Here is a 123,123-nt window from a genome sequence, read left to right as displayed (position 1 = left end):
GTAAAAAATTGTTCATTTTGATCTCCCTAGCTGATAATATTCATCATAATGATAACTTTTACGCAGCAATAAACTACAAACGATTGATTCGCAATGTGTATTAATGACATTGATGCACAGTGTTGTGTTCGTTCACAACTGTACAGTTAAGATGACAACTCATACCTGAACTGTCAAGGCAATATATAGACTTGTGAAGAGCATATTGCACAGCAAATACCCTGGCCTATGCAGGTATCAATTCAGATATAGTTCTCCATCACCACTATCCCAGCATGGTAGAAAACTATATGACAGCAAGCCATTTACCATAATCATACCTATACTTTACCCTTGAGCAAGACTGATGGTGTGAATATTCAAATGTTTTCATCTTTGGGTTGATATACTGGAATGCAAATTCCATAAGATTACTCCAGCCGTCAAGCTAGCTTACTTTGCATTTAAACCTCTTTCACATTCAGTACATGCTTTCCAATTACCAGTCATCATCTATACAATATGGCTGTCACTCTTCACTTCTCACTGGAAGAATTGCTGAACATGAATGCTATTTCTTGACGTATCCCTCATGATTCACCATCATAATGTTACCAGAGAAATATCCACAAGGAAAACAAGCCACAGTGCACTCAAAACCCACCTAGCATTAGTGTGGAAGTTTATAAATAGCAAAAGGGAGAAAGTACACATGAATCATGTGTTTTACCATGCACAATCATTTCCTGGTCACCAAACAGATGTAAATTGTATTTATAAGAAACTGACCCGTCATCACTTTATGTGTGAAGTCATGTGATAACTCACAATAAACACACAATAATCAAGTCGCACTGAACTGAACCCATAGTTGTCAATCAAAATGACAGCAAGCATCTCAAGATAAAACTCAAAATGTTAAATAGCAAAGATCATGATATAAATATATAGTAAAATCTTTGTGCTACCTGAACTGCACATAGTTTGAAATGACCTTTGGCAGGCCCAACTTGTCCAACTTGTCCAGTCTCTGCGGCCCGAGAAGACGACGGATCCTCCACCGACAGAGTTCTGACAGCGGCCTAGGATGAGCTGAGTGTAGGAGGGGTGATGAACAGAAACATGACAGAGAGAGAAAAAAAAAACCAAACCAACAAATTAGCATATTCAAATTGACAGCAAAGCTTTATAGGCAGAGCAAAGCATGAAAACAAAAACAAACAAACAAAAACAAATAAGGGGCATGTAGATTTACTCAATCTAAGCATTATGCCATAATTTCAGGACCATATGTACTGTCTAGTAATACGAATCACAATTATTAACCTTTTAGCATTGAGAAAGTATCTTCTCCTCCACCTTTCTGGCATTTTTTCAGCTCAAGCATGAATGTTGTGATAATCACACTATTTGCAATCTTGAAATATTCTTTGAATAACATTTCTTTTCTAGCTGCTAGGCTCTCATAACTTTATAGTCAAGTCTTGAGCTGATTTTGACATCATTTTGGGGTAAAGTCACATTATTCAAGCATCACTATAGTGCAGAATGCAATAAAACATGTTGCTACAGACTTGGTTGCACAACCCTAAATATTCTACCCCCTTCCATTTCACAACCAGATCAATGACAAAAGACATCATGGTTCTTTTAACCAAGGGCAGCCCTATCAGCATGAACACAACTTTTTCCAGAGGGCTCTCCCATTATCCTTGCCCAACCATTACCAGGTTCACATCTATATACACCTGGGTCAAGAGGGGCATTGTGGGCCAAAACATCTTGTCCAAGGATGAATGTACAAGACAAGATTTGAATCCTAGACCTTCTGTTTCCAAACACAGAGCCATATCCACACACAAATTTAGCCACATTGCTGGAGACTAGCAGGGAGGCTACAGTTCTCTAGGCTACAGTTCTCTGTTGCTCTCATAAAATCTTCAAATACAAGCTAGGTATCTTATCGATTTATACTTTTAATAGACAAATACATATTTATGTCATTGATATTTGACATATCTATCTACGCAGTCTGTGTTGGATCTTACACTCACACATGTGATCATCCAGGATTTTCATTGTCTTGCTGTCAATTCCGGCAAGTTGGAATGGTGCCTTCTCACGATTATTGCGGGCGTAAATGTTGGCACCATAGTCCAGGAGCAACTGGACCAGGTCAGATGCGTTCACACTCACTGCCACATGGAGAAGACTGGTATGATTCATGATGGCATTTGCACTCCCTCCTAGTCAGACAAATGAGGTGTGAACATGAGGTAAGAGAGTAGGGTTTTAGAAGTGAACGATGCCTCAATCCTCATCCAGTAAGTGCAGATTGTGGTTATGGAATTGCATCAATGCTTTGAGGGATATACTACACTGAAGTAAACTCTAAAGCTTTGATCTCTTTCAATCCAAGCTAATAGAACTTGTAATCATTCTTCCATTTGCTGACAGCTCTAATATGTTGGCATTTACTTTAACAGAGTGTTTTATTCCCAAGTATTAAAAATGATTGCCCTTTGAATTCTCTATATTACAAGGTTATCTATGTAAAGATGACACATTTTCTTTCGCTCAAATAATTGCATATTGCAAATAATTGCAAATAATTGCACGCTGCGCAGCTGAGGGTTTATGAGGTAACAAAGGTTTCTTTATTGGGAAATTGGGCGATTTTTCAGCATGTATATTTATGGGTGTGGAAATCACTGATCTCTATGGAAGAGCCCAAAGAGCTTTTCCCCAGTGGTGGAGAGGAAAAAAATCTCTTTGGGAAGAGCAAGATCATCGGTGGAAAGTAGCTGCTTAGTGGAGGTCTGCACTCTCAGAGTGCTTTTCTAGTTTTGAATGTAACAAGTTTCTTTTAGCTTCCAAGTAATATGTATGGTTTGACATTGTTGGCCAGCTGTAGTCGTCCAACCCGGCAAGAGATAGGCTTGTACAAAGCCACTAATACTGATCCATAAAATACCAACCTATTAAATCCCGACTCATCATAAACTGACCCATCAAATATTGACTCCATGTTTCGCATCACTATATTCTGTGCCCCTTACCAGCATTTAGGATCACTTCTGCAGTCTCTGTCTTTCCTGTGTAACAGGCCGAATGAAGAGCTGTCCCATAATGCCCGTCAGTGACCTCTAGTTTACTTCCTGCCTTGATTAGTTCCCTGACACAGTCTGTGTGACCTGAAGAGCAAGAATTTGATCAGTTTTGAAACAATCAGTCCTGGCTTTTTTTTTATCCATAGCAAGCAGATTTATGTCTCACTGATTGTAAGTGATCACAGTCTCTGACAAGAAAAATTATTATCATGTTAAAAAAAAAAATAGAAACTGGTTCGCATGATGCAGTACATCTCAATGCTTGTGTTTCTTCATGACCACAGCCAATGGAAAAGAAGAACAAACAAACTTAAAATTTTGAGTCTCAATGATATAAATTATCAAAAACATTATCGTCAACATTAATATAGCTAAAATCCAATCCAGCGTGAAGAGTATGATGGTAAGATTCCAAGTGCATTCATGTGTTGTAAAAAGAACCCCAGTGTGAAATTACACACAGTGGCTTCCTGATCTAGAGAGAAATCTGTCCTACCTCTGAGAGCTGCTTCGTGGAGTGGACTGGTTCTGGCCATCGGAGGATTGGGATCAGCCCCTTTACTCAGCAGGAACTTGACAATCTCCACATTGCCATGGCAACATGCATCGCACAGTGGTGTGGAGCCATCAATGTTGTATGCTGCCACCTATCAAAGATATGAGTTAGATGAATAATTATATCAGGGGATTGTGTCTAACACTATCTTCGTCACCGAGATGCAATACAAAACAACAAGAGAGTGCAAATCAGATTTACTGTTCAGAACTGAACCAAACTAACCATGTCTCTTAACAACATTGAACACATACTGTGCTGTATTTATAAGTCAGTCTAATCTTCTTACTGAAAATTATTAGAAAACAAAGTAAGATGTGGATTCAGGGAAGTATGCAGAAGTGAACTGACTTCATTTGTTTTAGTTGCCTGTGTAGCAAAACACTGAAATAAACAATTTTTATGAAAAATATAATTTATTACCATGCAAAATAAGCCAGTAGAAAGAGGTGACATGAGTGACATCACTGCAAACAATCACCACTGAGGTATGAATTAAAGTGACATACTATAACTGGCATTCAGCATTTATCTATGCCTCAGGAAACATCACATTGGAAGAAAATAGCATCTTTGGGGTTTTGTTACAGTTTCCTGCAAATATCACTGAAATGTGGTGGCTGACGTTCCACTAGAAACCTATAGAACACAGAGACCAGACAGTACTCACATCAGCACCGTGCTTAACGAGCAGCTCGCAGCAGTAGAAGAAGCCACGACTGCATGCCTCATGGAGGGGCGTCACCCCATCAGATGTCTTCTTGTTGACGTCGGCACCCTGCTGGATCAGGCCATAGAGGGTCATTAGCTGACCCTGGAAGGCTGCTGCGTGGAGCTCACTGCGATCCTGACCGAGAAATGCGTCTCCTCAGCACGCAGCCACACAGCAGAGAAGTGCAGGAAACAAAAATGTTTATCAGTCAAATGCTCTACTCAGAAATTCTGTCAGTTCTTATCAAGAGGAGAGATTAAAACCTACAAATATTGTGACAATGTCAGTAAACTCCTCATTCCCCCTAATTTTTATTTAAATCCAGCCACGACAACTCTATTGGCCTTGTTGCCCAACATGTGTGGTTGGCTATCCTCTATGGCATGCCTACTATGAGAAAGCATCCATGACAGTGACGAGCTGCTCTAAGTTCCCTCAACAGGACTAAGTGATGAAGAGAAAGTGTTTACCTAGAGGGATATTTACTGCTGCCAGGGGACTTGAACCAAGGACCTACTGATTATAAGACCATGGTCATATCCACTGAGTCACAGAGGCCTGAATTAAATCAAATCCATAGTTTAAGTGTAATTGACAGACTAAAACAAGTGCAACACAGGCATACCTTTCACAAGCGCTAGTCAGTATGTGTGTTCATTATTTGATGTCTGTTGGCATACTGGATACACAAAATGTCTGCACATGTACATGGTCAAAATTTACATAATCCATGGAATGCATGCATTTAAACTACCTTTGTGAATTTTGGCCAATGGCTCCTCAGTTGTTTCTATCTGGTATGCCAACACTGGCAGACATCTAAGGGACTGACTGAAAGAATTGGCACACTGATTCTCTGCTTGCACATGTCAATTGCACCCAGGTCACAAAATTTGCATATAATTGTAAAATGAGGAATGTTCGCGTGCATTTAAATTTCGCAAATTTCTCAAGAGCCAAGATTCACGAAATTAAAATGCAATTAAAAATTACACTACATGCATTGCATGTTTAGAGGCAACTCGCAAAAATTTCATGCCACATAAAAGGCTGTCGGCTCCAATTCGCGCAAATTTCATGCTGCGAAAATATTATGGTTTACAGTATTTTCATGGGGTCACTACAAATCGATCATGACAGTGAGAGTGGAAAGTCTACTGGGAGAGGGAGGGGCAGGGCAAAGAACGAGCCAATGACAGAGCCAGAAAAGGTGATCATGATTTAGTCTGTTCTAACCACACAATTATTTATTTAAAAGACAACAGCTGGATCATGGGAGAAGGGGGTAGGGAGGAAAGGGATTGAAGAAAAGCATTGGGGAAAAGCATTGCATCTTGATTATTACAGATACAAGAAGAATTATTCGTACAGGACGATGAAGAGTATCAAAATTGCATTGAATTATATAATATCATGTGTAAAATCAGATGAGCATTATTACTGAAACATGAAAAAAACAACAACTGAATTTCAGTTCAGGCTGGTAAACATGGTATCCTGCAAGTCTTGTCAGTACCGTACCACTGTCATAGAAATCTTAACTTGCTGCATGCAGTAAAATATTGAAACATGTCTTTAACTTGCATAATATACTGTATGTCCCCCCCAAAAAAAAATTACAACGGGAGCTCCACAATGATATCTTTAAACATAGGATATCAATCTAAATACAAATTCAGGGTATGAAACTATAACTCATTGCCCACATCTTAAAGAAAACCCCATTCGATTTGCTTCAGTGGTCAAAGAGAAATGAGGAATTTTGTAGAGGATGTCATGAATCTCTTCCCTCCAAGTTTTGTCCCTTGTATTCACACACAAGAGCATCGAAGTGCTTAACTTACAAGAATCAGACTCATGACATGCTTTACAACAATCCACCTTTCTCTGTGACCGCTTAACCAAATTGAATGGGGTTTTCTACAAAATTGAGCTAAGTAGTAAGATGTTATATTTTAAGACCTTGAAGTAGCATTTAGACAGTTTAATCATATTTGGTGTTATCAATGCAAAAATCTGATTGTAATTTTTTTGGGGACACACTGTATAGTACAATAAAGACATTTTGGCCGGAATTCACGAAGGTGGTACAAATGAAACCATGGTTTAAACCATGGACAAAAACCATGGAGCGCCAAGTGTCCCATGGAACATTTCGTTACGAAATAAGTAATTTCGTCGATGAAATGACTATTTTGTAACGAAATGACAATATTTTGTAACTAAATGAACATTTTGTCCACGAAATGATAATTTCGTTTACCAAAACAGTCATTTTGTCGACGAAATGACTGATTTCGTAACGAAATATTCCGTGCGACACTTGGCGCTCCATGGTTTTGTCCATGGTTTAAACCATGGTTTAATTTGTACCACCTTCGTGAATTCGGGCCCTTTAGTTTCCCAAAGAATGTCTGATATTCCTTTTACTTGTAAACACTTTTTTAATGGCTTATAATATTTGAAGTTCGTGACTAAAAGACCTGCATTTAAAGATTGTTGCTTAGGAGCTTAGAAGCATTATCTTTCTTACCAGTATATCGCTGCAGGTATGTATTTGCCATGGCAACAATGTGTTGAAATGACATTGAAGTTGAGATGTTCGCTGGCCGATGAAGACTTCACACTAGATCTCGCATCACTGGGTTAAGCACCTACAGGTACTTGCACTGGCTGGATTCCTGTTGCATATGGATGGTTGTACCTGAAGAAAGAGAAAGAAATGGATTTTTGGCAATTGATTCCATGCCACTTGAAACACTTTCTCAACGTTCACTTGAAACAAGACAATGCTACTCCTGGACTCTGCATTGCAAATTTGTCTGAAGATAATTTTAACTGGACTGCTTCCTCCATCCAAATCTAACTGATATTTCAGTATAGTTTGAACTCAATGAGGTCTACTCAATAGAAAATAATAAATGATTTTTACATATACTTGGGCAACAAATTCAAAATATTATCAAAGTTCAATATTATTGATAATATCTACATCTATCTGCATCTGCATCATTTCGTCAGCAACGTATTGAATCCTGATACATCTCGCTAACTTGAAGGAGAATGAAACCCAAACTATGTGGATTGAGGGAGTGCATCAATATAAGTAGAACGCATGATCGGGGAAGTTTGAGAAAATCAGACAGTCTGTTAAAAAGTTTGGAATTCTTAAAGATTTGGTGCCATCATTGATGGATGAGAATAAGGCTACAACATTTGGTAATGCCACGTATTAACAAGAATATAACAAAAATTCAGCACATTTTCACTTTTCCAGCAGGCAAAGGGGAAACAACATTACCCTTAACAATATCAGTGTTCACAAGTACAGGGAATGTGTAATTTTCACTTCTTTTTTTGTGTGGAATTCTCTTCATATCTTCTTTTGATATACACTTGTAGATCTACATTGTTGTCAATAACTTCATAATCAAGTGGGTTTATGACATCACCTCCAGACCGTGTCACAAACTGAAGTAGACTTCTAATTCAGACAGAGATGGCAACATTGAAACTTTAAAATTGAAAATTTATAACTCACATCTTTGAAAATTCATTACTTTTCAGAGGAATGCCTCCCCCCCCCCCCCCAACATCAACAAGTAAAGTGGCAAGCCAGCCAGTGGAGTAAAAAAAAAGAAAAAAGAAAAGAAAAAGAAAATGGTGTGGCGGGATACCTCTCCACTTCTCACCGACTTCCCAAACTCTTGGTGAGTCATTATTAGAGTTTGGCCATTACAATAAGTGGTCTAATAAGTCAAGCCAAAGGCTTAAAAGGCTTATAAAGCATATGATTTGATCCCAGGCCAGGGCAGCAGCAATATCTTTGTCAGAGGCAAAAACAAACAAACAAACAAACAAAACAAAACAAAACAAAGAAAAACTTTTTTCAAGTTAATTTGACTAGAGATCTAATATTACAGCACTCACATCACTCGGTCCACATCAATGACATGTAGAACTAGAATACAACATCTTAATGTACTGGTGAGGGAGAAAGATTTGCAGTGACACCATGTGTATGTAGTCCTTACTGGATCGTTGTTTGGAAGAAGAGCCTAGAAAGAGGAGAATTGAAGAGGGAAGCGACATATGGGGTTGTAAGGAGGGCAAAAATTGAAGAGTGGGGGACAATTAATGGGCTAGAAGTTGAAGTTGAACTAGTGGAGACAGTAGAGAAAGGAACAGAGAGAGTGGTAAGGAAGAATAGAGTGAGAATCAAGTAAGATGTTCGGACAAAAAATCATGGAGATCTCCATGATTTTCCAACATTCAACTCCTCCCTCTTCCTCTTCCCTTCTGTTTCATCCTTCTCCTTCTAACGATGTCCGAACATCTTACTTGATTCTCACTCTATTCTTCCTTATACCACTCTCTCTGTTCCTTTCTCTACTGTCTCCACTAGTGGAACTTCAACTTCTAGCCCATTACTGTCCCCCACTCTTCACTTTTTGCCCTCCTTACAACCCCCATATGTTGCTTCCCTCTTCAATTCTCCTCTTTCTAGGCTCTTCTGCCAAACAACTGAACAACGATCCAGTTAAGGACTACATACACATGGTGTCACCGCAAATCTTTCTCCCTCATTTACTTCACCATGCAAACCTTCACACAACACACAATGTATGGTTGGACCTACTACTCATCGACCGCCTAATGTTTATTTGGTTGATAAGAATATTTAACACTGAAATTCACGTTAAAAACTTGACCTACGTGATTGAGAAAATCCAGCACTATCAAATGCCGTTGTTCCCTTTTCGATTCAAAGTTTCAGTGCAAAAATATCGCCGTCGAACTTGCGTGGCCTCGTTTCAACTCCCCGCGGTATTTAAAAGCTCCTTATTGAGATCGACCGCTGTTTTTGCATTGACAATGCACGCAAACTGAGTTGTATTGAACACCGTGTTGTACGAAGCTTTAATTTTAGAAACTTCCAGACATTACATTACGATTTGGTGAAAATATTCATTCGAAATTTTGTCCTTGATTAGAACTATTAATGAACAGTGAATTTTCGCGTTTTCCCACACCATCCTCATCAATGGTCAAAGCCAATCCATTTTTATGTGCTCTGCGCGCAGTGAAGGGCGTACGTAACTAAGCGTTCTGTGCGCCAATGTAAAACGCGGTCGGTTTAGGGTGGTCGATATGTAGTAGACTCTAGGGCTACCATACTGGTATTATTAACTTAATCATAACAGACCAGCAACAACTACCTTACTGACATTGTAAGTCCAGAATCCAAAAGTAATCCAAAGCGATTCTGGAGCTTCATCAATAGCAAACGTTGCGAACGTACTGGAGTAGCTCCTTTAAAATCTCCTGAAGGGATAACATACACAGATGGACATACCAAAGCTGAGATCCTGAATGACCAGTTCATTTCAGTGTTCAATAAGAATGAAAACCTACACAACATCAAGGACAAAGGCATCAGCCCTCATACTGCCATGGAAAATATCACTATCTCAGCAGCTGGTGTCCTTAAGCTCCTCTCTGGTCTACAGACTCACAAAGCCACAGGACCGGATGGACTACCAGCTAGACTGCTGAAAGAGCTTGCTTTGGAGCTGACTCCCATCTTCACAATCTTCTTCCAAGCATCACTGAACCAAGGTGAAATCCCAGAGGACTGGAGGAAAGCAAATGTGGCTCCTGTCTTTAAAAAAGGAGAAAGGAACAAGGCTGAGAACTATCGGCCGATCTCTCTGACCTCCATCTCATGCAAAGTGTTGGAACACATTGTCAGCAGTAGCATAATGAATCACCTTGAAGAGAAAAACATCTTATCAAACGCACAACATGGCTTCCGAAAAAAACGCTCCTGTGAGTCACAACTCATCTTGGCTATTCAAGATCTTGCTAAAGGGATTGATGACAAACAGCAACACGATGTATTACTGCTGGATTTCTCCAAGGCGTTTGATGTGGTCCCACACTCAAGACTTCTGTACAAACTGCACTTCTATGGCATTCAGGATAAAACCCATGACTGGATCTCTGCCTTCCTCCGCAATCGCACCCAACAAGTCACCCTGGAAGGAGTTTCATCACCCACAGGCCATGTAACTTCAGGCGTTCCACAAGGTAGTGTCCTCGGACCCTTGCTATTTCTTCTATATGTCAATGACCTGCCAGAATGCATATCTCCAGATACCACTGTACGCTTATTTGCAGATGACTGCATGTTGTACCGTAACATCAAGTCTGAGGCAGACACAGTCAAGTTACAACAGGATCTTGACTCATTACAGCAATGGGAGGAAGACTGGCTCATGCAATTCAACCCCAAGAAATGCCAAACTCTTCATGTAACCAAAAAGAGACGTCCGATAATCAAGTCCTATAACATCCATGGTCAGATCCTCGATCAAGCTGATACTGCAAAGTATCTTGGTGTCCATCTCACTCAAAACTTGAACTGGAACCATCACATCAATGTCATAACAAAGAAAGCAAACTCAACCAGCGCTTTCTTACAACGCAACATCAGGTCATGTCCAAGAAACACAAAGGAGTTGTGCTACAAAGCACTGGTACGCCCCATAATGGAATATGCATGCACCGTTTGGGACCCGTTCACTCAAGACAATATACACAAGCTCGAGATGGTGCAACGTCGCTATGCTCGCTTCATCTGCAATGACTACAGACGAACAAGCAGTGTTGCAGCCATGCTCCACCAGTTACATTGGCCTACACTTCAAGAGCGCAGGGCTCAACTCAAGGTAGTAATGCTGTACCGCATCAAGTACTCACTCATTGACATACCCCCAGATATCATACACCCTTCTTCATCAACATCACTCCGCGGACACTCTCACAAGCTCTTTATTCCATATGCACGAACTGTTAGCTACCAAAGGACATTCTTCCCAGACACAACCAGACTATGGAATGCTCTGCCCCAGGATACCTTCAACTGCACCACTTTAGCTCAGTTTAAGCAAGTGGTGCAAGATATTCAACTCCGCTAGAAGGGAATGGGATGTTTTTAGCTGCACTCTAGAAAATGTAGTCATTTTAACCTGCACTGTACATAAACACCTCCACACCATGCCTGCCAACAGTACGACAATACACCAAAGGTGGACTGTACTGAACAGGAAGAAGAAGAAGAAGAAGTGGCAATTAACTGAATGCTGAAATGGATGCTGTCTCTCTATCTCAGGACCTCTTTAGGGCATGGCCAGGGCAGGCTGCCGGCAGGGGAGCGGACATGGGGGCCGGGTCTGGGGGTGTGGTGGTGTGGTGGTGTGCTGCTGTGGTCTGGAGATGGAGCTGGAGCCGACACCAATTACGCAATCCTTGGCCTATGGTTGAACTTTACAATTCTCATTTCTGCTGCATATATGAACAAGCATCATGGTTCTGGATACTGGTCAGTCTTACCTTGTAAGAAAGCTAGCAGATATCAGTCAAGTAGCCAGGGACACTAGCATTCTTGATATAGTGAAAGAAAGAGCTTTTCTTTCGTCCAGCCCGGGTCGGTGCGGTCGGGTCGCGCCGTCGCGTGCATAGCATACAGAATCTGCGGTACATCGGTTTGTTTTGGTCTTTTTGTGAGTCAACGATCGATAGAGGGAGACATTTTGAATGGTATCCTTTTCTCGAAATAGACACGGTGCAGTTGACATACAACGTATGCGCATCACATTGCCTAAGTGGGATTTGCACACCAGTTACACCAATAACTTTAATGGAATTGCTGATGACTGATGTGCTGACCCGACCCTGGAAGCGAAGCGTTCATCGTTGCCAAAGGAACGTCAAAATTACAGGGGATTTCCCCCTAAATAGTTCTGGAAGGGTTGTCTTTAGCAAGTCTGTCGATTTATAGTAAGTATTATTCCGTATTTTGTCCAATGATCATGTTGCAGTTTTCCTTGGTTTGAGAAAACAGTATCAAGACAAGCGGTTATAATCTTCACCTCTCAAATCGATGTCCCTCCTCCCACAGCTGCACAGCACTTGTACGAGCGTGGGCAGTGCATGGCTTGCTGCTGATGCGACAGCCCTAGCGCCCTGTCAATATGTCACTAGATTTCTAGTCGTAGTGTTGGTATAACGACGTTTGCTGTAGTCAGTAAATTTACGCTACGTACGCTAGCTATTATTAATCACAAGGAGCATCAGGTCAACTGTTAGACAGGCAAGGTTCTAACATCAACGTTTAAGGTTGCCGACTGACATGTATGGGCATGGAATAATGGAGTGGAACAGCTCCATTGATTGGATGAATTGAGAATGTTGTAGTCTCGAGACAAAACCAAAGTTGGGAGCTTCCTTGTTGAGCACAGCCACAAGTAGCCCGACCAGACGCTGTTAATACGCTACGCGAATACAGCGTCTGACCAACGAGCGGGCACCTACAAAGTGGGGAACCACAACACAACTACAAAACTTATGAAAATTTATACGTTCTTTATAAACAATGTACACGTTACCAAACGTTACTCACCTTAAGTGCATGCTTGTATTACAGAAGGTTCGTAAGTCCATTGAGAGCCCTCGTGATAAGTCCGTGGAACCAAAAAATGATACTTTCTGGCGGATTCCCTAACACCGTCAGGGTTCATCGTTGCAGAATTCAAAATGGCGCCTTGATCTCTGCGGAAATCTTTTGCGTGCGTGCGATGCGCTGCTTGAGTGTTGGTGTAGCAGCACGGTCGACAGCGCGACCTTTTGAAAGGGCATTCAGATCATGTGACCTCCCGGATATTGGAAATGGCCTGGCGTGAAAGACGATGTACCGTTCGTGAATCGTTCACACATGCTGCATATAACCATCATTTTAGGTAAGTTATCAAATCTAAATTTCAATATTCATAGCATAGATATGAAGTCTCATTATCATTTTGTTCGTCAGATGAGTTTGAAGTGACAAAAAAATGATCTAAAGTATCAAAATTCAATCCGATCGCATGCTATCGTTGGACCCTCTTCGTGTTTGGAGCTTCGTTGGTACAGCCCTGTCGCGCTACGTATGTACAGCGGCGACTGGGCTGTGTATAGTTAAGCCACAAGATGATTAGTCCGGGCCGGGAGATCCGCTCATGACGGAAGGGGGGGGGGGGGGAGGGAGGCTCCTGCTCATAAGGTACTCTCTCTCTCTCTCTCTCGTGAACACCCCTGGAGTGCTCAGCTCATGAGGCTTTTTTGGCCGGGAGGATGAGGCCTCCTTTTTACTTCTTATCCATCTCGTATCATTGCATACGCGTGGTATAGACTGACATTGCAACTCTAATGCAAGTCTGCATGGTGATTTTTTGTTCATAAATTTAATTGTTACACACATTTCCAAACTCCATGATATAAAGAAGAAAAAATTCTGTCTGTTCATTTTGAAAAAAAAAAAATTAAGCAACCCACCAAAATATAGGCGCCAGCGGGTTCGCTCAATGCAGGTACCGTCCATCATTTCTAAGAGTAAGACCGGACACAGTTTACAGTCAGTGGCATTTTTCAGTTTCCCAAGGCTAATAGAAAACCCAGACTCATAAACTCATGAATGTTTTTAAATTCCCATTTTTTGCTGAAATGGGTTCTAGTGAACCCCCCCCCCCAAAAAAAGAAAAAAAAAAAAAAGAATGTGAGCAGTGCTGTGTATCTGGCAATAGCATCCAGAGGTTGATATTTATGATGTTCCTGTGATTATGAATAGAATGTCATCACATCATTTAAGAGTCACACATATTTTGTTGTACATGGTTTAATGCTCACTAGTACTTTAGTAGTTCATTTATTTTCATTCTATTCTTAACAGCAAGATTTGAGTATCACTTGAGAGACAACTACTACTACTAGATGTCAGCACCATGTCTTTGGACCTCTATGATCATCTGAAAGTAGTTGGCAAAGGGAGCTATGGAGAAGTGTGGCTGGTCAAGCATAGGAAAGACAAGAAACAGGTGAGGAATGATTTTTAGAGTGTGTGTCATGGATAGGATTAATGTTATGAATGACTGTGGTCATGACTTTAAATGCACATTGTTGTCGTAGGTTGGAAATGCACAAATCTCTATTTCCCTTAGAAAGTCTTTGGAGTGGTAATATTTTCCCTCTGTCCATATCTAGTCTGATGTGGTCACTTGATATTATTCTTTGTTGAAGAAATGAATATACAACATATTTTACCATTACCAATGCAGCAACAATTACCCTCTAGTGTAGATTTTTTTTTTCTCAAATGTGAAAGACTGCTGCTTTTTTGTTGTTGTTTACTTGTCACACTGAGTATTAAACTGACTTCTCTCAAGTTTTACATGCACAAGAAGTTACTCATCCTGTCCAGGATTGTCCTTGAAATACTATTACTCCCATACATCAGTTCATTGTCTAGAGGAATAATCACAGGGTGTTAAAAAGCATTAAATGTCAAGATAGTGAATGTGTTGTACAGCCAGTTGACCCAGAGAAATTCAGCAAAGCCTGTGACTGCATTGATTGATTTATTCATTCATATGGCACAATATGTGTGGTTGATACTGTTTGCTGACTATTAATAGTCACCGGGGGCGCACCATGAGGGGTCAGCATCATTCGTCTGTTTTCTTGTGTGGGTGGTTGCGGGGAACCACTTCACCAGGTTAGTTCCTTGCTCTTTGCGATGCGTGAATGAAGTGGGGCGAGAGAATGCTTCGGATAGTCATACACAATATTTCTAATGCGCACTGAGCATAAAGAGAAAAGTCTTAAGCCATGGCTTTAAGATCTGAATAGTAACAAGTCTTTTCACAAATCTCTGCAGTATGTGATCAAGAAGATGGAGCTCCTCAATGCTTCCAAGCGAGAGAAGAAGGCTGCGGAGCAGGAGGCTAAGCTGCTGTCCAAGCTGCGCCACCCCAACATCGTCTCCTACAAGGATTCCTTTGAGAGTGACGAGGGCTACCTCTACATCGTCATGGGCTTCTGTGACGGGGGAGACCTATACACGCGCCTCAAGCAGCAGAAGAACACCCCGCTGGAGGAGAAACAGGTGGTGGAGTGGTTCGTCCAGATCGCCATGGCTCTTCAGGTTAGCGATTCTAGTTTTCCCTCAAGCTCATTATGGCATCCTGTGATCAGCATATATGCAGTCTCATTATGTACAATTTTAGCCATGGTAATATTCAATCATATGATAATGTGCCATATGAAATCACAGTTATATGCTACTCAGGCTGTAATGTGAACTTTATCAATTTGATGGCTGCCAAATTTGCTGTTTCATTTCTATATCTATTGGAATTGTACTTTATCAAATATCTTGCTGTCTCTCAAATGTACACAGACAGATTAGTGTGTGAAGTTGTACAGAAATAGACAAACTGAATTTTGAATGGAATAAGTACTACGTGACTAGCTTGTTTTGGTTGTTTGTCACCGTGTTGTGTGTAAATTCATAAAAAATGACAGTTTTAAAATGCTGCCATCATGTTAACAATATTTATTCACCTTTTCTTTTTTTTTTTGCAATGCAGTACATGCATGAGCGTAATATTCTCCATCGAGACCTGAAAACTCAGAACATATTTCTGACAAAGAGCAAGATCATCAAGGTCGGTGACCTTGGCATAGCCAGAGTGCTAGAAGGTAACAATGACATGGCGACAACTCTCATCGGTACACCATACTACATGAGTCCAGAGCTCTTTAGCAACAGGCCATATAATCACAAGGTCAGTGTTACTTCCTTGCCCATCAGATCTCGTGCATTCTATAATTGCTCTGCGGTTTGTTTTCCTTTTTTTCCTCTATATGTACCATTATATCTCTCTCAGTGTGTGCTTTTTTTTTTCTTTGCTTCAAACTTTGCTGCATTGATGCATTGATTTCTTGAAATTATGAAAACCAATTTTCTTTTTGACGTAAATTCTTGCCCGCCCTCTCAGACCTTTATAAGATTAGGCAGTGCATGACAGCAATCAATTGCATCGATGACATATCAAATGTTAAATGGTATTGTAATGATCATGGCCAATACTATGTTGTCTACAAGTGTTCATATCGTGTGTGTGTGTGTGTGTGTGTGTGTGTGTGTGTGTGTGTGTGTCATAGATGGATCTCCAGTGTTTTTATGGGACATTTGTTCTCTTTGCTTTCAGTCTGATGTGTGGGCCCTGGGGTGCTGTGTGTATGAGATGACCACTCTCAAACATGCCTTCAATGCCAAGGATATGAATTCCTTAGTCTACAAGATCCTCAGAGGAAAGGTAATTATATACATCATGCTGTGAATATCAGTTCAGGACTGACCTTTATTTTGCACTCTTGTTAATCATGTAATGTAAATATTTCTGTTTGCTTATTCATTTTTGACAACTTTGTAAATTTTGTGAGCAGTAAATTTAAGCAGTTGATTTCTTCAGATAACCCTTGCTAATGAAGCGTAGAAAGCTGTGTAATGCATCTTCTAAAATCAGGCAAAGCAAGCACGCAAGCACAAAAGAAAAAAAAAATGACAGATGAAGGCCAGAAAACAAATGAAATGTGCGATTTGCTTCATGGTTTTCTTTAAATGCAGAGAAGAGCAGAGTTGCAAATTCATTTAATTATCATATGTGTTCACTCATGATAGATCAATGTTTTGCAATTGTAAAATTTGTACAGCGAAGTCAACAATCAGAATACCATTGGGTTTCCAGTCAGTGTTATTGCAGACACGTTCCAGATAGTTAGTGCAGATGCGTCATGGATGCAGCGTTGATGAATGTGTGTGATTGAATGCAGATGCCAGCGATGCCCCATCAATATGGGCAAGAACTCATCGAACTGATCAAGGCCATGCTGAACCAGAGTCCAGAGAAACGACCCAGCGTGTCCCGACTCCTGCGCAACCCGTACATCAAGAAGCACATCGCCATCTTCCTGGAGGGCACAAGAGCAAGGTTTGTGGACCAACACATCTTAACTTGTCTTGGTGACCTCCATGGGTCAGCTGATTTACTAAAATGCAGAAGTAACCTGTGATTTGTTGAAATGAAGATGTGACTGTAATAGACTCAGGCATGTCTATATGGCAACAGACTGGAGTGTGCCAAAATTAGCAGCTGTAATGAACTATAACATGAAGCCTTGTTATAAAGTTTGTTTGTATGAAGGGACAAAATTTCAGAAAACTTCCATGACAAAATATGAAGCAAGCCATTGTGCAACAAATGAAGGATAATGAGCTATATTCGTTCTTAAACGTCCGTCAAACTTTTGATCAACTGTCACTTCGAACAGAGAATTGTGGATTTGTACAACATTATCTATTACAAAAGGTGTTTGTGTTAGTGTGTATGTGTGCTTCTGTTTAGCATGGCAATGCTCGGGTTTAAATGTCTGTGCTTCCTTATATAAACACTATAGGGCCTGATCATTTGATATATTGTGACAACAGACCATTGTTTCTCAGATTCAAGTCACCTCTAGAATGTACGTGTATGTGTTGTCTGATGTGTGGGTAAAAATATGTAGATCATTATGTGATCCACGGTCAGTCGATGGAGATACATATTGTAGAACTAGAAGAGATCCTGTAATCACTTATCTTGAATTTCTAATAATTCTGATATATTTACCTATCACATAGCTTTGCCATTTCTACTTTCAGTGAGCTCTGCTTGATATATCTAGGCTGTCCCTGAGTAACTGATTTGATTGTAATCATTTAATATGATGACACAGGAGACCAAGTACATCAGAAAGCAGAAGAGGCTCCAAGCCAGAAATTCAAGAAATCGAAACTCCTCCGCCATCAACAGAAAATGAAGTGGCAAACAGGGATTTGCCTGCCATTGCTGAGGTTTCTGCAAAGAAGGTAATCATTTGATAATTATGAATTAACCCTAACTAGGCCGGGGGGAGGGTCTCCGAGGCCCCCCCCTCGACGTTTCGCGCGATGTATCGCTATCGCGAGAAGCTATCGCCGCGACGTTTCATGACTTTTTTCTTTCGAGTCTCCCGCATCTTTTGACACCAAATTTGCGATGCCCGGGTGCGCGGTTCTGAAGTTGCGCATAAGTATGCACGTGCATGTCAGACCAAAAATTGCTCAAAAACGTGAATTTGTGTACAATTTCAATGCAAACTGTGTTTACAGACAAATTTCATAAAAGCATGATTATCTTGGGATTTTATTGATTAAAATCAATTAATAAAGCATTTTCTTGTTCAGAACAATGTCACGGACAAATTTCATCGAAAAAACAATGAAAAACATAAAGTCGAAAAAAAAAAGAAATACATAAGAAATTCAAAAAACAATAAAATACTTAGGAAATTTTTTCTGATTGCGCAATTTTTTTCTCTTACATTTGCTAAGGACACTAAAAAGAATATTTACACAAAAAATGTGCCTGTTTTGAGCTTTATTTAGTGATTTATACCAAATTGTCTGATTTCATGCATCATTATGCATAAATTAGCATAATTTAGTGTAAATGATAATTTTTGGAAAAATTAACTTCATGGTACTTTAGATTACATCACAGGCAATGCGTGTGCCAATTTTCGTCGCGATCGCGCGGTCGACGGCCGAGATCCGGAGGGGGGGCCTGGGAGGCCCCCCCCCCCCCCCCCCCCCCGGCTCTATCATCTACCTGAATAGCCCGGCCTAGTTAGGGTTAATATCCTGACCACATTTCAGTAATCACAAGAATCTGTCCTTCAGAAAAGAAGAAATAGAAAAATATGTACCCTCACTGAAGGTTTGTATTCATAAATCAGTGGTATATCATCAGGTTAATGAATTGTCTTGTCATACATAGGTTTGCCTCCAATACCAGTAGTCATAGAACAATTTTGGGATCACAGTTTCTGCATCAGAAGTCAACTTATATCTGGCAAAAGCTATACAAATATGAGGAAGTTTAGATATGATTCACTTGTGCATATGACTTTCACGTGCAAATTTGATGTGATATTTTATTCAATTATAAAATGCTAGGCTGCTGTGTCAAGTGTTCACCAATAAAGTTCTACAACAATCCTTTTCTTTGCGTACATCTGAGTTTAAAATTTCACATTATACGCACATTTTCGTAGTGATAAAACTTTATGTGAAAGTGTTATGGGGAGAAATAGTGATATTCATGATTGATTTCCAAGGATAAAAGTGGAGCAGAGAAGTCGTCCGCTCCCAGACCCAGTTCAGCAGGGAAGGAGAGGAGAGGTAGTGCTGGTGTGAAGAAGACAGCACCAACGTCCAGCAAGGAGTCCAAATCTCGCAGCTCAGCATCCTCTGCAAAAACTCCCTCTGAGGTAGATCTCTGAACAACACTGTTCCAATGGTGTCATGCCGGTGAATGCCGGGCTTTTTGTGGTGTTCTGTGGCCGGGGGAGGGTTGATTCAACCACTCCCCAGATATCGGCCGTCGATCGCGCTGACGCCATGAAAATTGGCACATGCATTACCTGTGGCATAATCTACCAAACTATACAAAAAGAAATGAAAATTTTCAGTATATTAATTAATTATGCTAATATATGCATAAAATCATACATTTTGCTCTAAATCCGAAAGTAAAGCTCTAAGAATCCTAATTTCTAGTAGCATTTCTTTGTAGCATTCCTAGCCATGAACTAAATAAAAAAAATCTGGTATCAAAATTAATTTCTTATGTATTTCATTGTTTTATGAATTTCTTATGTATTTCATTGTTTTATGAATTTCTTATGTATTTCTTTGTTTTTCGACCTTTTGTTTTATCATTTTTTTCCCAAGATTTATGACAGAAATAATTTCAAGCACAATTATGCTAAAATTTATTGATTTCAGCCTATGAAAGTGAAAATAATCGTATGTTTATGAATAAGGTGAGAAAAACTCTATTTGCGTAGACTTTATACACAAAATCATGTTTTTGAGCCATTTTCAGTCTGACAGGCATGTATGAAAGGTCGTGCAACGTCATAACAATATGCATGATTTTCGCGAAAATGGGGGGGGGGGGCGTTGAATCACCCCCGGCCTGTTTAGGGTTGAGGATGTGGCCAGGGGCTTGTGTCGTGTTGGCTGACATTCTTTATGCGTATTGCGTTCTAGGAGCATTTGTCATATCAGGAGTAATTGAAAGTTGTATTTCTGAGATAGATAAAGTAAAGTACAATGGACTCTGTCATCAGCGCAAGCTTATAGTTACTTGAACATCTGATATGTATGAAATAGTTCATTTCTGTTCTGTAAAATTATGGTAATTCTATGCATTTTGAGAAACATAAATATGGCCTGTCACTTTTAATATGCTTCTAATTTTGATAACATTTAACAATTACTCAAGCAATTATTGAATTCAATAAAAGAATTCGTAATTAAGGAATTCACTCATGCATGTGTGTTTTCTTTGTTGTTGCTTTATTTGTTCCGTTTTGATTTCCTGCACCCAGCCCAAGCTGCCAGCCAAGAAGTCACGCCCCCTTCCTGTGCCTCCTGTTGGGGGAACCCCCCAAACCAGCAACAGTGCCAAGAGATCGTCAAATTCAGCCGCCAGGTCGACCAGGACATCATCCAGCAGTTCGGTCAGCAGCTCCAAGGACGATTCAAGCACACCACGGACAGATGTGAGTCTACGGGAAGACGCTTCCTATTTCTCTTGATGTGTTTTCAGATATTCCTTTGCTGTGTATGTGCAAGATAGTGATGTAACGTCAAAATGTAGAGGAAAAGAGTCCTATCATTATTTTTGATGTGCAGTCAAACCTGTCTTTGGCGGACATCTAAGAGAGACGAAAAAGTGACCTTTATAGACAGGTGGACATTACATACAGGGTCCGTAATATGCCTTTTCTCTTGGAGGGAGTTTTTTTTTGTGGCTTTATATGGCAGGTGGCCGCTATAGACAGGTGGCCGCTAAGTCAGGTTTGACTGTATGATTTTGTTCTATGTATTAACAGTTAGAAGTTTTATTTACATTACTGAATGGATTTTATTCCAGCTGTGGATTAGAAACACAGGTGTCCTATAGTTACTATAGATAAAGTAAAGGCCATTTGATGTCTACAAAAGTGCATAATTGGACAGATGAAATATTATGTCTCATTCTATTTATCAGTTATGTATTTGTCTACTCGCATCTTCATGATTATGGAAAAGATATCCATGACAAGCATTTTTTTGTGTGTGTCATTGTCTGTGTGCGTGTATCTATGTCATACAGAGATCTTCATCGGCCAGAGCGAGGCGGAGAGCAGAAAAGCTCAGAGAATCTCAGGAGCAGCAGTCACCGTATACACATGGAGGTAGTTTTCTCTCATTGGCTTTAAATTCCATACCTTCTTTTAGTCCCTGTGTATTCTGCAAATTTGTATACAACATTCAACAATAGTAAAGAATGGAGAAATGCATGCTCTTAAGCTCCAAAATAATTTTGTGCAAGTATATTTCACAAATCCACATGTTGTGAATTATGACCTGTAACTCAAGGATGAGTGTACCAAGTGATTTTGGGATTTTAAGATGCCATTGTCAAAACTGTGTAATGTTGTGACTTTTTTATGTCAGTATAAGTTAGATGGGTGCTGACTGATGTTGTGGTTTACATCAATATCCTGGCTTTTGTAAGGAAGGTATATTTTTTCTATTTATTTTTTTATGGGAGGGGGGGGGGTGCGGCATCAGCATTTTTCCCCATAACAAAATGTTTTCACTTAGCCAGGTGTCTGTAAATAAGAGCTACAACCAGTTTATTTTGAACTAATTGTTATGGAGGATCTGTATTTGACTCTGAGATGTTTTTCTGGCTTTTGGATTGTAGTAAAGTTCAGCAAGCATGTTGATTCCCAAGTCGTCACTCACAAGAGTGCAGAGCATTGTGAGTATGCAGTTGTCAACTGTCACTCTCTTTTTTGCTGCTCATTCTGTTTATTCATTCATGGCGTGAAAAAAGAGAGAGAGAGAGACAAAAAACAACATTCCAGCATTCATGTGTGCATTACACAGGTGTATTTCATTGCAGGAATGTGGTATCCAAACTTGTACGGAATGAACAAACTACCTGTTTGCCTGTAGCCATGTTCAGACGTATTTCTAGTCAGAGTAAAAATTTATGGCACGGCAATTACAATTCAAATTAATGCATATCTTACCAGGACCCTTGTGTCCACACGACGGTCGTGGGAAGAAACTCCGACCAATTTATGTGCAAGGGTCGGTGTAACTTCCGGAAGTGGTAGCGCCGCGCACGTCGACCAGGCAATTGTTTTTTTACCAGTGGCATTTGTCTTCTCCATTCTTGTTGAGGGAAATTTCTGCATAATTGCTAGCTTCTTCGTCGCGATCAACTAGGTTAGAATTGCACTATACACGCGCACGTATAGTCGCAAAATGTCAACATTGCGATTTGACCCAGGAAGTTTTACCTAGGTCGTAAGGTATGTAAGTTCATAGGTACTCTGAGGGCTTGTCCACACGGGCAATTTACTCCGACCGGCTAGTCGTGGTAGCGAGATACTCCTGAGAAAACTCAGGAGTATCTCGTTCGGAGGAAGAGGTTGTGGTAAGTTCCTCCAAACGGAGGAAGTTACCACGACCTTGTTCAGACAGGCACTACTCCGACCTATCCTCCGAAGTTACTCCGACCAAGCTTCCTCCGACCCTTCCTCCGAAGTTACTCCGACCAAAACTGCCTCCGTCTGAACACAGCTTGTGTTCACTCAATCCAGCTTTCATCATTACTGTTCATACATGTTGCATAATCAAATTCATTGTGGTTTATGACAGTTACACAGCATGCTGCTTGTGAAAAGTAGAGTAATTCATTAATTTACCCTCACTTTCAAAATAGTTTTGATGCCTTTGTCAGAAAAGGACTCATTGAAGCTTAAAATCATAATGCTCGTGGTGAAACATATAATACAACCATAAATTTGTGATGCCCATTTTACATTTGCCCAGTGGACTTGATGACTGTTTTACCTTTCAGTCATAGGAAAACTGTCTGCCATCAGAATGAAAAAAAAAGAAGAAATTTGGAGAATGATTTAAACCATTTTCATTACTTTGAGGTAAAATATGCAGATTCCATCTTTGATAAATTGTATTATAAAGAGTGTTTTTAAGAGACCCTATATTTTACAGACTGGTATGTCATAGCATTCATTCATTGCTCAGAGTTGGCAACAAGTATCTAGTACTGGAGAATGTATTGCTTCTTTGTTGTGTTATTATTGTGATATTTGGCTCATGACTTATTACTGAGGTCTAGGAGTTATGTATATTCTTGCATTAGTATAATACCAAGAGAGATGCTTATCATGTGAATAAAATGAGCAAATATTTGAAAAAAAAAAAAAAACAGAACAAAAGAAATGAGATGGACCAATAAGATGTGACATAACATTTGGGTTAAGATTGACTTTGCAGCGCAGTACATCAGCTTGAAAGCTTTTTCTTCATTTCACACACATAGATATAGCGATAAAGTGCTTCTCAGCGTATTGTTTGATGCAAATGTGGCTTAGAGCCATTATTTGTGCTTCATTGTCTTCACACTAAATTATGGGGTGTTGATATAGCTGCATCAATGCATGATGTTTTACAAAATGAAATTTAATATGAGCCAATGCCTGCCGTAACCATGCAAATTCTTGCAAAAGAAAAAACAAACAAAGAAACAAAATGAAAGTAAGACCTGTCATAACTGTATAATTGATCCTTAATCAGCCATCAAATCTGAGGTATGCCTGTACCATTTGTTGTATACAACTAGTCTGGCCATCCCACATTGCCCAATCATGGCATCATTTAAAGGTGTTGTGGCTACTTTCTACCTGTCAAGTACCCATTGCTAGGATATGAAGTTGGTTAATTTGCTCATTTGTTTGTTTTTGCTAAGATGTCCAGCTTCCACCGAGCCTTATATACCACATCTAAACCTTTATATTCTCTTATTCTGTAAACACTTGTTTAGAGATATTACTTTTTTGTGTTTGTCTTCTGACATTCCTTTGTGTCAACAGCCATTCAAAACTGGAGATCTTAAATCAGTTTAGGTCACTTGTAATTTGAAATCTCAGTCTAACACAAACCGTTTCAAGTCTATGCAGCCCCACTATTTTTATATTCAGTCTTTATTGTGCATTTTGTTTGTGTGTGTGTGTGTTTTTTTTTTTTTAAATTCCCCTTTCCTCGTTGATAATCATTGTTTCAACATTTCTGTTGTGGTAACCCTCTGTAATTTCCTACTGTTTCCCTGATCTCCACAGTAAGGAAGAGTGCTGATGCTGTGAGCCATGGCAAGGATGAGGTTGACAGTGGCCATCCCAAGAAACCTGTAGCACACACCAATTCAGACCCTGGACCAAAGGTATATATACCACTCGATATCAGTTATTCTGTGCTATTCCAAGAGTTGTTCTTCTTTTGATCCATTACCTCCTTCTTTCTTTTTATCATTATTATTATTGTTGTTGTTATTATTATTGTTGTTGTTATTATTATTATTATTATTATTATTATTATTATTATTATTATTATTATTATTATTATTATTATTATCATTATTATTATTATTATTATTATTATTATTATTATTATTATTATTATTATTATTATTATTATTATTGTTATTATTATGGTTGTTGCTGTTGTTATTATTATTATTATGTTTGTTTGCTGTTCTATATGCTGCATCTACATTAAAAAATAATGCTTGTCCTAGGGTTGATATCATTCAGCTGGGGTTATGTTGCTGCTATTATGATGATAGTTATGATAGTGATGACAACAACATTGATATTGATGATATTCATTGTTATCTGTAAGAGCAAGAGCATGAACAGTGTTGTTAGCATCAATTATAGAAAATAGATGGGTGCAGTAGCAACGGCTTTACTATTGGAAGTAACAGTTGTAGGAGTAGCTGCAGTGGTTGTAGTAATAGCAGTAGCAGTAATAGTTGTAGTAGTAGCAGTGGTAGCAATAGTAATATTCATATTAGTGTTACCATTCCAGTACTGATAATGTATAGATAGGAAGAGATGTGATGACTCCATTCAGCTGTCATAAAGCATGGAACTTACAACTAATTTCCACGTGGAGTTAAACTGAGTAATGACTTTGTTTAGTGTAACTGTTTAACATTATCCCAAGTAGTCTCAACCTGCGTATTGTACTTCAGATTACAGCCGAGACAAGATGTACTGTAAGTCAATTGGGATTGATCTGCTATGTGCTCAAACTCCCTTCCTGATCTGTATTTGACATGACAGGAATCATCATCATCATCGTCAGCATCCCATCAGAAGGAGCAGCCATCACACCGGCGTGGTAGGAGAGACAGCAGGGATACTGACTCCACCATATCAGATGATGAGGAGAAGGAGAAGGGAGAGAACCACACCTCCAGCAAAGGGAAGGGGTGAGAGAAGGGTTGACAAATATTAGCTGTTAGCAAACTTTCAAACAGCTGTGTAATTAATATCAAACCATAAGAACTGGCAAAGAATTATGGAAGTTGAAAGAGTAAATGGAGAATTTTCCAGATATAGTAGTAGTAAATACTGCAAATTATTCATATTTGTACAAATTTTACTATCTCTTTCAGTACCCTTTACATGTTACAGACATGATGAGTTGATTTCTATATAATAAATCTTTTCATTTAAGGGATGAAGACGAAATTGAGGAATTCTCCAATTTACTGGCCACCACGCTGAGACTGGAGAAGAACAAAGGAAAGAAAGTAGTCGACAGAGGAGTGAAGGATGGAGGAGGTGACACTGAGGAACATGAAGATGGAAGAGACTCGCCGGAGTCCCCCGACTTACCCACTCCCCCTTCTACTGCCGACTCCAGGCCCCGGTCAGGGCATAGACTGAATGGCACCCAGGACATTGACATTGAAGCAGCAGCTCCGAGGGCACCAAAGGGTCTAGGTAAGAGACTACTGAATGCACCATGTATTTATATCAAGAGTAATTTTTTGCGGGACTTCCCAACAAGTCGTGAGCAGATGAATATGTGTTGTATCAGTCTGCATAACTGTGATTGTTCTGATATGAGTTTATGGTAATTGTTTGTGCAGGCACTGGTGATTAAGTGCTGATAAATGTATTTAAAAAGGTTTCTTTCTGAAACGTGCTAAATGTTATTTGTTCTCCCAGTGCAAAACTCTAAAAGTAATGAAACAGAGTGCTGTATCTCAATCCCAGCCTTTATGTTCACATGGGCTCATACGTGACACATGCTTTCTCCAAAAATTACCTGAATGACATACATGTAATTCTAGGGAAGAGTATGTTCCAAGTGGCTATAAGCTGTGCAGAACCGTAAGAGTAAAGGGACATCACACGTGTTATGTTATACATTTAAGCAGTTGTTGAATGTGTACAAATGACTGATCTCATTTGATAGTGATAGTCAAGTGGTACAATTGTAACTGTGTACAAGGAACAATGCGTGTAGAATGAATGACACATGAACTTGTAATACATATACGCATGTCTGTGGCAAAAGCTTACTTTGAAGATCATCAGTGGGTTTAGAATGAGCCATATATGTGTGTATGATTCACCTGGAAAAACAACATGGAAATAGCATTAAATCCGTGAAAGTGACGAAAATGAGCTGTGATGAGAGAAAAGTTCAAACATTTTGATGCTTAATTCCTGATTGGTAGGCAACGCAACCATGACAACGTCTGGTCGGCTGATGGACCGCATTGCCCTCTTGAGGAAAGACATTATGCAGGGCATTGGCATTGAGATGCTTACCAAGGCGTATGAGATCTTGGATCAGGAGGAGGATGATGTTACAGAGGTAAGCATTTTAGAGACTACCCTTACCCATCTGGCTTCTAGTAATGGATACATTCTGTTCTGTCAGGAAAGAAGAAGCTGTATTCGGTGTCTTCTTTTGTGCGGTTCTTACCCTATCAATTGAAAAGTATCATTTTGACTTTTTAAAGAAAGGAGTTAGCTTTCTTTGGTGTCATTTTCTTGTTTTGTGGATATCTGTTAATGATGAAGCATGGGAGCTGGGTGAAAATCTCTTCCTTTTGCAAATTTGATTCACATTTGATCCTATTTTTGGAACTTTGTCGAATAGGTGGGTATGCTTCTCACCCCTATTTCAAAAGAGGGTTGCACCTGTGGTTTGCTTGATATATCAAAGCCTAAGTTTGTACCTAATTTGCCGAGGCTCGAGACAGCATTTAGGCAAGAAATAATCTCTTCAAAATGAATAATTTTCCTTTCTCATGCCTGAAATAAATTCAATCGTAGGATATCAAACTTGAGCATGATTTGAAAGGGCTTTTATGATGTAAGTTTACAGTGGAGTGGTAAACAAAGCGAAGAAGCACCTTTTTACAATGGAATTGTGTATGATAACATCACTCATAATAGTAAAGATGATAAACCAAGATAACAAGTTTCAAAGTGTACTTCCGAGAGAAATCCCCATTACCAAGAGTAATTTGTCATAATATTTTTGTCCTCATGTTCCTGAAAATTTGTTCATCATATTGTGCATTGATAAAGGTGCATTTACTATTAAAGGTATTTGCCTCTATTTGTTTCTTCTCATCATCATTTCAAGACCATGTTGCAACAGCTGATGGGGAAAGAGAAATTTGATGTCTACGCTGGCAAGATTTGGCAGCTCAAATTCTGCGAGGAGACGGTTTACGGTTGAGAGAACAGAGCTACCCAGGTGGCGATTGGCGCATGGGATCTCTGAGGTGCTGATGGCAGCGCACTTTGGACGTGTAATGAAGACGGAACCAACAACTTCTGATGGCCCCATTGCAAGACTCTGCCAACATTATTATTGCCTTCACTGAATTGGCAGATGTGGGATGTGACATAGGAGAGCATTGCACATGTTGACCATGCCTTTGATGTCAGATATTTCTTCCATTTGTACATGAACCCATCATTTGTTGCTGTAGTGGTTAGCATTGCCTTTTCTTCTTCTTTTTAGCTCATGTCTTTCACAGCATCGGATGTTAATGGAAACTGCATCAAGAGTTTGTAAAGCTTTAACTATTTTGTAACCCAGTGCTAAAACTGTACCAGTTGCCCTACATGGTACATGCCCTCACAATACCAGCTAATGGTTATATTCATTCTACTTTTGTTTTTGTGTTTTTCTGAATCAGTTAACAATCAACGTAGTCTATTCTTTCCTTGTGAAGAGGACCACAGCAAATATGAGCATGCTGCATCTTAAAGATTCTCACTTCTTTGTAATGTAATGTATTCGTTTCACATTTACACTGTGAATGTCAGTACTACATTTTGAAAGTACCAATGTCACTTATTTATGTGGTCATCAGCATTCTTGCTGTGTAACAGCTGTATTCAGGATGATAAGTATTCATAACATGTGCTACCCGCCACTTTTTATTATGTTCTTGTTGGAGTTTTACCCTAGTCTACAATGGGCATTGTGTTCTCATTTTCTTTGAGTGTAACTTTTTGTTACACTCAAAATGTTATGTATTCAGTGAAATGGTCAAGAGAAAGAAAAGAAAACTCTCTGAAAATTAGTGCTAACCTGGTGTTGCCCTGAAACAGGTTCCAATAAAGACATTGGGTTTTTTTTTTTCTTTCTGCAGTGTAAGCATAATTAGACATGAAAGTTGGCGCCAATCTAATGCAACCATATTTAGTATTGTCATGTTTATGAATGACAAAATTGGAATACATAATGAGGCATTTAATCAGTGTTAGGAGGATTAGACCACCAGTACTATCCTGACAGGGGTCGTGATGATTCGTACTAATGTTTGTCATGTTGTCGGGCTGAAGTGACTGACCACAATCTTTGTGCTTTAGGACAGTTTTTGGCAGGGCTGGTCCCTGATTGAGTACCACCAGAGTATAAAACAGTCATCATACACCAAACCAGACAACCGAATTCACGAAGGTGGTACAAATGAAACCATGGTTTAAACCATGGACAAAAACCATGGAGCGCCAAGTGTCCCACGGAATATTTCATTACGAAATTGGTCATTTCGTTGACAAAATGACCATTTCGTTAATGGAATTATCATTTCGTGGACGAAATGTTCATTTAGTTACAAAATGTTGTCATTTCGTTACAAAACAATCATTTTATCGATGAAATGACCAATTTCGTAAAGAAATATTCCGTGTGACACTTGGCGCTCCATGGTTTTTGTCCATGGTTTAAACCATGGTTTCATTTGTACCACCTTCGTGAATTCGGGCCTAAGTGTCATGGTAATCCTCCTGATGTTGAGATAACTTCACCACTGGACAGTCCTCAGCATTACCTTGACTCTGAACCAAATGCCTACAATCACATTCCTGTGTGTGCAAATGGAATTTGCTGTGAGTTGTTTCATGCATCATGTTCAAACTTTGTACTAGTCATGCATGTTGTAATGATGTTTGCTATATAGTTATGAATTATAAATGAGGAAAATAGAAATTATTATAATGATGTCAGTGTGTATACTGTGCTGTTACAAAGATAGATATTATATGAATTATGTAGGATACTGTGGATGTTTTATCAGTGCATGAAGTTTGCCAGTAAGGTGATTGATATTAATATATAGGTTAGACAAAGTGTGTTTGGTTGAAAGGCACAGTATCCGTCCACACAAATCGATATGTGATTTAGTGCCATGGTGTAATGTCTTTGTGTCTATGTTATTTACAGCAGTGATTAGCACTAGTCTTACTAGTAAAATATACATCAATTATTAGCAAAGATATCAATATTCTAAAGAGCATCTGCCCCATGCACTTTATGTTCCTGTGTTAAGGCATAGCATTGTAGTGTTGGCAAACAGCTTTGCCCTTTTGCTTTAGTGCTGCTCTCGTGTTTCATGTATTCACACAAATAGCATTAAGAGGTGAACCTCTAACACAAGGTGTCAGGGAACAGAAAAGCTCATATTTTTCTGTATATTTGGGGACTGCTTTTCATGATTGTTACATTGCATTTTAGCAGGATAAATGCTGGGGTTGAAAGTGTACTGTTTGGAAGGTATTATGAAACCCTATAGCTAGAATTCACAAAGATAATTTGAATCAAATCCATGTTTTGAATTTAGTCCCTAGACCAAGACAAGGACAAAAATAGTCTTACAGTGCACATGTGTGTGTGTCAGCATGTGTTTAGAATTGGATGTCTGTTGGGTTGTTTTCACACCTACAGTGTATCAAGAACTGGAATTGTAATGCTGAATTGCAAACACGATCACAATTGTGATTCAAATTATGTTTTGTTCACAGTTCATTCACATAGATAAGGAAGACTTCGCAGATTCTGCGGTTTTTAATTTCACAGTAAGAAGGGGAGGTGTGGCTTCTTTCCGAGATCTTATCAATTACTCTTGAGTCGTAAGGAGTGCACACTTTGAATGCAGTGTCAACATTTGAGGAGAGCGGTCTTCTTGCTGAAGTGTTTGAAAGGTCACGATTGGTGGTCAATCTCATCTGTTCACACAACTATTTCGCTCCATAATTCTGGCCAAACATGATAAGAAAACACCTCTGGGCCATCATTTGAAGCGCAATTTGAATTACAATTCAAATCACCTTCCGCCATTCCAGTTTGCATTCACACGACAAGAATGCTTAACTTGAAACAAGATTCTAGTGATGGGTCATTACAATTGTGTTTCAAATTAAGCACTCTCGGTACGTGTGAAAGCGAGGTTAGTGTACCTGATGTGTCACAGGCATATGAAAGACACAACAACTGTACGCTGACAGAGATTATTTGTCCTCGAGCAGACCTTGCTTACCAGAGTCAAATATTTGAAATTACTGTGAAAAGTATTGTTTTATTTTTGTTTTGTTTTGTTTTTTGTCACATAATAGATTTGTTCTAGAGAAGGGCACTTCATAGCCCAAGAACTATGAGGGGTTAGATATCTAGAAGCAACACATACTCTTCAGAAGTTTGAATTCCTGTTAACTTCACCCACAGCATCGAGAGGAAATGAAACAATACTAATGTCATTTCTACCACCAACTGGTATGCTGTGTACTGGTAACATATGAATGGTAGTTGTCAGGAGTGGTTTTTAAGAAGGTTGAATACCAGTACACGTATGTTTCTGAGAATCATTGGATTGGTGCAAGCAGTAATAGGGAAGCTTGCAGTATTCACTGCAATTTGGTAGTGCAGTGAGGGGAACATGAACCCCGAAACTCTGAAACATACTTCTTTATTTCTTCAATGATTTATAATGTGGGATACAGTGTGGTAACGACAGGTTGCTTAATCAGAAATTTTATTGCAGTTGCGTTAAGCCCTTGACCAAATTTAAACCAGATCACTCTGTAAGGATGCTGCTGTTTGGACAAGGTGTGAAAAGATTACAAACTTCCAGGAAGACTCTTTGCTACATCTGGCAGGATTTCCTTTTTTATTTGTTTCATCATGGTCCATATTGATGAAAAAAAAAAGATATTAGTTCATATCAGACTGTGATGTATGTAAAGAAGTGTCTGTGTTAACAGGTCATAAGAAGTAGACAGCAGTACAGCATACGACTAGATACATTGTATTAACTTACCCAGAATTACTGCCTTCAGCTAGAGAAATATATACACATATATATGTATACTTTCATATGAATGTCAAATTACTATGCTATTATATATTCTGAAAAAAAAAATGTTCAATTAACTATATTATATCAGGATACAGATGTATAGAATTTGCTCTGTTCAACCCATATTTCTGCAGGTCATCATTTTCTCCCCTAAGTTGCTCTTTGAACCATTTTTGATATTGTGTAAAATGTCACCAGAATAGTACAGCAATCACATATGCTGTTTATTATTCATCAGTCAAGGATCTTCTATTCTTCTCTCTCTTCTCTCTTAGCACACATACTTTAAAGGATATTTGAGGATATTTAGTTGATGGAACACAGCATGTAACTAGGATAAAATGTGACGGTAAAAATTTCGCCTGGCAGGAAGTTTTTTTGTTTTGTTTTGGGGGACTTTTGATAAAGAATTAATATTGGGGCATTATCCTACAAATCTGAATTGTTTTTGCAAAGCTGGAAATCAGTATTAAAGCATTATGTGATTATAGTACAGAATATCACTTGTCTGTTTTAACTCTCTCTTGCATTCTTACTTAAATATGTTTAAATAGTTACATGTTGCCTATCTTTGTGATGGAGTATTCAATATTCAGTGTAATTTCTCTGCAGTGGTTTTACGATACTAGGGTGCATATCTTGCAAACGACATGATCCTACATTGAAGGTCTATTATAAGGGATTACCTTATATTCTTTTAAAATGGGGCTCCTTGTTTCACACTCTATTCTTAATCTGACTTTGAAATATGACAGAAACAAGCTGTATGATTCTTGTTGGGTTTTTTTTTTTTCAGATATGATATGACCTTTATTTTTCTTCTTTTTTTTTATCATCAAGCTCATTTTATTTGACTTGATTCCACACAATCCATCTTTCTTCATGACAAAAGAAATTAAAAGACATACGTACAATGAAGTATACCAGGCATCTATATTCTTGCACAAATCTGCTTTAGTAGATCATATTGCCATGCCTGGGCCCCGTTTTATCAAAAGAATAAATCGATTTTAAATTTCGGTACTACACAGGCTGCCATAGCCTTACAGTTGAAATCAACTATATAATCAATTTTAACTCCTCATAAAACAGGGCCTTGATGACCAGTCACCTTCAGTTACATTAAAAGAATGTAAGATGACATTAAGTGTGGGACCCATTACCAAGTGTGGAGTTTTCAATAAGTCAGTTTATGCACAAACATTTATTTCTGTAGAGCATAAAATGATGTAAATCTTGTAATTATGACCTCATGATTAGCTATTCAAACATATTATTGTATTGGTGAAGTTAAAAAAAAAGTGAAAAAACAGTGTGTGGCATATTTAAGATTTGTGTCATTATGTCTCTTGCATCGACCAAAACTCAGACATATATGAAATACTAAACAAGAAATTCAAAGACATAGAGTAATGTATATAATAGCATAAATGTATAGATTTATTTCCATGACATCATACTGTAACTCAGATCGAGAGTTTTGCAGATGTTATTGTATTGTGTCATATTGTTTTGTGTTTTGTTTGTTTTTTCTTCAATAAAGATCTACTGATTTAAGTGCTGTCCAGAAGAATTCAATCTTGTGCTTGTCTTAGTTACCATTATTATCACTCTTGGTGTGTACATTGACGATGAATTGAAACACAAGAATTTTAATATCCACATGTTGGTTCCAGTACACAAGAGATGACAAGATGAAATTGTGATGCATTATTAGCTTCCAACAACTTTGAATAGTTTCACCAAATATTTCATGTGTTATGCCTCTTCTTCAGGCTTTCTGACATTCTGCTTGCCCTAGTAGCTGCTGTGGTAGAAAAGTTTATGTAGTGAGGTTAAAAGGTATTTATAATTTCATTAGGGGACTGTTAGGGGTTTGTTGGTTGGGGCCTGTTGGTTGACTTTTTGTTATACTTTCTTGGGGAAAAAAAAAATACAGAAGTGTGGACTGTACGTGCTGAGCTCATACCTGCCAACTGTTCAGTTTTAATCTGAATGTTAAGATTTTTCACTGAAAGAAAACGCATGAATTTCAGTGTGTTCTGATTTTTTTTTTTAGAAATTGTATCTGTAATAGTAAAGTATATGAAATTTATGAAAGTTCAGATTTTTGAATAATTTTTCTTTGTTTGTTCAGATTTATTAAATCTCAGGGTTGGCAGGTTCACAGTTTTAGGTTGTCCAATGGGAAACCAATAAGTGGTCCACTGTAAACAAGTTCTTGATGGCAGGATATTTCCGCGGTTAATGGGCATGTGATTGTGAAGGACAAGTGGTCGTTAAGACAATAGTTCACTACAGCAGGTTTGACAGTACATTCGTTTGTGTGTGTGTGTGTGTGTGTGTGTGTGTGTGTGTGTGTATGCAGAGGTAATACACTCTGAGTCTCACACAGAAGTTAAACTGTGTATCTTCCTTGACATCTGAAGCTTAGCTTAGTGAGGTGACATTTTATTATTATTTGCACATTTACTGGCAGCAAAAACAAAAAATATAAGTATCGTGTTCAACAAAAATGTATATTACCATCGAGGAAAGAGCAAAATTCTCTGCAGTTCCGCAATTGAATTCTCTTAGTTTCAGCCTTATACCGCAAACTGCTATTTTAGTTTGAGCGCCTTACACTACAAATTAGTATTTTCATTTACCAGAAAATCTATTCGCCTTAATCTCAAAGAATCGCTGCAATACAAAGGTGTGAAATGAAATTCCAACTTGTCTTTGGAGAGTAGCTTTCGGAACTTTGACTTGTGACGGAATTTTTGCATAGGCCCTATTCTCAGTACATTTCTAGTCGCGGCCCCAGGCCCGGAGGCGTGTTTTTTTTTTTTTAGACGGCGCAGATTGGGGACCCTAAAAATCTATTGGGGACCCTATCCCTAAACCTAACCCTAATCCTAACCCTAACCATCAAACCCTAACCCTAACCCCAACCCTAACCCTAACCCTAACCCTAACCCTAACCCTAACCAAAAACCCTATCCCAAAATTTTTCCCATAGGTTTAACACGCGCCATGCCCCAATCTGTGTCGTCTTAAAAAAAAAAAAAAAAAAAACGCGGCCCGGAGGGTAGGCACTTAAGAGGCGAGAATGCTCTGCGGGAAGTAGTTTCACCAAAGGTCACAGACATTAATTATTCATGAGCTGGCGCGGAGACTGCCGAAGCCTTATTGAATATGTATGAGGTGGGAGATTCCCTTTCCCCTGCGTTGTAAACGTACACCACCGAGTGAACGTCATGTAAACACATATCGCTTTCACAGTTGCAGCAGTGTGTGTGTGTGTGTGTGTGTGTGTGTGTGTGTGTGTCCGTCTGTCTGTCACTCACTCGAGGAATGTCCATCGACGACTCACCCTTGTTGACATCCCACAGACTCTGTACAAACATGGTTTGACGATGAGTTTGATCGTCATTGTGGTAAGGGGTGTCAAGATTTCTTCAAATAAATACTTTTAGTAACGTTAGGGCCTAACGTTAGTTGTTATTCTTTTTTTTTTGGGGGGGGGGGGGTGGGTAAAATGGGCTAGATCAGAAAACACAGAAAAGTACACTCAATGAAATCAGTCATTCTTGGAAGTTCTAATTGATTCGAAGTTCATCTCAATCAACCGTTAAAAATGACAAAAAGTGCACTTCTAATGCCTATGCAAATATTACGTAAAACGAGGCGACAGTAGAGTGTGGTGAGGCGACAGTAGAGTGCGGTTTGATCATATTGGTGAATTTACCGATGAACTTGAATTTTTAGCATTAATTATTTTTAGTAGAGTGATAAACAAAACCCTGGAGCCGAAACTCATGTCTTTTGATGTGATTCGACCGCTAAAAATGACAACATCTTAGTATTACGTGCTCTTCTAATGCCTATGCGTTATACACATAAAACGAGGCGACAGTAGAGTGTGGTGAGGCGACAGTAGAGTGCGGTCTGGTCATATTGGTCAATTTACCGATGAAATTTAATTTTTAACATTCATTATTTTTAGTAGAGAGACAAACAAGGCACCTGGAGCCGAAACTCATGTCTTTTGATGTGTTTCGACCGTTAAAAATGACAACATCTTAGTATTAAGTGCTCTCCTAATGCCTATGCGTTATACACATAAAACGAGGCGACAGTAGAGTGTGGTGAGGCGACAGTAGAGTGCGGTTCGGTCATATTGGTGAATTTACCGATGAACTTGAATTTTTAGCATTAATCATATTTAGTAGAGTGACAAACAAGGCACCTGGAGCCGAAAATCATGTCTTTTGATGTGTTTCGACCGTTAAAAATGACATCTTAGTATTAAGTGCTCTTCTAATACCTATGCGTTATACACATAAAACGAGGCGACAGTAGAGTGTGTTGAGGCGACAGTAGAGTGCGGTTCGGTCATATTGGTCAATTTACCGATGAACTTGAATTTTTAGCATTAATCATAATTAGTAGAGTGAAAAACAAGGCACCTGGAGCCGAAAATCATGTCTTTTGATGTGTTTCGACCGTTAAAAATGACAACATCTTAGTATTAAGTGCTCTCCTAATGCCTATGCGTTATACACATAAAACGAGGCGACAGTAGAGTGTGGTGAGGCGACAGTAGAGTGCGGTTTGGTCATATTGGTGAATTTACCGATGAAATTTAATTTTTAACATTCATTATTTTTAGTAGAGTGACAAACAAGGCACCTGGAGCCGAAAATCATGTCTTTTGATGTGTTTCGACCGTTAAAAATGACAACATCTTAGTATTAAGTGCTCTCCTAATGCCTATGCGTTATACACACAAAACGAGGCGACAGTAGAGTGTGGTGAGGCGACAGTAGAGTGCGGTCTGGTCATATTGGTCAATTTACCGATGAAATTCAATTTTTAACATTAATTATTTCTAGTATAGTGACAAACAAAGCCCCTGGAGCCGAAACTCATGTCTTTTGATGTGATTCGACCGTTAAAAATGACAACATCTTAGTATTAAGTGCTCTTCCAATGCCTATGCGTTATACACATAAAACGAGGCGACAGTAGAGTGTGGTGAGGCGACAGTAGAGTGCGGTTCGGTCATATTGGTGAATTTACCGATGAAATTGAATTTTTAACATTCATTATTTTTAGTAGAGTGACAAACAAGGCACCTGGAGCCGAAAATCATGTCTTTTGATGTGTTTCCACCGTTAAAAATGACAACATCTTAGTATTAAGTGCTCTCCTAATGCCTATGCGTTATACACACAAAACGAGGCGACAGTAGAGTGTGGTGAGGCGACAGTAGAGTGCGGTTTGGTCATATTGGTGAATTTACCAATGAAATTCAATTTTTAACATTAATTATTTCTAGTATAGTGACAAACAAAGCCCCTGGAGCCGAAACTCAAGTCTTTTGATGTGATTCGATCGTTAAAAATGACAATATCTTCGTATTAAGTGCTCTTCTAATGCCTATGCGTTATACACATAAAACGAGGCGACAGTAGAGTGTGGTGAGGCGACAGTAGAGTGCGGTTTGGTCATATTGGTGAATTTACCGATGAAATTGAATTTTTAACATTCATTATTTTTAGTAGAGTGACAAACAAGGCACCTGGAGCCGAAACTCATGTCTTTTGATGTGCTTCGACCGTTAAAAATGACAACATCTTAGTATTAAGTGCTCTCCTAATGCCTATGCGTTATACACATAAAACGAGGCGACAGTAGAGTGTGGTGAGGCGACAGTAGAGTGCGGTTTGGTCATATTGGTGAATTTACCGATGAAATTGAATTTTTAACATTCATTATTTTTAGTAGAGTGACAAACAAGGCACCTGGAGCCGAAACTCATGTCTTTTGATGTGTTTCGACCGTTAAAAATGACAACATCTTAGTATTAAGTGCTCTCCTAATGCCTATGCGTTATACACATAAAACGAGGCGACAGTAGAGTGTGGTGAGGCGACAGTAGAGTGCGGTTTGGTCATATTGGTCAATTTACCGATGAACTTGAATTTTTAGCATTAATCATATTTAGTAGAGTGACAAACAAGGCACCTGGAGCCGAAAATCATGTCTTTTGATGTGTTTCCACCGTTAAAAATGACAACATCTTAGTATTAAGTGCTCTCCTAATGCCTATGCGTTATACACACAAAACGAGGCGACAGTAGAGTGTGGTGAGGCGACAGTAGAGTGCGGTTTGGTCATATTGGTGAATTTACCAATGAAATTCAATTTTTAACATTAATTATTTCTAGTATAGTGACAAACAAAGCCCCTGGAGCCGAAACTCATGTCTTTTGATGTGATTCGACCGTTAAAAATGACAACATCTTAGTATTAAGTGCTCATCTAATGCCTATGCGTTATACACATAAAACGAGGAGACAGTAGAGTGTGGTGAGGCGACAGTAGAGTGCGGTTTGGTCATATTGGTGAATTTACCGATGAAATTGAATTTTTAACATTCATTATTTTTAGTAGAGTGACAAACAAGGCACCTGGAGCCGAAAATCATGTCTTTTGATGTGTTTCGACCGTTAAAAATGACAACATCTTAGTATTAAGTGCTCTCCTAATGCCTATGCGTTATGCACATAAAACGAGGCGACAGTAGAGTGTGGTGAGGCGACAGTAGAGTGCGGTTTGGTCATATTGGTGAATTTACCGATGAACTTGAATTTTTAGCATTAATCATATTTAGTAGAGTGACAAACAAGGCACCTGGAGCCGAAAATCATGTCTTTTGATGTGTTTCGACCGTTAAAAATGACAACATCTTAGTATTACGTGCTCTTCTAATGCCTATGAGTTATACACATAAAACGAGGCGACAGTAGAGTGTGGTGAGGCGACAGTAGAGTGCGGTTCGGTCATATTGGTGAATTTACCGATGAACTTGAATTTTTAGCATTAATTATTTTTAGTAGAGTGACAAATAAAAACCCTGGAGCCGAAACTCATGTCTTTTGATGTGATTCGACCGCTAAAAATGACAACATCTTAGTATTACGTGCTCTTCTAATGCCTATGCGTTATACACATAAAACGAGGCGACAGTAGAGTGTGGTGAGGCGACAGTAGAGTGCGGTTTGGTCATATTGGTGAATTTACCAATGAAATTCAATTTTTAGCATTAATTATTTTTAGTAGAATGACAAACAAAGCCCCTGGAGCCGAAACTCATGTCTTTTGATGTGATTCGACCGTTAAAAATGACAACATCTTATAGTATTACGTGCTCTTCTATACAATGCCAATGCGTTATACACATAAAACGAGGCGACAGTATAGAGTGCGGTGAGGCGACAGTAGAGTGTGGTTTGGTCATCAGGGGCGGATCCAGGGAGGACCACAAACGGCGCACGCCCCCCCCCCTTATTTTTTGTTGAAACAAAAGAAATAAAAAGAAAATATGGGGGAGGGGTGCGTGCGCCCCCCTTCATTTTTGTAAACACGCCCCCTCTTTACGAAATTCCTGGATCCGCCTCTGGTCATATTGGTCAATTTACCAATGAACTTGAATTTTTAGCCTTAACTATTTTTTTGGTAGAGTGACAAACAAGGCACCTGGAGCTGTACCGCCATAGGCCCTCCCGTAAAATTCATTGTTTCTCCGTGTCGTTTGTTACACCAGATTTGGTAGTAAAATATTAATATCTGAATGGTGCAAGTGATAAATGCTTCTTTGATGTTACTTTCGTGACATGGTATTTTGTAACCAAAAATTAAAAAGATAATATTTCGTATTAGTAATGACAAGTTTATATCTAATTTAGATGTTAACAGAGATACTCAGATTGTTTTAGTTGTAGGTATATAGACATACAGGTAAAATGTTCGTCATAAATATCATCCTTTGTTGTTGTTGTTGCTGCTGTTTTTAACACCTAGTCTATAGTAAACTAGTAGTCCTCGACTAGGGGCTATTGATAATGGAAGCAGCTCAGCTCCACTTCCATCAAGCTTCCCGATTCCGATTTAGTGCTGTGCCGCCATGACCATTACGGTCGGCTCGGACCACAAAACATTTTTTGTTGGCCGGACGTGCGTTTTTGGTATATAGCCCCGTGCCACCGTTACTGTCAAGCCCTGGTTTATTAACCCATAGAAATGGGAAAAAAAAATACAAAGAAAGAAAAGAACGAAGAAAAGCAAGAATACAAAATATGTACAGCATGAGTGATTGCGTCAGAAGAGTATGCATGGAACTACCAGATAATATGCGACGACATTGATTGTGTTTGCGTGATGCAGAAAAGCACCTTATGATACGAAGATGAAAGGAGTTTTTGCTGAATAGCTCATATTATGTCTGTTCAATCATTACTCATGCCGGTTACACTTTACAAACTCAACTGAGGAACGTCCTTAAAACACATGCAGTGTAATGAGAAGTCACAAACATAATCATTTCTTAAAGTCTGTTTTCTCTTTTATTTACCCATTAGTTTTTCACCAAGGGATTAGCATCTGACATTCACTTCGTCTATCATCGTATAGCAATAAGGGTATTGCTTGTCTGAGAAGGAAAGACAGAAATAAAATAGCTATTGTTCGATTGTTCTCGTCCATTTTTTCGTGTGCATGTGATATCAATATGACCAGACTGTACATTTTGTTTATTATCACAGTCACACGAATGGTCTGTCGAGATATGTTAACAAAATTAGGAGTTTGTATCATAATGTGAAAACAGACATGTCAATTTTTATCGAGATATCTCAGACAAAAGCTCATAAAAATTACAATATAGATCTATATACAACATATAAATTATATATAATTATATTTATACAAATGTGGCAACATTGACAATATCTTTGAAAATATTTCGTGTTATGAAACGAGTGCATACTGTTGAATATCATTGAAAAGATCTTATTTTCTTTATTTCATAAAAATGGCCATACTTTACAAACTTTAGACTGATCAGATGCCGTACTATCTTCTTTCAGCTGCATTCAAACTCTTGACGATATGGATCAGATATGACTGACAGGACAAGAAGGGATGAAAGGCTGAGAAAATAACAGCGTTGAATGCTTCCCGCTCTTTTTTTCTTTTATAAAGAGTTTACAAATAAAAGTCATTTTCAAAGTTTTCTTCTTTAAGTAAGGTGGCTACATATAACATATAACATGTGTAGATCTTCGCAAACAGCCATCTGCCGACGAAGACTACATCTGTCCAGTATGCCATGCACAGTGCCATTGAGGGGAACAGTGCAAAGAGTGTTGATCTATTTCAGGTCATTGCCTAGTAATGTCATATGGCCATTTCGGACTTGCAAAACATGTTTTTTTTTTTTTTTTAGGGCGGGGGGAGGCAATTACAATCTTGACTTTTTGGCTTTCACTGCAATTTGCGGCAGTGTGACCAAGAAAACGAAATAGGCTTGTCCAATGTGCCACAAGGAATGGGAAGGAATTTTATTCTACATTATCAATTCTTGCCATTGAGGTACTTTTAACTCACATGATCCAAAGGCTCAAGACAGTAAGCTATTGCCATTTGTTGTCCGTTGTCTTTCATGCTCCCCGTAAACTTTTTATGCCTCCGCTACAAAGTTGTGCCGGAGGCATTATGTTTTCAGGTTGTCCGTCCGTCCGTCTGTCCTTCCGTCCGACCGTTTTGAATTTTGTGGACAGCGTAACTAAGAAACCTTTTGAGGTACCCTTATGAAACTTGGCATGTATGTGTATTAGGGGGTGAAGTTGTGCCTACCAATTTTTGGGTGCAAATGCTCAAGGTCAACAATGCATGATGATATTATCTTGAAAGTTAGTGTATACATGTATTACCCTATTAAGAGTCTCTGGTGAAAGTTTGGGGTCATGAGGTCAAAGGTCAAAAGGTCAAGTAAAGATATTAAAACTCCACTTTTTTCTCCGTGCCCTGGAAATTGTTTGAGGTATCTTCATGGAACATACATGTACTCACTGGTCAGGGGTCAAAGATCAAGGGCAACACTTCAAAATTTTACTATTTCTATCATGGTTATGCCATGCCAGCAGGATTATTTTTTTTTTTTTTACACTTGGTGTATGCATGTATAACCTAATAGAGACTCTCTGGAAAGTTTTTTTTTTTCCCTTTTTTTTTTTTGCCTCAAAGGTCAAAAGGTCAAAGATCAAGTCAAAGTGCTGAACTAACTATTTCCTCCATATCTCGGAAGTGGCTCGAGTTATCTTAAAACTTAGAATTTTACGGTCAAAGGCCAGATGAAAATGGTAACAATTTACTATTCAATACAGAAATTTCACATTTTCTCCATACCTTGAAAATTACTCAATGCATGAACGTATGAATGGGCTAAAGTCAAGTTAAAGTCCTTAAATTCCAAATACATGCTCTCCTATTCATCCAATTAAACCTAGGTCAAGGAAGGTGAACATTCAACACATTTGTGACAAACTTGTCAGTTTAATATTTTGCCAATTTTGTGAAAATGTAATCACACATTGTCCACATGTACTATCTCGACCTATTAGGAGAATCATGCATTATGGCGGAGGCATACCAGTCGCCATAGCGACATTTCTAGTTTTATCTATTTCTTATTTTTTGCTTGTCAGCTTCCGCTGGTGGCTGGTAAGCACCCCCTTTTTTTGCGTTTCTCGGTGCTGGCTGCAGGGAAAGGTCAGTTTTCCTTATGAATGAACCCCCTCCCCTTGAAAATTCCGGGTGACGCCAATGGGTTTGCTGTAAGTGAACTCGTGTCAACAAAGTTCAAATGGACCTTTATACTATATACTGGTGCTTTGCTAATGTGTTAGACAAATTGCCCATTCTTACTTCAAAGAAATGGTGCAGATTTGGAACTTGGAATGGATTCTTTATCCAAATCTCAGCATCCTGACTTCTTAAAGGAATGAACTAACTTATTGTATCTGAACTCTTACACACCATTCTAGTCAAATGTTAGTAATGCACCTCAAGGTATAACAGCAAGAAAAACAGAAATATCAATTAAGTTTTGTTGTTGATCAAAATGTTAATAGTTTCAAGATGTTGGCTGATCATTGTACACTTGTTTTATTGAACAACCACAAAGGTACATCATATCTGGGAAATCTGGAAATCACAGAACATTTGATTCAATTTCAGAGAATGCTAACAAAATTGAAACTTTGGAGAATTTCTAAAGTACAAGTGTATCATTTATGCAGGTTATGTAAATGAATGAGTTAACATTTTCAACACCTGTATAATTGTACAAATTGCAAAGAATTCTCAGTTTTAATACTGACAAGATTGAACCCCCGTTTTTTTCCTTATAATCTCGTTTGTTTAACCATTGGTTCAAATATGTGAATCTATTTAGGTGAAATGCAATGTTGTTCTAATACAGTAATTATTTTTTTTTTTCAAAATCATTATTAGTGTGAGTAGTGTAACACACACTCTTGACTGCTGATTAATCCGTTTTGCAACGAATAATCTGATGGTGTGAGCATAAGATTTCCCACACATTACATTTAACAGGTGATATTCATTCATGCATAGTTTCTTTACTTATCTTCATGTTTGCAGGCGGCCTTTAAAGAAAATGATGATGTTCATGGCAGTTGGTAATTAGTGCCACTTATTAAACCTATTTGATTAAATCCAACCAATCATAAAAGTGAGATTCAAAACTGAAATAAAGTAAATGAAACTGATATCTATTTGTTTTTCTTTAATATATGGGTTTGATGGAACAATGCCCAGATGTCATTACATATCTTATTGATCTTGGCTTACGTAATTTTTTTTTTCCATCATCAGGAAGTACCGCTAAATCCTAATTTTGGCATGTACATGCATACATATATTTAATTTCCTTTTTAGATTTGAGGGGGTCAGTATCAGTTCATAAAGCAATATGGATGACTTCGATATTTGTTTCTTTCATTATGCTCAAGTCCATTATGACCAAGACCTAATTCATAATGCACTGGCTAGCCTACTGTTAGATTTTTTTTTTTTTTTTTTTTTTTTTTTTTTTTTTAATAGACAGAATGAATCATCCTACTTGAAATCCACCTCTGATTGGTAGAATTGGGTGTATGCATTTTGGGCATGCATTCTTTATTTTAATGTGTGTGTTTGATCACTTTGCATATACCTGCCAAAGTTACGGAAAATAAACATAGGTATACATATGTAAATGAAACAGATGTGCATCATACAGATTGTAACTTGCAAAAAGATATACATGCTTTCACTTCCATGCTGGCAAACTGTGTAATTGTTTTAATATTCCATATCTATGGATCTTGGGACATACATGTATTACAAATGCAAGTCACTATTCAGAGATGGAATGAAAAAAGATATTACAAATTATTTCATTAGATCTGTGGCAATTTATCAGGCCAGCTATCTTATTGATCTTTTTCTGCATTTTTTTTTTTTTTTACATATGAAAGAACTCATCTGAACCTACGACAAAAATTGTATTTTCCCTCTTCTGTGTTGATATTTTGTAAAGGTTGATATTAATGTGTTAATCAGAACAGATTTGGAATGGAACGAAGGAGCCTTCTTTTAAGTTGCACATGCAGATGTATCTTGCATTAGAAAGTATGTAAATCAATGAATGTTCATATTGTTGAAAATGTTTTCAATATACATGTACATGTATACAACTTTTTTCAGATTGTCTAGATTTTGATGTTGGTAGGTATGTGTGTGTGCGAAAGCTACTCAACCCAATTTGCACTCGGTATCATTTTCCTCAGAAGATGTTAACTCATCGACTGACACAATTCATTGCAAAAACAGTCCTTGACAACTACACCGGTTTTAGACCGCTTTTCTGGGTCACTATGTATGTATATGAAATTAGAGTACAATCTAATACCATGTTTTCCTCAAAGGTTACAAATTGAAATGAGCCATTTTATGTATTAGTATATGTGTGTGTGTGTGTGTGTGTGTGTGTGTGTGTGTGTGATATGTACAGCGTGTCCAAGAAAAAACGAAACCGAGTTTCATTGCAATTCTCTGCTGATTTTAATCATATATTATTTGCTCTATGAGATGTACATGGGTTGAAAGCTACACTTCTCTTCTTTCATTTGATACACAACACGTTCATAATTCATGCATGACTAAGAACAGTAGACATTGATACTATAAAATTTTCATTTGCATGAGCAAATGGCGACTTTGAATGATTTCTTCAGACTTTTTAAGCAATCTTTTGCAAAAAAGTAAAATAATAGCTTTAATATCCATTCTTTTTCCTTTCATATGATATCCCATGCGTAAAAAAATTATCAACACCTGCTCGATAAAACTCAATTTGAAAATATCTGTACATTTTACCCAGATAGATAGATAATAGATAAAGGAGCAGTTAACATTCCCGATGCCTGCCCGACTAAACGTCTAAACCCTGTCAAGAATGAAGGACTAACCACACGTGAGGGAAATATAGAAAGGAATGAAAACAGTGACATAGATTTGGGATACAAAATCATCAAAATGTGTATCATTGTTGTAAAGTTGATTTCCGATAGCCAATGGACTGCGTGCAGCCCGAGTATACTCACGATATTAGTCTTCAATGATTTTGGTTATGTCTCATAGCTTATTCTAAATAAATGACAACAAAGGCCTGTCCGTCTCATACAGCATTCTCTGTAAATACCCCCCCCCCACCAACATTCACTGTAGTGCTCACTACAGTTGTTTTGTGTGAATTCAATGGTACAGATGAGCCCATTGTCTAATGCTAAGTCGGGAGAGCTGAATGCTTTTCTTCGACTATCTGTAGAATTGGTAGAAATGAAGCATGCTTGCATACAAATTTTTCTCAAGCATGCATCATTCATATTTGATGTGTAAGGTCTCATATGAAAGAAGAAAATATGAATATTTGGGTTATGAACCTTGTTTTTTGCAAACGTAACGTTAAAAGTCTGAAAAATTAACTTTAAGTCACCATTTGCATGTGCAAATGATAATTTGGTAGCACCACTTCTCATCGTTCTAACTCAGTCATGCATAAACAATGAACATTAAGTTGTACATCAAATGAAAGAAGAAAAAGTTTATCTTTCCATTGATATATATCTCATAAAGAAAATGTATGATTTCAGTAATAAAAAGTTGCATCGAAACCTGGTTTTGTTTCTTCTGGGACACTGTATAATCTTTAATCATTTATATATATATATATATATATATATATATATATATATATATATATACATATATATATATATACTTTCCATGCAACTTTTTTATATGTAAATATAATGTGTGTGTGTATATGTGTGTGGGCATACATTTCCCCTTCAGAGGGAATGTAAACTTGACATCCTACATTCACATTACAGATGCGCACCACAACCGGGGACACTCCCCAATTCTTGGACATGCACAAATGGTTTCAAATTGCAATATCTTTGCATACAAAGCACATTCAGATATCACAAAATTTAGCATACACCCCTCCTTGTAACGTCCACGGTTGATTATCAAACGCGTTCACACACACACACAAATTTCATTTCAGTGTGTAAGTCCCAGGTTAGCACGAAATACACGCAAATATGTGTATGTGTGTGTGTGTATATGTTTGTATGAATGTATGTGTTGATATATATTTCGATTAATATAAAAAAGAGGTACAAACCTCGAAGTTGGAGCAAGCTAACAAAGAGACATTTCTGTGGAGCGCAAATACTAAAAGTGCAAGACTGGATGGAGTTGATGCAGAGATGTGACTGCAGAGCTCTAATGCTGGTATGGGTTTAGGAAAGGGAAAAAAAGGTTGCAAGGCTAGATGCAGAGGTGCTAGGCTGGACAAGGAGGTACTAGGCTCGCCTAGTACCTCCTTGGGCTGGATGGAGTTGGTGAAAGCGTGAGGGTATGGTGCATGCTGTAACATTTGTCAAGTATGGGCTTATTGAGTGCATGCATTATACAATCGACAAGATTGGGCTGTGTATGTAGACTGGTGGGAACATCAAACTTAAGAGTATTTACACATGGGAAGTTACTGTTTGACTTAATATTATATGTGTTGCCTCATTTACAAGGCATCCTCGGTTTCCTGCTTCTCTCTCACTGTCTCTCCTTTTCTTTCCTTCTCTCTACCCCCACCCTTGTTCCCCCTCTTTTGTCTGCTTTTGTCTCTCGTCTTAACTTCTCTACCACTTCAGTAAGTTGTGTGGTCAAGAGGGCAAGAATGCCCCTCTGCAATTTGCCTTTACAACTTCATTGAGAGCAGTAATGCTGAGATGTTGTGTCTGAGCAATTTTAGCAACTATCCAAATCACTAACTTGAAGGGATTTCGGAGCAGGATGATAGTTAATAGAGAGTAGAGAATAATATATCCTTCTACTCACCATTCGTTGATTCTATAGTATAACACACAATATCTCCCGTGTTGCCGACCTGCGTCTGGAGTCGATATTGCAGGAAATCACTGTGTCCCCCACTCCAGAAAGAGGGAAAGGGGGAACAGATCCTCAGATAAGGCACTCCTCTGCTTGTACTATCCGGCTTCAGCAGCAGCAGCAGTTTAAAGTAGTAGTCTTAATGTATTCAGACTTTAATAGCCCTTGATTTGCTGCTCTTCCTCTCTCTCTCTCTCTCTCTCTCTCTCCCTCTCTCTCTCTCTGTCTTCCTCTTCCTATCTCCCATCTCTCTCCCTCTGTTTCCTTGCATCGGTATAGGATAGTGAGTGACCAAGGAATTGAGCTACTATGATACACAATAAGCAACAAGGTTTTGGATAGTAGTCTAATCGTTTATCTATAGTACGTGGGAGCTGACTTGTTAGTAGGATGCTAATGTGCATTCTATCCCCCCCCCCCCCTTCTTCTTCTTCTTCTTCTTCTTCTTCTTCTTCTTCTTCTTCTCTTTCTAACTTTTCCTCTGCGTGTCTCTGCACACTGTACTTTTAGAATGTAATATAAAGATGAAGAAAAGAAACCTGTATATAGTAATACTATGAAAGTAAGAAACAAGCCATGCTGCTACTACTACTAATAATAATGATAGCTGCTTATATAGCGCATACTATTCCTGGAATCTATATGTGCTTTACATGATTAAATTAGTACATACTGTGTAATGCAAAATGGTATACTAGGTTAAGTAGAAAATATCTTTCTTATAATGGTGGTGTATTTAAAACCATTATACAACAATGTATAATTTTCATTTGTCTTTGACACTATAACAGGTCTTGATCTGCCCTCTTCTGTTGGGAATAAAAATAAACCTTGCCTATATACCCAGCAGAGCTGTGAACCAACAAATTTACACTGTCGGTGAAATTTCTTGTGAGCGCATCTTGTCCTTTCCCTCTCAGAAGTTTACATACAGAAATTACTGCAGAGGTCTTAAAATATTGTTTAGTTTAAAAAAAGTTGCATGATTGGATGGAGATGTACAAGTTAACATAGATGTTATTGCAGAGCTCTATACTAACATAAGCTTAATCATGTCAAAAGACATAAGTTTCGGCTCAAGGGGCTTTGTTTGTCACTCTACTCAAATAATTAATGCTAAACATTCAAGTTCATCGGTAGTGATTAATATGACCAAACCGCACTCTACTGTCGCCTCGTTTTATGTGTGTAACGCATAGGCATTAGAAGAGCACGTAATACTAAGATGTTGTCATTTTTAACGATCGAATCACATCAAAAGACATGAGTTTCGGCTCCAGGGGCTTTGCTTGTCACTCTACTAGAAATAATTAATGTTAAAAATTGAATTTCATTGGTAAATTGACCAATATGACCAAACCGCATTCTACTGTCGCCTCACCACACTCTACTGTCGCCTCGTTTTATGTGTATAACGCATAGGCATTAGAAGAGCACTTAATACTAAGATGTTGTCATTTTTAACGATCGAATTACATCAAAAGACATGAGTTTCGGCTCCAGGGGCTTTGCTTGTCACTCTACTAAAAATAATTAATGTTAAAAATTCAAATTCATCGGTAAATTCACCAATATGATCAAACCGCACTCTACTGTCGCCTCACCACACTCTACTATCGCCTCGTTTTATGTGTATAACGCATAGGCATTAGAAGAGCACTCAATACTAAGATGTTGTCATTTTTAACGGTCGAATCACATCAAAAGGCATGAGTTTCGGTTCCAGGGGCTTTGCTTGTCACTCTACTAGAAATAATTAATGTTAAAAATTGAATTTCATTGGTAAATTCACCAATATGACCAAACCGCACTCTACTGTCGCCTCACCACACTCTACTGTCGCCTCGTTTTATGTGTATAACGCATAGGCATTAGAAGAGCACGTAATACTAAGATGTTGTCATTTTTAACGATCGAATCACATCAAAAGACATGAGTTTCGGCTCCAGGTGCTTTGCTTGTCACTCTACTAAAAATAATTAATGTTAAAAATTCAAGTTCATCGGTAAATTCACCAATATGATCAAACCGCACTCTACTGTCGCCTCACCACACTCTACTGTCGCCTCGTTTTATGGGTATAACGCATAGGCATTAGAAGAGCACTTAATACTAAGATGTTGTCATTTTTAACGATCGAATTACATCAAAAGACATGAGTTTCGGCTCCAGGGGCTTTGCTTGTCACTCTACTAAAAATAATTAATGTTAGAAATTCAAGTTCATCGGTAAATTGACCAATATGACCAAACCGCACTCTACTGTCGCCTCACCACACTCTACTGTCGCCTCGTTTTATGTGTATAACGCATAGGCATTAGAAGAGCTCGTAATACTAAGATGTTGTCATCTTTAACGATCGAATCACATCAAAAGACATGAGTTTCAGCTCCAGGGGCTTTGATTGTCACTCTCTTTACATAATTAATGTTAAAAATTCAAGTTCATCGGTAAATTCACCAATATGATCAAACCGCACTCTACTGTCGCCTCACCACACTCTACTGTCGCCTCGTTTTATGTGTATAACGCATAGGCATTAGATGAGCACTTAATACTAAGATGTTGTCATTTTTAACGGTCGAATCACATCAAAAGACATGAGTTTTGGTTCCAGGGGCTTTGTTTGTCACTCTACTAGAAATAATTAATGTTAAAAATTGAATTTCATTGGTAAATTGACCAATATGACCAAACCGCACTCTACTGTCGCCTCACCACACTCTACTGTCGCCTCGTTTTATGTGTATATAACGCATAGGCATTAGAAGAGCACTCAATACTAAGATGTTGTCATTTTTAACGGTGGAAACACATCAAAAGACATGATTTTCGGCTCCAGGTGCCTTGTTTGTCACTCTACTAAAAATAATGAATGTTAAAAATTCAATTTCATCGGTAAATTCACCAATATGACCGAACCGCACTCTACTGTCGCCTCACCACACTCTACTGTCGCCTCGTTTTATGTGTATAACGCATAGGCATTAGAAAAGCACTTAATACTAAGATGTTGTCATTTTTAACGATCGAATCACATCAAAAGACATGAGTTTCGGTTCCAGGGGCTTTGCTTGTCACTCTACTAAAAATAATTAATGTTAAAAATTGAATTTCATCGGTGAATTCACCAATATGACCAAACCGCACTCTACTGTCGCCTCACCACACTCTACTGTCGCCTCGTTTTACGTAATATTCGCATAGGCATTAGAAGTGCACTTTTTGTCATTTTTAACGGTTGATTGACATGAACTTCGAATCAATTAGAACTTCCAAGAATGACTGATTACATTGAGTGTACTTTTCTGTGTTTTCTGATCTAGCCCATTTTACCCACCCCCCCCCCCAAAAAAAAGGAATAACAACTAACGTTAGGCCCTAACGTTACTAAAAGTATTTATTTGAAGAAATCTTGACACCCCTTACCACAATGACGATCAAACTCATCGTCAAACCATGTTTGTACAGAGTCTGTGGGATGTCAACAAGGGTGAGTCGTCGATGGACATTTCTCGAGTGAGTGACAGACAGACGGACACACACACACACACACACACACACACACACACACACACACACACTGCTGCAACTGTGAAAGCGATATGTGTTTACATGACGTTCACTCGGTGGTGTACGTTTACAACGCAGGGGAAAGGGAATCTCCCACCTCATACATATTCAATAAGGCTTCGGCAGTCTCCGCGCCAGCTCATGAATAATTAATATCTGTGACCTTTGGTGAAACTACTTCCCGCAGAGCATTCTCGCCTCTTAAGTGCCTACCGGCCCGGAGGGGCTTAGTCTGGTTTCCAGACCCTTAGCCAACTTGACTCCGCGGTGACGAAGTCGCCGCCTTTGACGAAGGCACTAAACCTGCTCCAGTTTTTGACGTTCAGGGTGTCAATATCCTGTGTAGCAAAATAGTACGAGCAGAGGGTCTGGGAGCCAGACTATAAGGGACTATATGAGACAATAAACAAGCCTGAAAACTAGACTAGTTTTTGACTCTCACATTGCATAACCTTTGTTTTCTGTGCACGTTTCGACGTGTGGAACAGCCGAAGTCAAACACAAGCCAGCCATCTTCTAGATCTACCCTGACAGGAAGCAGGACAGCGGTCTGCACACTTAGTTTAAATTGAGATATTTTACAGTTTCCTTGAAGGGAAGAGGATTCGACCATGAATTCAATTTCACGGAGATTGGTTTGGTCGACATTGATGCACTCGAGAACCGCGAACGAATCGTACTCGGTTGGTCCAGGTCGCAGTCTTTGCAGGAGGTACCTCGCTTCAACGAGCACCGTACGGACAGCCAGCGGCACAGACTCGGTCGACGCATCGTCCAGTGCAGCGAGTAATGGTGGCGCAAACAAGACGGGCAAAACCAAGGTATTAATCATCATGTAGATTGTGAACATGTCGTGTGAAAAGTCCAGCTTTTGCCCCATATGTCATTACTTTAATTTGCTTTACTCACCAAGCATGCTGTGAAGGCAGTATTTGACATAAAGATTTTATGATGCATGCCGACTTGCACTGCACTCCAAAAATGGCTATATATGAACATTTGAATGGGATACCAGGGAATATTGCATGAGTTAGAGCCAATATTGCACGAATCGAAGATGAGTGCAATATTGGCCCTAATGAGTGCAATATTCCGTGGTATTCCAGGAATTAATGCCATCCAATATAATTATTATCATCTATCATTGCTCGGCCACTCATCTTTGCTCATATAGACCTATCATCAAATAGGAGATATAGATCTACATGTCCTCTACATCATACACTATACTTTTTTTTTTTTTTTTTTTTTTTTTGATGGCCATTTGCTTTCAGGTCACCAAAATCATGATTTTTTTTCCCAACAATGAAATTTGGTGGCCAAAATATAAAGAAAAACATAGAGAATACAATTAATTCTTTAAAATAATTACAACTCGTGCATTAATGCTGAACTACTTGCACATTGCCTGCTCTTCTGAGGCAAAAAAAAAAAAAAAAGAAAAATCTAAAATTCACTGCCTTTTAAGTTTATAGTGTAAATCAATGGCCAAGTGAGAGGCGTTGTGATTAGATTTTTTTTTTAAGATTTGAGTTTGTATCATTTTCTTTTCCCCAAGTTATGTTGTGCACATGTACACTGTAGTATTAGTGATAAAATACAATTACATGTACAGCATAGCGTTATTCATGTATATTTTGCCAGTGGAAAGGTGAATTTTTGTGTTCATTTTAACAGACAAAAAAATACCTCCAATTCATGAATATCATTTTAACACTAAAGAATATTATGCAGAACATTGAACAGATGCAATGTTGAGATGAAGTACAGCATGTATGCACTACATATATTTTCCTTGTGTTAAAAGAAATTCCACAAAATGGGTGATCCATAACTGTGAAGCAGCTTTAGATGATAAATGTTGTCAATATTATGCTGAAGTGTTATTGTTATCTGTTTTGGTTTTTTTTCTGTTTTTTTTTTTCTTGTCAGATCTTATATGATGGTGACTGTCCTCTCTGCATCCAAGAGATCAAGTTTGTCCGGTATCTGAACAAAAAGAAAGATGTCCTCCATTTTGTGGACATCTCCAAGCCAGGATACAACCAGCAAGAGCACAATAACATCCCCCTGGATGAGGCAATGGGTGTCATGCATGTGATTGGTCCTGATAATGTGGTAAGATCGATGTTGAAGCCATCACCAAGCTCATACTCCTCATTCATATATGACAGATGATGATGGTGGTCTGTGACAGATCCAGGCAGGGACCCACCAGGCAGACCCCCTTTATTTTTTGTTGAAACAAAAGAAATAAAAATAAAAAAAATTGGGGGTTAGGGTGTGTGCGCCCCCCCCCCCTTCAATTTTGTAAAAGCGCCCCCTCTTTATGGAATTCCTAGTGGATCCGCCCCTGGTGGTGATGGTGATAATGATTGTAATAGTGATGATAATTATTCTCATAATGACTTATGATAGTAGTAAATATAAGGTTAGTTCTTATATGCATAACCAAAATTAAATTTTTGTAATAATTGTCATGTGATCATCATGATAATTATATATGGATCAGAAACACTGCACAGTCTATGTTGCAAGTCACAACAAATGATTTTGCAAAATTGATTGATGATTCACGTACTGATATCTGAAAATTAAAAGGTTGAGAAAATTATAAATATAAGATAATAATGATAACAGATAATGTTTGTGAAGATTATAAGAATTTACCTGTTGAAAACATTGATACAGTTTAGTGGTAGTAGACCTGCAGAGTACACCAGTTGTACATTGTATATAACACTGCAGTATTGCAATGTAATGATAAACATGTTGGCTTATTGTATGTCGAAATATAATATGCACACTGGCATATTTTATTTTTTATAAAGTATTCAGAGCCACAGTTTAAACAGGAAAGCCCATAAAATTATAAGACATGTACCTTATCATGAGTAAAAATGTACATCCTAAGACTAAAAGAATAAAAAAAATACCACACACTCGATGTACAGAAACTTCAAAAGCATATCTAAATGTTTCCACTTTTTACAGCAAGTGGAAATGTAAATTTGGGGTTTCGTCTTTCTTCTAGCATCAAGTGAAAGTTTTTGTTGTTGTTTTTTTTTTTCAGGAAAGAGAACACTCTGAAACAATATCATCAAAGTAATGAGAAGGAGAAAAGTACATTTGCAGTCATCTTTGTTAAGATAAGAAGTTCCATAATATTATGACTTCATGAATTTTGTTTCAATGTGTCTTTCTTGACTGATTGTCTAACTTCTCTCTACAGATTCACACCAGAATTGATGCTGTGGACGCCATGTACAGAGCATTGGGCTGGGGCTGGATGACCGGGTTCATGAAGTGGCCGGTGTTCTCTGGGATCTTTGACCGCGGCTACATGTGGTTTGCCCGTAACCGCCTCAGGCTAACAGGACGCCAGTGTGAAGAGGCAAATTGTAAAGTGCCTGAGAGATAGTTTAGATGAAGGATCCTAGTGGTCTATGATGTCATATTCCCCAGAATGCCTTTGGGAGGGACAAATCATACTGTGCAAATTGTCTTCAGTGAAATGTGTTGTACATTTTGTTCTTACTTATTTTTAAAGGTCCAGTTTACCTTTGGGAGCAGTGATTTAAAAAATGTTCAAGATATCACATTTGATGCATATATGTGTAGGTCTGTTGTATCACAAAACATCCTACCATATAAAATTTTCGCAATAAAGCCTAAAATATAAGGAAATATCAGTATTTTTCTAAGTAAACCGTAACAGTGGATGGTTTAATCGGGAAGCATTCTTATTATAACTATTGTTCACATTTTGTGTATTTAACAATACTTACCATCGATTATACGGATTCATTTTTTTTTACAGTGGTTGTTTCTATCCCTAACTCACATTTTAGAACTATTTTGAAGCATTAATGCTGAGTTTTTGTTTCATCTGCAAATGGTAAATTATGCCTTTACATTATGATAATTTGTTTTCCACTGTCTAATGCAAGACAGTTATTTTCAACAATAGTTTTTTTTTTCAGTTTTACCTTTATTGACATTGAGTACTGGTAGCTCTATTTGAAGGAATTTGTTGTCTGATAAGGATATGCATAGTCACCATCAAGGCTTTGTGATAATACATGTAACTGATTTATGAAACATGTCTGTCCATGTGATTCGTTATAACAAGAGAATATGAAGCAGAGAGGTGAAGGTCAATGTGTGAATTTTCTTCAATTTGTCTCCCTCTACAAATGAAAGTTGTGAGATCGCAAACTGCTGATCTATAATCTCATAAAATATGATTCTGTATAAACATTTGTACAATAATGATTCTTGAAAGGGTCTTTTAATTTGGCAGTGATAATAAATTATTACATGCACATAATTTATGTCCTGAATGAGACCTTGAAATATTGTGTGTGGAGTAAAAGAAGGAGATAGAGGAGGCACATTGAAAGCAAAACAACAAAGTAAAAATGTACATTTGATGCCACATATCCAGTAGAGGATGGGAAGGTAAATAATATTTGTGGTGAACATCAGTTGTATGCAAAATAATTTGAAATGACAGACTCCTAAATGGATCATTGTTGTTGTACATCATAAAGAGTATCAATGTTTGGTCCAAATGTTGAATAAAGTTTAACTAATGTGAAAATTGTCTTTGCTATCATCTTTTTCTGTCTACATTCTGTCTAAAGTGATAAATCTCATGTTTTCATTTAACACTGTACATCACTAATATTTGTGTGATAAGAAATGAAAGTGTATTATGTATCAACATGGTTAGAAATTCATTTACAATGTAGCATAAAAACATTGCATAATTATGCAGTCTGTGTATGCATGTTGATGTGTGTTTCTGTGTCAGAGAAAAGGAAAGAGAGATGAAGAAGACATGCAAGGGAACAAAAATGAAATGAGAGATAAGACAGTATGATAAATGATGTCGGAAAATGGAAAATTGACGAGATTAATATTTTAGTTTGTGCAAATAAATTCGATGATATGGTAACCATTATGGATGATTAAGATGCTTGAAATAGAACACTTCCCTACAGCGCATAAACGGGATTAAAAAGGGGTTTGAATATCAGTTTAAATCATTCGTATTGCTGTTTTTGCCTCAAAAAGCCGGAGAATAGCTTTAATCGGGGTGTATTTCGTAGAAAACCGCTTGACTTGCGATGACATCATGTGGTCATCCGCGAGCAAGCAAGTAACTCTCCTGGAGAAAATTATAGAATAAAAACATCGGCTATGATAATTTCAGATATAAGTAGTTTCTGGTATTGTGATTTTCGAAAGGTATATTCATGTTTATTTTACTTTGTGGAAAACCAAGATTATTTTAGAGTAAGAATAATAATTTGGAAGAAAAGAGTGATTGGGTCAGAAATCTTCCTCTGGTCAGCTCGGAGAGACCGCGTGAGTTTCATTCGCTCTAAGAACGGCCAGAGGAAGAGAACACGTTTTGCGTCGGAGGAAAAGTCAAAGTTTTGGACAATCATCCCGATTTTGGAGAAAATCGTAAGTAAATTCAACATTTCAATTTATAAATGGATAGAGGAACGTCCAATAACGAATTGTATCTCCGCACGTTGTTTTAGAAAATTTTCTTTAGGGAGAATTATGACGTTGTTAGGTGATAGTGGTCCACCGTGAAATAGTTGCGTTTTCGCTGGACATTAGTCTCGTAGATGATACCGCTTTCCTTCTTTGTGTAAATTCTACATATTGTATGGAAGACAGAAATTAATTAGAATGAAGCCGTTTTAAGTTGTCGACCGTATGCGTTGATATTGTGTTTGTAATTTCGCATTACGAAGTAATAATGGTGTTAGAAAGTTTCCGTTAACGATGATGGGTGCTAGGAGTGAGCGACTACCATCTTGGTTACGACTCATGCTCTGTGTACTTTATCGAGTCGCTTCGGTCAATGGGAGAGGAAGAAAGAAGAGAAGGAGGGAGCGAGCGAGAGGGGAAGAGAGATGGAGGGAGAAAGGGAAAGAGAAAATTGCACCAGCCTTATCGGAGGTGGTATGTCGAAGTAAGAAGAGAAAAAGTTAGGTCGCGTGGCAACGGTCACAAGAGTTGATTCATGTTTTATGTCCAGTTATCCACAAGGGATTTGCCTCGCTCAAGCGAGCGACCTTAGACAGGCAAAAGTACAGATTTTGGTCGGTATTTAGTCAACAAATCGTAGCTCGTTCATTTTGCCGATAAAAATGCCTCGGCGAGCCGTAGTTGAGGAGTTTTAGAGGAACAAAGAGAAACAAAAGACACTCTCCGTACAGTGAGGGGCACGTTTGTTTCGCTGCTTTGACGGCTTGTTCACATTTATATTTAATGTACATGTAGTAGTTATGATTTTGATGCATCGTACTGTATAAAGATGATTGATTTGTGTTATCATTGTATATTGCAGCGGGTTTGTACGACGTATTCCGAAAAGCGGGAACTCGTAACACAACAGAGATTCCTGTGTTGGATTCAGGTATGAATAATGCAATAGATGTTTTGGTGTTATGAAAACGGCAAATTTGATTGAAGTAAATAAGTTGTTTACGCAATGAAGGGAGATGTGATTCCTCCTTTGCATCAATTTGATTAGTCATGCACGAGTTTCGGATTGGTTTAAATAAGTACAGTGTACTATCAACTAAAGATTGGGCAGTTCGCATGACGGGAAGATAGATTGATTTGATTGTTGTTCAGATTAAAGAGAATATGTTTGATGTAAGTGATTTATGGTTACTAAAGGTGACAAGAACCCAAGGGGGGGGGGATTTGGCAATGGTTAACGGTAACATCACCGTTAATGGCTGGTTTGATCGTATGATCATCCCTTGTATATATTATTATAATGCTTGTGCGTAGTATAATTATTATTCCGCTTGCACAGTTATACTTGTATAGGATTTTGGATCGCCAGTTGAGAAGCGTACATTGAGTTAGAAGATTATCGGTATATGAGATACATGTAAATAGTCTATGTCATATATAGTAAGCTATAGTAGATTCATTTGCATAGTCAAGCGCTTTAAATATTTTATGCAACATTGATAGATGGTATCGGATCTTGACGTATCAATTTATTGGTTTTTGACGAATGTTGAGACAAGAGAAATTAGTTGAAAGATTATCATTGTGATCAGCAATTTAGAATATGAAAACAATTTGTTGCATCGTGATGAACAGACACATGCCAAAGGTATAAGTTGCAGATTTTGTTTGGTTTACGTATTTCGGACAATATAGAAAACGAGAGAATTTTATTTAGAACAAAAGCTAATCCACAGTTAGTTTCTGGTCAGGTAATTTCGAGTTTCGAAGTGAAGAAATGTGTTAGCTTGATTTATATCAACGTATGCTCGTTGTTATTGTATTAGTATCGTGTATATAACTATGCTAGTAGCTGTATTGCGTGGTTCAGTATATTTATTGATTATCGTTTTGTTTTTTCTCTGCTTTGCAGGGGTTTTTCTTTTGGATTTTTTGTTTTGATTCTCTGAGTCATTTAGAAACATTAAAGGCCCGAGTTCCTTTAACTGAAGTCTCCCGACATCCTCATTGGTGTGAACCCCGTGGACCTCAACCGTCCATATACCCCGTGAAGTCGACCCACTTCACGACAGAATTTCTGGTGGCAGCGGTGGGATGATTCTTCAGTCGGACGGACACCATCGGGCATCCTGAAACCCCTGAACTCCAAGGTCATCGAGGGCTGGAAGGACTTCGCCAGGGCTGGGGCTTGAAGGACTTCGCCAGGGCCGAGACTGGACTGCGAGGAGTGCAAGTTCCTGTCTGAGAGTGAATCACAAGAGGTTACAGGAGCATCGTAGCAAGGAGAGTTCCGGAGGGAGCTAATAGAGAACATTGTTCAAGAGTAGAACAAAGGTGGTTTAATGTTGGACGGAGTATATCCAACGAGTTAACCTTGGAAGTGTAAAAGGAAGTTTTACATATTCTAAAGCGTATTGTATACATAAAGTGTGTTTGTCTTGTTGTGTTGTTATATTTTATCTTGTGTAGAAGGTGTTAAATATGGCAACAGACGATCAGGGAACGGCAGCGATGGCTGACATGCTGAGGGCGCTGACCACCACACTACAAGGCCTAAGTGTACAGCATGCACCGCCTGCTGTTAAATTGAGCAAATTTAAGGGGACACCTCGTGGGCCGGGAGATCCAAGTGTAGGTGAGTGGGTGGAAGATTTTAATTGTTATGCCCGTCGTTATAAGTTAACAGGGAGTGCCAAAGCGACGGCACTCATGGAGCACCTAGCTGGGCCAGCAAGGGATGAGCTCCTTTGCAGGGATGAGTCGGTCAGGGAGGACTGTGATCAAATAATCGAGGTGCTCCGTTCGCTGTTTGGAACTACCCCGTCAGTACCACTGTTGAGTGCCAACCTGCATAGTCGGATGCAAGCAGAAGGGGAGACGCTGGCAGATTATAGTCGAGCTCTTCTTCGACTGTATACATCCATGGAAGATGCAGCCAGTAACCCGGAAGACAAGGAGGCTTTGAGGCGACTGCGGGACCAGACCCTGAAAGACCGCTTTGTGCGTGGCGCAAGAGAGAAATGGGTTCAAAGGGAACTTAGGAGGATTGAGATGGCTCACAAGTCCAAGAGCTTTTTGGACATGAGGGAAGAAGTCCTCCAGTTCTTTCAGGACCAGGAACATGCTCCACGCCGCAGCAGAACAGGGGTAAATGAGCTGAGCGAGGCACAGGGCTCCGTCCATGCTCTACAGGCTGGAGAAAAAGAAGTGCAAGGGCTGCGGTCGGAGGTGACCGAGCTTCGAAAAGAATTTGCAGCACTTCGCAGCTGTCTACAGGGACTCACTGGTCAGCAGTCGACTAAAGACGGAAGGCGGGACCCCAAGGAGATGACCTGCTTCAACTGTGGGGAGAAGGGGCACCTGGCCCCTTCGTGCCATAAGGAACGCCGTTGCTTTAAGTGCAAGGGAGAGGGTCATCTCAAAAGGGACTGTCCTCAAAACCTTGGACGACCGGCACCCTCCTCACAACCCCGTCCTCAACCAGAGAGCACCGGGGCACCAGCAGGGCTGCAAGGAGTACCTGGTGCACAGGTACGGAGCGCCAGTGGTGCAGTGCACGGGGATGCTGTTGGAAGCTGGAGGAGCAGGTTGCTCTCGAAAAGTCCGACAGCGATCATCAAGTTGGCAGGACTGGAGATGGGTTGCGTCTTGGACACTGGTGCAGAAACCTCCCTCATCCCGGCCTCTGTATATGAAGGGAAGCTCCGCAATAACCTTGGGGAAGTGGGAGAGGTGGGAACCTTTCTCAGTGTGGTTGGGGCGAGCGGATTGGAGCTTCCTATTAAGGGTTGCATAGAAGCCCCACTGAGCTTAGGGTCAGCCACTATTCAAGCAGCTTTCTTGGTGGTGGATGACCAGCAGGCAGTGAAGAGTACCAGGCAGGAAGAGTTCCCGATACTTCTGGGATGTAACATCCTGCGCCCACTTCGCGAGCAACTTCTCCCGCTGGGTGATCAAGCAGGAGGAGAGCTGGGCCTGGTCTTCAGTACTCTACAGGGAGGGGATTGGGAGGGGAACGAGGAAACTAGGCGGCCAATCCCAGTCATGCCGGAGCAGGAAGAAGTGATCCCACCATTTACGGTTCGTCGCATCGCCTGCCGCACGACACCTACGGATGAGACCTTACTGGTGACAGCAGTCCCCATCTGTACAGAGGGAGACCAGGCAGTGGCAGCCTATGATGGCTGTCACAATACAGCGGGAGGGAAGCTCAACCTGTATGTGGCGAACAGAACAGAGCTGTTACAGGTTATCCGCCCTGAAACACCTGTAGCAAAGGCAATTGCAGTCCATCCCAGGGAAGAAGTGATGTTGTCCTTGAAGGGAAGCCAAAGGATTGTAGTGTCTGTGGAGGAGGTCATTACAGACACGGTAGACTCTCTAGTGTACCAAGAGGAGAAGACCCAGGTATCCTCAGAGGATCTCCCTCAGGAAGGAAGTAAAGATGAAAATTTACTTCCAACTGGGGTGATGCTAGAGGGATTGGGTGTGGCAGAGAGGGAGGCTGCAGAAGCACTGCTTCAGAAGCACAAGTCGGTGTTTTCTACCGGGAGTTTTGATGTAGGAGAATGCGACGTCATTCCGCACATGATTGACCTCACGGAAGGGCCTCCCATCCGCCTTCCATATCGAAGAATTCCACCCCATCTGATGCCGGAGGTTAAGCGAATGCTGCAAGAAATGCTGGATCAAGGCATAATCCAGCACTCTAAGAGTTCCTTCGCCAGCCCCATCGTTCTCGTGAAAAAGAAAGATGGCTCATTGAGGCTGTGTGTGGACTACCGGCAGCTCAATGACCGGACCATCAAGGACTCCTTCCCACTTCCCAGGATTGAGGAGACTCTGGAGGCAATGGGGGGTGCTCGGTTTTTCTCTTCACTAGACCTGTCACACGGATATTTTCAGGTAAAGATGGATGCTGGCTCCGTGGAGAAGACGGCCTTCAGGGTGCCGTGGGGACTGTTCGAGTTTACCAGAATGCCACAGGGTTTGACTAACAGTCCAAGCACCTTCCAGAGGACCATGGAGTTTATTCTGGGGGATCTCAACCTCTCTCAGATTATCCTCTACCTGGACGACATACTGGTTTTTTCTTCCACTTTCGAGGAGCACCTTGAACGGCTGAACAGTGTCCTGCAACGCCTGGGAGATCATGGATTGAAGGTGAAGGGCAAGAAGTGCCAGTTTTTCAAGGACAGAGTTAAGTACCTAGGGCACGTTGTTTCTGCGAAGGGTGTATCAGTGGACGGGGAGAAGGTGGAGAAAATTAAGACATGGCCAATTCCACAGACTTCGGGGGAGGTGTCCTCCTTTCTTGGCCTTGCATCCTACTACCGGCGCTTTGTGCCACGGTTCTCTCATATGGCTGCACCGCTGCATAAGATCGCCGGAAGCAAGACGGGTGCAGCGGGGAAGAAATTCCAGTGGGGTGCGCAGCAACAAGAAGCATTTGACACTTTGAAGACTGCCCTCACTCAGACGCCTGTTTTGGCCTATCCACAATTCGATCGCCCCTTTGTCATAGAAGTGGATGCATCCTATGGCGGTCTAGGGGCATGCCTTCTCCAGGCTGACGAGGATGGGAAGATGCACCCAATTGCATATGCAAGCCGTACCCTGCGTGGGGCAGAGAAGAATTACCCAGATCTGTCTAGTTTCAAGGTTGAGTTGCTAGGGCTCAAGTGGGCGGTGACAGAGAAGTTTGGTCCGTACATACTTGGATCCAAGTGTACAGTTTACACCGACCATAACCCTCTAGCTCACCTGAAGACGGCGAAACTTGGGGCAACAGAGATGAGGTGGGTCTCCCAACTTGCTCCATATAATCTAGAGATCAAATATCGTCCTGGTAGGAACAACAAGTGTGCAGATGCTCTGAGTAGGCGGCCAGAGGACAACAGAGTCGAAGTGGAACAGGAACTAGTGACCAAGGACATGACAACGGAAGACGTCAAAGTGGCCATACGAGAAGTAGGTGGGTGCCTTGCTGTGGGGCGAGAGGTGGGTGTGAGGAATGGGGTCACGTCAGCTCCCACATGCCAAGGAATCTGGCCAAGCGTACTGCCGTCCTTCACTCATGCAGAGTTGGTGGATGCCCAACAGGCAGATTCTGCATTGAGAGAGGTGAAGGAGATGTTTCAGAATGCATGGCAACCCGGAGGTGACTACAGGAAGGATATCCCAGGACTGAAGAGTTGGCTGAGGGAGTGGCCGCGGATAACTCTACACAAGGGGGTCCTGTACCGAGAAGTCACAGACACCATCTCAGGAAAAGAGCGGCAGCTGCTGGTTCCGTCGCAGCTGCAGAAGATGATGCTTGAGGAGGCCCATGACAAGTGGGGTCATCAGGGAGTTGGAAGAACGACCAGCCTCCTTCAAAAGCGATGTTTTTGGCCAGGCATGCACCACCAGGCGAAGGAGCATGTGAAGGGGTGTTTTCGTTGTGTGACCTCGAAAACGCCCACGCCAACGGTGCGACCCCCTTTGAGGCATCTCCTCGCATTCCAGCCCTTGGAGGTCCTCGCAATCGACTTCCTGAAGATCGATCCTGGGAAGGGAGGCTACGAGGATCTCCTAGTTCTTACAGATGTATACAGCAAGTTCTCGATTGCGGTGCCTTGCAGGAACCAGACGGCGAAGGTGGTGGCTTGTGCCCTTCGAGAACACTGGTTTGCCCGCTACGGAGTTCCCCTTAGGATCCACTCGGATCAAGGGAGGAATTTTGAGAGTGCGCTGGTTAAAGAGATCTGCCAGCTGTACGGGGTGACGAAATCTAGGACAACACCATACCATCCGTCCGGGAATGGACAGGTTGAGCGCTTCAACCAGACGCTTTGCTCCCTGTTAAGGTCTCTAGATCCAAGGGATAGGAGGCGATGGCCTGAAATGGTAACCCATGTTGTCTTCATGTATAATACCACGCCCCATCGAGTAACGGGAGTCACTCCCTACCTCTTGATGTTTGGAAGGGAGGCAGTCCTCCCCCTGGATCAACTGATCTTAAACACGGACAGAGACTGGAGCGAAGATTACTCCCAGACCCAAGCCGAGTTACTGAAGAGGGCACACGCCGTCGTGTCGAACCGTCTTCGGAAAGTAGCTGAAGAAGAGGAGAGGCGTCATCAGTCAAGGACGTCGACCCCGACGATACCTATCGGCCAGAGAGTCTTGCTGCGTCGATTCGATTTCAAGGGACGACATAAGCTCGCTGATAAGTTCTTTCACTCTCCGTACGTAGTGGTGGGCAAGAACAAGGAGGAGGATGTGTACGAGATACGGCCTGCACGCGGGGGAGAAACTAAATGGGTGAACCGGCGACTTCTGACGGTAGATCCCCGTGAAAGTGTCGAAGCAGGATTTGAACACGACGAAGAACACGAGGAAGTCCAGGACCACACAGAGTTCGGATACCAGGTGGAGTCAGGAAATGAATCCAGCGACTCAGAGCTCGACGAACTTCGCATTGTCCACCGTGTGCCAGAGATAGATGACACACCAGTTGCCGCTGACGAAGAACCACGGAGGTCCACAAGAAGCAACAAAGGGGTGCATCCAAACCCAGCTAGGTTGCCACGATCCGTGATAACGGGCCTCCCAAGTTAGTTAACACGCGGGCGGTAACATTCAAAAGTCGGTCATTATGAGTTGTTTACGAGGGCGTAAACAACCATAAGCGGGGAAGATGTCGGAAAATGGAAAATTGACGAGATTAATATTTTAGTTTGTGCAAATAAATTCGATGATATGGTAACCATTATGGATGATTAAGATGCTTGAAATAGAACACTTCCCTACAGCGCATAAACGGGATTAAAAAGGGGTTTGAATATCAGTTTAAATCATTCGTATTGCTGTTTTTGCCTCAAAAAGCCGGAGAATAGCTTTAATCGGGGTGTATTTCGTAGAAAACCGCTTGACTTGCGATGACATCATGTGGTCATCCGCGAGCAAGCAAGTAACTCTCCTGGAGAAAATTATAGAATAAAAACATCGGCTATGATAATTTCAGATATAAGTAGTTTCTGGTATTGTGATTTTCGAAAGGTATATTCATGTTTATTTTACTTTGTGGAAAACCAAGATTATTTTAGAGTAAGAATAATAATTTGGAAGAAAAGAGTGATTGGGTCAGAAATCTTCCTCTGGTCAGCTCGGAGAGACCGCGTGAGTTTCATTCGCTCTAAGAACGGCCAGAGGAAGAGAACACGTTTTGCGTCGGAGGAAAAGTCAAAGTTTTGGACAATCATCCCGATTTTGGAGAAAATCGTAAGTAAATTCAACATTTCAATTTATAAATGGATAGAGGAACGTCCAATAACGAATTGTATCTCCGCACGTTGTTTTAGAAAATTTTCTTTAGGGAGAATTATGACGTTGTTAGGTGATAGTGGTCCACCGTGAAATAGTTGCGTTTTCGCTGGACATTAGTCTCGTAGATGATACCGCTTTCCTTCTTTGTGTAAATTCTACATATTGTATGGAAGACAGAAATTAATTAGAATGAAGCCGTTTTAAGTTGTCGACCGTATGCGTTGATATTGTGTTTGTAATTTCGCATTACGAAGTAATAATGGTGTTAGAAAGTTTCCGTTAACGATGATGGGTGCTAGGAGTGAGCGACTACCATCTTGGTTACGACTCATGCTCTGTGTACTTTATCGAGTCGCTTCGGTCAATGGGAGAGGAAGAAAGAAGAGAAGGAGGGAGCGAGCGAGAGGGGAAGAGAGATGGAGGGAGAAAGGGAAAGAGAAAATTGCACCAGCCTTATCGGAGGTGGTATGTCGAAGTAAGAAGAGAAAAAGTTAGGTCGCGTGGCAACGGTCACAAGAGTTGATTCATGTTTTATGTCCAGTTATCCACAAGGGATTTGCCTCGCTCAAGCGAGCGACCTTAGACAGGCAAAAGTACAGATTTTGGTCGGTATTTAGTCAACAAATCGTAGCTCGTTCATTTTGCCGATAAAAATGCCTCGGCGAGCCGTAGTTGAGGAGTTTTAGAGGAACAAAGAGAAACAAAAGACACTCTCCGTACAGTGAGGGGCACGTTTGTTTCGCTGCTTTGACGGCTTGTTCACATTTATATTTAATGTACATGTAGTAGTTATGATTTTGATGCATCGTACTGTATAAAGATGATTGATTTGTGTTATCATTGTATATTGCAGCGGGTTTGTACGACGTATTCCGAAAAGCGGGAACTCGTAACACAACAGAGATTCCTGTGTTGGATTCAGGTATGAATAATGCAATAGATGTTTTGGTGTTATGAAAACGGCAAATTTGATTGAAGTAAATAAGTTGTTTACGCAATGAAGGGAGATGTGATTCCTCCTTTGCATCAATTTGATTAGTCATGCACGAGTTTCGGATTGGTTTAAATAAGTACAGTGTACTATCAACTAAAGATTGGGCAGTTCGCATGACGGGAAGATAGATTGATTTGATTGTTGTTCAGATTAAAGAGAATATGTTTGATGTAAGTGATTTATGGTTACTAAAGGTGACAAGAACCCAAGGGGGGGGGGATTTGGCAATGGTTAACGGTAACATCACCGTTAATGGCTGGTTTGATCGTATGATCATCCCTTGTATATATTATTATAATGCTTGTGCGTAGTATAATTATTATTCCGCTTGCACAGTTATACTTGTATAGGATTTTGGATCGCCAGTTGAGAAGCGTACATTGAGTTAGAAGATTATCGGTATATGAGATACATGTAAATAGTCTATGTCATATATAGTAAGCTATAGTAGATTCATTTGCATAGTCAAGCGCTTTAAATATTTTATGCAACATTGATAGATGGTATCGGATCTTGACGTATCAATTTATTGGTTTTTGACGAATGTTGAGACAAGAGAAATTAGTTGAAAGATTATCATTGTGATCAGCAATTTAGAATATGAAAACAATTTGTTGCATCGTGATGAACAGACACATGCCAAAGGTATAAGTTGCAGATTTTGTTTGGTTTACGTATTTCGGACAATATAGAAAACGAGAGAATTTTATTTAGAACAAAAGCTAATCCACAGTTAGTTTCTGGTCAGGTAATTTCGAGTTTCGAAGTGAAGAAATGTGTTAGCTTGATTTATATCAACGTATGCTCGTTGTTATTGTATTAGTATCGTGTATATAACTATGCTAGTAGCTGTATTGCGTGGTTCAGTATATTTATTGATTATCGTTTTGTTTTTTCTCTGCTTTGCAGGGGTTTTTCTTTTGGATTTTTTGTTTTGATTCTCTGAGTCATTTAGAAACATTAAAGGCCCGAGTTCCTTTAACTGAAGTCTCCCGACATCCTCATTGGTGTGAACCCCGTGGACCTCAACCGTCCATATACCCCGTGAAGTCGACCCACTTCACGACAGAATTTGCCACCAGAAATTCACTCGAAATTACCTGACCAGAAACTAACTGTGGATTAGCTTTTGTTCTAAATAAAATTCTCTCGTTTTCTATATTGTCCGAAATACGTAAACCAAACAAAATCTGCAACTTATACCTTTGGCATGTGTCTGTTCATCACGATGCAACAAATTGTTTTCATATTCTAAATTGCTGATCACAATGATAATCTTTCAACTAATTTCTCTTGTCTCAACATTCGTCAAAAACCAATAAATTGATACGTCAAGATCCGATACCATCTATCAATGTTGCATAAAATATTTAAAGCGCTTGACTATGCAAATGAATCTACTATAGCTTACTATATATGACATAGACTATTTACATGTATCTCATATACCGATAATCTTCTAACTCAATGTACGCTTCTCAACTGGCGATCCAAAATCCTATACAAGTATAACTGTGCAAGCGGAATAATAATTATACTACGCACAAGCATTATAATAATATATACAAGGGATGATCATACGATCAAACCAGCCATTAACGGTGATGTTACCGTTAACCATTGCCAAATCCCCCCCCCCCCCTTGGGTTCTTGTCACCTTTAGTAACCATAAATCACTTACATCAAACATATTCTCTTTAATCTGAACAACAATCAAATCAATCTATCTTCCCGTCATGCGAACTGCCCAATCTTTAGTTGATAGTACACTGTACTTATTTAAACCAATCCGAAACTCGTGCATGACTAATCAAATTGATGCAAAGGAGGAATCACATCTCCCTTCATTGCGTAAACAACTTATTTACTTCAATCAAATTTGCCGTTTTCATAACACCAAAACATCTATTGCATTATTCATACCTGAATCCAACACAGGAAACTCTGTTGTGTTACGAGTTCCCGCTTTTCGGAATACGTCGTACAAACCCGCTGCAATATACAATGATAACACAAATCAATCATCTTTATACAGTACGATGCATCAAAATCATAACTACTACATGTACATTAAATATAAATGTGAACAAGCCGTCAAAGCAGCGAAACAAACGTGCCCCTCACTGTACGGAGAGTGTCTTTTGTTTCTCTTTGTTCCTCTAAAACTCCTCAACTACGGCTCGCCGAGGCATTTTTATCGGCAAAATGAACGAGCTACGATTTGTTGACTAAATACCGACCAAAATCTGTACTTTTGCCTGTCTAAGGTCGCTCGCTTGAGCGAGGCAAATCCCTTGTGGATAACTGGACATAAAACATGAATCAACTCTTGTGACCGTTGCCACGCGACCTAACTTTTTCTCTTCTTACTTCGACATACCACCTCCGATAAGGCTGGTGCAATTTTCTCTTTCCCTTTCTCCCTCCATCTCTCTTCCCCTCTCGCTCGCTCCCTCCTTCTCTTCTTTCTTCCTCTCCCATTGACCGAAGCGACTCGATAAAGTACACAGAGCATGAGTCGTAACCAAGATGGTAGTCGCTCACTCCTAGCACCCATCATCGTTAACGGAAACTTTCTAACACCATTATTACTTCGTAATGCGAAATTACAAACACAATATCAACGCATACGGTCGACAACTTAAAACGGCTTCATTCTAATTAATTTCTGTCTTCCATACAATATGTAGAATTTACACAAAGAAGGAAAGCGGTATCATCTACGAGACTAATGTCCAGCGAAAACGCAACTATTTCACGGTGGACCACTATCACCTAACAACGTCATAATTCTCCCTAAAGAAAATTTTCTAAAACAACGTGCGGAGATACAATTCGTTATTGGACGTTCCTCTATCCATTTATAAATTGAAATGTTGAATTTACTTACGATTTTCTCCAAAATCGGGATGATTGTCCAAAACTTTGACTTTTCCTCCGACGCAAAACGTGTTCTCTTCCTCTGGCCGTTCTTAGAGCGAATGAAACTCACGCGGTCTCTCCGAGCTGACCAGAGGAAGATTTCTGACCCAATCACTCTTTTCTTCCAAATTATTATTCTTACTCTAAAATAATCTTGGTTTTCCACAAAGTAAAATAAACATGAATATACCTTTCGAAAATCACAATACCAGAAACTACTTATATCTGAAATTATCATAGCCGATGTTTTTATTCTATAATTTTCTCCAGGAGAGTTACTTGCTTGCTCGCGGATGACCACATGATGTCATCGCAAGTCAAGCGGTTTTCTACGAAATACACCCCGATTAAAGCTATTCTCCGGCTTTTTGAGGCAAAAACAGCAATACGAATGATTTAAACTGATATTCAAACCCCTTTTTAATCCCGTTTATGCGCTGTAGGGAAGTGTTCTATTTCAAGCATCTTAATCATCCATAATGGTTACCATATCATCGAATTTATTTGCACAAACTAAAATATTAATCTCGTCAATTTTCCATTTTCCGACAATATGATTTTGGTAGAACTCACCAAAAAAAAAAAAAAAAAAGAGAGATGGAAGGAAGAAACATGGAATGAAGTACAAAAAGAGATAAAGAGAGTTTTACCTTTATTGACATTGAGTACTGGTAGCTCTATTTGAAGGAGTTTGTTGTCCCATAAGGATATGTGTTTATAGTCACCATCAAGGCTTTGTGATAAAGAGAGAGAGAGAGAGAGATGGAGAGAGATGGGGGGGTAGGGAGAGGGGAGAGACAAGCATGTATAATAAACAACATCAAGAAGAATGTGAAATATACACACGTAGATCATGTACCGGTATTTGATAGAAACCAAGCTGTGTGTTGTTTACAAAGACACTCCATGCATAATAATAAATTGTAAATGCCCATATACAAGTATGATGAAATGGTCAGATGTGTCTTTCTGCAACCACCTTTAATACACATAGCGACTTTTGGATGTTTAATACCTATTCTGGAATTCTCAAAATTTAATATCATTTATGTACTTGGTGGTATCAGAAGTATGTGCTAATTTGTGGACTAAGGTGTACATATCATTCGCAGTAGTGTGGTATTTTGAAAGGGGAGAGAATTACAGACAAATTATAATCCATCACTGATGTGATTCTTCAAGATGGGAAGGGGCATGCTAGCTACAGTATCATCAAAATATCATCTAATCATATTAAAGGGATGGTACAGCATTGGTGGAGATGAGAATTGGGCTTTTAACTTCAAAATACCAAGAAAATGCTTATGAAATAGTACAGAGCATACCATTTTAAGACGAATTCAAAGTTTAATTGATGAAAATCAGGTGTGGAATAACTGAAACATCCAAAAACAAAGTAAAACAAAGCGATCATAATAAAGTGTGGGTCCCATGCACTTTATTAGAATCACTCTGTTTTGGATATCTCAGCCATTTCAAAACCAATTTTCATCAAATAAATGTTGAATTCGTCATGGAATTACATGCTCTTTCGTATTTGATAAGAGGTTTCTCATTATCTCACCAAAAAATTTTAGAAACCTGAAATTGGGTCTTAACCAAAACTACACAATCCCTTTTACATAAATATATTCATATACATGTATATTAGATATTTTGTCCATTATGGTGAAATTACTTCTCGTTATTCTATGAGCGTAAGGCAAACCCACAAAGATTATGCCTATATATTTGATCACTTTTCTTTCAGGAATTGATAGATGGACATGGGCCATATCTGGATTGACTATATATATATATATATATATATATATATATATATATATATATATATATATATATATATATATCTTTTTATTTTCCTTATTTCACTGTCTTGATTTCTCGATTGACAATATAGATGATAACAGCTCATGTCTACACATGGTGACATAAACTGAATAATATATATATATTTTTTTTTAATCTGAAATGATCCTATATAGATCTTTTATCACAGGTGTGATTCATTTTAGACGTCAAATTTGCTTATCCTTTCCTTCATGTAATATTGCAGGCCTGTAACCAGGGGGGTGGGGTGGGTCCACTCCACCCCCTCCCCATTTTTTATTTTTTATTTTATTTTATTTATCTATTTATTTATATATTTTTTGCACCCGTACATAGGAATACATAGGTAGGGGAGTGCGCTCTTTGATGTTTACAGGTAGGTGAGACTAGCCCTGCCCCCCCCCCCCCCCCCACCCCCTACCCCCTACCTGAGGATCCTACATGTACTTGTATCTTGGCCGCACCTTCCTTCGCTTTTTGCTTCACCGACACACAGAACTCTTGTGCAACAGTTCTGTGCACCGACACTGCACTATGCGTGCATCTTGAGGTCAACACACTTTTTCCGCTTTACTGGCTAGTGCGCCGATCCAGAACAGAGCTGAACTTAACTTTTCGTTTATCTGCTTAATTTAATCATGATAGTTCTTCGAGGAGTAAGTACCCCCATCCGTATCTTATCAAGAATTCAACAAAGTGCGAAGTCAGTTATTCGGAATGTGAGCAGCGAGGTAAGCGGACTTAAAATCATACGCAATCTGACATAGTCAGTCCCACACCTTGATTTCGATGTCCTCGCGTGTAGACAGTAATGAAGTAGCTAACGCCAAAACGGGTAACGTTAACAGTTAGAGACTATTTCTAGACTTGAGGGTGCGATATAAACTGTTTTCATAGGCACGACACGGAAATATTAGATAAATTGAATTTATATTCTAAATGCGATTATCGTTACACCGCCGACGTTCACCGTTATGGGTCGAAACATTACATATTTTGCTTGTTTCTTTATTATTAAAAATAAAATTAACTGTTAGACAAGAACTCACTCTAACTGGTTAGATCTCACTTAATAAAGCTTTGATAATAATTTATAATTAAATTTGATATAAAACAAAGTCAATCCCCCAAAAGTGTGTCTACAGACACAGTATCAGTGTTTGTAAATTAGAATGTCTAAGTCACAAAAATTTAATTTACATTGAATGTCCATGATATCATAATCATGTTTTTGACACCGTACAGTCAAGCACAGTGTAGGTCCATACTTCATTTCTTTAAGGTATAAACTCAGAAATATTGATATTTCTTCCTTAACCTAGGCTGATCTTAAGAAAACAGTCCTGCATGACTTCCATGTTGAACATGGTGCTAAAATGGTGCCTTTTGCTGGCTACTCAATGCCAGTCCAATACAAGGCAGGACTTGTCAGCGAACATCTGCACTGCCGATCTTCAGCTGCGATCTTTGATGTCTCTCACATGCTGCAAAGCAAGATCTATGGAAGAGACAGGGTTAAATTCATGGAATCACTCACAGTTGGTCAGTACATTAATCACTTCACCACACCAGTACTATCTGTAAAATTTGATAAATCTCATAATTGGATTACAGGATTACTCTTTAGTCTTACAATTGTGTGTGTGTGTGTGTGTGTGTGTGTGTGCTTTTTTTTTTAAATAAAAAATGAAGGAAACATATCTAAGACTGTGACTTCATAGCCCTGTTGAATATCAAAGGTTTACGCTTATCAATATCAATCATATCTGTTCACATCATTTTATTCTTCAGGATGTTATTAAGGTCTGTCTTCTGTGTATGCAGTACCAGATACATTTCAAATAGAGCTATGTGAATTTTAGAATCTTCAAAACATATTACCAAAGCCTTTGAAAGTTTCAAATATGATTTATGAATTATAAGTAAGTATTCCAATGTCCTTCTCACTATACCAGCTGTTTAGGTAATCTGTACCACACCAGGCCCTTAGCTTTGTCATATTTACAATTTGAAAGTGCCGTCAATGAGAAACTATGGTCATTTGTTGTGGCAAACATCCATTTTGTTGGAGCATTTCATTTTTGTTCAATATTCTTTTTCTTGTTTGTTTTTGTTAACAATCCTGTAGCTGATATAGAGGGACTACCAGCAAACAAAGGTACACTGAGTCTCTTGATCAATGACCAGGGCGGCATTATCGATGACCTCATCATCAATCAGACATCGGAGGACCATCTGTATGTGGTGTCCAATGCAGGCTGTGCAGACAAAGACCAGGCACATATCAGGGTGTGTTCATTTTTTTTTTCTGTCTCCAACAGCCAAGGATTAACTACACAGTGTACATTTTTATATGAGTGAAATGAGTTTGAACTCTTACACCTCCAGATCATTTGTCCATTAACAGCAAATGTTGTTGTTGTTTTTTTTTTTTAACAAAGTGCCCCCTCCCCCTGAAATTGCATGACACTGATATATGCTAGATCAGACTTGACAATCAGCTAACAAGTGTAGAAGATAAGAGCTTGATTTTTTGCAGATGATGATTATGCATGACAACTTTTTATCATGGTGAATTGATAGAGGAGTGTTTTTTACTGTAAAACTACATTATATTCAATACTGGACATGGTAAACTAGATCAGACCCCTCACCATGAAAAGACAATCTGGTGGATCATGCTTTTACAGATGTATATATAATATTTTGTTCTTCAAAGCTCATTTGATATATTTTAATGGAAAAGAATGTGGGAAACATGAGGTCTATTCATGGTCAAAGTAAATTTATTGCTCTATCCCATATCTACTCATTTTCTTCCTCCAAAACAGTCTAGGCTGGAATCCTTCAGGGCAGAAGGCCATGATGCTACCTTTGAACCACTTCATGATATGGCACTTGTAGCTCTGCAAGGTAGGTTTCTCTTGTGCAAAGCTGGGGCTGGGAGGGACAAGAATGTTATACTCATTACTTGTATGAAAAGTTCCTTTGTTTCTATTTTCTCTGTGTGTGGAATAATGAGGGTAGTGTAAAGCTGTCTGAAGCAGCCCTTTGGGATCTTGGGGTAAAGCAAAAGTTTTGATTGCAGACAGCTGGCTATCACAGACAGATCTGTTGGCATTTTTATGAGGTTAAATGCCTTCTCGGTTTTTACATATGTGCACATACTGTGTGTCAACTCTTTGCATCTGTAGCTGTGACTGAGCATGGTCGCAGTGGCTGTTATTTTATGCAGTCGTATAGTAACTCTGGATACCAACTATGACTTCTCTGTTCATGTCGTGAGTGGTATTTTGAGATGGTGTGCCTGAGGGGGCTAGTTAATCATAGGATTACAATAGTCAATGGCTGATTGCCCTGTGAGGTAGGTGGCTGAGCACTCCATGCTCAATTGCTGTAAACTGTGTATCTATATGTTGACTTTTCTTCCATGTGCTACTTTTATCAAAACCAAACCTGCATACTGGTAATCACATTCCATGTGAGTTAGTGTACATAAAATGTAGTCCAATTTGCTGTGCAATCTACAGCTGTAAGTGTAACCCATTGATGATGAGCTAATTTTGCTATAAAACCCATTTCCCATAGACATCCATAGACATTTGACCGAGACTAGTCTTCAGCATGTCTTGTATTAACAAGTCTTGTATGTTTACTCCCACACATGCCTAGGTCCAGCCATGGCACGAGTTCTACAAGCAGGCGTGTCAGATGACCTTCAAAAGCTGACCTTCATGTCGGGGGTCACCACCTCTGTCTTTGGCATCCCAGGGTGCAGAGTGACAAGGGCTGGCTACACGGGAGAAGATGGTGTAGAGGTGAGCCCAGTCAGGTTGCCATGGCAACCCTTAGGACACATGTACAGAATGTTACATATAGAGTTTGTCAATATTCCTATGAGAGGTATCATTGCTAGTAAAAAAGAAAAAAGAACGAGATATGAAACTCGTCACGCTGACGAGTTAGGTGATACGCTTGGGGTCATCAGGTGTCGGTCATCTGTGATCGACAAAGAAAAGAATGTGATATAGGCACCTTGAAGTTATATTGAGCGTGCATGCAAAACCGTTTCTCTAACCACTCGGCCACGGGACATCCCCGGACATGGTAAGGCAAAAAAGAAATGTATGGATATTACAGGGGGAAAAAGTCAATGCCCACTCAACAATCGTGGCCGCGTGAACATGTATTGCATTGCTAGACGGAAATGCGGCCTTGTAACGACTGATGTCGCTATGCCATTTCTGGCAACTTGGGAAAAATACGCGCCGTAGACATAAAGCCTATAATCGGCTAGTTTTGATACCTTGCCTTTAATCACAATTTTCAGTGTGATGACGTCATCAAAGTACAAAACAATGACATGGTCTTGAAAGACAATTGTTCAAAGTACAACACCTCCGTCGTCGTCATTACATACTATGATCGGTTTGACAAAGTCAGCCTACAAAATTGTGCAGCAGTCGAAGCAATGTGGTCTCCAACACAAAAAAAAAGGGATATGGTGTGTGTCTGTGTGTGTGTATAGGTGCGTTTATACGAACGTGATTTCTACATGGACAAATATGTAATACAAAATTGAAGAAAAAAAGTAAAATAGCTAAGTGTTTTGTTTCGTGATCTTGTGGGGTTCGAACCCGCAACCTCACGTCTCTGAGACGTCGCCTTTAACCACTCGGCCATACGTCTCGGCGAGAAAATATGAGGAACGTAAACTTATGTATGTGAAAGCTGAATCGGGAATCGTTTTGTCCACATTCCATTCTCATTTTCAGCTTTAAACTGCAAAATTGTCAACCTGATGATAGGATTTCAAAAAATAAAATGCATGATTACTGCAGCTTATTGTCTCAGCTACAACATACTTAAGTTTCAGAAGAAATGAAGCAAAATCAGCTGAGATAAAGGTGCTTAAACGTTGTCAAGTCAATGCATGGTTTGAAAAAAAAATCACCTCCCATTGACATAACACGTAGTATGGTCCGATTTTGCATCTTTACCTTTAATCACAATTTAAGGTATGATGACGTCATCAAATTTCATAACCATGACATGGACTCAAAAGGCAAATGTTCAAAGTACAACATATCTGAATTTGGGATAATATTGAGCTTAAACAACAGAGATACGAGCAAATGAATGTCAGAAACAGTACCTCAAAAAATTAATTCCACTTTTTTGATTTCAGATGATGATATGATGACGTCATAATGTATTTAGGGAAATATTGATACTTGAAACGTTATTTTCAATTCATATGCTTTTGTAATATGCAATAAAAACATAGGGTCACCTGACGTTTTAAAGAGCTATGGCGAAATAAACAAAGACATGTTTTTCGCTATATTTCCACATAGACGCGCACACGAAATTTCAACTTTGACGCCAGCGCATTCCTTTGTTATAGGTCGAAATTGATCGGAAATCAATGGATACTGTTACCTAATGTATCAGGAATCCAAATCTGTCAAAAAATGTGCATTTTCATGTTGCTTACGCGCACTGTGCGCGGAAATGCGCGGACGGACGCGAACGCGCGGAACGCTTAAAATTGTCTGAAACTTCGAGATTTCCCATTGGGAAGTCGTTTTGAGCCTTTTAAAAGTTTGACGCGCGCTAATGCGCGCGTAATGATGTCCTAGGTAATTAGCATTAAAAAGTAAGATAGAGCGTGACCTGAACTTTATGTTCAATGAAAATGATACAGAAATAACCTTTAGTTATGAAGTTATGATCGATCATGTAACATGGTCCGAAAATCACAAAATGGCGCCTAGATGACGTCATAGATATGTTACTGTCATGAAAACCTTATTGTGGCTAGATGTTGTCATGAGACATGTTGACTGAAAATGTCATGTTATTCCGTCATGTCAATGTTGAGATATTCACGACACAAAATGTGCCAGAAAGAAAGAAGAACGAGACATGAAACTCGTCACACTGACGAGTTAGGTGATACGCCTGGGGTCATCAGATGTCGGTCATCTGTGATCGACAAAGAAAAGAATGTGATATAGGCACCTTGAAGTTATATTGAGCGTGCATGCAAAACGGTTTCTCTAACCACTCGGCCACGGGACATCCACGGAAACGCTAAGGCCGAAAAAAAATGTATAGATATTACAGGGGGAAAAAGTCAATGCCCACTCAACAATTGTGGCCACGTGAACATGTATTGCATTGCTAGAAGGAAATGCGGCCTTGTAACGACTGAGGTCGCTGTGCCATTTCTGGCAATTTCGGAAAAATACGTCCCGCAGACATAAAACCTATAATCGGCTGATTTTGATACCTTGCCTTTAATCACAATTTTCAGTGTGATGACGTCATCAAAGTACAAAACAATGACATGGACTTGAAAGACAATTGCTCAAAGTACAACACCTCCGTTGTCGTCATTACATACTATTTGACAGAGTCAGGATGCAACATTCTGCAGCAGTCGAAGCAATGTGGTCTCCAACACAAAACAGAGGGATATTGTGTGTGTGTGTGTGTGTGTATAGGTGCGTTTATATACGAACGTAATTTCTACATGGACGAATGTGTAATACACCATTGAAGAAAAAAAAAGTAAAATAGCTAGGTATTTTGTTTCGTGATCTTGTGGGGTTCGAACCCGCACGAGTGCAACCTCATGTCTCTGAGACGGCGCCTTTAACCACTCGGCCATACGTCTCGACGAGAAAATATGAGGAACGTAAACTTATGTATGTGAAAGATGAATCAGGAATCGATTCGTCCACATTCCATTCTCATTTTCAGTTTTAAACTGCAAAATTGTCAACCTCATGAGAAGATTTCAAAGAACAAAATGCATGATTACTGCAGCTTATTGTCTCAGCTACAACATACTTAAATTTCAGAGGAAATGAAGCAAAATCAGCTGAGATAAAGGTGCTTAAACGTTGTCAAGTCAATGGATGGTTTAAAAAAAAATCACTTCCCATAGACATAACACGTAAACTTGTCCGATTTTGCATCTTTACTTTTAATCACAATTTAAAGTATGATAACGTCATCAAATTTCAAAACCATGACATGGACTTGAAAGGCAAATGTTAAAAGTACAACATATGTGAATTTGGGATAATATTGAGCTTAAACAACAGAGATACGAGCAAATGAATGTTAGAAACAGTACCTCAAAAAAATTAATTCCACTTTTTTGATTTCAGATGATGATATGATGACGTCATAATGTATTTCGGGAAATATTGATACTTGAAACGTTATTTCCAATTCATATGCTTTTGTAATATGCAATAAAAACATAGGGTCAACGGACTTTTTAAAGAGCTATTGCGAAATAAACAAAGACATGTTTTTCCCTATATTTCCACATAGACGCGCACACGAAATTTCAACTTTGACGCCAGCGCATTCCTTTGTTATAGGTCAACATCGATCGGAAATCAGTGGATATTGTTACTCAAAGTATCAGGAATCCAAATCAGTCAAAAAAATTGCATTTTCATGTTGGTTACGCCCTCTGCGCACGAAATTGCGCGGACGGACGCGCACGCGAGAAAATGTTTGAAACGCTTAAAATTGTCTGAAACTTCGAGATTTCCCATTGGGAAGTCGTTTTGAGCCTTTTAAAATTTTGACGCGCGCGAACGCGCGCTTAATGAAGACCTGGGTAACTAGCGTTAAAAAGTAAGATAGAGCGTGACCTGAACTTTATGTCCACCGAAAATGACGCAGAAATTACATCTAGTTATGAAGTTATGATCGATCATGTGACAAGGTCCGAAAATCACAAAATGGCGCCTAAATGACGTCATAGATATGTTACTGTCATGAAAACCTTATTGTGGCTAGATATTGTTATGAGACATGTTGACTGAAAATTTCATGTCATTCCGTAATGTCATTGTTGAGATATTGACGACACAAAATTGTCCAGAAAGAAAGAAGAATAAAAAACGAGACATGAAAACTCGTCACATTGAGGACGAGTTAGGTGATACGCTTGTGGTCATCAGATGGCGGTCATCTGTGATCGACAAGAAACGAATGTGATATAGGCACCTTGAAGTTATATTGAGCGTGCATGCGAAACTGTTTCTGTAACCACTCGGCCACGGGTCATCCACGGAAATGGTAAGACAAAAAACAACAACAATGCATAGATATAACAGGGGGAAAGTCAATGCCCACTCAACACAAAAAAGAGGGATATGGCGTGTGTGTGTGTGTCTGTGTGTGTGTATAGGTGCGTTTATATACGAACGTGATTTTTACATAGACGAATATGTAATACAAAATTGAAGAAAAAAAAACAGTAAAATAGCTAAGTATATTGTTTCGTGATCTTGTGAGGTTCGAACCCGCAACCTCACGTCTCTGAGACGTCGCCTTTAACCACTCGGCCATACGTCTCGACGAGAAAATATGGGGAACGTTATGGACTTGAAAGACAGTTGTTCAATATATAACACATTCATCGTACGTTGTCAGTTTGCTATTGACATGACAATCTATCGCATGAATATGAGGCAGATATTAGTACCTGTATGAAATTATTATAGGCATGGTTATCAAATTCCCCTAAAATTTCCTTATAATTGCCTTATTTTTACACACAGTTATGCTATCCCTTTAAACTCGTCACAGTTTAATTAGAATCATTAACATCATACATCAGTACCATATTCAGTTCCATAGCTGATCACGTTTGCTAATTAATTAAGATTATTTGTCTAGAATGTGTCATATGGCCAACCTGTATACACACGTATATACACACACAATGCTAAATGCATGTATCAAACATCTGTAACACAACTTTGAACTAACTGTAGGAATTATCGCTGCACTTATCATCCATACTTTTTATCACTATCTGAAACTCCACAAAAACCACTAATTGACAAATAATCATCAATACAGAAGACTGACACAGAAGACTGACTTAAAGGAACAATGCAAATACCTTTTATACAATGTATAGCTTGTTACATGTATAAATCAGCACAAAGTAACCACGACTACATTGTGTTACTGAATTGGTATGAACAAATTTCATTTTGTTACAATATACTATATCAGTTTGAAAAGCCCAGCCTCCAAAATTTTGCAGCAGTCGAAGTAATGCAGTCTCCAACGCAAAACAAAGGTATACTGTGTGAGTGTGTGCGTATAGGTGTGTTTACATGCAAATGTGATTTCTACATGGACGAAAAGCCCAGCCTGCAAAATTTTGCAGCAGTCGAAGTAATGCAGTCTCCAACGCAAAACAAAGGTATACTGTGTGAGTGTGTGCGTATAGGTGTGTTTACATGCAAATGTGATTTCTACATGGACGAAGGTGTAGTACTCCATTGAAGAAAAAAAAGTAAAAAAAAAAATAATTATTTTCTTTCGTGCTCTTGTGAGGATCGAACCCGTACGTGTGCAACCTCACGTTTCTGAGACGACGCCTCTAACCACTCGGCCATATGTCTCGACGAGAAAATTAGAGGAACGTAAACTTATGTACGTGAAAGACGAATCAGGAATCATTTCGTCCGCATTCCATTCTCATTTTCAGTTTTAAATTGCAAAATTGTCAACCTCATGAGGAGATTTCAAAGAATAAAATGCATGATTACTGCAGCTTATTGTCACAGCTACAACATACTTAAGTTTCAGAGGAAATGAAGCAAAATCAGCTGAGATAAAGGTGCTTAAACGTCGTCAAGTCAATGCATGGTTTCTAAAAAAATCACCTCCCATAGACATAACACGTAAACTTGTCCGATTTTGCGTCTTTACATTTAAACACAATTTAAAGCATGATGACGTCATCAAGTTTCAAATCTATGACATGGACTTGAAAGGTAAATGTTCAAAGTACAACATATCTGAATTTGGGATAATATTGAGCTTAAACAACAGAGATACGAGCAAATGAATGTCAGAAACAGTACCTTAAAAAAATCAATTCCACTTTTTTGATTTCAGATGATGATATGATGACGTCATAATGTATTCATGGAGATATTGATACTTGAAACGTTATTTCCAATTCATATGTTTTTGTAATATACAATGAAAACATAGGGTAACCAGACGTTTTAAAGAGCTATGGCGAAATAAACAAAGACATGTTTTTCGCTATATTTGCACATAGACGCGCACACGAAATTTCAACTTTGACGCCAACGCATTCCTTTGTTATAGGTCAAAATTGATCGGAAATCAAAGGATATTATTGCTTAATGTATCAGGAATCCAAATCTGTCAAAAAATGTGCATTTTCATTTTGTCTACGCGCACTACGCGCGAAAATGTGCGGACGGACGCGAACGCGCGAAACGCTTAAAATTGTCTGAAACTTCGAGATTTCCCATTGGTAAGTTGTTTTGAGCCTTTTAAAAGTTTGACGCGCGCGTACGCGCCCGTAATAATGTCCTAGGTAATTAGCATTAAAATGTAAGATAGAGCGTGACCTGAACTTAATGTCCACCGAAAATGATACAGAAATGACCTTTAGTTATGAAGTTATGATCGATCATGTAACATGGTCCGAAAATCACAAAATGGCGCCTAGATGACGTCATAGATATGTTACTGTCATGAAAACCTTATTGTGGCTAGATTTTGTCATGAGACATGTTCCCTGAAAATGTCATGTTATTCCGTAATGTCATTCTTGAGATATTGATGACACAAAATTGTCCAGAAAGAAAGAAGAATAAAAAGAAACGAGACATGAAAACTCGTCACATTGAGGACGAGTTCGGTGATACGCTTGTGGTCATCAGATGACGGTCATCTGTGATCGACAAAGAAAAGAATGTGATATAGGCACCTTGAAGTTATATTGAGCGTGCATGCGAAACCGTTTCTGTAACCACTCGGCCACGGGTCATCCACGGAAATGGTAAGACAAAAAAAAAAAAAAAACAATGTATAGATATAACAGGGGGAAAGTCAATGCCCACTCAACTAACGTGGCCTGGTGAACATCTATTGCATTGCTAGACGGAGAAGCGGCCCTGTAACGACTGAGGTCACTATGCCATTTCTGGCAACTTGGGAAAAATACGTCCCGCAGACATAAAACCTATAATCGGCTGGTTTTGATACCTTGCCTTTAATCACAATTTTCAGTGTAATGACGTCATCAAATTACAAAACAATGACATCGTCTTGAAAGACAATTGTTCAAAGTACAACACCTCAGTCGTCGTCATTACATACTATGATCGGTTTGACAAAGTCAACCTGCAAAATGTTGCTGCAGTCGAAGCAATGTGGTCTCCAACACACAAAAAAGAGGAATATGGCGTGTGTGTGTGTGTCTCTGTGTGTGTATATGTGCGTTTATATACGAACGTGATTTCTACATGGACGAATATGTAATACAAAATTGAAGAAAAAAAAGTAAAATAAAAAAAAAATGTTTCGTGATCTTGTGGGGTTCGAACCCGCAATCTCACGTCTCTGAGACGGCGCCTTTAACCAGTCGGCCATACGTCTCGACGAGAAAATATGGGGAACGTAAACTTATGTATGTGAAAGATACATGGGGAATCGTTTTGTCCACATTCCATTTTCATTTTCAGTTTTAAACTGCAAAATTGTCAATCTGATGAGGAGATTTCAAAGAATAAAATGCATGATTACTGCAGCTTATTGTCTCAGCTACAACATATTAAAGTTTCAGAGGAAATGAAGCAAAATCAGCTGAGATAAAGGTGCCTAAACGTTGTTAAGTCAATTGATGCTTTAAAAAAAAATCACCTCCCATAGACAATACACGTAAACTTGTCCGATTTTGCGTCTTTACCTTTAATCACAATTTAAGGTATGATGACGTCATCAAATATCAAAAGCATGACATGGACTTAAAAGGCAAATGTTCAAAGTACAACATATCTGAATTTGGGATAATATTGAGCTTAAACAACAGAGATACGAGCAAATGAATGTCAGAAACAGTACCTTAAAAAAAATAATTCCACTTTTTTGATTTCAGATGACGATATGATGACGTCATATTGTATTTATGGAAATAATGATACTTGAAACGTTATTTTCAATTCATATGCTTTTGTAATATGCAATAAAAACATAGGGTCACCTGACGTTTTAAAGAGCTATGGCGAAATAAACAAAGACATGTTTTTTCACTATATTTGCACATAGATGCGCACGCGAAATTTCAACTTTGACGCCAGTGCATTGCTTTGTTATTTGTCAAAATCGATCAGAAATCAATGGATATTGTTACTCAAAGTATCAGGAATCCAGATCAGTCAAAAAATGTGCATTTTCATGTTACTGACGCGCTGTGCGCGCGAAAATGCGCGGACGGACGCGCACGCGCAAAATTGTTTGAAACGCTTAAAATTGTCTGAAACTTCGAGATTTCCCATTGGAAAGTTGTTTTGAGCCTTTTAAATGTTTGACGCGCGCTTACGCGTCCTAGATGACGTCCTAGGTAATTAGCATCAGAGAAAGAAAGATAGAGCGTGACCTGAACTTTATGTCCACAAAAACTGATACAGAAAGGACCTTTAGTTATGAAGTTATGATCGATCATGTAACATGGTCCGAAAATCACAAAATGGCGCCTAGATGACGTCATAGATACGTTACTGTCATGAAAACCTTATTGTGGCTAGATATTGTCATGAGACATGTTGACTGAAAATGTCATGTTACTCCGTAATGTCATTCTTGAGATATTGACGACACAAAATAGGCCAGAAAGAAAGAAGAATAAGAAAAAAGACAGATTTTGACAATCACAATAGGTGATACGCTGATAGCGTATCACCTAATAAAGAGAGATTTTGACAATCACAATAGGTGATACGCTGATAGCGTATCACCTAAAAATAAAGAGAGATTTTGACAATCACAATAGGTGATACGCTGATAGCGTATCACCTAAAAAGGGCATGTTTACTCATAGGTATAGCACATGTACTCAAGTTATTTCAAGTATGTAAAACATTCATCAATGTCTGTCATGTACATTGTGGGATTAAGTTGCGAACAACATGAGCAAAAATAATACTTATCTACAAGCAGAAAGAAGGCAAATAAAAATAATACTTATCTACAAGCAGAAATAAGGCAAATGTTGCTATAATGTTGGACCATCATCAGCTACTGCTGTTCTACAGTTCCATCTTTCCAGACTTGGAAAATGGAGAGCTGACAGCAATTCCATTTACCACATGATTTATTGTCATTTTGATGAGTCTCTCTTTTGTATTATTATTATTATTATTATTATTATTATTATTATTATTAGTTTATTTTTATTGTCATTATTATTATTATTATTATTGTCATTATAAATTATTATCATTATTATTAGTAGTAGTAGTATTATTATTGTTATTGTTAATGATATTGTCATTATTATTATTATTATTATTATTATTATTATTATTATTATTATTATTATTATTTTATTATGGGAGGGTTGGAAGAAGGCAGGCGGAGGGGGCTGAAAACAGGTATTGATTGTTTACCCAGCTGTAGGAAGTAGGCAACAATCTGGCTATCCGTGATGTATTTATCAAGAAGGAGAAAAAAAAATAATGTTGACATTGTGTAGAGACTATGGACATAATGCCTTCCTGTTTCTCAAGGGAAGGTATATAATCATATTCAAGATAAACGTTCAATGCATTATTTACAGCTTGAACAGCAATCTGGTTATCCCTTGAAAGGTATTTACTTGTTTATTTGTGTATTTATTTATATTTTATTTGATTTAAAATCCTTCATATTCAAGATAAACGTTCAATGCATTATTTACAGCTTGAACAGCAATCTGGTTATCCCTTGAAAGGTATTTATTTGCTTATTTGTGTATTTATTTATATTTTGTTTGATTTAAAATCCTTAATTGCATTTATTTGTCACAATACTACTGAATTTTTGGTGATGCCGTATTTCCCAGATTGCAGTTCCTGCCAGCCGAGCTGTGGAGCTGACAACAAAGTTATTGGAATCCCAAGATGCAGCAGTAGCCCTAGCTGGTCTGGGTGCCCGTGACAGCCTGAGGTTAGAGGCGGGGCTCTGTCTCTATGGCAACGACATTGACGATGACACCACACCAGTAGAAGCCAGTCTCACGTGGACAATAGGTAAATGAGGTTCATTGATAGGATACAATCTGAATTCATACTATTCCCATTCTCAAAAATTGAGAGTATGAGGAAGTGATTATTTGCAAAATATGGAGTAGAGAAGATTGGCATGCATCCTTATCCTCTTTCTGTGTGTTCAACATTTTCATTGTCAATTCCTGGTACAAAACATATGCCATGATATAGATTTTATTGTATCCATCAAAGGACAAAAATTTTGAAGAATATTTCAAAATTGACCTTCTGTCATGCAGTTGAATACAAGAACATTGTCAACTTGGTAGATGTTTCAATGTAGGTATCCTGAGTCACAGGTAATGGTAAATGCTACTCAGGTTATGTTGTGTTGTATGAATCAGAAAAATTGCTAGCTATACCATCTTACTTCAGAGGGAAGTAAACTTTTCTTTATTACAATGCAGATATTGTAACTTTGGGACCAAGAGCACACATTTACACATTTTATTGTGTTCTGTCCTAATGTGGAAGCAACTGACTGACTGAGATATGAATGAATGAAAAGTGTAGCTGGCATTTGAAGATCTGTCCTTCCAGTGTTCAAGAAGCAAATGATAGTGTATATTATTGTGATATGCAATGTCTGTTGAAGCTCACAAACATGGCTGTCTCTCTCTTCACACTTGTTAGGGAAGAGGCGACGACAATTAGCAGACTTCCCGGCAGCTGACCTCATCTTGCAACAGATCAAGGATAAGCCCAAGAGGAGGCGTGTCGGAATTGTATCAACTGGTCCACCAATTAGAGGTGAGTCTGGTGAATGGAATGGAGTATCAAAGATGTCATAGCCATTCATCACGATAGAATCTGGTTTTAAACAACCTCACCAGGCCCAAATATCTGTGAATACTATTGTGCCTAACCATGCTTGCAGCTGGTTCCAACCCAAGCTATAACAAACGACTAATGATAGCATCACTTCCGTACTTGATGCACAGGAGTGGTGCAAAATGGTGCAGTAATATAAGGGTTTAAGGTCATTACAGATCTATAGCAGGCACAAGGTGCAAAAAAGAAAAACCAGGCCCATACATGGTTTTCCTCCAGTCTCAGGCTTTGACTAGGGACTCAAGCAGAAAAGCTGTATTTATCTTGCTGTCTCTCACTTGACATGGTCGGCATATTAGGTATAAAAGTGCTTTAAGAGACAATAGGTGGAAAAGACTTGGGGTGTAGGAGTTGTATGAAAGACTTCAGTCAGACATGGCAGAGAGAAAAAGGGAGGAGAAATGTAATGAAAACAAAAGATACGCATTGCTAGGAAATGGGAAAGACAGTACTGTGTGGAGAAACAGAACTTTAGCTGAATAAAGTGAGCTGGTGGATCAAATGTGTATAAAGTTTGGCTTTTACACAGCGGCCCGCATCACAGACCATTGTGTGTATGGTTAGTTATCCAAGTTACCTCCTCGGTTTCCTTTGCCGTGATTAGATGAACCATGTGACATTTACCATAAATGCCTCTGGGATACATTTTGCAGTCTGTCAGAGAACAACTCTATGACACCTCTAAAGCTAAATGTCACAGCTTGCTCTGCATTTTTGTCTTTGTATTTCCAAGACATATGCTAAGGTCCACAGGGTACCTGCTGGTACAGGGAAATACTCAGCACACCTAAAAATGAAGAATGAATGAATGAAAGCCGTCAACATTTAGAGGTTTTTTTCTTTTGAGAGCAAGATGCTTCCTCAAGATTTGTGGTGTTTGTGTAATACGCCTAGCATGAGATGGGCAATAACCAGCTGAGGACGAGTCCCGCGTATACTTGGGCAAGAGCCTGTGCAAAATGCGTGTTGTAGCCATGCAGTCCTCAACGGGTTAATGCTCCATGTGCAAACCACACTTGTTATCATCACTAACAGTGAGAAATTATGGAATGAATTGATTATCTTGGCTCTCTGATATTACTGCATTTAATTTTGATAAATGTGACTTCAAATTTGCATTACCTTTCAATCAATATTCAAAATGATTTAAATTCAACATGCACATGCCCCCTTCTGTTTGCTGTTCATTGCACAGTAGCAGATTTCAGGTATTTACATGCCGTCATGAGAAATGCTGAGAGTTTACTTTCTTTCCTATGTCCAGCCGGTGTGGAAATCTTTAGTGCATCAGGAGATTCTATTGGTCGTGTGACAAGTGGCTGCCCCTCCCCCTCCTTGAAGAAGAATGTGATCATGGGGTACGTAACCACGCCCCATGCCAAGAATGGAACAAAGGTCAACTTCCAAGTGCGGAAGAAAACTATAGAGGGCGCTGTGACAAAGATGCCTTTTGTTCCAGCTGGGTATCACATTGTCAAATGATTGTATTACAAGGTAGAGAGATAAATAGCTATGTCTGTCTTTCACATGTGCCTTTAAAGATGAATGAATACTGTCTCATGCTCAGTGACTTCAGTGCAAGAATAAACTTGAAATGTTTGTGTCTGTCAAGAAAGAATATTAGCTGATACACAAGCACACACATGCACACACACACACACAAAAAAAGAATTTTGCAGCCGTGAACTTGGCGTATATGCATATACTCTTTGCAATCAACTTGAAATTATGTAAGATAATGTTTGAACAAATTATGCTATATCAATGTTGTGTCTCTGGCAAGTGAAAGTGTTAAAGTATCGTATCAAGTATGCTATTAATGTATGTAAAAATCATGGCAATCAAAAAATATATGCTGCCAGATTTGTTGGCTTCTTTATTGGATCGATGTAGATTTTGATTCATCCAGGTAGTATGCTAAAAGCGTGTAAATTAAATCTGTTCGACTGGACTTACTTGTGAAAATCACAGAGAGAACTGTTCTCTCTGTGATTTTCACAAGTAAGTCCAGTCGAACAGATTTAATTTAAACGCTTCTTTATTGTGCACAATTTTACAGATAGGTTACATCTAGTGTATTGTGCTAGTAAATTAAATCTGTCAAACTGGACTTACTTGTGAAAATCACGGAGAGAACTGTTCTCTCCGTGATTTTACAGATAGTGTATTGTGCTAGTACCACTGTTCTGAAATAATCCGTGAGTATTGTCAAGGCAAATGGCCATGTATCTCAATACCGGTAGTTTATACTGCCTAAATCCTAACAAGTGAGGGCAGTACACTTGGTATAAGCAGAAAGACATGGTAGCAAAATACCTTTGGCTAAGCCAATACCAATAAACATTATCACACCTCATATTGGAGTATGTGGGTATGTAACATTGCAGTAAAAGTTGGTGGTTGTGGTAAATTTAAGAAGTATAGTCAATATGACGTAAATACTAATTGTGTCATGTCACATACCAGGGGTAGATAAAATGTAGGTCCTATATTGAATGAGAATGAAATGTAAGCACAGCACACCAGTCAACAGAAGAGCAAGTTTTGTTTTGTTTATTTTGTGAGTATAACTCAGTTGTTAGAATCATGCATAAAAGCATTTGATGCTGTGGAAATCTGCATTGGCTGATTAAACTTGATATGTAGAACTGATATAAGTTCTCCCATTGAAGATTTGCGTCACTACACCTTATGATTTAAAACTTTTGTCTTCCACACGGAGCATAAACTGAAGCAAATTTCTCTTTAAGTCATTATACAAGACTTGTAAAGTCAACAATTTTTGTCTCCTTTCTAGGCTTGAATCTTTAGTTTTTCCTGTAAAACAATCAGACATTTGAGAAGACTCAACTCTTTGAGAACTTTCAAGCTTTTAAAACTGCTTTTTTTTTGTTTGTTTGCTTTTGAAGCAATCTATACATTTGTCAACTGTAAATAATTGTGAGATATATCACTACCTTTTATTTTGGGTACCTGGTAGCTCAATTCTTGATGGATTAAGATCATTACCATGTTCTTCTGTTGAAAGATTTTGTGTGTTTTACTTCATCATTATTGTGTACTTAGAGCACATTGTACCTGTCTAAATATGCTATTTTATGGCGATAGTCTATAAGAATTAATCTTGCCCTTCTCCATTTGTATACAGGTACATTTATTGGTAATGTATTCCACCGAGTTCTTTAATATGTAGAATGTGGGTTTATTCAAAGACCTGGTAACAAGGGGGCTCACAGGTGGTCCAGTTGATCTTTGTTTGCTGCTCACCTGGGTACATTTGAAAACCAAGAATAGCTCCTGTCAGCCACGTACCAGCGAATATGAGCATTGAAGCATGCGCTCATCTGTAACTGGCAACTCAAGTCAAGATTCTTTGACTGTGTGTGTACTGACATAAATGTCAGGGGTAAAGCTGTACACAACTTGTTTCAGGATTCTTTTCAAATATATCCAAGCCAGGCCAGCCTTCTCAATACCATGATATCCCCATGCTGTCGGATCCTGAAATTATATGTGTAATTGTGTGAAAGCTTCTGCAGAGAAGATGTTGGTATCATCCATTTGTCCTTGAATAAATGTTTACTTTTGCCACTTAGTGGTCCTGTAGTTTTGATGGACAGTTTGTGTATTTAAGAGATTTAATGACAGATGTGCAGAGGCTATTAAACAAGGTGATGAAGGACTCACCCGCATTGTTAAATGGACATGACTTGCTACTCTACCAATGAACCAGACAGGTGTTCACTGTGTGGTTTTAGGGCAATTACCCCCTGGGCAATTACCCCCAGACCCTTCCCCTGACTCTAACCATAATCCTAATCCTGAACCTAATCCTAATCCTGACCCTAACCCAATTTCTTACCCTAAACCTAACCCTACTAACCCTAACCTTTACTCTAACCATTTCACTAATCAGTATTTAGCCGGGGGGGGGGGGGGGGGGGGGGGGGGGAGGTTAATTGCCCTGATACGCACTGTGCAATTTTTTTTTTTTTTTGGTCATCACACTTATTGAACTACCTACCAGAATTGCTAAACTGATTATACTCTACCAAAGAACCAGGCAGATGTTCTTGCTGTACAAAATTTGTGGGTCAGCACACCTATTGGTTTGCTCAAGTCTTATTGTTTTTTTTTTTTTCTGTATGCAATGGAACTAGGCCTAGAACTAGAATAAATGAGATATGAGATTTACCTCAAACATCCCACCCACAACCTTTGATTTTTAAAATTGTGATAACTGTAAAGAGAGAAAGAGTTGAAAATGAATGAGATTTCTAGTGGAGGCCACAAGAACTACCATGGCATGACAAGAGATATTTCACACGCTTACCCAGATGGACATTCGGGGCAAGTACGGCATCCATTATTCAGGCAAGTGTCCATTCATTTCACTTGCCCGACTGTGAGTTATAGTTTGCCCTCAGCAAGCAGGCAATTGAGTTTGTAGCACCTTCAATGTCATTTTAATATTCTGTAGCACAACTACAAGTAATACAGAAAACTTTCTTCAGTTTGGGATGATAATACAACAGGAGGATATTGTTTCTACCAACCTTTAAGCAATTTTGTGTGTGATCACTTGGCTTGAGAAAGTCCATAGGAGTGGATAAAAGCTCACGCACAAAGTTGCAAAAGATTGGTAGAAGCCCTATCCTCCTGTTGTACAACGACAAATGTTTTTCTCTTTTATTTCATTAACAGAGTTTTGATGCAAGACAATAATTGTCTATTAGGGTATGTGAACCTCGTCTGTATGGCATTAAGTCATTAACTGTGTTTAGCATTCTTTTTTTTGTTGCCCTTATGCTCTTTTGACACAAATTCAAGGTGGTCCGGTCAACCTTGCCGAAGTCAAATCTATTTGGACTAAAGAAATATCTTCAACTTAGAGAAAATTCAACTTATGAGGGATTAAAATCCATAGGATATGAAGAGAAGAAGTCTTGAAAAGACCTCCGACTTGGGCAATTATTTGACTTATGCAAGGTTGACTTTGGCAAGGTTGACTGTACATGCAAATAGATAGTCTGACTGCCATTTGACTTTAGATGAAAACAAAAAGACTTGTGATGTTTGTTATCATGTACTTACTTCACAGTTTCGAGCATTATTTTACCGTTTACTGTGAAGAGTAATCTTCATGTTTTTGTGATTTCATTGGCTATGTAACTCAGCAAAGATTTTTTTTTTCTTTCCTGTGTGGCTTGGCTTATTTGCCCAATTTCAGTAGCCACAGACTGTTATGCATAGAATTTGTGTTTGTTATGTTGATTGTGTAAAACAAACCTCAGTGTGCAATTAAAGCCCAGTCTCGGATGTGTAATGATCTTCTTGAAATAATTCTGTCTCCATAAATAGGTAACTATTTGGTCATGGTATGGAAGTCCAACATTTACTGAGCGGTTGCCAGCATTGTGTTAAGCTGTTTTGGTTTCATAAAGTGAAAGGATTAGGGATTATAATCCCTATTGATTATTGTTCTCTGACACACATTGAGAACTCAATATGTGACAGAGTATTAGGGTGATTGAAGAAACAATAGGTGCTGGGCTTTTCAAAGGAAAATGGCCCTGCAGCCCATGTATCTATGCCATTCATGAGGATCCATGGTAGCTACCAGTGTGTCTTGTATACTAGTCAATACAGCTTTGTTTTGCATTGTGTGTATTCAGTACCTGTTATTGAATTCTACTTTGGCAAAGAATTTGAAGTATTGTTTAGCTTTGTTCACTTTCCTTTTCAAATAGGACACTCAAAGGAGTTCTAATATTGTCTAGCTTACATAGTTGAGTATGTTACGTTGGATATGTGACATCAACAACAACACCAACAAAAATCAAATCTATGCACCAAACACAGTGGAGGAAATTATATTTGTCTACAACTCTGAGAGAGATCATTAAATTGGTCACAATTGTTTATTGAAATCCTGCATTTATTGCTTCATGGATTCTGACATACATTTTTCCTTAGCACAATCAAAGTCTTTCTCAATGAATGTTGTATAATATCTCATATGGGGCATATCTCACAAAGATTTTTATAATTGCTGCATGTTACAATGAGTGAAACTTTTGAAATCGCCAAAAACTGAAATACTCTGAGCCGATTGGTTACTACCTTGAAAACTGCCAATCACTACTGTCAGCTTTAGGATATGACCTGAAAGATGTCCGCTCTAGGTATAGCCAGTATTAATCAAAGATTATAAACCATATAAACTAGTAGATCAACAATAACAACATCCCCATCATCAACTCTACCAACCACAGCAACAGTAACAAAATTCTAATTAGCTTGACATCCAGTTGGTGAACTTTTTTTTTTCCACAAAAACCTTTTGCTTGTGAACAGAATTATCCTGTCCATAAGTGGGCCAACATAGGTTGCAAGGGTGATAGTCTTGTATCCAGACTTATTTGTGCAATTCTTATGGATATACTGCAGAACTTTACACCTGTTGGATAAGGTGAAATTTCATATTCTACTCTTGTTGTGTCCTAAGGTAAATTCTCAATTCCCATCTTGTAGAATGATTACTGAATGGGTATGATTGGAAGGGGGATTGGTATGGAGTAAATGTTTATTTCTGATTCGGGTGACATGAAAAAAAGAAGAAGATAGTGTTACTCAGTCCAAACTTGTGCTGGCAAAACAAGTGGATTAGCAGGTTAAGAAGAATTATGATTCTTAAATCTTGCCTTACAGCATGAATCTTGACACAGAACAGTTCATGTATACTTGTAGTGTATTGTCCTTACCAGATTCCTGCTGATGTATTAGTTCTGTAGAATGAGGCTGAACAGACAAAGGGCAAAATCCATGATTGATTATCTAGCTTTTGTCAATAGAACTTGCTTTCTTTGTGTCCATACAAGGTCAGTCATATGATGGAGACACATTGGACTCGTCTTACACAAAATGTCCCTTGCCAAACTTTGCCGACAGACATCTGTCTTGTCTTTGATACACCCTGTAAACAGTGGTAAAGTCGTGGTTAAGTCTACATATATCTTTACCGAGTTAGATTTAGTATATGAATTTCGAGCCTCAACAGTGATTTTCCAGTAATCATTGTTCTCCGCACATATGTTTGCATTTTGCTGCTGAATATATGTAATCCGTCACACTGAAAGCCTGAATTCCAAGTGCAGAGGGATTGCAATGTCAACACTTGCTTTATTATACATGCTGATACTACTTGATGATTACCCCTTGTGACAAACAGTAAATCAGGCTATTGCAGAAAGAAAAAAAAAAGCTTTATTGTTTGTTCAATTCAATAAGAAAGACTTCAAATATTTAGATCACATAATGCTTCAAGCTCACATTTGCATCTCTTGAAAAGTTGGTGCACCAAGACTTTGTTCACAACAGATGTGTTTACTTGTTTAAAAGTTTTGTGCCTGTTTAGTGCAAATTTAGGGGGAATCATTGATCTTGAAGTTCCTAGAAGACAGCATAATGATTGTAATTGTTTCTAGGGTTGCGTTCATTTCCTGAAATCCAATATGCATTTCATGGCACTGCCGTTGGGGACTTGCGTCTTCTGTGTCAAAACAGATAACTTGAAAACTCACCTCAAATAGAAAGATAGTTCAACAAATTTCCTGTACAGTGCAAGAAGAATACTTGTTCAGCAACTTTGATAGTGTTGCAGTGACTTTACACACATTTAATTACCTGGTACATGTATTACAGAAGCACACAAAATGTGCTATCAATTAGAAGTAGAAGAGAAAAATATGAAACATATCCACTGATGTCGATTCACCTCTCCATCTTTAGTAAACAGTCAAATCAAAATCAGATCAAAAGTGAAGGTGAATCATGCTGGTATTCATACATGTTTCTAACAACTGATAAACAATAGTGATTGTTCGCCCTTTGTAACCAGATCTTGATTTTCACTAGCTGGGCATATGGATTTTGTAGAGATTGTTTGTGATGAACACACTGATTTCTCAGCTACAAGGTGAAGGGATTGATTTTCACGGCTCTTCCTTTTCTTGGAAGAAGAGTAAACAAGGTCTTGGTTTGTTGAGTCATTTCCATAATAAAGAATGCTTGCAATCTTTCTGAGCAGAGCAGCACTGTTAAGGAATACTGTATGGAGACTATAGGGGTAGTGTTTTGTAGAGTGCATTCAGTCAATATCAAATGTCGCAGCTTTTCCAGCGAACAATGAAGCTTGTTTTGCTATGAAGCAAACTTGTCCTTTAATCCATGAACCTTTACCAGGTTTTGTTGACTTGTGAGCTGAAAGAAGCCCAGAGGAATTGTTTGTGTGTGGTGGATGAAGTTACCCAGGAAGTGTCATATGACCATTTTATGTGCTCTGCTTCTGTTGTCATGGAAACTATCAATTTCTAGATGTGTTGATACATTGTCTTTTTTTATTTGTCTTTTTTGTGGTGAAAAAGTGAAATACATGTACACTGTACTGTACTTTTTTTCTATCTTTTGTATGACATAGGCATTGGTGTCAAACTGATTACTACAGTACAATAAACTCAATACTGTATTTATGAGCTGTTGTTTTTTACTATTAACCCCCTTTGTCTTATTATTTTTTTACAAAGCATTGTGGGATTGTTGTTAAATATAGACATATTTCTGGTCGCATTATAAATCTCATGTATGACATTTACTATGGAAGGCTTGATAATGTGTATCGCAGAGTAATATAGGGAGATGTCTTAACTTTTTCCCGATAATGTTGTGTGACAAAGATATACAATGAAGCATGGTACATGTAGGTATAGTGACAGTAAGTGACATACAATGTATCTCATGTCTTCAAACTGACTTCGGATACATAACTTGATCATAAATGTGTGGCTGTTCATTTTTCTATTTCCAGAGCCTGAGGGATCTTTTGCTTCTCAGATATTCTTATTCAAGTTTATAGCTATAATCCGTGTCATGCAATAATTAGCCCATGTTGTGACATGTGAAATTGTAGCTAGTCCATTAAAACACATACCCTCATGCATACATGCAGTGCATACGTTACCCATGCACATGGACAAATATGTCACACATACAAATGTACAACACACAAATACAAATGCACCATCACATGCAATCTTACAAACAATGTATGAAAGTCTGATAAGTGTTTGCATGTAAAATCTCAAATTTATTCTTCAATCATGAGAACATGCAAAGTATAAAAAAAAAAAATCATGTAGAGAAGAGCAAACTGTATTTACAACTTACGATACTTTAATCTCTTTTCTTTCCAGTGATTTGAGATATTTAAAACATTTAAGATTCACATCTCGTGTTAGAGTTGTTTTAATATAATTTATCATCTGGTTTAGAAAGCCCGCGTGTCAGGTGCAATGTAATATCAGTAGGGTGAGATTCGTTCTGCAATGGAAATACAGAATACAATACTGTACATGTATCTTCAAAATATCAACTGCCTTGATTGAAAAACAAGAACAGAAACAAATTTATGAATATTATTTGATAGTGTGATCATGAACTTTGGTATCTATGAATACAACTGTATATCAAGGCAATGGTTTGCTGCTGATCTTGTGGATAGTGATCTGCATCAAAATCAATTCAACTAAAAAAAAAAAGTTAAACTGTAAATTCAGTTCATCTGTGTGTGTGTGTGTGTTTGTTTTTGTTTTTAAGTACAGCTGTATTTCAGAGTGGACAACATTAAGTGGTACACACAAGTCAAACGAACCCAACAACTGGAAGAACATTTCACCATAGAAGAATTGGCAAATCCATTTATAAGGTACCATGCACAAAGATAAAATCTAAAAGCATTTTCTGACTTGTAATTGTTTCAAAGACATTACAGAAATACTTTTCAACTTACTGAGCAACAGGAAGAAAGTACTATCGAGTTTGGGCATTTTGGACGGATTGTAAAATTGTCACATCAGAAATTCATGTTTTTGCAACATGGCCATGCATTTCAAATATGGCTTAAATTTTTGTTATGCTCGCATTATATAGCTATAAAAAAAAGTATGGTGTACCCCAAATAAAAGCAGGAAGAAACAATTTTACAACTGCTTACTGGTAATTAAGTTTTCAACACATTACTATCTGAGGTATCTTTTCTTGTATAAGCTGTGCTTGAACATATGTTATATGACATCTTTTATAACAAATCATACTCATATCAAGAAAATTAGACTCCTTGTTTTGTGTGTGCTTCAGAACTAAAGCAATGTTTAAAAATTTGATCATGCACATTGTTCGATATTCCCACATTGAAAACAACTGTCTACAAGTTCAGTTTGCATTTTGTCCATAGTTGTCGATGACTGTGTACAAAATGTTGCACTTCAGGTAGTTGTTAAAACATTTGCATAAATGAAAAACAGACCAGTTCATATGATTTTAGCAATCCCATCTTTTAAACAGATACTACTAGCACAATTTTGAATATTATAAGCTAGAATATGAAGATCAACAAGTGAAGCAATGGTGGCATAAAAATGTCAGCTGTACACTGCATACTGCGTGCTTGTGTTCTGTATTCTTATGTTACATATGTAGCACCTGAGAAATGATTGTTCATGCAAAGCATTTGTTACACCAAGAGCACACACATATCAAGTAATAGCAAAATCGCGTTGTTGTACACCAGAAAAGGTAGAACTATGCTCTTCTTTGACAGAATGTTGTTTCAATGCCAAAAATCATGGCTCAATTAATTTCTGCAAACCGAAGTTAAGCTGCTGCTTTTATAGTTTATGCATTTTTGTGTTGTAAAATTGCTCTTGTAGGCTATCATACAGAATTTAGTACATGAAACATGGTCGTACAGTGTAATACCCTTATAAAAGAGTAAATTCTGTGTAAAAGTCAACACTTAAGTCCAGCTTTGGTCACAGAAATGTCAGTCACTTAAAAAAAAAAAAATCTGCCAGCTTTAGGCTTTATTTGCAAACTCAGCATCAGCACCTCGCTGGATGCAAATTATTTTGAACAGCTCCAGTTAGCGCACAGAAAATATTCCTGTCACTTTACACTGAATTGACTTACACAGTCACATGATTGAGATGAGCACTCCCTTGAGAACCTCATCTCGTCATGAAATCTGGCTTTCAGTCTGCATGTGCAGTTCAGCTGCTTTTCTGATGTTTAGCACATCACATAAGTTTTTTGACGAAGAATAGCAACCGACCAGTAAACCATCTACTGTGCTCCACAAGTCACTGTAAGTTTCTTGAGATACGAGCAAGCACTTGCCAGCAACATTCAGATGCTGTCACTCAGCCCGACTTGGGGACAACTGCTCTGTGTTGGTGCATGCGAGTAGTTGACACTTGCATTTTGCACTGGCTGTGATGATGATGCAGACATTGGTCCTGATTCCATGGGAACTGTTGCTGTTGCAGATGGTGTGATGCCAAAGTGAGAGGAATGGCTTGGCTCTGAGAAGCCGTGAGTACTAACTGCGCTGTTGCCACTGATTTCATCGCCAGTTTCAGTCCTTGAGATATCAGGCAGCAAGCCAATGACAGTCTTAGGGCGAGGCCTGTGTGCAGGCAGAACCTGAACTTCTTCGGTGTCCCCATGGCTGTGCCAAACCATGCAATCAGCGACGCTGGATCGGAAGAGGGGCGCCGATGCTACCCGTGATCGACGCAGCCTCGTCAAGGATGGCGCTGGCCGCTCGTGTATCGATGCAACACGAGGATTCAGGAAAGCCATGCTTTTCTGTGGAGGGATAGGTTCAGTATCGATGGTGCCAGTGTTCATGTTAGTGTTGATATTCCTGTTTGGTTGAGAGTGCCTATGAGTCAGCTGGTATGTTGTTGTCAGGGGTTCCGTCTCCTCCTCTGCCACAGCCGGGTCAATGAAAGGAGTCGATAGAAGAGGCTGCCGATGTGGATCTGGTGGCCTTGGGGCTCTGACACTGGGCACCAGAATCTGTTGCACAGGGACCGATGTCCCTCTGTTATTGAAGGTGTCCCGATAGATGGAGACCTTGGGTCCTGCAGATTCCAGCTCTTTTTTGTGTGGAACCCAGGCAATGAAGTCTGGAATGAAGGTACTCTTGTAATTTGACTGGACCTTTCTCTTGCCGAGATTCTGTCAGAAAAAAACAACAACACAGAAATGAAGACAACTTAAGAGTAAAGTTTATGACATTGAATGTATAATTTGTCATGCAGGTTGCCAAATTTTGAAATAGGTAAATGTATCTACACCCACCAGAATATAATTTTTTCAGATTAATAGATTTATCATGGCTTAGAAATACCAGGTAGAAATGACTTTTAACAAAGATGAAATTGAACATATCAAGTTTTGTTTAAAAATATCTACATGACATTAATTAAGGAATATATTCACATAGATAGAGATTCATCAGCAGTAACAAGTTTTAGTTGAATTTCATGACAGGTATTGAATCTGCACTTACCCCCTCAAAGCTGGTGACAGTGTTCAAGAATGAGAAGCGGTTGTCATGGTGAGAGAAGTGATGATGAGTAGGCCGGTCCTGAAAAAGAAAGAGAAACATCAAGAGTTATACCGAGACTTCAATATAAATTATGAAAATTATTTATATGATTTTCTATCTTCAGATTTCATCATGATATACTGTATCTTGCAATGCTGCTGTTATTAACATTGCTATAAAATGTGTTTTTTTATTACCATAATCATCATTACCATCATCATATTATTGTCACTGTAGCAACATCTGCATCATTGTTGTAATCATCCCCCTATCCTTGTCAAAGAGCAAATATAAAGTAAAGGAAACAAAGTTTGAAATATTACACTGCCTTGAAGTTGACTGGGACCAAATCCATTCCATTCCAGAGAAATCTATTGACATATGAAATCATTTAATCATTTAATCATTTCCAATTTAAAATTTCTCAGGATAACCAGGAATGAAGACATACAATTGTATATATATATATATATATATATATATATATATATATGTACACACACACATAACAAATTATTCTGTATACAATTTTTTATTTGGAAAAACAACTTCATTTACAGTATATGCACACATACATTTGTATGATATATGAATGCATGTAAGTATGAAACATATGTATATATATACCACAAATATATGTTCATATACATTGTATATTTCATGTTCCCCTTACTTACGGCTATTTTGTCATGGAATTTCTGGGGTGGAGATGGTTTGGCTTGCTGCCGATACTGATTGATGAAGTCATTGCGATGCTTACTCCTGAAGTGGCCATAGTATCCGGTTGGAAACTGGTGTAGAAATTGAGATAAAAACACATCTTGGATTTTATACAACAAAGTGATGATCATGTTGGAGAGAGACTGGTGTCATCAATACATTAATTAGTTCTGAAATATGCGATGCGATACTTGTATAGTCATGCATGGTTTTGGTAAATACTGGAATTCACAACCTAACACAGTAGTATACAATTGTATGTTGCATCTATAGATTAAACCAATGAAAGTATACTTGGTAGTAATTAATATAAATAATTATGTGAAGTAAAAATAAAGGGGCATATATTTTGCCAGTATAAAATTACATAATCTATGAAAGCTTTTAGCTTTCATGTAGTGAGAATGTACATGTGTATTTGCAATTAAACCTCAGCCAAGGCTTACTACAGTGCATAGTTACAATATATGTCTGACTGTTCAACAATATATTTTGAGTTATACTTGGCGGTGTTCTATCGAAATAATTGCTACAAATGACTGAGAAATAGCCATAAGCTCGACATGTATGCATCTGTCATTTTACAGAGATTAGGCACGTTCATTATTTTGCTTGCGGCTTAGAATCTCACGCTATCGAAGCGAGGTTCAGCCGCCCAACATACAGCTTCGCCTCGGGAGCCGGCGATTTCTTCTCATATAATTATGTCTTGAAAAAGATTATAAGAATATCGTACTTACCCAGCTTCCTTGGCTATTTCCAGACTGATTCTTGTGTCCTCCCATTTTGATCCTGTTTCTCGATACTTGGTCACCTCAAACGCGTAAGATATCACTGAAGAAATGCCACTGAGCGTTCCAAACATCAGCGGCGATAACACGTTTGCTCTGTGATAACAGTGTTTATGCCTTTATTATTACCCCAACACATACACCGTCTGGTTTCTAGGGTCACGGCTTGGTAAACTTCCTGAAAGGCAGGTGGTTGTCTTGCAGATTTAAATATTCATGAGGTGAGCAGCTTGTCGCCCTGTGCTCCCGAGCGAGGCCCACTATCTACCGTTGCTTTTTCAGTTAAACAGCAGAAGTGGGCACTCAAGAGCTCGCTTATTTTCCCCAAAAATCTTGATTACTTCGTATGAAATAGATTAAGTTGGCAATAACTTGCAAAATTTGTGTCCACTTTTATGATATATAAACAAAAACAGCAACAACAACACACACGTACACTCCCCACACACATGTACACCGCTGAAAGAACGTGGCACACACACAAAGTACACACGTCCACACAGACGAATGGATCGCCATATCGATCGCGCGATCGATGAATTCGCACTGCACTTTATTCGTCAAAGCCGCACGCAGCGGGTAAGTTAAATTGTTTTGCCGAACATTGAATATGATTTTTGTGGAGAGAAGGTGACAGTCAGTGAGATAGTGTCCAGTTATAACAATCGGAATTGATGTACGATTCTTGACAGGAAACTGATGCTTTTTTACTCTGTCACGTTTAGAAATTGAAACTTGTTAAGGCTCTAGAGCCGGTCTATCCGAGTCGTCTGTTCTTGTAGTCCCATACGTATATAATTACGTTTGATTTCACCCAATCTGTTAGACTCCAGGGGTGGTATTCTGTAAGGATCCTAGGACAGCTCTCGCTCCTAAATACGCGATTGGTATTCTGTAACACCGCGCGTAGGAGGAGAAATAGGATAGTGACGTCAGAGATCCTTATTTCTCTCCCAGCTTAGGATAGGGGCGTAACTTGGTATGTTAATTAGATGTAATTAGATGTAAATGAGATCTTAAGATAAGTGGTATTCTGTAAGCTCAAGTAGGATCAACTTTAGGAGCAAAATTAAGGATAGCCTCTAGGCAATCTTTCTCGGGCGCTTTATGTCGGGCGACCTGCTGTCTCTTATTCTATATGTTCATGAACAAGAAAATAGATACATGAATCGTATAACAGAGTTATCTGTTCCTCTCACACTGAGGATTTTAAAACTGCAGTCTATAGAATGTTCGTAACAATAATTCTTTATCTGGTATGTGTTTATTTGTTTAGTGTTCGTCATTTTCTAAATTCTCTATTTTCATGTTTGAACATAATATACTTATAGGGCATATCTATCTTTTCAATTTTTTTTTTGTTTGAAGCGCCATGAGTACTGAAAGGTTGGCCTGTGCGCTATACAAGAAACCACTATTATCATTTATATTATTGTATTATTATTATTATCATTATTATTATTAATATTATTATCATCATCATTATTATTATGCTCAACGTCGGCCCGGACGTCATGCGGACGCAGTGCCAGATCCAGGATTTCATGCCGGGGGGGGGGGGGGGGGGGGCACACCAATTTAGTTCCAAAGGGATGACTTGCGAAAATACTGAGAAATGTGCGCGAAGGGGCGCAAAGCGCGAGGTCCCTTGCGGCGGGGGACAGGAAGCTCAGGCGGGTTCTAGATGCTCTCTGGTGCAATCTGAGCCTTATTGGGGAGGATTTTATCCTGCAAACTAATAAGAGTTGTGTTTGAAAAAAGTAAAATTTTCAAAACTGGGAGTAATTTATTTCTTAATATCTCAAGGATGTCACAAACAATAATACGTAGTTCATGCATTGTTGATATCACGCAACTATAGTCTATGGTTGTATCGCATTTTATCCTTTCATTTATTTCTCTTTTTGTTTTAAGATCGTGCCATTTGAAGACATAGCAAGGGAAGAAAATGAAGAAGAGGAAGAAGACAAACTGAATAATGAAACTCGCGAAGCTGCATTGCACCTATGTCAACGCTGCATATTGTGTAATGAGTTAAGGTGTCCGGAATGATCTTGACAGGATTGTCGATTAATTTTATCATGTAACTAAAGTTTAGGTTTGCATTCCATTTTATCCTTCCTTTTTTTTCGCTCTTTTGTTTTAATTTAAAAAATCACGCAATTTAGAAGAGAAAAGAAGCAAAAAGAAATTAAAAAGGAGAAAATACCGATGGAACCAATGGGAGCGACATCGCACTATCAACGCTGTATTTATTAATTAGGTAACTTTGTGCCGTCTTCAAGTCTCCGAAATTACATCTTTAATGACCATATAGTGAATACTATCAATAAAGTGTGGGCGCGCATTGCTTTTCATGCTCTCTTTTGCGTTTATTGTTCATTTTAAGGATCACATTATTTAGAAAGAATAAGCATATAAAAAGGGAAGGAAATATTGGTCCAACTAACGGAGCGGCATCGCAGTACAACGCTGCGTTTTGCTTAGCTTTGCATCGCTGAAAATATCACTTATATTCTGCGAAATTATCTTTTCTTTCATGACAATGATGGATGCCTATCACTTTACAAAGTGTGAGTTTGCATCACTTTTTACACTTTCTTTTGCGTTTCTTTTTTCTTATTTCAAGGATTACACTGATTTGAAGGAAAAAAAAGGAATAAGAAGAAAATATTGGTGCAACTATAACGAAGCGGCATTCCGCTATATCAAAGCTGCGTTTAGCGTCCCTGAAAACGTGACTTAGAGTCTTTGCGCTGTGAGTTTTTTATATAATTCAAGAATCGACGAATTTAAAAGAAAAGAAAAACAAAAAATTATTGAAAGAAAAAAATATGAGTGGAACGAGCTTAGCGCAGAGTCAGCGGCATCACACAATCAACGCTTTGTGTCGCTAAAATGTGACCTAACATTGTCCGAAATTATCATTTCGTTGATAATCGTTGATACTTGGGCCTATCACATGTAATAAAATGTAGGTTTGCATCACAGTCTATCCTCTCATTTATTTTTTTATCCCGCAATACTTCAAAGATCACGCAATTTACGAGAACATCGAAGAAAAGGAAGAAGAGGTACATGAAAAATAAAAATTAATAATGCGACTGTCACGAAGCGGTATCCGCAACTATCAACGTTGCATACTGTGAAGTAGGAATTGCTATCGATCTAATTGAGCTAATCTTTGCAAAATCTTGATGCAAATTATTGGAACTCGTAAGGCCTACATTTATTATGGTGTGCTAATTAAGTGCCTGCTAAAGTTTTGATGATTACAATTTTTTTTTTTTTAACTGTAAAATTAGACTGACAAGTAATACATCTCTAACTCCTCGCACAGTAGAGCTACGTGAAGCGCATGTTTGAGCAATGTAGACCTTGGGCGCGCATTGCGTAAAATTAGGAAGATGATTGGCTTATAGAGACTGCGTCGGGCGTGTCCTGTCTTTTCTCATTAATATTCATTATTCATAACTGACTGTCCTAGGATAGGCTTAGGACAGGCTTACAGAATACCGATTTTGCCTGTCCTAAGGGTATCCTATTTTCTGTCCTACGCGCGCTCCTAGGATCGAAATAAGGATCGCGCTTACAGAATACCACCCCAGCTCTAGCCTCTGTTAGAGGCTACCGCTCATGACAACACTCAACAGAGAAGAAAATTGCAAACAACAAACAAATAAATTTAGGGTATGTAGTGATAGACACTGCACTAAGAACAAGGGGTGCATTGGAGCGCTCTAGTCTAAAGTGAACCAAAGCAGTCTAGCAACTAACGTTAGAAATAACGAACTGTGGCAGTTTAGGAGGAGCGTTCGAGCGAGCGCTTGCGCTCTGTTGAGAAAGCATAGAACCTACCTCAAGAGTTAAATTTTATTTTTATTCAAGAAAAGGTCACGCATTTTTGTAGCAAGAATGCCATCCACCTGGTGCTTGAGCTACTTACAGCTGAGCTGTCCCAAACAAATCCAAAGAGAATGATGTTTTTGCATTGTGACGTATGCGCATGATACGCGCGTGCTTTAAAGTGAACTTTTGGTACGCTTTTGGAGCACATCGGAAAGTGGTCCACTTTTGGCTCTGTACAGTACGGTACGATTAGGAGCGTTCGAGCGCTCCTCTGGCACGGGTACAGTATGGTACAGTACGCTTTAGGAGAGCGCTCGAACGCACCCATGGTCAAGGACCTACCAGTCACGTTGTGGTCATGGTACGCAGTATCAGATAAACTAAAGAATAAAATTACAATTGTTCTGCACATGGTAAACTGTAATTACACATAGATCCTAGTCCTCAGTGTGAGAGGAACAGATATGTTTTAAGTTTGGATTTGAATGTTTCTGTAGATGACAGTTGCCTTGACTGAATAGAGCTAACGTCAATTACAGTATGGTCGCCACTGCGGTAAGGTCGCCAGACATTCACATCGCATGTAACGTGCGCCGCTATCGGAGATCAGGTTGGGCGACGGATTTTCATCACTCTCAAAATACATTCGTAATTCACCTTTTTCCTCCGTAAAAGCACAAATCATTTTAATCAAAATATATTTTACCATATGTAACAGGTGATAAAACAATTTTTAATGCGAGGATGTTTTTGATTTAGAATGGATTTCAGGTGGCAGATTAAGGGAGATTTTCAAACGCGGTGACCGACAATGCCTCCTTCATTGAAGCGTATGTATAACACACATGCTAATAATATGTGGCCGGCTATGGGCGGCGAACTAATTCAGTGCCGATATTAGTTCGCCAGCCGGGACGTGCACAAGAATTAAACACAAGTGGCGACCATACGGTAATTGACGTTAGTTAACCGATTCCACAATTTTGGTCCCATAACAGAGAAAGCACAATCACCCCATCCATGCTTTACTCTGGGTGTTTGGAGTATTTAGTAGATGATGAACGTGACCTTGTGCCAGATTATTGTATTTGGGAACAGAGTCACATAGGTATACAGTGAGTCGTGTATTTTTACCATATTTATATCATCAAATGGATTCGTGTTATATTTATAATACTCCATATAGACGGTCTAACACAGTTTAGGTAAAAGAGTTCTTGAACTGAACTGTAATTTGGCACTGTTGGATACACAGCCCTGTCGCTGTACACTGGTGCACAGAGACGCCTACATGTAAGCGCACCAGTGACGTACCCCAACACTTAGGCCTACGTGTTACTGGTTAAGGCCTACAGTGCCCCAAGCGGGGTTAGGAGAAGTGCACGGCATCTGGTCAGGCTACTAGAGTGTTGGGCCTCTCTAGAACCTAGATCTAGATTAGCTAGAAACAATGACCCACTGCACTGGCACTACATCCCCCATTTGTGACCCGGATCCGGATGTGATGGTTTATCTATAGATATGCACCCATCATTTAGAGGAGTGATGAGCCTCTGTCCTCCAGAAGGCGTTAGAAGCTAGATCTTGAAATTCTAGTGGAAAACTTCTAGATCCTCTCTCTAGAGAAAGTGGTCTCTAGGTTGTAGAATTTTTCTTTAAATCAAAGTTAGATAGTGAGTATTTGTCTTTACTTAAGTGTGCTTGACTCTATCAGTTTTCAAAGAGCAACCTGAACATTCTGTTTCATTGGCCATGGTAAATTAAAACACCTAAATTCTGATACTGCCTACATTAACAATAACAACCAAACATATTGTACTTTGTAATTTGTTTTCAAATTTTCTCTACTTCAGGAATTGTGTGCCAAATGACAACAGTGGATGATGTCTGACCAAGCATGTCTTTGAAGTTGACATAAAAATGCTAAAGCAAACATCAGAGCTCTTCTCTTCAAATCCTCGGTGAGTAATGAGAAACGTATCCAATATTATTTGAACAAACTCTAGCTATTTTTTTTTTTTTTATTTTTTATTCAGAGACATTCACCATGTAAAGCACTTTAAACATGATTACAAATTAGATGATCTAGTGATTCTATAGCATTTTGTAAGATGTTTGTCAAACTCCCATTTTAGTTATGAAAGTGTATGTAGATTCTAGTTTGATATTTCAGAAGAGTTTTTTTGTGTTCATTGTACTTCTACACTATAGCTGCTAGCCACTATGTACAAGTTCTACAAATTAGCCCCTTACCCATGTTTTTGATTTAAAGAGATCTATGAATATTGAAATAAACTTTTTCATGCTAAACCTATTGAAAAAAAAAAAGAAAAAGAAAAGACTTGGAAGATCAAGTTTACATCAAGCTTGCCAGGATATGAGTGAAAAAAATTTCTCTGATTGAGAATGATTACTACACTATGTGCAATGGTATTTTCCTGTCATATTTCTTTATTGACCTTTGTTGTGGTATACAAATATTTGTATTATACATACAAAACATTTTCAAGAAATGTTGTGAAATGAATTACTCACCGAAGGTGGTAATTAAACAATGCAAAGTCCCAGAATGGTAATGAAGTTCAATATCTCTGTAAGTAAATGATGATCTGTCATTTTGAAGGTGATAGATAATCTTAAGCAAGAATTAAAATAGAAAACAACAACAAAAGAGCAGACACATACATATAGTTTTGATTTAGTTCATTGATGTGATTGTCCCATGATAATCAGAAACTTGACTGTTTTATCAAAATTCATCTTGCAAAAGAGGACAAGAGTTAGTGAATTTTTAAACGATTAAATTCTACATAACTCAAGGTTCATGTAAATGTAGCACACTACTCCTACATGTATGCTTTAGAAAAGCATTGATAATAATGCAGTCATGAATTTTCCATATTAAATGGGGTATTTTTTTTCTCTCTCTCTGCTTATATAGCTAATAAAAGAGGCTTGTGCTGTTTTATCTCATCCACAGTGAAAATTTTCAGCATTGTTTTGGAAGAGGAGATTGTCAACATGACTCTGCCATAAACTCAAGCCAAAGTTTCTCCAGCAGTGCTGCAAATTCACAGACCATGACCTCCCAAATGGAGAATTCTCAGTCCAGCTCATTTGACATGTTCTCTCAGATGATGATGTCACAGCAACAGACTTATTCTCAACAAAATGAGGTGAAATATGATATGATATTTATGGAAAGCTTGAAGGCATGAAGGCAAACTTTCATGTTACTCTTTGTGGCACACTGTTGGTCGTTAGTGCAATTGTATTTTCAGTTGTTCACAGTGTAATTGTTTGCTGTCATACATGTAGTTTTAGTGATTGATGTCAGATATTAAATTTTTGTGTGTGTTTGTTTTGTTTTGTTTTGTTTTGTTTTTGATATATATTCCATCCTGCATGTACTTATGTATCCCATTCAAACTTACAGAGATTTGAACAAAATTATGTATTTTCTACATAACCAGGAATCTGGTGATATACAATGTAGCATTTTTAATATGAGAGACAAAGGCTGTTCCACATCTATAGCATTCCCAGAGCAGTGATGGTCAAAGCTCTGTAACCATTGTAACAATAATTGATTAACATGGACTAAATGCACACAGGAGCTTTGATCATTCAGAAATACATAATTGTAGGTGTGATGAGTGTTGGAAGGCGCGCAGAGCAGGGCACTGATTATTAACTTTAATGCGAAACAGTCTGTTACCAGTGTGTACAGTGAAGGATTTTAGTTTATTGCAACTGGATCAAGTAGAGAAATGAGATGAGCCTTTTGAATGTTTTGAACAAGAATGCAGAATGAAGATGGTGGGCTGAAAGGGAGATGATTACAGTAAATGCAGTATATTTTAAGTTATAGCTTGCGTGACCAAACATTTCATGACAACCCTGGTCAGACGCTTGTGTCTTTGTTTGTTTAATTTTTAAAGAGATGCAGTACACATGTATCAATATGTTTATGGGCATTTCCGTGAGTTGTGCGACATGACCACCAAAATTTTACTCGCATATTTCAGGACAACTGATAATCTTACTTTGTTAGCCATAGTTTGAAGTGTGTAAAACCAACTTTACCTTTAAGAAAAGTTCCCTTTTGTGCATTTTATACCTTTTGAAACCAGAAAGCATTTTTTGACCTAAAAATCCCTAAAAATGCATTTTTGTTGCTCTTTGTGATTATTTTTTATATTTGAGGCTCAAATCAAATTTTGTTTGGTTTTACAAATCAAAAATGTATTAATCTAGCAGTAAATAAAGTGGAGACCTCGATATAAGATATTACTTCGGACAACAGCGTGCTCTTACATAGCTCGAGAAACTGCTGTAACGTGAGTTACCGAAACATGAACTTTTTAACCTAGCAATTTTACTATGCCCAACTGAGACATGGTATTTTGGATTATCAAATAACTATGCAGCACACATCCAAGAAATATGATGGGACTTATAGTCTTTGCTTCAAATTCTCATAACAGAGGTCTTAAAATTGTAACATGAGTTACCATGTAACGTGAGTTACCACAATGTAACGTGAGTTACCGACATGATTTTTCTTTAATACCAAGAAATGATATGAAGGTTGTGATTGTAAGTAACCAATGAGTACATGATTACTGAACTCTTGTATTAAGATTCTATTTCCAGTAGATTGTTATTCTCTTGGTCTCTCTCTATCACCAAACCAACTGGTCTACATGTACAATGTATTAATTACACATGTTCATCACATGTTAACTTCTGAAAGAAACTGTTCCATATTTACTATTTAATATTACAGTGCATGTATACTGATCTCTTACGAAAGTTGTTAAAAGACATTTCTCCTAAAGCTGCATGGACCTTGTTTCAGCAAATTATCAAAATTTTGTGATAACTATTAATAGCCTCCTGATTGGGATAATCACTGCATGATTACTCTTGAAAAGTTTTTGTTTTTGTAATTCAAGTGATTACTATTTGACATTTCATTTGTACCTACCTGTATAGACCAAAGCATTGTTTATGAGGCTGAAACATTTACATGTATGAACAGAATCTTAAGATTGGAGCTCGCTTCCTGCTGTTTTTTCTGAGATTTTTGAGAACTGAACATTGTGAATTTGACACGCTTATGTGTTTTATACTATTCTACCCTGAGGTTTTAGCTATATTGTAGCAAAATCCTACAGTGAAACTTTTCCATGTTTACTGTAATTTACTTTACAAGCTGATCTATTACCAAAAACTTGTTGAATGTGAACCTCATTATCAGACATTTTCTTTAAGAGCTGGACAGTCATGTACCTTAAAGCAAACTGTCAACATTTTGTGATATTAATAGTTAGCCTCCTGATCACAAAATATTTACTATTCATGTTTTTCATTGGGATTTACTGCTTCAGTCTGCTTGATTACTCTAGAAAATACTGGTATACTTTTTACATGTATGTACAATTTAAATAATGGCTACTTGACATTTCATAGACCAAAGCCATTGTTTTTTAAGGCTTAAACATTTATGAACATGTTTTATTAAACTGATCAATACTGGTAGCAGATAACTAAAATTTATCTGCAGTTTCTGTAATTCAATTCTAATTTCTGTACCAGTTTAGTATAAGAATTTGTAAACAAATCAAACATACAAACAATTGATTATTGAGTAAATTCAAACAATTATCAAATAATTGGAATATAAATTACATTGTTTAAAAGTTAAAAGATTTATTGAAATATTCATTTCTGAACCTTTAAACTCTCCACAGACTACATGTACAGGTCTCTAGTCTTGTGACTCAGTGTATTAAATGGAATAGTTTATGGATGACTTGTTTTATCTAGATAGCCTGAAATCCATTTAAATCTAGTAAAATAAAAAAAAAACAATCAAATCAAATTCTCAATTAAATCCTCAATTTCTGATGCATTTGTTAACTGGAAAAGAGTGTAATTTAATGAAATAGACTCTGTTTCATATCATTTTGTTGAATACAATTTTTTTCTCAGTACAAATGAAAGCTTGGAAAACGACTCAATTAAAAATGAAATTTATCTTCAAGTTGGTATTCTAAATGTAAAGTTTCCTGCCTTTTGGTAATCTCATGGATAAAATGGGATTAATTACTGTTAGATCAATGTTCAAATCAATTTAGATTCTTTATTCATGGAGTTTGTTTGTGAAAAAAAGTTGTCTTGGTAAGTTTTCTTTGGATTATTAAGACAAAAAATCGTCTTGTGATCATGTGGACAAACTGTAACGTGAGTTACCGTAACGTGAGTTACCGCTTCACATGACGATACCTGGAGAATGTAAGACAATTTGAATTTTTACCATACTTGGTGATGTATGTTGTTAGTCCATGACTTTGACACGATAGACTTTAAAGTCTCTCTATTTCTTGTTTGAGGAAACTTTTGAATATAAGACATGCCAAATTTTTGCATGTCCAAATTATGTAACGTGAGTTACCGACATTTGTAGTGTTTTTTCTCATAGTTCTCATAAGAGTCTGTGGATGTAATGTTGCTGTGAGGTAGGATGGAGGTGCATGATGCTCATTCACATATAGTAACTCATATCACTAATTAGGTTTTAAGGATATTGATCTCAACGACCTAATTTTGAGTTCAAAATGTAACGTGAGTTACCGTGGAAATGCCCTTATATGTTAAAGACTGTGTCTTCTGACATTCAATCCTTTTATCCTCTCATTCAATGCACAATTTATTGTTCTGTGAAATGGTTGTCGGGTTGTAATTCTAGATAGTGCATGCAGTGATTTGCTTTCACTTTGATACAGAATGCGTCATCAAAATTCTACATGAAGTATATGTCCAAGCCACCGTTGTTCCAGAAAGAAAATTCATCAAGGAAACCATCCCTAACCAGACGCAGGAGCATGCAGGAAATACAGGACCTCAACAGAGAGAAGGCTAAGGAAAGAGATGATAGGTAAGCTAAACTCAACAATCAATTCATTGGTAGTATGTATGGTATATTCCATGTTTTTCAACATCAAACATTCAGTTCTATTACAATGTATGTACCTTTTTTTAGAGTCGCTCTGTTCTGGATATCTCAGCCATTTCAAAATCAATTTTCTTGAAATATATGGTGAATTCCTCTTTGAATTGCATGCTCTTTCATATTTCATAAGAGGTTTCTCCTTATCTCCCCAAAAATGTTAGAAACCTGAAGTTAGGTCTCAACCAAAGCTATACGACCCCTTTAAATGCCATTTTTACACTTTTAGTAGGCTTTTATTCAAGTGTGTTCTGATGTATTTATTTATATTAATATATTAGAAAGTGTCAAGACTAGACATGCCAAAATTTTGTCACAAACTGGTGTTGTAATGGAAGCTCAAGAATTTAAATTGCCAAAGCCACTGTAAAGATCCACATATTCACCAAGTCCAGGTGTAGTGGTGTTACTATTGTTATAGATATTGATGTGACAATCCACTGATAAGAATTTGAAGGAAGGCATAAACTAAAGTGATTGTGGTACCATTTTATACATAATAATCACATGATAATTAAATGGTATTTTCACTTCGACAATGCACATATGTTCCGATGTAAACATACAAGTGTATCCATGGCCCTTTAGTATGTAGTGTTGGCTGGCCACAATCGTTACGTTACTTCATTCACTTTTTATGTCAGAGATCTCATCAACACCTTCATAGCCATTGTGAAGGAGTGTTCGAATGAAGTCAAACATGCAACATCTGCCATAAAGAAGGACTTGGATTCAAACATCGCTGAAACAACAAAACGAAGTGCAGATCTCATCACAAAAAGTATGTTGTAATGAAATAGTAATCTTAGGTATACACTTGATAGCATGACATTATCTCTGGATGATGTATGATTGACAGTGGTCTTCCACCTATTGTACATAGCAACCTTTATGTGCCATAATCCATTTTCAAATGATTCAAGACAGTATACAAATAATTCACAGGTGAGAGTGTGTTAGTGGAGGTGCAGCACACTTGAGGGTATGTACAACATTTGGTGAAACATGCACGACATTGTGAATACCCTGAAGTGAACTGCATCTCCACTAACATCACAAACTTAAGCCAGTGCATTATTTGATTTATAAAACGGGTCTATGAACTATTATTCACGTACCTTTATGGGTGAATACCAGTCAGCTACATGTAGAACTGGCTCAAAAGTCAAGATATTCAAAGATATCGTTCCAAGCACTGAGCATGAGCTATACAGAAGCTTGGGAGTGATTGATTATGTGCTTGTAACTGATTAAGTTTGCACTTATAAAGTATACACAGTGTGCACCCTCTCTTCCCTATGTTTACATGTGGACACATATTTCTCAGAAACCACATACATTATACCTTTTCCATCTTACCCTGCAGTCACTGGGGAGCTCTCACAGTACCACAAGCAACTCATTGACATGTTGAAGACCAGAGAAGACCATGACACTCAAATTCAGAGCTTGATGGAAACCATTGCCTCTGTAAGTATGAATGTAATGTAGGATTTCCTTCACCCTTGCATCCTTGCAAATTGATTTCATATGAGTCAACTTAATGAAATTAGTTTGAAATGAAAATCCCCTCCATGGCAAAGTAGACTTCAGTATTCCCTTGACTTGATAGACCAATATACCAAGAGCTGCATACATTGAAAGAAAAAAAAAAAGTGGTGTTAATGATATCTTTTCATCAACTAAGTTTTAGTATGATTTCACAATGTCATACTGTAGTCTTGGGTGTGGGTAGGAGGTATTTTAGATTGCTGATTTCAATCTTCAGTTTGATTTTCTATGTCATTAGAAGAAAAAAATGGCATAAGTTTGTAAAGCGGGAGCTTTTATATTCGTCAAGATTCGATACCAGGACATGGCTCACTTGAATGTGTGCATGTTTATTTACAATGCCCTACATTTGTGCAATATTTTCATCACCAAGTATGATTTCACAGTATCATCCTGTAGTCTTCGGTGTGTGTGTAGAAGGTCTTTTAAATCACTGAGTAGATTCTTCAATTTAATTTTCTTTGTCATTTAATAAAAAATGGCATAAGTTTGTAAAGAAGAGACTTTCAAATTCATCAAGATTCAACACCAGGACATGCCTCATCAACACTCTAATGTACTCATGTTTAGGTACAATACCTTACATTTGTGTACTTGCTTTGGAAGGATGTTTGTCTACTATTACATGAAATATCTACTATACACTATTTCTGATCGCTATGTCTAAATGGGTCATGAATTGCTTGACTTGTGTTCAACAAAAGTGAAGCAGTGAGTGAAAATAAATGTAAACTTCTTTTCTCCGACCTGTACAGAAAGACGCACAGATTAGAATCTTGGAATCTGAACTGGATTTAGCAAAGAAGGACAGGAATGAGCATTTGCTGAAAGCCATGTTAGACATGTGCACAGAGCAACAGAGCTTGACAAGGCAACACCTGGATAAGGTCCATGAAGGCCAGCTGAACATCACAGAGCAGCAAACCAAGCTGTTGGAGGAAACCGAAAAGAGCCATGCCACCTTATCAAAGGTCACAGCAGCATGCGATGCAGGTGCTTCAGCAAGTGGACGCCATGTAGGAGCTCCGCAGGTTAATCCACAGCGAGACAGGATGGGACATTATGCTCCTTCCACATCTGCTCTAGCCGATGGTGCAGTTGGTGCCAGACAAAGGCATGTATCTGGTCCAATGTGGAGTGGAAATGTGTTACAGCCAAAGTCAACGGAACAATCCAATTTCACCAGAGCAAACTCCTCTAATCAGGTGAGCAGCCACTACTTCAATCCGTCAGTGCAGCAGCCACCAATGGTCCATCATGAAAGATGTGGTGGAGGGAATACTCACCCAGCCTCAAATCTCTTCCAGAATCAATCAGCTGGTACCCAAAGTACAGATTTCCATTCTGATATATCTTCATATGATTATGGCATGCCGCAACATCGTACAAGGCAAGCTACAGCTCAATACAATCAACCTCCCTCAAATCAAAGGTTAATGGCACACGAGTCTTACCCTATTGGTCAGCGCTCAGGAAGTGTGCAAAACTTTTCTCGTGAGCAGCAGAGCATTTCAGTATCATCTGGCTTCCAAGGACTTGGAAACAGGCCATCCTGTATTAGCCACTTTGCCAACAAATTTAGCAGCCCAAACTATGATGCAACTGGAAAGCAACTCTGGAGTAAGAAAAATGTGGGACCTTCTCCGGTTGCAGCTGTAGCTCCTCAAATGCACAATGAAAATTCTGACCCTGACACTCGGAGCACTCAGACTGCGTCACAGCCCAGACGTCAAAAATGCTCACAAAAGTCAAGGAGTAGGACCCACTTTGGATCAAGGAAGAGGCAAAAAAGAGCTCGCACAGTAGCGGTACAGCCACAGAGGAAGTCTGCACGCCTATCAACCAGAGGCAGCCAGTGTGGGGATGAAGAGTCAAAGACTACCAGTGCTCCAGCATCAGCACAGTCAGGAAAACAAAGGAAACGCAAGTGTGCCCAAACAGGTGACATGTATGAATGTCAACAGTCCCACCAGAGGGACATGACTGAAACTCTTGCAAGTGCAGTAAACATTACAAAGAGGTGCAGAAGTAACACCAGTAACCAGCAGTGTAGTGGCCCTGCGTCATATGTGATGCCAGCTAAAAAGAGGCAGTGTATGTACCAGCAATCAAGGAGTATTCCTGGTGCGAATGCAGTACCTTTCAAATCTAAGCCTCAAGACAAATATTCCACAGATGTCCTGGAGAGTTATTCCTCTGAAGACTCATGTGATGAGGATGAATACTCTTTTCGTGATGAACCCGAGGAACTGCACAGGGAGACCAGCAAGAAGGTATACCCAGACACTAGAAAGAATTCTACCTCTGTCTTGAAGGTAGAGCAGGCAGTTGAAGAGGTGTTTTCGAAGAAGTGAGTATCTTATATTAGAAATACACAACACTTTCTTTGTCACTGAGATATTTCATTCATTTCTGTCAGTAATGCATTTGATATAATTTTTTTTAATTTTTTTTATTTTTATTTTTTGTGTTGTACCAGAATCAAGTCTGGCTTTCCTGAAGTCTATTGACACTAGGCCAAAATTCAAGACCACGTTAGTCCAGATTGAATGCTATTATTGTGCAGTTGATGAATATTGATAAACTTCATCTTTACAGTCCATAATACATGTTTTTGATATAATAGCTCACCTTTATGTGATTTCTGCTAAATATCTCTGGACATGTAGTGGATATTACAATACATTGCATATTTAGCTCAGGATACAAAGGTATTCAGCCAGGATGAAGGAAGGCATCATTTGCATCCTCTTTAATTTTCATTGAATGTTCACAGCACACAGCATCTTTCCATGGCTGTGATATACTATTCAGGGAGATAAGATGTTACTGCTATGAATTGGATATATATCATATTAAGTGTACCGCATGAGCCTTCATTCTTTGCGAAAAAAAAAGCCAATTTATTCTTAAAACCTTTTGCAATGTTTTTACAAATGAGAGCTTCAGTGTATGAGACAAATAAATGACTCTTTTTTTTTTTAGGTCAATTTTGACATATGCAAAATCCAGAAAAACCAAGCTCACACCAGCTCCACAGCCTAGAAAGAAATTACCAAATGGTCAGTTGCACCTGTCTAATAAAGATGTGGTGGTCATGCAGACTGACAAACACTTTGGACAAGAGGACACACATGGTGAGTTAAACTTCGTTATGGAGGTTCCCCTCATATCTAAAAAGTTTGATTATGTGTTCTTTGGAGTACCAGTATCTGTGTGATGATAACCTTCCTACTTCTTGTGAAGCATGCAGGAGACTAGCATTTCAACATTTTAACAGGTCAGTTCAGAACACCATAGCATTATGCTTCAGAAAGCACTCACATTTTTTTTTCATTATTTTTAAGATATTCATACACTTTGAAATTGTGTCAAATGGTAGTTAAGTTTCCAAATTTTCATTTTTTGAACAGATGTGCTTCAGTAAGAAACTGTTCCTCCATTGTTGGTCATATTACCTTGCAGTTTTATTGCTGCAATGTCTTTGGATTTATAGAGGTTTGCAATTATGGGAACCACAGCTAGATCACAATGTGTACTCATCTTGCAGCAGAAATTTACCAGTGAGGCCTCCAGAAATAAATCCGTTTTGGGTTTTTTTTTTAATACATGTATATGCTATATTTATTTATTCATTTATTTATCTTTTTGAGGGTGGAGGTTGTTTTAATTATGCAGTTTTGTGCAAGTTTGTGTGCTTGCAGCAATTTTGAAACAACATCATCATTTGATAATCTATAAAAACTATTCAAATATAAATAGCATATTTTCAAGCATTTTTCTTCTCTAGGAGTTAGTGAAAACCATGAAAATTTCCTTAGGTCAAATTTTGTTTTTATATACCCAGCATCTTCCAGAAAGCACTTGGTTCCAGAAGGGATTCCAGTCACTGAAAGTGATGATGATGACAGCTCTCAGGAGATGTACTTTTCTCTGAAACTGCCAGAGTCCACAGGTAAAAGCTCACCTGAAATTCTGTTAATGTCATTTTGCACTTGAAAGACATTGATAAATCACAGTCACTATCAATTGATGAAAATAGAGATTATCAGCTGTTACACATTGTGAATTCAGTTATTGTACTGTATTTCATTGAAAAGTACTTCCCAAGTAATAATGAAATACCGAGATAAGAAACTAGTAAGATGATATGATATTTTCAAAATGCCTCATGAAGAAGCCTAGAATAATTGTTTAAATAAGCTGTAAAGAATCCATGCAGACTAAGTAACCCATTGAGGATGGGCTGATTTTGCTACAACACGCATTTTTCATAGGCATTTGCCCAAGTATACTCGGGACTCGTCCTCAATGGGTTAATACTTTCAGCTTCTAAAGTTAGGAGGTAAAGCAATATATTGTTCATGCCTGCTTATTATCCAGGTACCCAGAATGATGAGGGCTGCAAACAGTCCTTGTGGTCATCGTTGATATCTCCTGGTGTGAATAATCAGCTTCCAGAGCCTTGCAGCTCAGAATTTGAGTCTGAGACTTCACAAGACTGTCATTTAGTCGCAGCCCCTTTGAAAAGCAAGAGAACTCAACAGGACGGTCCTAGAAACAAACATGTAAATGAAACTTTACCCTCAGATCTGTATAGTATAAATTGGTATATAAAAGAATAACAAAACAAAACATATGTATATAGTTGTACAATAAACTTTGTAAGCAAGTTGATGTCACATAAGTCAACAAACTGTCTAAAGTCAACATGATGAAAAGTTGGGGCCTGAATTTTTATTTCGTTGTAACTGGAATTGTACTGAATTGAACTGTAACTGGATACACGTGTATAAATATGTATGGATATAATGGAGAGAGATTGATACCTTATGGGGCATCTTTGTTTACACATAATGTTCTATATCTAGCATGACAGGGAATAAGCTGCTATGTAATGCATGTACAATTGTATGTACTGTTTATATGTGTGCATATATATATTTATACACACACACACACATATATATATATATATATATATAAAACAAAAACATTGATAGTAATGGCTGAGCTGTTTTGGAAAGTCAATGGGAATACACTTTGTACTAGCATAATATGAATTGATTTCATCAGCCCGGCAGAAATTATAAATCTTATTGGATTTAGCACTTTCAACAATGAATTTAGATTATGTAATAAGCAATACTTACGATTAAAATCCAAACATATGCATAAAGAAGTGATACAGTTTGATGCATTCTACATTTAAAGGGATAGTATAGTATTGGTGGTGATGAGGAATGGGCATTTAACTTTTTGCGAGATACCAAGAAACCATGTATGAAATAGTACAGAGCATACCATTCTAAGAGGAATTCAAAGTTTATTTGATGAAAATTGGTTTTGGAATGACTGAGACATCCAAAAACAAAGTAAAACAAAGCGATCATAATAAAAGTTGGGTCCCACCTTTTATGACAATTGCTCTGTTTTGGATATCTCGGCCAATTCAAAGCCAATTTTCATTAAACAAACGTCAAATCCCTCTTGGAATTACATGCTCTTTCATATTTCATAAGAGGTTTCTCATCTCACCCAAAAATTTTAGAAATCAGACAGTATGCCTCAACCAAAACTATACAATCCCTTTAAGAAAGTTTTCTATGCTGACAATATTGCTGAAGACCCTTGTGATGAAATTGTGCAACAAGGTACTGTTTTCTGTTATTAAAGCCCCCCCCCCTTTTTTTTTTTTTAATTTGCCTGTGAATTCCTCATTAATTGGTATAACTCTATTGTGTTTACCCATTCTCCTCCAGGGTCTAAACACAAGTCGTAAGCGTAGAATGATATTTGGCTCCCAGGACAACCTCGGCCAGACTGTAGCCTACATTGGTAAATCTATTCAGGACATGAGGCAAGGCTATTGCTCGACATCAGTCTCCAGCTAGTCTCCTCTGAAGCCATCTTCCTTCTTTCTCTGATCAGCTCCTCCCTTTACACAGATACTGATTGTTTGTGTGTCTCTCTTCATTGATATGATGTGTTTGGAATGAAGACTTTTGATCGCTTATCTCTGCGACATGATTAGACAGTCAGTCGAAATGTGGACATTCATTCAGCTATAAGATATTTTTGGTTTCAAATAGATGTTATTCAGTAATGTCACATGTTTCGTGCACGACACGGACAATGAGACATGTGTAGACCATTTGACTGAGATAGCATTATTGGGTTTTTACATTGCCTCCATTGTTCTAAGTGAAATCAAGCAAAGTACCTGAATGTACGACTACAGCATTATTATCACAGTGTGTGTTGCTTTCACACAAGTGTTGGACTGGAATAGCCACAATCAATCTACAGAAAGTTACTAAATGAATATGACATCAGTTTTCTTTTCCTGCTGTCTGTAGTAAGCTGTAAAAGAAGAGAAGAAGTTCCACTTTGATTTTGATGTTTATGAACTTGTACAGTTGAACCTCTCTTATCCGGCCTCCCTTTATCCGGATCTCTCTATTATACGGACGCAATCTCGCCGTGATTTTTTTTTTTTTTTTTTTTTTTTATAATTACGGGAGGAAAGGGGGATTCCCAACTCCTTGAGAACTCCTACACAAACACACATGAATTACATATTACTTCCAACTATAACATACACCTCTATTTTGGGGTCTGTTACTGAGTGTAACAATGAAAAGGTTGCAGTATACACATTATTACATGTGTACTACAATGGGCTACATCATAGTACATGTGTAGGTATATGTACATGTATAAAGCATTGAGTCTCCCGTATCCGGCCAAATCCCTTATCCGGATGAGCCCCGGTCCCGACTTGTCCGGATACGAGAGGTTCAACTGTATATGAATATTGATATAAATGTGTTTAATATGTATATATATATATATATATATATATATATATATATATATGTGTGTGTGTGTGTGTGCGTGTGTGTGTGTGAAGAATTGGGATGCAAAAACAGATGAATGCCATTTCGAAATCTTCTAAAGTGAAGTTGTCATTGCATCAAAAAATGTTTTTAATGATACTGCACTCAGTACATAGCAACATATTTTTGAAGATATTAAATTATTAAAATTATCACATATATTTTCACTATTTTCTTTGTTTATCAGCAACTCAAATATCTCAAATTGATACAAATGGATACACCTGTCTTTGCATTTTAACAAAATATTCATATGTATCAGTATACTGTAAAACGAGGAATTTTCGCGTGCATTTTAATTTCGCGAATTTCGCGAGCGCCAAAATTCGCGAAATTAAAATGCACGCGAAAGTTTTTGTCTACACTACATGCATTGAACACCAGTGGCAATTCGCGAAAATTTCATGCCACGAAAAAGGCTGTCGGCTCCAATTCCCGAAAATTTCATGCCGCGAATATATCATGTTTTACAGTATATATATATATATATATATATCTATATAAAATTGTATATGATATGTATTAATATGTATTTGCATTTAACTTGTTAATTTTGGAATGCGTTTTCTATTCTGTGGAACTAACGGTATCTAGCTGTTCTTCATTTGTGCAGAATCCTCTGTCCAATGATTGTAACCATCCAGCATGTGGTTATTCTCTACATAGCGGACATGATACATGTATATCTGTATGTGCAGGGGTATTGCACATTTCTTTTATTGACTTGATTGATACTGGTTTCTTATTATTATTTTCATATCATATGTTTATTGTCTATTACATAACATATACACATGTATGTATGAATAACTAACATCTGTATCTGATATATTCACAACTGTTACAAAACTGCAAGCATTTTCTTACATTTTTGTTTTAGTATTCTACTTGCCTTGTTCATTGTACATGTTGTTCAACTGCACCTTAGAAGTATTCATTGATAAACATACATGTACATATTTATCTTCAGAGAAATTTTATACAGATGAGAGTATAATATACAATATCTATATATATGTATATATTTGCTTAAGTTATGAAATACATGTATTGTAGTGTATGAAAAAAGACAGATGGGCGAAGGAATGTAAAGTTTGTTGAGTGATAGATGTTTGTGTTTTCTGTTTCCTGTTTTTAGTTTTGTCATAATCTTATGAAATTTTGGTGTATATTTAATCTTGCCATCTAATGCTCATGTGTTGCATGCAAATCATTCTTGCCTAGAACGTAATGTGTATTCTAGAGTTGTATGGAACACGAACACTCAGGAAGGAATGGTATTGCTGTAGGTCTAAATGTATCAAAATATGTGTGACAACTCATTTACTATCGCGCTATAATAAGCAGTCGAGATTCTGCCCTCATCACCTTGAATACTCAACATGTTTAGTTTCGTGTTGTGATATACCTTTATAAATTGATATACACGTATAGAGGTTTTTAATCAATGTAAAAACTTTGTACATGTACACCAGTGCAATTTGTGCCAAATCTTGCCCGACGGATAGATATGTGCGCTTTGCAAGCAGACATTTTATTTGATAATCCCCGTGTAGTATTTATTTTATCACCCAAAACTATCCAGAGAAATGGCGTGGGAAACGAAATATTGATGTAGGAGGGTGGATCGACCGGTGAGATATCACTAGCATCATCTCGCTGCAATGTCTTCTTTCTTTGATTCTACGTCTGGCATCGCGGATTGGAGATGATTGCACCTGTATGCTTATGACACATGTTAATTCCCCCGCTGCCACTTGGAGGCGACGAAATGATGAAGCACCAAGCTGGGTGTTACACTGGGAGAATGGTTTATTAGTCACCCTTTACTTAGGGGGCAGCGCCCAGATTGAAGTTTAGTTTACTGTAGACAGTTTTACCTCTACGTCTATCTAGATGTGTATAACAAAAAACATGCTTTGGATTCGATTCACATGGTGACCTCCAAATTCAGGTTGTGCATATTTTGAGTTGCCCATATTTTATTTTATCTTTTTATATTTGTGTTTGTGTTTTACCAGGGAACTGTGAGATGGCATGCAGGAGTTTATGTCAATCCTAGGATTAATAGCAGAGTGACTGTGTAATATACATACAGTACACATAATACAATAAAATATAATGAATATAAAACATTTCTGCTATTTTTACACTGTAATGCAACATAACAGTAAACTTAGTAGTTTTGGCAGATATGAAGAGCTTTTGGCAAATTTGAAGCTTTTTTTTTATTAAAAAATGGTTTCCGATGTTGCATTTTGCATACACCAGCGTAGAAAGTAGGTTGATGTAAATTGTAGTGGTATGAAAATATGGGAGGAGCTTTAGCTTAAGGAGACGCATACATGTACATTTATTACTTTTTTTTTTCTCTCGAAGACCGTTGCTTCCCCCTCCCCCCCCCCCCCACAAAAAAAAAGTTTGTATCTGTGTTTTAGACATTTATGTATATTGTGATTATTTTTACACGATTCGGAATGTTATTCTTTAATGGTTTTTGCATGACATGGAAATTTAACGACAATGTTGATTTGTTAACTACAGGTTCATTTAGGTGTTGTGACTTTTAGATCTTTATGTAACTATGCAGTGTCATTTCTTCTTCAAAAATTAAATCAATTTACATAATACTCACAGGGATAACAAGACTGCTTTTATTTGTAAACGTTCTGTTATAGAGCCTCTTTTACGTTAGACGCGTACGTGCACATGAGTTTGTTTAAAGAATTATGATTAGACGAGGTTAGTGTTTCTTGTAATACATGTACTTTACTCTATCAGCCACGAAAGTGAGTTGTAGGAGCCATTCAATCTAAATACCAATCTTTCCATTGTATCCTGTATAATGCATTTGTCATGAACTCGAATAACACGCTTAATAGGCCTATGTAGTACATGATTGTATGCAAGAGACATAAAATCTATCGCATCGCATGCACATAGAAAAATAAGTCATAGGATAATGTGACGAAACAGACCAGAAAGAAGAACTGACATCATCATCCGTCTGTACAAGTACAAAGTGTACATAAACGTTTATTTTAGAAAGTGGGTTGCATCTACTAGTAGAGATGAAAATGTTATAACCATAAAGATTTGTATACTGTACTTTATAAGAATGATGGCATACTGTACAAAACCGAGTATTCCGTCCGTATCGATACTATACCATCTTGTACATTTATGCACACTTATTTTTATTGTTAGACTAACAATAAGAAGTCACGACATTCAGAAACCAAGAGCGTGTTTTGACACTTTCAATAATGACGTATGCATTGCATGTATGCAATCCAATTTTGTGAAACCAAGCGCGGTATATCTTTGCATTTTCATTTTCTCTTTCTTTATGAGGATTACAAAGTAATTGGATTGCAGAGTTCCTACCTTAAAACCTCCTGTTACATGTAAAAATATGAAAGAATAGTCGCGTATGCTGTAGTCGGAAGAACTTCTTTCTCTTGATGAAACGGCGGTCATAGTCAATGGTCATGTACATGTAACCTGATTGTCGATTACTCTATGATCCTGTATTCCACGTCTATTTTAGCCAACAGCAGTTCAAATACGGTTTTCTATAAACCATAATGTATGCTCGTAGGTCGGCTAAAATGTTGGAGAGTGCCTTACGGGAAAATTATTCTGAAATGTCTGTCAGTGCGACTCTGCACACGTCATCCGGCTCAGCAAATCGACATGTCAAACTGCGTATTAGGTGACCAAGCCCTCTGCTCCAATCCAATTACTTTAAATGTTCCCGCAGCGTGAAACAAAATCTTGTTTGCCGTTTATCTTGTTCGCTTGGCATCTTTCTGTGCCCTCTCTAATTCTGTCGTGTTTATTTTCACACGAAAATAAAGTTATTGATCAAGTTCATGTGGTTATGTTATGCGTATTTTCCTTCTTGCTGAATTGTCGGAATTGTTCATGTGTGCTTTAATTGCCACATGCGTTCATGTAAGCCTAATATACACTATATGTCAGAAGGACAATTTCACCCTTGTGTAGCTGTGAAATCACTTTATATACAGTGTGTGTGTATATATATATATATATATATATATATATATATATATATATATATATATATATACATACATGACAATGGGCTAGCCTCCATATATTTCTCCGAGCTTTATTATGTTGTATAGTAATGACATTTCTCATTATAAATGTATGTTGATTTTTAATGCGGAAATAAAACAAACAAAACTCTGAGAGGTATAAGGTGATAAACAAACGAACAGAATGAGAGAAGGTTGATTGAAATCTCAAGGAAGTTACGGAATTAGAATCTCATATTGTTTTCAGCGAATACAAATATGTAGGCCTTTACGTCTATATTTGTCGCAATTACAATGAATAGTCATTTAATATTGTACAATCTCCCTCCCCTTCAAAGAAAAAGAGGAAAGTCACCATTGCTATACACTGTATAATGGTGCAAAGGGGACACATTTTCGTGTTACCTACATGTAAAAAAAAAAGAAAGAACAAGAACAAGAAGATCATGGGAATCTATGTATCGCGAAG

At 38.3% G+C, this 123,123-nt stretch overlaps 6 protein-coding genes across 6 annotated transcripts; 4 read left to right on the top strand and 2 right to left on the bottom strand.

The window, feature by feature from the left end:
- Window positions 1-216: 216 nt before the first annotated feature.
- LOC140246020 (ankyrin repeat and SOCS box protein 13-like) lies at window positions 217-11,850 on the bottom strand. Its single transcript, XM_072325468.1, has 7 exons — window positions 11,753-11,850; window positions 6,891-7,061; window positions 4,316-4,512; window positions 3,586-3,736; window positions 3,039-3,173; window positions 2,034-2,225; window positions 217-1,071 (listed from the first exon to the last, which is right to left on the bottom strand). The coding sequence occupies exons 2-7, from the start codon at window positions 6,943-6,945 to the stop codon at window positions 944-946; spliced, it is 858 nt and encodes a 285-aa protein (XP_072181569.1). The 5' UTR covers window positions 6,946-7,061; window positions 11,753-11,850; the 3' UTR covers window positions 217-943.
- A 2,281-nt stretch (window positions 11,851-14,131) lies between these two features.
- On the top strand, window positions 14,132-28,360 carry LOC140246018 (uncharacterized). The gene is made up of 14 exons (XM_072325467.1): window positions 14,132-14,271; window positions 15,111-15,377; window positions 15,823-16,020; window positions 16,447-16,554; window positions 17,072-17,229; window positions 18,014-18,146; window positions 19,436-19,588; window positions 20,714-20,887; window positions 21,484-21,565; window positions 24,530-24,630; window positions 25,535-25,683; window positions 25,932-26,200; window positions 26,944-27,083; window positions 27,864-28,360. The coding sequence occupies exons 1-14, from the start codon at window positions 14,179-14,181 to the stop codon at window positions 27,957-27,959; spliced, it is 2,121 nt and encodes a 706-aa protein (XP_072181568.1). The 5' UTR covers window positions 14,132-14,178; the 3' UTR covers window positions 27,960-28,360.
- Window positions 28,361-51,332: 22,972 nt separating this feature from the next.
- Window positions 51,333-55,382, top strand: LOC140246017 (uncharacterized). The gene is made up of 3 exons (XM_072325466.1): window positions 51,333-51,617; window positions 52,729-52,914; window positions 54,029-55,382. Exons 1-3 carry the CDS (start codon window positions 51,408-51,410, stop codon window positions 54,215-54,217), a joined length of 585 nt encoding a protein of 194 aa, XP_072181567.1. The 5' UTR covers window positions 51,333-51,407; the 3' UTR covers window positions 54,218-55,382.
- A 15,577-nt stretch (window positions 55,383-70,959) lies between these two features.
- LOC140246016 (aminomethyltransferase, mitochondrial-like) lies at window positions 70,960-86,964 on the top strand. Its single transcript, XM_072325465.1, has 8 exons — window positions 70,960-71,094; window positions 71,686-71,905; window positions 72,492-72,652; window positions 73,195-73,276; window positions 74,036-74,181; window positions 84,279-84,465; window positions 85,117-85,233; window positions 86,579-86,964. Exons 1-8 carry the CDS (start codon window positions 71,002-71,004, stop codon window positions 86,794-86,796), a joined length of 1,224 nt encoding a protein of 407 aa, XP_072181566.1. The 5' UTR covers window positions 70,960-71,001; the 3' UTR covers window positions 86,797-86,964.
- A 9,559-nt stretch (window positions 86,965-96,523) lies between these two features.
- Window positions 96,524-99,377, bottom strand: LOC140246015 (uncharacterized). Its single transcript, XM_072325464.1, has 4 exons — window positions 99,226-99,377; window positions 98,443-98,556; window positions 97,727-97,804; window positions 96,524-97,392 (listed from the first exon to the last, which is right to left on the bottom strand). The coding sequence occupies exons 1-4, from the start codon at window positions 99,268-99,270 to the stop codon at window positions 96,556-96,558; spliced, it is 1,074 nt and encodes a 357-aa protein (XP_072181565.1). The 5' UTR covers window positions 99,271-99,377; the 3' UTR covers window positions 96,524-96,555.
- A 446-nt stretch (window positions 99,378-99,823) lies between these two features.
- Window positions 99,824-117,784, top strand: LOC140245451 (uncharacterized). The gene is made up of 11 exons (XM_072325032.1): window positions 99,824-99,855; window positions 104,979-105,086; window positions 106,106-106,301; window positions 109,917-110,068; window positions 110,785-110,921; window positions 111,507-111,610; window positions 112,447-114,041; window positions 114,677-114,828; window positions 115,539-115,646; window positions 116,075-116,259; window positions 117,454-117,784. Exons 2-11 carry the CDS (start codon window positions 105,046-105,048, stop codon window positions 117,583-117,585), a joined length of 2,802 nt encoding a protein of 933 aa, XP_072181133.1. The 5' UTR covers window positions 99,824-99,855; window positions 104,979-105,045; the 3' UTR covers window positions 117,586-117,784.
- Window positions 117,785-123,123: the final 5,339 nt, after the last annotated feature.

This window comes from Diadema setosum, chromosome 2, assembly GCF_964275005.1.
Source record: "Diadema setosum chromosome 2, eeDiaSeto1, whole genome shotgun sequence".
NCBI lineage: Eukaryota > Metazoa > Echinodermata > Echinoidea > Diadematoida > Diadematidae > Diadema > Diadema setosum.
Note: the sequence above shows the minus strand (reverse complement) of the source record. Positions and strands in the feature narration are given on the sequence as shown.

Excerpts from the sequence above, each read along its gene's own strand:
- LOC140246020 (XM_072325468.1), bottom strand. The coding sequence starts at position 6,945 with ATGTCATTTCAACACATTGTTGCCATGGCAAATACATACCTGCAGCGA. Across the intron at positions 4,513-6,890 it reads ATACCTGCAGCGATATACTG|GAGACGCATTTCTCGGTCAG; the intron begins GTAAGAAAGATA and ends CTGCGTGCTGAG. Across the intron at positions 3,737-4,315 it reads TCGTTAAGCACGGTGCTGAT|GTGGCAGCATACAACATTGA; the intron begins GTGAGTACTGTC and ends TATCTTTGATAG.
- LOC140246018 (XM_072325467.1), top strand. The coding sequence starts at position 14,179 with ATGTCTTTGGACCTCTATGATCATCTGAAAGTAGTTGGCAAAGGGAGC. Across the intron at positions 15,378-15,822 it reads AGATCGCCATGGCTCTTCAG|TACATGCATGAGCGTAATAT; the intron begins GTTAGCGATTCT and ends TTTGCAATGCAG. Across the intron at positions 25,684-25,931 it reads ACCTCCAGCAAAGGGAAGGG|GGATGAAGACGAAATTGAGG; the intron begins GTGAGAGAAGGG and ends TTTTCATTTAAG.
- LOC140246017 (XM_072325466.1), top strand. The coding sequence starts at position 51,408 with ATGAATTCAATTTCACGGAGATTGGTTTGGTCGACATTGATGCACTCG. Across the intron at positions 51,618-52,728 it reads ACAAGACGGGCAAAACCAAG|ATCTTATATGATGGTGACTG; the intron begins GTATTAATCATC and ends TTTTCTTGTCAG. Across the intron at positions 52,915-54,028 it reads TGATTGGTCCTGATAATGTG|ATTCACACCAGAATTGATGC; the intron begins GTAAGATCGATG and ends TTCTCTCTACAG.
- LOC140246016 (XM_072325465.1), top strand. The coding sequence starts at position 71,002 with ATGATAGTTCTTCGAGGAGTAAGTACCCCCATCCGTATCTTATCAAGA. Across the intron at positions 71,095-71,685 it reads TTCGGAATGTGAGCAGCGAG|GCTGATCTTAAGAAAACAGT; the intron begins GTAAGCGGACTT and ends TCCTTAACCTAG. Across the intron at positions 72,653-73,194 it reads AAGACCAGGCACATATCAGG|TCTAGGCTGGAATCCTTCAG; the intron begins GTGTGTTCATTT and ends CCTCCAAAACAG.
- LOC140246015 (XM_072325464.1), bottom strand. The coding sequence starts at position 99,270 with ATGGGAGGACACAAGAATCAGTCTGGAAATAGCCAAGGAAGCTGG. Across the intron at positions 98,557-99,225 it reads GAAATAGCCAAGGAAGCTGG|TTTCCAACCGGATACTATGG; the intron begins GTAAGTACGATA and ends TTTCTACACCAG. Across the intron at positions 97,805-98,442 it reads AATTCCATGACAAAATAGCC|GACCGGCCTACTCATCATCA; the intron begins GTAAGTAAGGGG and ends TTTCTTTTTCAG.
- LOC140245451 (XM_072325032.1), top strand. The coding sequence starts at position 105,046 with ATGCTAAAGCAAACATCAGAGCTCTTCTCTTCAAATCCTCG. Across the intron at positions 106,302-109,916 it reads CTTATTCTCAACAAAATGAG|AATGCGTCATCAAAATTCTA; the intron begins GTGAAATATGAT and ends ACTTTGATACAG. Across the intron at positions 111,611-112,446 it reads TGATGGAAACCATTGCCTCT|AAAGACGCACAGATTAGAAT; the intron begins GTAAGTATGAAT and ends CGACCTGTACAG.